General features: G+C 42.5%; 1 protein-coding gene, 1 long non-coding RNA gene and 1 other non-coding gene across 6 annotated transcripts; all 3 read right to left on the bottom strand.

Annotated features, from left to right (window-relative positions):
- Positions 1 to 34,639: 34,639 nt before the first annotated feature.
- LOC105871202 (uncharacterized) lies at positions 34,640 to 71,907 on the bottom strand. Its single transcript, XR_012913668.1, has 3 exons — positions 71,519 to 71,907; positions 45,121 to 45,168; positions 34,640 to 36,188 (listed from the first exon to the last, which is right to left on the bottom strand). It is a non-coding gene; the product is annotated as an uncharacterized LOC105871202 (long non-coding RNA).
- Positions 71,908 to 76,363: 4,456 nt separating this feature from the next.
- CYLD (CYLD lysine 63 deubiquitinase) lies at positions 76,364 to 143,708 on the bottom strand. Of its 4 annotated transcripts, XM_012764429.3 has the most exons (18): positions 143,663 to 143,708; positions 143,050 to 143,129; positions 136,700 to 137,329; positions 135,175 to 135,477; positions 132,446 to 132,551; positions 109,390 to 109,488; positions 107,236 to 107,352; positions 99,966 to 100,345; positions 98,909 to 99,074; positions 97,821 to 97,962; positions 96,142 to 96,264; positions 92,027 to 92,118; positions 90,565 to 90,631; positions 85,948 to 86,080; positions 84,959 to 85,067; positions 83,989 to 84,107; positions 83,520 to 83,736; positions 76,364 to 81,874 (listed from the first exon to the last, which is right to left on the bottom strand). In XM_012764429.3, the coding sequence occupies exons 3-18, from the start codon at positions 137,201 to 137,203 to the stop codon at positions 81,690 to 81,692; spliced, it is 2,862 nt and encodes a 953-aa protein (XP_012619883.1). In that variant the 5' UTR covers positions 137,204 to 137,329; positions 143,050 to 143,129; positions 143,663 to 143,708; the 3' UTR covers positions 76,364 to 81,689. The 4 variants fall into 4 exon arrangements, with proteins under 4 accessions (XP_012619883.1, XP_012619881.1, XP_075851741.1 ...); XM_012764427.3 differs by lacking the exon at positions 143,663 to 143,708 and having other exon boundaries at positions 136,700 to 137,356; XM_075995626.1 differs by lacking the exons at positions 136,700 to 137,329; positions 143,663 to 143,708 and having other exon boundaries at positions 143,050 to 143,131.
- On the bottom strand, positions 122,521 to 122,627 carry LOC142862983 (U6 spliceosomal RNA). The gene has a single exon (XR_012913874.1). It is a non-coding gene; the product is annotated as a U6 spliceosomal RNA (small nuclear RNA).
- Positions 143,709 to 144,179: the final 471 nt, after the last annotated feature.

Here is a 144,179-nt window from a genome sequence, read left to right as displayed (position 1 = left end):
GCCGTGGTAGCATCTGTCACCAGGTGAGACCCCGGGGCTTCTGGGTCCCCGCCCCGCGTTCAGAGTTTCTGAGCGCAATGAGGACTGCAGGCCAGGCCCCCACAAGACACTCTCTTAGAATTTGCATCAAATGGAATTTGAATCAGAAAATCCCCTGGAGACTCAAGCGTGGCACGGGGCTGAAATCTCCAGGAGGGGCGGGCGCAGCTCGGCGCACACTAGCTGAAATCCCCGGGCACCTGAGAGGCCGAGCTTGCAAGGTGGCACTGGGTAAACTGGAGCAAATAGGCCCCTGGGAAAGGGTCCCTGTGGAACCCATCCTGGAGCCGAGGGGCAGAGGGGTGAGAGAGAGGGGACACGCTGGCAAAGCTCTCCCTGGCTCTGCATCCCAGGCTCCGGGCCTCACAAGCATCCGCCACTGGTTCAGGGCCCTGGGAAGCAGGCCAGCAGTACCAACTGCACTGCGTCCCCCAACATGCGCATGGCAAGTGCTGCCCCAGGACCTCAGAAGGTGACTGTGTTTGGAGATGGGGTGATTCAGATATGAGGCCGTGGGGTGGGGGAGCCAACGTGACTAGTGTCCTTAGGAGAAGAGGAGGTCAGGACACAGACAAACGGGAAGAGGGACGACCGTGTGAGGACACAGTGACACGATGGCCATCTGCACGCCACGGAGAGCAGCCTCAGAAGACACCAGCCCTGCTGACACCCTCCTCTCAGGCTCACGGCCTCCAGGACCATGAGAAAATCAATTTCTGTTGCTCACGCACCCCAGTCTGTGGTATTTTGTTACGGGAGCCACAGTGGACCCACGAATGCAGCGAGCCCCTCGGCAGCTGCCCCGGGGCTCAATACCACTTGAAAGTTCTTCCTGGTGTCTAGCTGCTTCTCTCTCTGTTTTCCACGTGCCCTGGCCAGCGGGCACAGAGACTAGCATGTCGTGGGGCACTCCCGCCGGAGCACGCTCCAAGCAGGGCCAACTCGGCGGCGCCCAGAGGTGCTTCAAAAGGCAAAGAGTATCCAGGGAGAGAGCCAGGGGTGCTGGCCGGGGTCAGGGTCAGCTGGGAAGGACCAGAGCCTTACTCCATTCATTCATTCACTTATTCATGTGTTCATTCACTCACTGGATGGACCAGCCCTGGTCCCACCTTCAGGGACTAAGGCTTCTCCCTCCCAGGCCCACCCAGCAAAGTGGTGGCTCTGAGGGCAGAGAGTCGAGGGAGTCCAGAGTCGAGGGAGGCCAGGTGGTCAGCAGCCTGGGCTGTGAAGTTTGAACCTGCCTTCGTAGCCGTGTGGCCTGGGCAAGCCCCGAAACGTCTGCACCGGGGTTTCCTCACTGGCCAGATGAGAACAGTAATCAAATTACCTTGTGGGGAGGGGGGGTGAGGATTAAATAATAAGACACAAATGCTTAGAACAGCATCTGGCACATGGCCAATATTCAAAAAAAGGTGGCTGTTTATTGCTATTTATTATCATTATTATTATTTTCACTCCATCCTGAAGAGCCGGTGCCCGGTTTATCTCTGGACTCATTTCATGCCCCAGGGCCTTTGCTCAGGTTTTCTCCATGAGCTGAAATTTCTCCCACCCTCCCTTCAGTCTCGCTGGGCCTGGGGCCAGCCCACTTCTCACCTCCTCCAGAGCACCGCCTCCCCTGCAGCCTCATTCTAGACACGGCCGGGCTGCCCCCCACGGGGCCTCATCTCCTGATCCAGCACCGGGATGCTCTTTAGTCGCTCTAAGCTGTCCCCTTTTTCATTGCCTGGTCCAGCCTTGCCCAGGTGTGCTTCCTGGCTGTTCGATGGGATTTATCCCAGAAATGGCTCCAAGTTTCATTCTTCAAGGCAGTGGCTCTCAACTGGGGGTGATTTTGCCCCCCTAGGGGGCATTTGTCAATGTCTGGAGACACTTTTGGTGTCACAACTGGAGGGCATTGCTACTGTCATCTAGCGGATAGAGGCCAGGGAGGCTGCTAAACATCCTACCAGGCACAGGATAATCCCACAGTGAAGACTTAGCCCACTCAACAGGTGCGTAGTGCCCCACAGGGGAGAAACGGTGATCTCAGGAAGCACCGGCTCTCCTCCTGGGCCATTCAAGTCTCAGGACAACACGGGTGGTGGCCGGGCAGGCCTCTCTGCTTTGCAGCCCCCAGCACCTGGCGCTGTTTGCTCGTGAAGAGGAGCCTTCCCGGCCACCCCTTGTCAGAGCATCCGCCGATCCCTGCGGGTTTGTATGAAGCAATTGACCTGTGACTAAGGCCAGCTGAGCTCGCCTTGTTCCCGCCGGCCGGGGACAATACCCCATTAACTGGGAGGCCAGGTCCCGGCACAGCAGTGCAGAGCATGGCTTGGGGAGGGGGGAAGAGAAACGGGGAAGCCGGGCAGCCCCAGAGCAGCCCTAGGTGTGCGGAGGGGCATGGGGTGAGGGGTAGTACTAACGGTTACCAGCAGTGCAACATGAACATCAGTAGCTCTTTCCGGAGGTGCAGCACTTTAGGGCTCATGCTTGTTCACACCCCTGATGACACGCCGCCTCCTGACAACATCAGGGACAGTTCCTTGCTCCTGCATAACAGCTGAGGAAATTGACAGAGAAATCAGATTTACCCAAGGTCACCTGATGGCTGGCAGATGGAGGAGAGACAAGGACTCATATTATCTGAATAATGGTTTTTATTGTGTTCCATGCACAGTGAAAGCACCAACTGGGGACTGCGTAACCTCAAGCCGTCCCAGAACCCCTAGAAGCCCCGGAACCTGACCACAGCCCCGGCCACGCCCTCCTGTGAGCATAGGCCCCACCCACAGCGTGGAGGCCACGCCCCCGCCACCAGGCTCCGCCCCCGGCAGCCTGGATTGGACCGTGCGGAAGGGGCGGGGCCTTCTGGTGCGGAAGGGGCGGGGCCTTCTGGTCCGAGAGGAGCCGGTCTAAGGACCGAGCCTGTGCGGACCGACGGTGGCGTGCGGGATGGCAAGGTCCTGAGCGAGCAGCACCCAGCCTGACGCATGCTCAGACGCCAGGGCAGGCGGAGGTGAGGAGGGACAGGCCCGGCCAACTCCGCAGGGCCCGTGTCTGTGGGAGGGCGGGGGGCTTTCCCGCGGGAGCAGCTTACCCTGCTGCGGGCTTTGGGGACACAGGGCGGGGCACACATCACAGACCTGAGGGTTCGGAAGCTGCGTCCGGCGCCAGCACGGAGCCCCCCGTACCCCCAACACTGATGGGTCTGCTACACCAGGCTTTGGGCCAGATAATTGGGAAAATAGTCAGATGATCTCCTAAAACACAAAGTCCTGCTCAGAATCCTCCTGGAGCTTCCCAACACATTTGGAGTAAAACACCAAGAAATCCCCCTGGTCCATAAAGCCTAACAGGAGCTGGTGCCCGTAGTCCCAGCTGCTCAGGAGGCTGAGGGAGGTGGATCCCTTGAGCCCAGGAGTTCAAGGCTGCAGTGAGCTACGATTGCACCACTGCACTGTAGCACAGGTGACAGAACAAGACCCTGTCTCAAAAAAATAAAATAAAATAAACAATGTTAAAAATAATAATAATGCCTATTTGATGGGATTGTTGTGGGGATCAGCTGAAATAATCTATGTACAGTGCCTGGCAGATATCAAATACTTAATAAATGCTAGCTATGTTTATCATTGGGTTAACGCTGGGGCTTCGATTTCCCCATCTGTGAAATGGGGTTGTTGAGAGAGTTAAATGAGATAATGAAAGTAAAGTTCTTGGCACAGAATGCACCCTCCATGAAAATTAGTGGCTATTTTTAATTAACATACACACACACAAACACACACTTCCAGTCCACAAAGTGCCATCATCTCTGCCTACCCTACGCAGAGTCCTCAGAGGGCCTGGAACCAGCATGGACCAGTAAGACCTTGACTTCAGTGGTGGAAGAATGACAGCTCCACTGTAGCCACTTGCATGCTCATTGCCTCTGAGCCGATGCCAGCACATTCCTTCTGGGAGCTCTCTCTTCCTGCACAATCGGCAGCCCTAGTCTCCCGCAGACAGGCAGCCTGGCGTCCCTGCGAAGCAGTCCCACGCAGGCATCAGAACCGCGGCCGCTCCCCCTCCGGAGCCCAGACCACCAGGCTGAGCAGCCTCTGTGCAGTGTTGCTTCTTATTAGGCATCATTAGGTACACAGTAATTACAATAATTATGTGCACTGCTTAGGCGACCATCCTCAGTAACAACCACTGCTATTCAGAAGTCATAATTGCTGCATCGAGACTTAAAATGAAGGCTAATTAGAAGTCAGTTGCTCCCCCAACTCACAGCCCCTACATAATCTCTACATCCAAAGTGCCCCATGACCACCGGCCATCCTTGATTAATCCGCAGAACCCAAAACAAACAAACGGGTCCCCAGGAGAGCAGGGATGTGCCTGCGGGATTAAGAGGGAACATGTGGTGCTTGGAGGAAGCCTTACAGGGTGTTGAATCATTTAGAAAGAAAAGAATTTGGGGGCAGAGGGTGGCTGAAAAACTCAGGCTGGGAGATCAGGTTAAAGTCCCGGTTCTGCCAGGGTCTTGCTGTGCTGCTGAGCAGGTCACCTCCTTCCCCTCTGTGAAGTTGGAGTTGCCTAGAGATCTGTCGCGGGGGCACTTTGCAAAGGATCGAGTGGTACTGGGCAAGGGAGCAATAAGCAGAACAGATGCAAGCAGAGCTGCTTTGATCAGGGCGAAACAAGAGGTCTGGTGACCTCTCTACCCCCTCCAGCACCCTCTGAGATACTGAGCGAGCCCTCAGGTTTCCTGGGAGACAGGCTGGAAACTGCTGGTGTCCATGCTCCCTAAGGACCTGGTTCTGAAACTTGGCCCTATGTTGGGGTCTTCTGGGCACATTTAAAAACCGCCGATGCCCAGGTCCTGCGCCCAGGTCCTGCGCCGGAAGTTCTGCTTTCATTGGTCTAGGCTGCGACCTGCGTAACAGGGGTTCAAGTCTTCCCAGGTGACCCTAAAACACAGCCACGTTTGGAGCCCTGCTATAGGCCCTGACTCGTGAACACGACCCTGCCTAGCCCAGCACAAGGCCTCCCTGCTTTGGGCCTCGGTTTCCCCAATTGCCAGAATGAAAGCAGCCTCCAGAACCGTGGGAAATCAATTTCTGTTCTTTATAAATCACTCGGGCTCATATGTTCTGTTATAGCATCACAAATGCACTGACACCTTCCTAGCCTACAAATACCCCAGAGAGCTTCCACTGCAGCTCAGCGAAAAGACCCAGAATGAGCTGCTCTTACCATGAAGCCCCATCTTTCAAGTGCTGCTGTTGTTTGCATGAGCCACAGGGCCAGTAGGAAAAATAGCAGGTAATTCATAGACAGCAGCTGCAGGTGCTACTCACTGTTCTAAACACCACACATGTATTATTTCATTTTATCCTCACTATAACCCTATCAGTTGGGTGATACTATTATCCCCATTTTGCAGATGATGAAACTGAGGCAGGAGAAGTTACACAAGTTGCCTGTTCACACAGCTGGAAAGTGTAGGGAACACACTGTAGAAGACATTTCCCTTTCCCAAGTTCTTCCCCTGGGCACTTCACCAACCTGAACTACTCCAGATTTTCAAGGCAGGGCACTGAAGTAGAAGGGGGGTACTTACATGGTGGGACCCAGAAATTTGTGTTGGGATCCATCCCCTGAAGATTCCTGGCTGACAGATGAGCCATGCATGTGCACAGCAAGACTCTGCAAAGCTAGCCGAGAGCTGCCGCTGAAGGCTGAGCACTGAATGGTGACGCCAGGGGTTACCCAGCGTAGGGATTCTGGCTCAGTGAGAATGAAAAGACGCTCACTGAGCACCTCAGGCATACAGAAATCAGAAAGTCTATGTATAAAAAATAAGTATCGCATCCTAGAGTAAGGACCACGTCCTAACACTAAGGACAAAACCTGTATAGACCTACCCTAACAAAAAATAAAATCCAGCCTAACAGAATCAAAAGCAGTTTAGCTGCCTGCCAGAACCAGACTCAACATCATTTAAAGCAGGGGTCCTCAAACTTTTTAAACAGGGGCCAGTTCACTGTCCCTCAGACTGTTGGAGAGTGCGCACTGTGGGCCCGGGACAAGTCGGCTGCTAAGCAGGACAGGCAGCGGCGGCAAAAACACCCAGCGAGCCAGATAAATGTCCTAGGCAGGCGGCATGTGGTCTGCGGGCCATAGTTTGAGGATGCCTGATTTAAAGGATGACAGCAAAATCCAGAATATGCAGAATAAAGAAAAATTACTACACACGCAAAAAATTAGGAAAAAAGTGACCCAAAACCAAGAATAGAACAGACAACCTTGAGATGTTCAGAAGTTTGAATTAACATCCAAGAACTTTAAAACAGCTATTATAAATATGTTAACACATTTAGAGGAAAACATGGACACGAAAAATGAGAAAATGAGGACTCTCAAATAAAACTACAAAAGAACCAAATGGAAATTCTAGAACTAAGAAGTATAATATCTGAAATGAAATATTTCCTAGATGGCCTTAGAATCTTAGAATCGGATTTGCTATTGCAGGAAAAAGGCCAATAGGCCTAAAGATAGATAAACAGAAAGTACCCAATCTGAAGAACAGAGAGAGAGAGAGAAAAGAAAAACAAACACTTAAAAGATTTACAGAGACTCACCAACTGTGGAATAATAGTAAGTAGTTTAGATTACTGAAATAGTTAGACAAATGCTATTGGAATCCCATAGGGATGAGAGAGAAATAGGGGAAAAAATATTTGAAGAAATATTTCCCAAATTTCATGAAAAGCATCAGCTGGGAGATCCAAGAGGCTCAGCAGACACCAAGAGTAAATATGATAAATACAAAGAAAATTACACCTAGCATTTCATAGTTAAAATGCTAAAAAAAAAAAAAAAAAGTGAAAGATAGATCTCAAACTCTGGGATTACAGGTGTGAGCCACCACTCCCGGCACAAAGATAGATTAAAAAGGCAGTCAGAGAAAAAGATACAATACATACAAGGGAATGATACAATTTATGAGTAATTTCAGCAAAAATGGAGATGAAAGGGAAAAAGAATGATATAATTATAGAGCCAGCAAAAATATTGTTTAAAAATAAAGGTGACACAAAGATGCTTGCAGATTGTCAGCAGACTTGCACCCACACCAAAAAAATGCTTTTGAAAGTCCTTAAGGCTGAGGGATAATTAAATCAGATAAAAATTCAGATCTTGAGGGGAAAATGAAGAGCACTGGAAATGGTAGATACGTGGCTAAATAAAAGTGATTACTATTTCTTCACTCCAGTTTTGTAAAAGACAACTGACTATTTAAAGCAAAAACAATAGCATTGTTTTCTGGAATTACAACATGTGTAGAAATATTATATATGAAAACATAGAGAAAATGGAAGAGAAGTGGAATGGCAGTTTTATAGGTTCTTAAATTTTACGTGAAGTGTCAGAATATTAATTCTAAGTAGACTATAATGGGCAGGATACCCAAAAATAGAAAGATGTATAACTAAAAATATAATAGAGAAAATAAAATCATGTATAAAAGTATTTTATATGCTCAATATAAAGAAGAAAGAGAAGACAGAAGGAAAAAAGATGGGTGAAATAGAAAACAAATATAAGATTATAGGTTTAAACCCAGTCATATCAAAAATTATGTTAAATATAAATGCTTTGAACACTCCAATTAAAAGACAACTGCTGTCATTTTGGATCAGACAAGCAAAACTAACTCTATTCCTGAAAAAGAAGTTCTTTAAATATTAAGACATCAATTAAAAGGGAAGAGAGGAAGATATACTATGCAAACAATGACTATAAGAAAGCTGATGTAGCTATATTATCAGAAAAGTAGACTTCAAGATAAATAGTATCAAAAAAGTGGTTAAATTTCATCATTATAAAAGAAAATTCATGAGAAAGACAGTGATCATAAATGTCTGTAAACTTAATATAAGAATAAATTTCAAAATACATGAAACAAAAACTGACATAACTAAAGGAAAAACAACATAACTAAAACTGACATAACTAAAGGAAAAACAGACAAATCCACAATTATAGTAATATATTTTGCTAACCATCATAGTAGTTAGTAAAAAAGACTAAACAAAAATCAGTAAGGTTATATGAAAAATAATGTCAACCAAACTTGGTTTAATAGAAATGTATTAAAACATTACACATAACTGTGGAATAAATATCCTTTTCAAACAGTCACCCAAATAGGCCAGAAAATAAATTCAATAAATTCAAAAAATAAATTGAATAAATTAAAATAAATTTAATTTATTCAAAAATAAATTTCAACAGACTGAAATTTTATATAGTATGATTTCTGACAACAAATTAATTTAGAAATCAATAACAATAAGATATCTTAAAAATCACAAAATATTTGGAAATCATACAACATATTTCTCAATAACTCGTGGATCAAAGAAGAAATCACAAACGTTAGAAAATATTTTGAACCAAATGATAATAAAAACACAAAATATCCAAATTTGGAGAAGATAGCTAAAGCAGTGCTTAGAGGGACATTTACAATTCTAAATGATTATATTAAAAAAAATATTAAAGAATTAATACCAAGGCTCTAAGTTTCTACTTAAGGAACTAGAAAAGGAAGAGCAAATTAAGTCCAAAGTAAATAGAAAGTAGAAAATAATGCAAATGAGAATGGGAGTCAGTGAAACAGAAAACAAATATATAATAAAGAATATTAGGTCAGCCCCAATGGCTCACGCCTGTAATGCTAGCACTCTGGGAGGCCAAGGCAGAAGGACTGCTTGAGCTCAGGAGTTTGAGAACAGCCCGAATGAGAGCAAGATCCCATTTCTACCAAAAATAGAAAAATTGTCTGGGCATGGTGGTGCATGCCTATAGTCCCAGCTACTGGGAGGCTGAGGCAGAAGGATTGCTTGAGCCCAGAAGTTTGGGGTTGCTGTGTGCTATGATGATGCCACTGCACTCTAGCCTGGGCAACAGAGTGATATCCTGTGTCAAAAAAAAAAAAAAAAATAGGAAAATCAAAAGGTGGTGTTTTCATAAGATTAATAATGAAATTAATAAATTCTAGCAAAAATAACCAAGAAAAAATAAGATAAAACAGAAAATACTGATGTCAGAAATGAAACTGGAACATCACTACAAATCCTACAAACATTAAAACAATAAAAAGGGAATAAACAGTGTTGTGCCAATAAATTTGACAACTTAAATAAAATGAAAAAATTCCTTAAAAACAAAACTTATCAACAAGGACACAAAATGAAATTGAAAATGTGAATAGCCTTTTCCCTATTAAATAAATTCATTACAAAAACTGTTTCACAAGAAAACTCTAGACCCAGATATTGTCAAAGGTAAATTCTGTTAAATACTTAGGGGAAAAAATATTTCAAATGTTACAGAAAATCTTACAGAAAATACAGGTAGAGGAAATATTTCTCAACATGTTTTATGAGGCCAAGACCACCTTAATATCAGAGCCAGACACAGAAGGAGGGAAATCACCCAAAATGGCAGAGTAAGGAATTAAAAAATTTCATCCCTCTGTGAAAGCAGCAATGAGGCTGGCAAAAACTCCCAGAATCAACTTCCTTAGTACTCTGAAATCAAATCAAAAACTTTAAACAAGTAGAGGAAAGCTTACTGAAGAAGTAAGCTGCTGGTTGTGGCAGTTTATCTTACCTGCCACCCCCGTTCACCAATTCAGCAGTGGCCATGCTACAGCAGCCCACGTTCCCGGTGTGACTAGCAGGTGCCAGAGAGGGCATTACGAACTCTGTTTTCAAAGAATTGAGGTTGTGTATGTTGACCTCTCCTGTGGCTCTCTGAGGAATTAGCTCAGGGACTTGCCTTTGTTCTGGCCACCTCAAAACTTTCTCAGGATGGCATTTGTCCACAGCATTTAAAGGCAAATATACTAATTGCATCCACTTGGGGCAGGGGATAACAGCAAGGGAAAGCAGCAGGCAAACCAAAACCCCTGGGAAGCAAGAAGCTGGGGGTGGGGGAAGAGGTCTGTGAGAGAACGAGAGCTTTGAAAAGCTTCCGCATTTACTGAGCATCTAGAAGTCGACACACATGCCCAGGGATGAATGCATGTATCGAATAGACCTAATAAGGCTCTAAGCTTTTACTTCTGGCTAACATTTAAGCTCCATAAAAGCAGGAAGTGAAAGCTATAGCAGAATTGTAAATTCTGGAAGGGGTAGGCATTAAAGACATGCCCCAACACAGAGCCAGTTTGCAAAGACAGGGTGAGTTGGGGGGGGCAGAGGAGGTGGTAATTTGAGAGGTTCTTTTTTGATTTAGGTTTTGGTTCCAAAAACCTATACGAAATTTAGGTTTTGGCAAAAACTACCTGACTACTAATTTAACAGAACTGAAATTTCAGTCACCACATGGGACAATATACAATCTTTACAAGAATAGTTTATAAAAGTCGTGAAATAAATGACAGCCCACAACAATTGGCAACAATAAACTCAAGGAAAGCAGCAAATCTGATTTCCAGAGTTACCACATTTTAATAGTCAATCCAGTTTTCAAAAACAACAAAAAAATGCATTCAAAGAAACAAGAATGTCTGACTGATTCACTAGAAAAAGATATTAATATAAACTCTCTATAAGTAAGCACAGCATGGAATTGTCTTGAATATGCTCAAAGAGCTGAAGGAAACCACGGACAAAGAACTAAATGAACCAGGAAAATAATATTTTGACACATAGACAATATTAATAAAGAAATTAAAATCAGTTTTTAAAAAGGAACCAAACAGAAATTGTGGAGCTGAAAAGTACAATAACTGAAAGGAAAAATTCACTAGAGTAGTTTAACAGCAGATTTGAACAGAAAAAAGAAAGACCCAGCAAATTTGAAAATAGGTCAATTGAGACCATCCAGTCTGTGGAGCAGAAAGAAAAAAAATGAAGAAAAATGAACAGAGCCGAAGAGACCTATTGGACACCACTGAACAGACCAACCAACACAAAATGGGAGCTTCAGAAGGAAAAGAGTGAAAGAAAGGGACAGAAAAAACATTTGAAGAAATAATGGCACAAATCTCCCCAAATATAATGAAATATGTGGATGAGTCTGCACATCCAAAAATCTCGACAAACTCCAAATAAGAAAAACTCAAGAGATCCACCAAGACACAATGCAATCAAATTGTTAAAGGCAAAGAGAGAATCTTGTTATAAAAATATCAAGACAGAAGTGATTCATCACATACAAGAGATCCTCAATAAGGTTAGCAGCAGGTTTCTCTCAGAAACCATGGAGGCCAGAAGGTTATGAGATGATATATTTAAAATGCTGAAAGAAAAAAGAAGCTATCAAGAATTCTATGTCCAGCAAAACCACACTTCAAAAATGAAGGAGAAATTAAGATACTTCCAAATAAACAGTAGCTGACAGAATCCATTACTAGCAGATCCACCCTGTAAGAAATACAAAAGCAAGCCCTTCATGTTGAAATGAAAAGATACTAGAAAGTAACTTGAAGCCCAATGAAGAATAAAGAAAAGATACTAGAAAGTAACTTGAAGCCAAATGTAAAATCAACTACATAGGGAAATATAAAAGCCATTTTTATTCTATTTTTTTAGTTTGTAACTCTTCTTATCCTTTGTCTTTCCTATGTAAAAGACAAATGTATAAAACAATAATTACAAATCCATGTTAATGGCCATATAATATATAAAGATGTAATTTCTAACAAAAACAACATTCAGGAGTGAAGGGATAAAGCTTCACAGGAGCAGAGTTTTGAATACTACTAGAACTAGGTTAGGCCAAGTGTAGTGGCTCACATCTGTAATCCTAGCACTCTGGGAGGTCGAGGTGGGAGGATCACTTGAGGTCAGGACCCTCAAGTGATCAGCCTGAGCAAGAGCAAGACCCCGTCCCTACCAAAAATAGAAAAAAATTAGCCAGGTGTGGTGGCGTATGCCTATAGTCCCAACTACAAAGGCTGAGGCAGGAGGGTCACTTGAGCCACGAGTTTGAGTTTGCAGTAAGCTATGATGAAGCCACTGCACCCTACCTGTGGCAACAGAGTGAGAGTCTGGAAAAAAAAAAAAACTAGGTTGGTAGTCATTCAAGCTAGATTGTTATAAATACATGGTGTTAATTTTAATCCCTAGGATAAACACTAAGAAAATAATTTTTAAATATACAGAAAAGAGAAGATAAAACTATTACTAGAAAACAAAAAAAACAAACACAAAAGAAGGAAATAAGAAGAAATTGAGGGACAGCAACAACAAAAAAGACATATAGAAATCAAATAGCTGCTGGGCGTGGTGGCTCACGCCTGTAATCCTAGCACTCTGAGAGGCCGAGGCAGGTGGATCACTCAAGGTCAGGAGTTCGAAACCAGCCTGAGCAAGAGCAAGACCCTGTCTCTACTAAAAATAAAAAGAAATTAATTGGACAACTAAATATATAGAGAGAAAAATTTAGTCGGGCATGGTGGCACATGGTAGTCCCAGGTACTCTGGAGGCTGAGGCAGAAGGATTGCTTGAGCCTGGGGTGTTGCTGTGAGCTAGGCTGATGCCATGGCACTCTAGCCAGGGCAACAGAGTGAGACTCTGTCTCAAAAAAAAAAAAAAAAAAAAAATCAAATAGCAAGTTTGTAGAAGTACGTCCTTTGTCAATAACCACTATAAATATGAATGGATTAAATTCTCCATTTAAAAGGAATATATTGTCATAATATATCAACAAAATATGATTCAACTGTATGCTATGTACAAGAGACTTATTTTAGACACAAAGACAAAAATTAGTTAAAAATGGAAGCATAGAAAAAGATTCTCCATGCAAATAAGTAACCAAAAGAGATGTAGCATGGCTAAACTAACAGACAAAATACTCTTTAAGTAAAAAATTCTTACAAGAGACAATGAATGACCTTATATATTAAACAGTCAATCCATCAAAAAGATATAACAATTATAAACATGTATGCACTTAAGAACAGAGCCCCAAAATATATTATATAAAAATTGACAAAATTGAAGGTAAAAAATGAATGGTTCTATAATAATGGTTAGAAACCTTAACACACAACTTTTAATAATAGAACAACTAGATAGAAGATCAACAAGAAAGTAAAAAATTTGAGCAAAACCATAAACCAACTAGATCTAACAAACATATACAAAACACTGCACTAAACAACAGCAGAACATATATCCTTCTGAAGTGCACATGAAACATTCTTCAGGCTATACCATATATTCAGCCAAAGAACACATCTTAATAAATTTTAAAATATTTTAATCATAAAAAAATCTTCTTTAACTACAACAGAATGAAACTAGGAATCAATAAAGTAAAAGTGGAAAATTTACAAAATAACAAAACACTCTTAAAAACCAATGAGTCAAAGAAAAAATCACCAGAGACTAGAAAATCCTTTGAGACAAATGAAAATGAAAGCACAGCATACCAAAATTTATGAGATGTAGCAAAAACAGTCTCAAGGGAAATATACACCTGCCAATGCCTATGTTAAACAAGAGGAAAGATTTCAAATCAACCACCTAATCTGCCAGCTTAAGGAAGTAGAAAAAGAGGAGAAAAATCAACCTGGATCTAGCAGAAAAAAAGGAAATAATAAAAATTAGAGTAAGAGAAATAAAATAGAAAATAGAAAAACAATAAACAAAATGACTAAAGTCAAAAGTTGCTTTTTTTAAAAGATCACAAAAAATTGACTAAACTTTAGATAGACTGACAAATAAAAAAAAAAGAAGATACAAATAACTAAAATTAGAAATGAAACTGGGGACATTGCTACTGAACTTACAGGGAAAAAAGAAGAATTGCAAAAGGATATAATAAAAAATGATGTGCCAAACAGATAATATAGTTCAAGTAGAAAAATCTGTAGAAACATACAACTAAGCTGAGTCAAAAAAATATATAAATCTTAATAGGTCTATAACAAGTAAAGAGATTAAATTAGTTAATCAAAACCTCCCAACAAAGAAAATTCCAAAACCAGATGGGCCCACTGATGAATTCTAGCAAACATTTAAAAAGAATTAACACCAATTCTTCTCAGATTCTTTCAAAAATTTGAAAAGGAGGGAACACTTCTTACGCTATGAAGTCAGCATCATCATGACACCAAAGCCAGACAAAAACATCATAAGAAAAGAAAACTCCAGGCTAATATGCATTGTGAATATAGATGCAAATATCCTCAACAAAATACTACAAAAACAAATACAGCTACATATTTAAAGGATTATGCACCATGACCAAGTGATATTTATTTGTGGAATGAAAGTGTGGCTCAACATAAGAAAATCAATATAATATATCATATTAACAGAATGAAAGGTTAAAAAAAAACCTCAAACAATCGTCTCAATTGACACAGAAAAAAAAATTTCACAAAATGTAATATTTTTTCATAATACAAACTGGAAATTTCTCAACCAATTAAAGGGCATCTATGAAAAACCCACATCTTACATCATAATCAATTGTGAAAGACTGAAAGCTTCCTCACTAGAATCAGAAACAAGACAAGGATTTCTGCTTTTGCTATTTCTATTCAACATTGACATAGTTATAGCCAGATAAATTAGGCAAGAAAAAGAAATAAAAGTATCCAAGTTAAAAAGAAGAGTAAAACTATTTCTATTCACAGATCACATGATCTTACACATAGAAAACTCTAAAGAATCTGCTAAAAATGAATTGGGACTAATAAACAAATTCAGCAAAGTTGTAGTGTACAAGATCAACACACAAAAATAAGTGGTATTTCTATACACTAGCAATGAAAATCTGTAAATAAAATTAAGAAACAATTCCACTTATAATAGCACAAAACAGAATAAAATATTTAGTAATAAATTTAACAAAGGTGCAAGACTTACACACTAAAAACTACAAAACATTGCTGAAAGAAAGAAAAGAAGTCCTAGATAAATGTAAAGACATCTTGTATTCATGGATTGGAAGACTTAATATTGTTAAAATGGCAATACCACTCAAAGTCATCTACAGATTCAATGCAGTCCCTATCAAAATCCCAATGGCCTTTTGTGCAAAAATGAAAAAGCTGACTTTAAATTCACGTGGAATTACAAGGAACCCCAAAACAATCTTAAAAAAAAGAACAAATCTGGAATACTCACATTTCCTGGTTTCAAAACTTAACTATAAAGCTATAGTAATCAAAATGGTGTGATACTACCATAGAATAAATATATAAATCAATGGAACAGATTTGAAAACTTTCAATAATTAAATTCATGAAAATAAAACTATACATCTATGGTCAATTGTTTTGACAAGGGTGCCAAGACCAGTCAATGGGAAAGAGAATCGACTTAGCAGATGTGCTGGGACGACTGCACACCTGGCTGCACAAGAATAACGTTGGACGCCTGCCTCGCCTTATACAAAAGTTCACTCAAAATGTAACAAAGATCTAAATGTAAGAGTTAAAACAATAAAACTCTAAGAAGAAAATATAGGGATAGTATCAAAAGAGATGGCAATGGCCTTTTAGATATGGTACCCAAAGCGTAAGCAACAAAAGAAAAAATTGGTAAGTTGGAATTAATCCAAATTAAAAACTTTTCTTCATCAAAGAACACTATTAAGAGTGAAAAAGAATCTTAAAAAAGGAAGAAAATATTTGCTAAAGATCTGGTATCCAGAATCTATTATCTTACAACTCAACAGCCAAAAGACAATTCAATTAAAATGTGGGCAAAGGACATGAATAAATTTTTCTGAAGAAGATACACAAAATCCCAACAAACAAAAAATTATGTGCAATGGCATTAGCCATGAAAAAATGCAAATCAAAACCACAAGATACTACTTTGTACCACTAGGTTTGCTACAATAAAACAATTAAAACTTGAAAAATAACAAGTTTCAATGAGAATGTGAACAAATTGGAGCCCTCATACACTGCTGGTGGAAATGTAAAATGGTGCAGCCACTTTGGAAAGCAGTTTGGCAGTTCCTCAATAAGTTAAATATGGAATTACCACCCAACTCAGCCATTTCACTCCTAGGTACATACCCAGGAGAATGTAAAATAGGTCTTCAAACAAAAGATTGTACACAAATGTTCACATCAGCACTATTCACAATAGCCAAAAGGGGTGAATAGCCAAATGTTCATCAATGATGAATGAATAAACAAAACATGGTATATTCATACAATGGGATATTATTCAGCCATAAAAAACGTCCGATACATGCTACAATATTGATGTGTGTCTTAAACATTATGCTAAGTGAGAGAGGCTAGGCACAAAAAGTCCTATATTGTATAATTCATTTATATGAAATAGAGTGGATAAGCAAATCCATAGATACAGATATCATATTTTTGGTTGCCGGAAGCCAGAAAACAGGAAAGGATGGGGAGTCAGGGTATGGGATTTTCTTTGGGGGCAATGAAAATGTTGTGGAACTAGGTAGTTGTGATAGTTGCACAACATTGTGTATTTACTAAATGCCACTAAATTAAACACTTCAGAATGGTTAAAATGGTGGATTTATGTTATATTTATTTTACCCAATAAAAAGATAAGATACCACAAAAAACCAGGCACAGATATAATAAAAAAAATTGCACAATATGTATAATCTCCCTCATGTGCATAAACACTGAAATAATTAACAAAATATTAACAAGTAGAATATAGCAATATGTAAAAAGGATAATGCCTTAATAAAGTGAAGTTTATCTTTGCATGCAAGATTGATTTAATATTTGAAAGGCAAGCAATGTAAATTTACCACATTAACAAAATAGAGGAAAAAACCATATGATCATCTTAATGGATTCATAAAAAGCATTGACAAATTTAACCCATTCAAAAACTTGCAGAAGAATAGCAATAGAATGAAACCTTCCCCCACCTAATAAAGGAAAACTTAAGAAAAAAGAAACCTACAATAAGCATAATACTTATGGTAAAATATTTAATATTTCCTCCCTGAGATCAACAACAAGGCAAGTCTGTCTTCTCATAGAATTACTACTATTCAATATTTTACTGGAGATTTTTGTCAGTACAATGGCGTAAAAAAAAAAAAAAAAAAAAAGAATTGAAAGGCATAAATATTGGAAAGAAAAAATTGTATTTATTTACAGATTACACGACTGTTATGGATTGTTTGTGTCCCCCTCAAGATTCATAAGTGGAAGCCCTATTCCTCAATGGGATAATGTTAGGAGGTGGGGCCTCTGTAGGACAATTGGGTTTAGATGAGGTTATGAGGGTGGAGTGTTATGACAGGATTAGTGCCCTTGTTGAAGAGACACCAGAGTTTCTTCTCTCTACCATGTGAGGACACAGAGAAGGCAGTCACTTGCAAGCCAGAAAGCCCACACCAGGAACCAAATCTGCCAGCACCTTGGTCTTGGACTTCCCAACCTCCAGAACTGTGAGAGATAAATGTCTGTTGTTTAAGCCACCCAGTCTATGAGATTTTGTTTTAGCAGCCTGAGCTGTCTAAGACAATGATTGTTTATATAGAAAAATCCTAAGGAATCTACTAAAAATACCAAACTAATAGGTGAATTTAGTAAGGTTGTAGAATACAAGGTCAATATACACAAATAAATTATATTTTTATATAGTAGTAAATAAAGTACTACAATTGTAAAATAAAATTTAAAAATCATACCATTTGCCATAGTATAAAAAATATATAATTAGGAATAAATATAACAAAATATGAACAAAATCTCTACATCCCAAACTATAAAACTGTGCTGAGAGAAATGAAATAAGCCATAAGTAAATAAAGATATACCATATTCATGGATTGGAAATTCAATATTGTTAAGATGCCCATCCTCTCCAAATTATATTATAAAGATTCAATGCAATCTCAATAAACAGCCCAGAAAGCTTATTTTTGTATAAATATATAAGTTGATTCTGAAATTTATATGAAAATTCAAAGGAACTTGAATAGCCAAAACAATCTTAAGTGGGGAAGAAAGGAAAAAAACTGAAAGACTCACACTACTTGATTTCAAGATTTACTATAAAGTTATAGTAACCGTAGTATAGTAATGAAAAGTACAGACAAATTGGTCAATAAAATAGAATATAGAACCCAGAAATAGACTAACAAATACACAGTCATTTGATTCTCAATAAAGTGATTAAGGCAATTCAGTGAAGAAAGAAAAGTGTTTTCAACAAATAGTGCTGAGATAACTGGATAAATATATGGGGGAAAGGAATCTCAACTCCTACCTCACATCATACACAAAATCATATACAAAATGTAAAAGCTAAAACTATAACAATGTAGAATAAAACACGGGAGACTATCTTCACTACCTGGATAGGCAAAAGTTTATCAGATAAGACACAGAAAGCAATAACAATAAGGAAGTAATAACTTAGACTTCATCAAAGCTTTAAAAACTGGCCATCAAAAGGCATCATTAGAACTCCTATAATTTAATAATAAAAATACAAACAACCCAATAAACAACACATACAAGATCTGAACGGACACTTCACAAAGGAACATATATGGAGGGCATACAATACACACACACAAAAAGTGCTCAACATCAGGGAAATACAAATTAAAATCACAGTGAGATACTTCTACACACCCACCATAATAACTAAACTTGAAAAGACTGACAACACCAAATATTGGCAGAAATCTGGAGCAACCAGAAGTCCTACACATTGGTGTAGGACTTTTAACTAATTGGTGGGAGTATACATTGGTACAACTTCTCTAAACAGATGTCTGAACTAAGCATATACGTTACCAATGACCAAACAATTCTACTCCATGTGGTATTTACCCAAGGGAGATGAAAATAGATGTGCCCCAGAATACATGTACAACAATGTCATAGAAGTTTTAGCTATAATAGCCCCAAACTAGAAACCACACAAATGTCCATTAACAAGTGAATTATAAACAAATCATAGGATACTCAGCAAGTAAAACTAATGAACTACTGATTCATGCTAAATATGGATGAAACTCAATAACATAATGTTGGGCACAGAAAACCAGACACAAAAGACTGCATATGTATGACTGCACTTACACTAATGAACTGCATAACGATGTCTCGGTCTATCTAATGGTCAATCCAATGATCCCATAGGATTATACTGTATTATTATTGTACCTGTTCTATATTTAGATACACATTTACCATTGTGTCACAATTGCCCACCGTGTTCAGTAACATGTGGCACAGGTTTGCAGCCCAGGAGCAAGAGGCTGCACCACATAGCCTAGATGTGTAGCAGGCTGTGCCATCCTGGTTTGTGCACGCATGCTCTATGATGCGCACACAATGACGAAGTTGCCTAACGATGCATTGCTCAGAACATGTCCCCATTGGTAAATGACACATGACTGTATATGAAGTTCAAAAATAGGCAAAATGGATCTATGTTAACAGAAGTGAGAACGCTGATTGGTGGGAGGCAAGGGACTGAGCCGGGAGGGACATTAGGGAACTCCCTAACGTGATGGAAATGGTCTCTGTCTTGGTTGGGGTATCAGTGACACACTTGCCAAAACTCATGAAATTGCAGACTTAAGATCTGTGCATTCCAGTGTTTGACATGTTATCTCCATTGTCTTCAAGTATTTGTTAAACGAACACACACACACACACACACACACCCCAGAGGTGTGAGCAGCCTATGCTTGCTGCCCTCTCTGTGGCTGTACCTGGAGCTACCCAGTTTCCCGAACACACAGCATCCCCGAAGTGTTTTCACAGGTTTCACTCAGACTTCTAGGAAACAGAGAAGGGATCACAAAATCTGTTTCACAAATGAAGAAACTGTGACTAAATCAACATGCTAGAGTGCAGTATCTGACCACGGGAAGATGCAGTGTCACTGCTTATAAAGCATGCACATTCCTTGCACAGTGTCGCCATGACTACTGCTACTACTACTATCATTACCAGCTACATTACAATGAGTGACTAAAATTCATCAGGTCCTGCATGATTTTATTTCATTCGATACCTGTGCTGGAGCTGGTTCATACCAGCTTGCAAGAGTCAATTGATAAATTTTCCAAAAGAATGTGAGTGGGTTGTTAAACACAGCCACCATTAAAAATTAAATTATATAAATTTACAATTAGGTAAATAATGTTAAAGTTAATAATTCTCAAAACATATCACTTCCTAATTGTTTTACTATTATCTTGAGGGTATTTACAGCTACTGTATCTTTATGGTAAAAATACTGTATTTTTGTGTGCTACTGTGCATCTCTTCCCAAGTCCAGGTTTAATGGCATCATGTTGCTAATTTGAAATTGGCCATAGTTGGAGTATTTGCACCACCGAAGTCAGCAAACCCTACAAAGCAGGGCTTGATTTATTGGTTTTTTTTATTGTCTAGACATAAGAAACTGATGAAGAAAATGTTAATAATGCATATTAAACTTAAAAGTGTGCAGCGCGTATAGCCATTATATTGTTAATGGTTCAGAACATTCAGGAAATATTCTTCCAATGTTCAAAAGTATTACTCTATTCAATAGGAAGGCTCTCACACCAATGACAAAACAGTAGTTTTGACAGACATTTTGGTTGTTTGACCTGTATCTTCCTCATTGATAAAAATGAAAATAATAACAAATATTACTGTCACAAGTACACCCATTCATCAATTGCAACCATAGGTTGTCCATGGATAGTAGAGTTTGGCAAAAATCAACAAAAGCATTCTAGGAGAATCAACTGGCTATGTGGAATTTATGGTAAAAAGTACTATATACTTTACCATTTGTAAATTGGTGCCGCATATCAGTAAATTTTATAATTAACTGTACATATGCATATGATTTTTTTCATCAAGTCAGTTGTTAAACATTTACCAACACATTATTGATCTCATTTTAGCCTCAACAGAAACATCTAACAACGTATATATGTTTCATGGAGAGGAAACAGACTCAGTAAAACTAAGTAACCTGCTCAAGGCCAGAGCTGACCGGCTCCAAAGCCGAGGCTTTTATCCACCGTGTGGTAAGAACAGCTCCCTCAAAGCCACAGATCTTAGAGCCGTGCCATCCCATTGCAGAAGGGACCTCAGAAGTCAGCTTAGCCATTGTCTCTCTGACTCCCATTTTATCACCAGGAAAACTGAGGCTCAGGAAAGGGAGATAGTCTTGCCCAGTATACAGGCAAGGAGGGCTTTCGGTGACCTCTTGCACTCCCAGTCCACTAGCCACCAAGCACCCAGGGGGTCTGGCACAGAGACACCGAACAAGTATCTTCCCAATGAAGCCATTGGGAATCTGACCGCACATACTAGGTTAGCAAGGAACATCGAATTATTTTCTCCAAATCAAATCCCTCCTCCAAGCTCCCACGCAGCAGGCCTGGCCAGAAAATCAGTCTCAACTATTTCTGGTTCACCCAAGGGCCCAGGAGGATGTGCTGGGGCCCAGCAAGTGGAAAGAGCGGCCCTGTGGTCCTCCCCTTGGCGTGGTCGTCCTGCAGCTTCACTGCGAGCCACTCCGGGTGTGGGAGCTTCAGCGAGCCACCTTTCCCAGGCCACCGGGTTACCCAGGAAAGTGGGATATTCCCAGACACGCGCACATGTCTGCACACCCCTGAACACTGACAGACACAGAGACACACACACTGACGACCTATTCACACCTCAGCACAACACGCAGCGTCAGATATCCCAAACGCACACCTTATGGACACACACTGACGTGCCAGTGCCCTGCCACACAAACGTGCGCATGTGCGCACCACACACACGGTGACACAGGCAGAGCTATCTGCTGAGCTTCCCACTCAGCACGCACACTCGCAAAGACACGCGCGCAGGGACTCCCGCCCACGCTCCCAGCTTGCACCAGGGACGCACGAGTGACACGGGGCCGCGTCCACACACACTCGCACAGCAGCAGACAGACCGGCGCAGACAGGCGACGCTGGCCTGAGACAGCACACACCCCACGGCTCACACACGGACGCGCCCAGCCTCGCCATAACTGCAGACTGCCGCGCACGCGCACGCACACGCACACGCACAGCGCACGCACAGCGCACGCGCCGCCGCGGGGAAGCAGCAGCCGGGCCTGGGGCGCAAGCGCACGCGCAGCGCACGCACACGCACACGCACAGCGCACGCACACGCACACGCACAGCGCACGCACACGCACACGCACACGCACAGCGCACGCACAGCGCACGCACAGCGCACGCACAGCGCACGCACAGCGCACGCACAGCGCACGCACAGCGCACGCCCACCCGCGCCAGCGTCCGCGGTCCCGCCTGCCGTTCCCTGGTCCCTGCTGCCACACAGTGGACAGACGATCCTGCCGGCCCTCCCAGCCCGGCAGTCACGTGGATGGAAAGACAAAAATACAGATAGGGTGGGGGAGACGCGGAGCGAGGACGGGAAGGGGCAGAAGATGAAATAATAATACCGCTGGGTTTGTTCATTTCGGTGATAATTAGCGGTGCATTCACGCCGCCTCGCCGGCCGCGCCCGGCTGGTCCCGCGTGATGGATGCCTGGTGGCGCTGAATGCAAATTAGCATAATTTCATTACCGAGGGACCCGTGAAAAGGTTCAATTATAGAGCAATCTCATTAATACCAGGGCTTGTTAAACTAATAGAAAGAGACAGGCCCCGCAGCTCCGAGAGGTAGACATGCGTTCGGAATGCAATTAATGCTCAGAGCCCGGTGCCTGGCCACGCCTGGCTCCCCAGGGCCTGCGCGAGAGCTCTGGGCCCTTGGGCGCCCGGGGGAACGGGGGCCAGGCCTCGGAGGCCTAGATCCCGCCAGAGAAGCCGCCGCGTCCGGCTGGCTCAGCCTTTACCAAGCATCTAGTCCAAGGTTACAGATGGGGAGACTGAGGCCCGCAGCGGGGAAGTGGCTTGCCCGAGGTGTGTGCACAAAAGAGGCAGCATAGCAGCGAGGGGGCCTTCGGGCGGGGAGAGGGGGTGCTCATCCCTGTTTCAGGGCCTGGCCCCATGATACATAACCTCAGGAGCCTCTCGACTGTGACTCAGTTTCTCTATTATTGTAGAATCCCTTGGGTCCACTCGGCATCTCTCATTCAGGGAGGAGCCTTCTCTCCTTTCTGGACTCTCGGGAATTGGGCGGGAAAGACTGGCACCTTCTGCATTTGGCCGAAGGGGATTTCTTAGAGAAGTCATAGTCACCCCTTCCTTGACTTTAGCAAAAGTGGGTCGCGCTTGGCACCCGACCCTAAGCACCCTCTCCAAAGAACCCTCTGCAGTGACCTCACGCCCCAGCTCCCTTCCCAGCCCTGGGGTGTACACACACTGAGATGGGTCATATGAATTTGCTGTATTTTTTTTATCACCTCTGTAATATTTGAATTTTTTTTCTGCAATTGTAAGTAAAACAGCACAAGTCCCAAAATACCCCCAAGCTGGAGAATGACTCACACTGTATATTACTGAACACATAAAAATATGCAGTGACTCAGAAGGGCCCAGCAGAAGTGACCCACAAAAGGCCCCATTGTTCATATTTTAAAGGTAAAAGGCGAGAGAGCTAAGTGACGGCAAACTCGGAGGATGGACTCAGGCTTTGGTGCTGACGCTCGTCACATTGCCCATCAGTCCTTGGTGTGTCTTGGCGCTCTCTTTTTGTAATGACATATGAATTAATAATGGCATTATTAGTACTTTGATAATAAGAGAAAGCCCACTGGAGGCCTTCGTTTCTATTTCAAAGTAACGGTGGGGAAAGTGCGGGTGGGGGCGACACTAGGAAGACCTGGGCCACAGGTCCCTGAGAAGCTGGGTGTCCGCGCTCAGCCGCAGGATCTCTGACCAGGCTGGGACTCTCCCCGTGCAGAGGGCCTGGCGGAGCCTGGGGTCGGGGACAGGACACAGGGGAGAGAGAGCGACGGGGCCAGAGCTCAGAGACCCAGGGCCCACGTTCCTAGCACGGTCACCGGCTTGCTCCAGCAGGGTGCCGTCAGGACGGGCTGCGGCCTGCCGGGGAGGCGGGGCTGGGGCCGCGTGTCGGGGAGACGCTTCCAGGCCTGCGTGGCCCAGACACAGCGGGGAGGCAGAGTCCTCAAAGTTAGGCCGCGGACCACTGAGTCCTGGAAATTAATAATGGGGGGCGTGGGGTGAGCGTGTGCGCGTGAGAGACAAATCCTCATCCATCATCGCGGAAAGTCAATAGATAATGTCCAAAACTGATGAGTCAGGAAATCGTGGCAGACACGCTTTATTTAGGGCCGCGGCGCGGCGGGGAAGAGACAGGGCTTCGGGTTAACCGGGAGGCCTGGGGGGGGGGCCTTGGCGTTGGAAGCCCCGTGGTGCTATTTAATAGTTCAAAACTATTTTATTAAAGACCTTTTGTTCATGCTCCTGACTGTCTGTGATTCACCCGTCCCCAGTCCCCATCCCCCTGGATGGCTGTAGTCCCTCTCTGAGGATCCAGGAGGGGCGGTGTGCCTCTGTGTGTGCACTTTCTCGCCTGTGCCAGGCATCCATAAATCACCACTCTGTTAGAGGGACAATGACCCAGCCTCTATTCCATTTGGACCTCAGATTTTCTTATCTGCATAATGAGAAGCTCAAGTGACAGTCCGAGGTTCAGTGATGACAGAGTTTAAAGTCAAAAGACCTGGATTTTAATCCCACTTCTGCGATTCCTAGCTGTGTGTCCTTGAACAAGTCACTCAACCTCTCTGTGTCCATTTTCTCCTCTCTAAGGTATGCAGGCTAATGGGGGCTGTGCACACCTGTGCGGCTGCTGTCATCACGCTCTCAGCCCTCGGGCTCCCTGGATGCACGTGACACCTGTTGCCCCTCCCTCACCTCCCTCCTTCCAGAACGTCTTCCTCCTGGTTTCCTGCCCTACGCTTGGTGACTGTCGGCAAGCAGATTGAAAGCTGGAACCACAGTGCAGGCCGGGTGGAAAGGAGCAGGGCAGGAAGGGAGACGGGCAGAGGGGTGGTGGACGAGGGCCACCACGTGTGGCTCTGGGTTAGTCAGGACTCTGGGCTGAGAATGAAAGAACCAGTTCAAGCTGGCTCAAGCAGAAAAGAAAATCATTGGCTCACGCACCTGGGAGCCAACGCCACCTTCAGGCACGGCTGGATCCAGAGGTCCCCACCGTCCCCGAGAATCTGTCTCCTTCGCCACCTCTCAGTTCTGCTCCCCCGTGCAGTTTCGACACAGGCACGCCCGCGCCGAGTGACGGCGAGGACGCTCTTCCGCGGTCCGCGGCTGCGGGCTTCAGAAGCTCACCTCCCCGGCGCCCCGCGCCGCCCACGGGATGCGACCGCCCCCTTGAAGCGGGGAGCCCTCCGCACCGCGTGCGGTTCCGCGCAGGCGCGGCACCCTTTAGCCCGCCGGAGTCACGTGATCTGCCTGCAGAAAGGCGGGCCCCTGGTTGGCGGCCCCGAATCCCCCGCAGCGGCGGAGCAGTCCCGCAAGGGCAGGGACAAGGGACAGACACCGAAGGCCGCTTCGCGCCGAGGTCTCAACCGGGAGCGCAGACGCGGCTCACGGACAAGCAGCGGAGACTTGCGCCGCTCCGGACGCGGGTGGCCTCGCGGGAGACGGCCGGCTGGCGGCCTCGGAGCCGAGCGCCTCGCGGCTCGCAGGGCAGAGCCTGGTTCCTGCCTCACCTGTCCCAGAGGAACAAGTGGGGCGCCACAGGACGAGGTGGCCCGGTCCCCAGCGCCTGTGGGCCATCTGGATGGGCAACGTGCGGGAGGAGCTCCCGCCAAGCCCCGCCCTGATGTTCCAACAAGACTCCCCCCACCTCCCCACCTCTCCCCTCCTCCACCTCCCCCCTCCACCACCTCCCCCCTCCTCCCCAACCTCCCCCTCCTCCACCTCCCCCTCCTTCCCAACCTCCCCCTCCTCTACCTCCCCCCTCCTCCACCTCCTTTCTCCTCCACTTTCCATCTCCGCCCCTCTTCCACTGGCCAAGGCTGCAGCTCTTCCTGCCCTGAATCTGGGGTTGAACCCAGTCCCAAGGACCCTGTTCGTTGAGCGCTCACTATCTGCTAGGCACATTCACTACATGATCTCCTTTGATCCTTATTCCAACTCTGACTTAGCCTCACTTTGCAGACAAGGAAACCGAGGCCCAGAGAGGTTAAATAGCCCACCTGGGAAATAGCCCACAGTTAGGACATGCTGACTGTGCATCAAACTGCAAAGCCTGCTAAACCACCAGGCTCTGCTGAATAGCAAAAATTATGTTTATGGTTACTCACTTATAAATACTTACATAATTCTCACTAGCAGCCAAGAACTCTCCCGAGCACTCTGCATGCATCATCCCATTTAATCCTCAAACAACCCCTTGAGGTGGATACTTTTGTTACTCCCATTTTACAGATAGGGAAACTGAGGCACAGAGAAATTAAGCAACTTGCCCAAGGTCACGCAGCTCGTAAGTGGCAGAGCTTTGGCGCCCTGGCACGTGGATGCACAGCCTGCTCCTTTGCCTTGCCCGCCCAGCTCCCTGGGGGTACCCCCATTCCCCGAGCCGGTGCCAGCCCTGGCAAGCCCCACGAGCGTTCGCGGCTTTCCGCCTGGCAGCAGAAGGCTCCGGGGGGAGCTCCGCTCACGGACTGCCCCACAGCCCTGGGGTCGCCTTTCCTGAAGAGGCCCGGGACAAAGCTCCTCCGTGCCTCAGTCTCCTCACCTGTAAGAGGAGCTCAGAGCTGGGGCAGAGACGCGGTGATGCGCAGGGGGAGAGGAGGAGACCGCAGAGGAAGACGGAGACTGCGGGGAGGAGAGAGCACCCCACGCTGCCCGCGGCCGCCGGCCCCCAGCAGCCCTGTGGGGACCTCAGGGGCCCACGGAGCCCTCCTCCATCCAGGACGGAGGAGAAGGGGCAGCGGAGTGCGGTCGCTCAGAGACGGCGATGTGGCTTCACACCAGCCGGGGCTGCGACCTCAGCTGCTGTCCTTCTCCCAAGCCTGCCCCTCCAGATCGGAAAAGCCCCTGCCGCCCCCAGCCCTGCCCTCACCCCGCCACAGCTCCCTCGTCCCGCGCCACTCTCAGCCGCCACTGCTCCGCAGCACCCGCCGCCGCCTCTGCACGCAGCGTGCACCCGCGCCTCCCTGCTCACCCCAGATGTCCTGCCCCGGCCTTCCACTCAGCCTGGGCCCCACCCCACCCCAACCCCCGCACGGAGCACCCTTCCGCCACCACTGCTGCCGGCTGCACCTTTTAAGTAGACTCGATAACCAATTTACTCTGTATGGTGCCGTTTTGTGAAATCAAAACCCTACATGGCCACAGTGAGACACCACTTCACACCCTTAGTATGATTACTATTAAAAAAAAAAAAAAACAGACAATAACAAGTGTTGGAGAAATCGGAACCCATATGCATTACTGGTGACAATGACAAATGACTTAGTTGCTATGGAAAATGGTATGCAGGTTCCACGAATTACCATATGATCCATCAATTTTGCGTCTATGTATATATGCAGAAAATTAACAGCAGACACGCAGCAGATGCTCATATGCGCCTGTTCTTAGCAGCATTGTTCACAATAACCAGCAGGTAGACAACACAAATGCTCGCGGATGGATGAATCAGCTTTAAAAATGTGGCACAGACACAGTGGAATATTATTCAGCCTTCTGAAGGAAGAAACTCTGACACGTGCAGCAGCATAGACGAACTGTGAAGACATCATGCTAAGTGAGACAAGCCAGACTCCAGCGGACAAATGCCGCATGAGTCCAATTCCAGGAGGCCCTGAGAGCAGCCGCGATCCTAGAGAAAGAAAGTAGAACGCTGCTGCCAGGAGCCGGCGCGGGGAGGGGAGAGGTTATTTGAGGGGTACAGTTTTAGCTGGGGAAGATGAAAAAGTTCGCGAGATCGATGGTGGTGGCGGTCAAAATAGTAGATTATATGTCATGCATATTCTACCACAATTTAAGCCCCTACACGCGCGTGCTTGTTTGCGCCTATATTGTGGAAAGTTAAAAGGACGCCGTCAGCATTGCCCGGGACAGTCGCCATGGGGGGGGGGGCATAGAATGGGAGGCAGAAATTCCACTTTTTACTTTATATACCTATGTGCTGTCTGTCTTATCAGGAACAAGCATTAAATTTTCAGTAATAATATAAATGAGCATGTGTTTTTAAATGGCGACAGCAACACCCACCTCGGAGAGACGATGTGAGGTTAACATTCTCCCTGTAAGAAAAGCATCTACCCGAGCCTGCAAAGGGGCTCCCTCTCAGCAAATATATAAATGTCCTCCCTCCCTTCCTCCCCGCCCTGAGGATCTCTGAGCTGTATGGAACAGCCCGCCAGAGGGCTGAGATTAGAGATGTCCACCTCACTGTCCAAGCAGCCAGAGATGAGGAAGGGCCACTCCAGGAGGCCCAGGCCAAGCCTGGCCATCCCATCCACCCATGACCCTGGAGGGCGCTCAGCGTCTCTGCGGTTTAGCAGGGGTCTTTAGCCTTGAGCATCAGAAGAGAACATGATCCTTTCTCAGTGGTCACATTGTTGGGGGCAATAATTGCTGCCTTCTGGATCATTCTTGAAGACCCAGAAAAGCTCTGGAAAGATCATTTCGTCCATCCCTCTGCCCTCTTGCTCCAAATGCCCTTGTGCTCAAACAAACAGGACTCCTTTCACCCTTCCTCCTGAATGCACCATAGCACTTTTCACCTCCTTCAAGTCCTACACAATGTCTAGTCCAAATCTTTCATGCTGTTGCCAAAAAAAAAAAAAAAAAAAAAAAAAAAAGGCTTTGCCTCTGTAAATCAGCAGCCTTTGCCCAGCCAAAAATAAACTTTACAAATTTTCTTCCCTTCAGAACTAGGGCCTGTTGCCCTGCACAGCAAATATCCTCAGTCAACAGTGTGTTAGGGTTCTTTGGATAAAGAACCAGTAGGGTGCGGGGTGTGTGTGTGTGTGTGTGTGGAAAGAGAGAGAAAGCAATTTACCATAAGGCATTGGCTCATACCTTGGAGACTGACAGTTGCGACCCTGCAGCGTGGCCGGCAGGCTCAAGGCCCAGAAGAGCCAGAGGTGAGGGGAGGTCCTCAGGCAGGCTGCTGAAGAGTTTTCCTCACACGAGGGAAGTTCAGCCTCTTGTTCCATTCAGGCCTTCAACTGATTGGGTGAGGCCCACCATGTTATGGGGAGCAGTTGGCTTTACTCAGTCCACCAATTCAAATGTTAATCTCATCCAGAAACAGCCTCACAGAGGTACCCAGAGTAATGGTGGACCAATGTCTTGGCACCCTGTAGCCCAGTCAAGTTAACATATAAAATGACCACCACAGCGGGCAGAGCACGGTGGCCAGCTATCCGAGGCAGTGATACTGAGCTCGCTGGGAATGTGACCGGGCCTCAGCCTCACAGGGAGGGTCCCCACCTCTGCCTCTGCGCTCTTAAAGCAAGAGCTGCCCACGTCATGGGCTCAGTCCTAATCTGGGGTTAGCAGAGCCCCCATTCTAGGCATCCCTGTGAGGTCAGCCCTTTCTGGTGAGCCCACACCGACACCCTTTGGGTCCTGTCCCCAGGAACAGGCCTGTTTTTTGTCAGAGTCTATTTCTGAGGTTGTGCAGGGCCCCACCTCCCGCTGTAACTAAACACCCAGTGATTATGAGCATGGGTTCCAGGGCAAGGGAGTGAGGCCCCAAAACAGCTCTGCCACTTACCTGCTTTGCAACCTTGGGAAAGTTACTTAGCCTCTCTGTGCCCCAGTTTTCTTATCCATAAATTGGCAATAACAATGGCCTCCACCTCAAGGAGTGTTTTGAGGAATCAATAAAATAATATAGACATTGTTCTTACCCATGGAGCCTCATAAATAGTAAGGCCTGAATAAATATTTACTGAGTGAATTATTGTCATTATTATTATTATTATTGAATTGGCCCTAACACATCAAAATGAATAAATTACCACAGTTTTACATGACAAACTCAGGAGTACACTTCTCCATTGGTCTTTTCCAACACTTCGAGAATAAATACAGGTGATTTTTCTTAGAGAAACCCCAGAGCCATGAAAGAAAAATAATTTTTCTATCATCAAAAAAATTTTGATATAAAAATTAAAACTTTTGCGTGGTATCAAAAACAAAGTTAATTTAGAGAAATAATAGATTTGAGAAAATATTTGCAATACAAAGAATAGAAGGTTAATATTTATAATATACAAATGAGCTGTTACAAATAGAGAAATTATTTTTTTTTTTTTTTTTTGAGACAGAGTCTCGCTTTGTTGCCCAGGCTAGAGTGAGTGCCGTAGCGTCAGCCTAGCTCACAGCAACCTCAAACTCCTGGCTCAAGCAATCCTCCTGCCTCAGCCTCCCAAGTAGCTGGGACTACAGGCATTCGCCACCATGCCCGGCTAATTTTTTGTATATATTAGTTGGCCAATTAATTTCTTTCTATTTATAGTAGAGACGGGGTCTCACTCTTGCTCAGGCTGGTTTCGAACTCCTGACCTCGAGCAATCCGCCCGCCTCGGCCTCCCAGAGTGCTAGGATTACAGGCGTGAGCCACCGCGCCCGGCCTAGAGAAATTATTTTTTAATTTTAAGTTGAGATAAGTGTATGAATAAGCATGTCACAGAAAAACAAATTCAAAGGGTCAATGAGCATGAAAAGATGTTCAAACTCAAGGCCATGCAAATTGTAATAACAGTAAGATATTATTTTTCATCTGTCAGACTGGCAAAAATTTTAAGTCAGTAACAAGAAATTTTAAGTGAGCAAGAAGATGTGGGGAAAACGAGCACTCTTGTTCAAATCTAGGAGAAATGGGAAATATTTCAGGCTTTTTGAAGTGCCTTCCGCCACAGCCATTATAATGTAAAAACACATATATTCTTTGACTTGATAGTCTCTCTTTCCTGGAAATGTATCTTATAAAAACAAAAACACTAGTACCTAAGAATATATATGTACTTGTCATGTAATTGTTCACCTGATTTAACAAAAAGATGCTCTTCAAAAGGCAAATGAATGGATAATGTCCATGTTATGCAGCCATTAAAAAGAATCAATTAGGGCTATGCCAGAGAGAGAGGAATTTCCTCAAGATACATATGAATAAGAAAAGCAAAAAGCAGAAAAGGATGTATAAAATGATCCAGTTTTGTAAAAGAATTAACCTAAAAACTCCAAGAATTCATCCAGCTATGCAAATATTTCTGTGTGAAATAAAAATTAACAACATAATGCATTAAGTATATGCTCTTTTAAATACATATTAACATATATAAAAGTATACAAATGGTCTGTCCAGAATGTTAACCACTAAAATAGTAAGAATCATGGTCTATAGGCAGTTGGAGAGAGGGAGTGGTTAAATGACCTTTAGCTTTATTCATAAAACTTTATTTCTTTGAGGAAAAAAAACTGAAAACAAATATGAGAAATGGCTGAACAGTGTGAATAAGGATGTTTGCTACATTATTCTTTGAAACAACAAAAAACTGAAGAAAATCTGACTATACATTCATTGTATAATAGGACGTCCAGTTTCCTCATCTGTACAATGGGCATGAACGACTACATTCACAAGTTGTTGAGGCCAAATGAGAGAATACATGTAGAAAGGCCCGACACTCAGTCAACATCCATCGATCCTGCCTCCCCAAGCACCTGCATAGATGTTTGCAAAGATGCTCTGGTGCCATTCCCAGGTGGGCAGCTGAAACTTTGGTCCAAGCTATGGTAACACATGGGGGACTAGAAGGTTGATCTGAACTTCCGGGAGGACTCTAGAAGGTGAGAGGCAGAGAGAACATCACAAGAAAAAAAATAACTATAGACCAATATCTTTTATAAATGTGGATGCAAAAATCTTCAACAGAAATATGAGAAAATCAAATACAGTGACATATAAGAAAAATTGTACACCATAACCAAGGGGGATTTATCTCAGGAATGCAAGGTTGGTTTGACATCTGAAAATCAATTAACATAATATATCATATCAACAGAACAAACAACAAAAATCACATGATCATTTCAATTGACACAGAAAAGGCATTTGACAAAATCCAACACTCTTTCATGATACAAACATTCAAAAAGCTAGGAACAGAAGGAAACTTTCTCAACCTGTTCAAGGGCATCTATAAAAAACCCCCACATCTACAATCATAATTAATGGTGCAACACTGGATGCTTTCCCCTAAGATCAGGAACAAGATAAAAAAATTTCTGTTTTCAGTGCCTCTATTAAATATTGTTCTAGCCAGGACAATTAGGCATGTAAAAGAAATAAAAGGTATTTATATGGGAAATGAAGAAGTAAAACTATCATTATTCACAGATGACATAATCTTATACACAGCAAATATTAAGGAAACCACTCTAAAGCTATTAAAATGAATAAATGAGTTCAGCAAGTTACAGGACACAAGATCAATATATAAAAATCAATAGTATTGCACTTGCAATGAACAATCTGAAAAATGAAATTTTAAAAACAATTATATTAACAATACCATCAAAGAGAATAAAATATTTAGGAATAAATTTAACTAAAGAAGTACAAAACTTATACACTGAAAACTACAAAACATTGTTGAAAAAAATTAAAGAAGATCTAAATAATTAGAAAAACATCCCATGTTCATGGATTGAAAGATTTAACATTGTTAAGCTGGCAATAGTCCCCAAACTAATATACACATTCAACACAACCCCCTTCAGAATTCCAGATGACTTCTTTATAGAAATTAACTAATTGATTCTAAAATTCATGCAGAATTGCAAGGGACCACATACAGTCAAAACAATCTTGGAAAAAAGCAAAAAACAAAGTAAGAAGACTCACACGTCCCAACTTCAAAACCCACTACAATCAACACTAATCAAAACAGGGTGATATTGGTACAAGAACAGACATATAAATCCATGGAATAGAATTGAGAATCCAGAAATAAGCCTACACATCTATGGTCAACTTATTTTTAACAAGGATGCCAAGGCCATCCAATGGGGAAAGAATAGTCTTTCCAACACACGGTGCTGGGACAGCTGGATAGTCATGTGCAGAAGAATGGTGCAAAACCCTTACCTCACACCATATATAAAAATTAACCTAGAATGGATTGAAGACCTCAATGTAAGAGCTAAAACCATAAAACTCTTAGAAGGAACCCTCGAGGTAAATCTTCAGGGCCCTGGATTTGGCGATCCAGCCCTTCCACTGTGGAGGAAGGCACTGTGATGTGTGTGCTCTGCCACGGGACACGCAATGCTCAGAGGAGGGAGTGTTGGGTTCCCAACATTTGTTCGGCTAAATGCATTGGTTGAATGAATGAAGGACCTCGCTAGCTAACCCCAAGGGGAAATAAAGCCAAGACAGACACACACGCACCCCATCTCTGCTGCGGACTGAACAAGGCCCTGCTGAAAATCCCTTTTTCCCTTCATCCTCCCTCCCAGCTCCCTTCCACAGACGTCGCCAGGCAAGCCCCAGAGTGGGTGCCCCTCTCCTGAAAGCCCTCTCCTATCAGTCAATGATTCACTCAACAGTCAACGATTGGCACCTGCTCTAGGCCAGGCCCTGAGCTGGTTGCTGGTGACACAGCAGGATGGACGTGGACCCTGAGCTTAGAGCACCACCGCTGTGCAGGGCCACAGCCGCGAGCCCTGGCTTTCCCTCCATGGTGCACGCTCTGCTCTGAACGTTCGGGGCACCACACACGACCTTCTACTGCAGTAAGGGGTGGAGATCAATGAAGTGACCCAGGAGCCATTTGGGGCACGAAGAGGCCTCGTGCGGCACCCAGCGAGGACGGAGCAGAGCACATGCACCTGTGCTAACTGCTCGCCACTCATTTGTCTGTGGAAAGATAAATAGCTTGTTTCTCCATGAGTAAGAATCCCAAGGAAAAAGCCAACTGCTCATGCTGGTGGTGGGAACAAAGATTGCAAAGCAGTTTAAGCAAGCAAAAAAAAGGGGGAAATTGAAAGGCCAATGTCGTGTTCATCTGGGCGCAAAGTGACGTCGAGCTCACCATCGCGCCAGATGGAACAAGGCACGGCAAGTCCCGGTGTTCGGGTGAAGGGCTCCACGGATGAGAAGGGGGCTCAGCGAACGAGGAAGGCTGCGGCCAGGCGATGTGATGCACTAGAAAGTCGCACTCGAATTGGGGAATCTGAGAGTGCCTGTTTTGTCTTACGATCCGTCCTTCCTGAAGCAGCAAAGCATTGGAAAATAGTCAAATGTCCGAAAAGTCAGAGCTCCCCTAAGCCATCAGAGGTTCATCCAGCCCACGGAATACACACAGCCTCTCACACAAATGTCTCAGGCATTCAGTAGAAATGTGTCCTCCTGATAGTATTCTAAGTGGAGAAAAAAACAGGATACAAAATGCTATCTGGCTGAAAGCACAACTCCAAAACCATACATACATTCATGAACGCCGACGAGAGAGCATGGGCAAGTCCTTAAGTTTAGAGGCACTGCAAATGACTTTTTTTTTTGCCTTTTATTTTTATGGTGGCTGTTACAGTATTGTTTGTGCAATTAAAAACGCTGAAATCAAAGCCAAGCCATTTAAGAACGGCTATAACTCAGATTTCTCCAGTGATATTTAAACGATCACTTACTGAGCACTGAGCACCAGGTCTGTGCCTGGCCCTGAGCGAGGAGGACTCTCGGATCCCAGAGACAAAAAGACACAAAGCCTGTGCTTGAGGAACTCACAGCCGGGGACAAGAAGAGGGAGGTGAGTCCTAAATGGATCATCGCAACAGAGAGAAAGGCGCCCAGCAAAACGCACACAGAAGTGAGCATGGCGCCACTGCCAACAACGGCGCTGAGGACGTCCAGGGCGCCCCTGGCGCTGGGTGGGGCAGGATGACCGGGCTGTGCCGCAACCACAGCCGACCCACGATCTCACAGCTTCACCCAGCCAGGTTCACTTCCTGCTCGTGCTGCTGTTCGCTGCAGGTTGGCAGCGGGGAAGAGTGGGAAGAAACTGCCTAGCACGGCTCCTCAAGGGCTGGGGCAAGTGCAGCAGCCACTACCGCAAAGGCTGCTTGTCGCTGGACCAGAAAGAGAGAGCTCCCGGGAGTCTGACACCGCGGATAAATAATCCGGCCCAGGCTTCCTCCCTCCTTCCTTTTTCCTCCTCTCTGCCTTCTCCTTCCTGCTTTTCCGTTTCTGCCCCTCCCTCCTTCCCTTCTTCCTTCCTTCCAATTTTACTTTTAAAAAAAGGAAAAGAAAAGAAAAATAATAATAATAATCTGGCCTAGGAGGTGATGCCCATGATTTCTGCAAATAACTCACTGGCCAGGGCCAGGCCTATGCACCCAGCCTCAAGAGGGCGGGAAGCCGATGCTGCCACGCTTGTATTTAGACTGCATCAGTGACTGTCATAAACACGCACTGTGTCAGGCTCTACACAAATGCGTAAGTTAGCTTATTCAATTCGGAGCAGAACATTAAGAGGCCAGGACTATTATCCCCGTCGTACCGGGGAAAGCGAGGTCCCAGGTACCCGGCGTTATGTAAGGTGCCCAGGTCACCGATACGCACCGGAGCTGGAATCTGAGCCCGGCCTCGGCTCCAGAGCGCCCCGCGTGCAGCTCTCTGCGGGCGGCTTCCAGGAGGCCTCTCGGTCTCGGGCAGGACAGGGACCAGGAGAGGAGTGTGGGGCCGGCGGTCACGGGCTTCCAGGGCCAGGACACTGCCCGCCCTCACAGGATGTCATGGATCCGGCATCTCTGCCCAAAGTGCACAACCTGGATGTGCCCGAGGGAACAATCCGACAAACCCGCACGGAGCGACGCCCTACGGAGCAGCTGCGCCGCAAACTGCGCACACCACAGCTGCGCACGGCAGCGAGCGGGGCCGAGGCGTCCCCGGCTAAAAGAAACCCACAGAGACATGGCGTGTGAGTGCCACCCTCAGTTCTCAGCTGGATACTTTGTTTTGGGGGGATGCTTTAAAGGCCTTTACAGAGATAATTGGCAATATTTGAGCACGGACACTGCATTAGGTGACGGTGTTACGTCAGTGTGAGCTGTCCTAAATTGGTCGTTACACCATGACATGTAAGGGAAAGGGCTGGTTCTTAGACACTGTCTGAAGCGCGTAGGCGTGACGGTCACGTATCCGTACTTCCTCTCAAAGGAGGCAGCAGATATCATCACAATAGCACACACCTATGGAGAGAAAAAATGAGACAAAATGCTAATAATTAGCGAATCTAGGTGATGGTAGACAGGCATTCATTGTACTAAGTTGCAACTTCATACACACTTGAAATTTTCCCAGAAAGGTATTTTTAAATAAAAACTGTCATCAGCCTTCTGTCCTCATGCTGTGTGTGTCCAGCCGGTGACACGGGCAGTCCTCACCACCGGCCTCTCCTGGGGGTCTGGCTCGTCCTGTCCAGATTGGCCTGAGAGGGTGCTCAGAGCTGTGGCTACGTAGCTCTGACTTTGTCACTTGTCCCAGCCTCTCCTCCCTCTGCGACACAGCTCTGAGCACAGGCTGTCCAGCCTGCCTCCTCCCCCCCGTTCTCACCAGTCGTTTCAAAGCTGGGGCTGTCTTTCCCCACTGGAGTCTTGACGGGAGAGACTGGAGCCCCTGCCTCAGCAACCCACCCACCCCGTCCTTGCTGACAGACACCACACCTTCCTCTAGGTGACCGAATTCCCAGCCCCTCCCTCTGCCCAGAGGACCCCAGGACAAGCAGGACAGGGCAGCAGCACACAGTCCATGCTCCCCTTGGACCTGATTTCTTACACAACCAGGTGTGGGGTCAGAGCCAGTCTCCCTCCACTGCTCTGGCCCCTTCTCTGCCCACACAGCCCTCCGGGGTCGGGGATGGCTCTCGGCGTGGATGCGCAAGTGTGTGGCCTCCGCTCAAGTGCAAGCCACTGTCCAGTCGAGTATGATGCCGAGGGCTCTGCTGATCTCACCTGGGCTCCCTCCGACCTCAGCGAGGGCACCTTTGCTGACTCCTCCCTGCTCCACGTGGTCTCTCAGCCCCCAGCAAGCTAGCCCAGGCTCGCTCTCACTGCGGACACAAAACTCAGGAAGGAGAGAGCTCATCGCTGGCGCACATCACTTCTACCATATTCTGTTGGCCACAGCAGCCCACAAGTTCGAGAGATGGAGAAATAAACAGATTCCACACGTAATGGGAAGAGCTGCAAAGTCACACTGCCCTGGGGACCAGGAGGGATGGGGGACTAGGGCCAATTTTGCAATTAATCTACAAAAACTCTGTGTGCCCATGAGTCTGCTCCTTTGCGTATGCCTGAACATGCGGGTTTGTGGGAGGTTCATGAGCATGAGAAATAAAAACCTCTGCTTTTACCACGTGGGGGGCTCCCCACATTCAAGGATTGTCAATGGTGGGCTCTCCTGTCCCCCTAAACATCTCTAAGAGGAAAACCACCATCGTTAGAAGCACCACCAGCTAGAAATTCCTTGCAAAATCCCTGCCCAGACCCAATGCTTAGCACATTTGCAGAATGAATTAACTTCTAGTAACTCTGCAAGTGGCATTGGCTACATAATTTGTGGGTCCCAGTGCAAAATGAAAATGCAGAGTCTTTTATTCCAAAATTGTTAAAAATTTCAAGACAACAGTCAAGAGAATAAGAAGTCAAGCCACTGACTGGGAGAAAATATTTGCAAAAGATACTCTGGTAAAAGACTCTTCTCCAAAATACACAAAAGACTCTTAAAACTCAACAATAAGAAATGAACAATTCAATTTAAAAATGGGCCAAAGACCTTAACAGACACCTCACCAAAGAAGATACAGGGATCACAGATAAGCGTATGACAAGTTGCTCCACATCACATGTCATCAGGGAAATGCAAATTAAAGCAACAATGAGATGCCACTACACGCCTATTCAAATGGCCAAAATCCAGAACAGCGACAACACCCAACGCTGGTGAGGACGGGCATTCCCGGCCCCTCGTTCACTGCTGGGGATGCAACTGGCACAGCACTTTGGGGACAGGCGGTCTCTTTCGGAACTGCGCATACTCTAACCACATCATGCAGCCTTCGCACGAAGTGGTGTTTGCACAAAGGGGTTGAAAACTTACGTCCACACAAAAACCTGCACACAGGTGTTTACGGCAGCTTTATTCATAATTGCCAAAATTCATAATCAACCAAGACGTCTTTCTGTAGGCGAATAGACAAACTGTGGCACATCCACACCATGAAATATTACTCAGAACTGGAAAGAAATGAGCTACCAAACCATGAAAAGACGCGGAGGACTCGTGAACGCACATGTCTAAGTGAAAGAAGCCAGTCTGAAAAGACGGCATACTACGTGAGTCCAACTATAGGAAATTCTGGAAACAGCGAAACTATGGAGACAGTGAGGAGATCGGGGTGCCAGGGGTTCACGGGGGGGGGGGGGGGGGGGGGGGGACAGGCGGAGCACGGAGGATCCTTAGGGCAGTGAAACGACCCAGTTGGATGCGTGTCACTATACGTTTGTCCAAACCCACAGAACGCACACGCCCAGAGCGAAGCGTGAAGGGAACCGTGGACTTCGTGACGACGGTGTGTCGGTGCAGGCCATGAGCTGGGCCCAGCGCGCCCCGGAGTGGGCGTCGCTAACGGGGAGGCCGCCATGCTCTGGGGCAGAGGGCGTCGGGAAACTGCTGCGCTTTCTGCTCAATGTTGCTGTGAAGCTGAGACTGCTCCACAAATACAGCCCAGCACGTCGCCAGCCGGCTGCGGCGAGGCATTGAATGAGCGCGGGGCCTGCTGGGTGTGGGGCTGGTGGGCCGGCCAGCCCGCCGGGCAGCGGGGCCACCACACACTCACTGCCGGCCACTTTCACTCATTCTTCATTCAGTGCAGATTTGTTGAGTGTCTCCCACACCCCAGGGACTGTTCTCGGTGTGGGGGACACAGCCGTGAAGAGACAAGTCCCTGCCCTCGTGGCGCTTACCTTCCAGGGGGAAGAGAACAGTAAACAAGACAGAGCAGCGTGCCCCGTGCCGGACGGTGAGCAGGGCTAGAAGGAGGAAGAAAGCAGGGGAGACACAAGGTGGGGGGCGGGCTCGGAGGGGTGGGTAAGGGGGTGGAACAGTCTCTAGGGTGTAGAAGGGAAGCTTCGCCACTGAGAGCTGGGAGGGGAGAGAGAATCCGGAACAAAAGCAGTGCAAAGGCCCTGAGGCAGGAGCATGGCTGGAGCCCGCGGCAACAACGGGAGGTGAGGTCAGGGAGGGAGGGGGCCAGACCGGTCACACAGGGCCTTGAGCAAGGCATTTGGTTTTTACTCCAAAGAGGAAGAGGCAGTCAGGGAAGGGTTTTGAGCAGAAATGTGACCTGGCCTGACTTAGTTTCGAAAGGATCATCCCGGCTGCTGAGAGGAGGGTAGGTGGGGTGGGGGGAGACGGGGCAGACACAGGGAGCCCAGTTGGGAGACTCGGGCTTCCCACCCCTCGGTGCAGGCCATCGGCCCAGCAGTGTCACCCGGGGCTTTTGCAGCCAGTTCTCAGGCGGCAGGAGGCGCTGGGAATTATTAATCACATGCCTGGGAGCAGCCCTCAGCCGGGAAGAAGTGGAGTTGAAGACTAGAGACCCGGCTCCTCACTCTGGTGAGGAAGTGACCCCGAAGGTGCCCGCAGCGCCCCCAGGCTCCCCGGCAGGACGGCAGGGCGGTTGCCCCAGGCTGCCGCCTGTCTGGTATCTCGCCCTTCATGGCTTCCTCCTCCCTTCCATGGTTCCCTGGATCCCTCCCGGAGAAACCTCTTGCCCTCGGGCCTTTGATCCAAGCATGTGCTTTGGGAGAACTTCAGTCAGGAGGGGAGCATGGCTGTCCTCTAGGCCAACTGAAGGCAGTGAGAAGGGGTGAGGTTCCACAGAACCTGGAGTCTGCTAGCTCCAGGCACCTGACTTCACCCCTGCAGGTGTGTCTTGGCCTCAGTGAACAGGTGCCCCGGCCTGAGGGGTTCAGCCTCCGGGACACCAAGAGGCAGGACTGTGGCCCGACCACAGGCCCTGGGGGCCCGGCTGCCGGCCGCGTCCCGCAGGGCGGAGGGGCTGAGACTTCGGAGTTAATGAGGTCCGGGCAGAAGCACAGCACTCTGAAAATGACAAACGAACAGCATTGCAGCCCGTTCCCACAATTACTATCAGTTGGCTGTAATATAAATATGCAAATTCCCTGGGCTTGAACTTTAACACCCTCTGTAGAGACCATTCATCTCTTTAAAGTATTAATTTAAGTTGTAAAAGGGCCCATACATCACGGCGTGTCATTTTGAAAACAAATATTAATCAATTTTACCCTCGGAATTGCGGCGCGGAGGCGGCGGGCGGCGGGCGGCGGCTGGCGGGAGATTTCCATGTCCAGCCGAGCGTAGGGGCGGCGCGATAGCGCGCGCTGCAGGCCTTATCTGCGCCCGCGCCCGCCGCGCCGTGCCCAGGCACCGCCATGCAAATGCGCCGCTATCTGGATAACCTTGAAGCCGGGACAGTAGGCCCAAGCCGCCTCCTACCTTCTCTTGTCCCAGAAATTATGGAGTTTGGAAAAGGCTGGGCTCGCGCTCCCCGGACGGAAGGAACAGCTCCGGCCTTGGGGATCCTGAGCAGGACGGGCGATCGGTCACTGGGCCACGTCTTCTTTCCCACCAGCCTTAAGGACCAGGCCACTAGCGGGGAGGGCCGGGACGGAGGGCCCCAGGCTTCGCGAGTGCGGGCCCAGAGGGGGTGGTCGCCTCGGCGGGACGGAAGAGGGCTTTGGAGTCTTACGGCCTGGGTTCCAAAACTGACTCTGCACATACACGCTGCGTACGTCTGTGTGGATTGATTTAGCTCCTCTGAGCCTCAGCTATAGGAACGGGGAAAAGGACCTAGATATTAAAGATATCAACTCAGAGTCGCTGTGTCAGGTTTAGAAATTATGAAAGGCACGGGCACCGAAATGGGTATGTAGTTGGTGCTGGAATTACATCGTCAACAATTATCACTATCCTCTGCTTTCTTCTGAGGTGACCCTTCTCGACTCCTCACCTGTCCCTCCTTTTATCCCTCCAAAGTGGGTTTGAGGGACAGAGCCCCCTGTCCCCGAGCTGCCAGTTGCCACCGTTCAAGTCTAACGGAATCTGCTGCACCCCCCCCCCAACTGAAAATCAGCCATTTCTTCACTTCTTTGCGACTAGGCCTCCCTGAAGTCCCTGGAATGAAATGCGAGTCCAGGTGAAAGGTTGACAGCCCCATTCCACAAGGCTCTGGCCACCCCCGACTTCCCCCAGGGTGGTAACACCACCCCCATCTTGAGCCCCTCCCAGAGCCATCCATGGCGGCCCGCACACATCCGATGGCACTCGCTGCATCCTATGCACGGGCGTGTGCTTGTGCACAGGACACTCGCCGTGGGGCTAACTGCCACCTCGCAGCCCAGAAAACCCTGGCTGCCTTCGCTGGCCCGCCTGCAAGGTTGGGACAGTCTTCCCTGGTGGGCTCTACGCGTGGAACTGCGCACAGCCGAAGGGTTCTCCTGAAAACGGCCATGCCGGCCGGCGAACATCGTCCACCACCCCCGGTAACGCCGCATATCCGCCAACGGCAAACGTCCGCTGGGGCAGCCACAGATCCTGGCTCAGGTGAGGAACAGAAATAGCTCCCCATCCTTCTCCCTCGTGTTCGGGTGAGGGAAACTCATATCATCACTTCTAACCCCGAGACCAGCGTCACTCAGGGATACAACAGCGAAACCCCCACCCTGCAGCCGTATCTGAACAACGTGGAGTATGTACACATATGCATGTCAAACCACATGTAAGCATGTGCACATGTATAGATTGAACCATATGTAAGTGTCTGCATTGCCCATGTGTTTGAGCCACATGCAAGCATTTACGTGTGTATATGGAACCACATGTATGTATGTGCACTACACATGTGTATATACATCATATTACATGTAAGTGTGTGTATACATCCATGTTGGTTCACATAGATGCATGTGCATGTATATGTTGAATCACACATAAGTGTATGCACGTTATGCTAGTCTATGACAGTGCGTACAAAAATGACATCCAGAGATAACGACAGGAAATAATTGAACACAGTGGCCATTAAAAAAAGAAAGAAAGAAATCCTTGTTCAAAGCACCCTATATTTAGATTTTTAATTCACCAAACATTCATCCCACAAAGGTTTATTAAGGACCTAGTAAGTTTCAGATAGATATCCAGTGAGGAGGCCAAAGGGCTGAGTTTCGGGGAGAGGAGCAGGCAGCTGGAGTTTTCACACAGTTCAGCAAACCTGCGACAGAGGTTCAGGCTATGAAAGAGGTGTGCTGTGGTAAATCCAGGAAATCCCAAACCAAGTCCTTCACTTCTGCCCTACACGTTAGTAATTAGCATGGCTATTCCCTGCTACTTAAGGAAAACCCACAGTACTGAAGGACGGGGGAACATAGAGGTGGAAAGTTCCAGAAAACAGGTACATTATTTTTAAGTGCATAGGGTTTTTCCCTAAGTGGAACATTGTAATAAGTTGGCCTTATTAGAGGTAATAAGATGGCCAGGAAACCCATCTTCGGATACAAGCCATGCTTCCCACAAGGCCAGGGTACCCTGTCGGCTGATTTCTAAGTTCCTAGAAACCAGTTACCTGATCGTCTGAACAGCAAGGACAGTGACCTTGGCAAGTTACTTATTGTGCTTGCATTTCCTCACCTGTGAGACAGGGTAACGTCAGAGCCTGTCCTCCAGCAGGGCTGTGAGGGTGGGACCTGTCCGGACAGTGCCGGTACTTGATAAGCACTCAGTATGCTAGTTATCATTAACCATCATCCTCACGACTGTCATTAATCATCCCCAGTAGACATTGCATTTTATTAACTCAGTGTTTTTCTTTAACTCAGTGCCAGCCTAACAATTAAACTAGTTGACATAAAAAATTCAGAAACTGTTTTTCTTTAAAAATACGAACCTCTGGGCCCCCCAGGCCCGCATTAGCCCCGAGCAACATGCTGCTGGCCCTACAGGCAGAGCGGTGCGTGCCGAGGGCCACACAGTCCCTACCCAGCCCACCCGTCCGTCTCTGCTGCTGCCTGGCCCAGGCGTGAACCTGAGTGTGAGAACCTTGACGTTCTGCTGGCGCCTCTCGGTGGACGGATGGGAAGAGGGAGAGGTCACGAGAGGACAGAAGGTGCTGCCCGAGCCGGGCCCCACGAGCTGGGTGCCCCCTGGCGCAGAACTCTTTCCAAACTCCCATGCTCAATTCCTTTGGTCCGTAAGACCAGAGGGAGGCCGAAGTCTCAGCTGTAATTTTTCAAAGCTCCAAGAGACAGACCCCCTTACTCAGGATAATGGGATGTCCAAAGATGGATGGGCGCGACAATGCACGGCGGGCCGGCTGTGTCGGAGTGTGTGGCGTGTCTGGGCGTTCACGTTTCAGCCTCTCTTACACGTCCTTCCACATTTAGCGTATTACGGATATTAGGGCAAAGTCGATCTATTAGACGATTACCTAAGGGAACTCAGCTGCTGCCATAAAGCCAATGAAGTTATGAGAGCGGGCCCGGGAGGAGTGGGGGCTGAGTACAACCTGCCAAGGCTGCCGACAAACGATGATAAAGTGACCGCTGGAGCCAGCGCTCGATGGAAATTGACAAGGTGAGCCTCCCCACCTAATGAACAGACCCACCCCTGCTCTCAGTGAAACGCACGGCAAGTTTAATCTCAAGAAGCATCAAAATAAATCCACTCCCACGTTTAGAAAGACACGTGGGCAGGAGCGCGGCCTTCGTGGAAGGGATGCGGGGTGGGGTGGCAGCAGGCGTGCTAGGGGCTTGCCCATCTACGGCATCCCGATGCACCTGCCTAAAAACACCTCCCCCACCCTCCCCGCCTGGTCCCAGAGCAGAAACTGAGGCTCAGATGGCGCCTACGTCAGAGACCCGAGCCTCGGAGAGCGGTTGTCTCTGTGACTCCCGGTAAACTGCGCAGTCTGGGCTCTTGTGAAGTAATGTCAGTTGCAGAACAATGCGAGCCTGCCAGGCAAGACACATTAGAGGAACAAGGCGGGTGGCGTGGGACGGGGGAGACACCCCCACCGCCACCACTCGGAATACAATGCACCAGCTGCACATTAATAAATATGTAATGTTTGATTAGAAATATGTATAGTATTTTTCCCTCCCCAAATGCCGCTCGCCCTCCGGCGGAAGACGGGCTCTGGCCCACACTGACGGGTTTCTTTCTTGCTTGCTTTGAAAATACGAACTCAAATGTTTTCCTGTCCCAGCTGTTTCCCCATTGTTGCTGTTTATCAGCTCGGAGGACGAACAGTGGGATAAAAACCACGCTTGCATTTCAAATGTGCCAGTCAGTCACTCCATTGTTCCGAGAAGAAAGCTTAATTGTCTGTGCTGGCAAACTTCTTTTTGGGGAATGTCCAGGTTTTAAGAAAAGCTATTCAGCTGTGCAATTTGTTTAATACATGCAGAGAAAAGCATATAAAATCACACGTTTTTCTGGGGAAAAAATTAAATAAGGGGAAAAGAGGAATTTGGGAAAAGAGCGAGTGACACGCTGAAGTTCTCCAACTTGCCCCCACCAGGCGCAGGTTTCTGCACCCTTTGCTGAAGCCTCAGCTTTCTCTTGGGACACTCTGGAGGGTCCCACCCAGTGGCTGGGCTTGGTGCAGACAGACGGCCACCGGCTCCGAGGTGACCGTGCAGGTGACACAAACTGTGGCTCACGCCGGCCAGGGCTCTGCCTTCCCTGCCGATCCCTCCGCCTTCTGTTCCAGCAGCCCCTGCTTTCTAGGAGCGAGGAACAGACGCAGCCAGCGGCGCTTGGGGACATATCTGAAGGTTTATTCTGGAGCCCTCTCCGGATTTCAGACTCGGGCGAGAAGAGTTCCTATGGATGAGGCTGGCTGTGCCGGAGCAGGAGGGGCACCGTCACTGCACCTCGCCTGCCGAGCGGGCGTGCGGGCAGGTCTGGGCACCCACCTAACTTTGGGGTGAGGGGCGTCTGTGGCTGCCCGGTCTCGGGCACCACACCCCCACGGCCAAACGCCACAAATGCGCTGTACAAGGCGCGCGGGCCTCCGCCTGGGCTTGCGTGTTCTGGGCTTACCTTGCAAGGCACCTGGCCACAAGAGCGCTCCGTGTCGCAGCCGGGTACCTGGGGACAGGAGAGTGGCTTCCAGTATGGGCAGGAAGACGGTCGGCGCCCGCCACACCCAGCTGCCTAAGAAACTGCCCTCAAGATGTGGATGGCGGTGTCACGTCCTGACTGTGAGCCAAGGACGACGAGCCTCAGCCATGCTGGAGCTGAGGGACGCCAAGGTGCGGGGAAGGCCCGAAGGGCAGGGGAATAAGAGGCAGCTCCACAATTCAGTCAGGGGGGCAGCGTCACCCATCCCCACTGCTCTCTCTCGGGGTTCACCTCAGCAATGTTTTTCTGTGACTAGAAAGAGACAGCACGGGCGTGAGGATCCCAGCCCGGCTCATAACGATGTCCCCCAAGCGTGGCGACGTTCTCCTGCTGCCATGCCTCAGTGTCCATCCCAGTGGATGACTCACAGCCACCCCCTGAGGTTGACGTCACCGTCACGCCCATCCAGGAGAGGGGGCTCGTCTCCCAGCCCCCCACGGCTGCCAAGCACGCTGTGCAGAGAAAATCCCAGCTGGGAAGGGTTAAGCGGACCCATTGCCCACTCTAAACCAGCACCTCCCGGGAGAGACTCAGGCCTGGCCAGGGCCGGCCTCTGTAGGTGGGACGTCTGATCGGAGGGGCCCTGGGGGTCCCCAATCTCTGTCACACTCTCCACCGTGATTATCTCAAACATGTTTTTCTTTATGGAAACCCTTGATTCTTCTCTTCCTCTCTCTCCCTCTCCCGGTGACAACCTCAAGTTGTCACCCCATCTCACAGAGAACATACAAGGGACAAATACTGGCAGGAGCACAGTCCATTTCCTGTCACCACGCGTGGGGGCGCACGACACGGTGCCTGTTCCTGGCCCGTCCTGCCTGTGTGGAGCCACCTCACTGCCACCTTCGAGCCCAGGCCGCGCTCCCTAAGGGACAGCGCTGTGCCACTTATCTCCTCTGTTCCGTGCCTTCAACTTCCCTCCCCCTGCTGGCCACTGCGTCACCATGGAAACTTCCGAGGGCTCTCCTGACCTAGGAAAAATGGGCACGCAACATGATAGACTCAGGAGGGCAACCTGGGCACACCACCCACCTGTCCTCCCTCCCCGATCCCTGGAAGGAAAGCTCTGTTTAAAAGACAAACAGTGAATCCATAGCCATGCTGGCAGAACTTGTCCACAGTCCCTGGAAGATGGAAAGCAGATGGAGTCGGGCTGGCGGGATCAAGGACCCACAACCAAACCACGGCAGCCAGAGCTGCTGCGGAGCGAGAGACGACCCCACGTAACCCTGTGTTAGCAGCAAACACACGCAAAGGGCAGGGGGTGGAGCGTTCGGCGGGGAAATCAGTAAAATGACTGTTCAGAACCGATTTTCATTGGAACCATTGGCGATGACACCTGCCCTTGTGTCCAAATGGGAGGCTGCAGCAGCACTTGACCGGTCGCGACCCAAGGATTGCACACTAACGAACGCGAGTCACGCCTGCAATCGGTTTACCCACTGCCTTGCCGCAGTGGGAGCACAGGCACCTTCACTTGGGAACAATGAAGTGGTAGAAACGTTTCTTTCCATCCAAGCCTAAAGAATTGTGTCATGATGTAAGTACAGTCCCAGAAACCCTCCAGGCTCATTCACAATGAAAACAAAAAATATATAAAATACCTAGGAATAAACCTACCAAGAAATGTCCAGGACCTATGTGAAGAAAACTATAAAAGTTTACTGTGGGACATAAAAGGAGACCTGAATAAATGGAAAGGCATAGCCATGGACCTGGATGGAAACACTCAATATTGTAAAAATGTCAAATCCCCTCAAATTAAACTATAAATTCAATACCATCCCAACCACTATCCCTACAGAATTTTTTATGGAGCTGGACAAGTCAATGCTAAAATTCATTTGAAAAAGAAAATTCAAGAAAACAGCCAAGAAAAACGTGAAAAGGGAAAACAATTGTTTGCACATTTGTCCTACAAAATATGTAAACAGATTGTAAAGTATTTAAAAAAGCATGAAGCTGATAAGACTAGGCAAAGAAACCAAAAGAGCTGAATAGAAAACCCAGAAAGGGAACACATATACAGGAAAAATCAGAGAATTGATGAAGTTTTCTATACATGAGATTGTGACATTTAGCTTTCCATTTGGAAAAAAGAAAAAGTCAGATCCCTACCTCACATCATATACAAAAATAAATTCCTATTGCACTAAGAAGTCAAGTTAAATATGAGAAGTTAAGAAGTTAAATATAAAAGAAAAATCTAGAATGGCATTAGGAGACAACACTGCATGCTACATTTGGTGTGAATTTAAATGATGTGATTTTGCAACTATGTCATATAAAAATAATGTCTCCATGTTACATATGAAATTTAAAATTCCCCAAAGTAAAATAATTCACCAAGAATTGTGCAATTTCGAAGCTGGAGGGCCAAGTGAGCTCAAACTGCATTTCTATCATGCAACACGGCAGTGCTCCTTCAGCTGGGGAAAGAAGGGCGTGCTGTCCTTTGCCACCACGTTTGACAGGCACTGTTGCCCCTCGCAACTTACGACAATATGCTTGGTGACTAGTACATATTATCTTTAATATGAACTGATCTGTGATTCAAAATATTTTTTAATTATCCAAGCATTTATTAAAAGGTAGCAATAGTGTTTGTGCTTAAAAAAAAAACCTAAAAATCAATAACTCTGGGCAGGAGCACGGAAGAGATAAAGTTATCTGGAAGAGGAGCAAAGCCCACTACGATGTCCTGCTCATTTAGGAGTCCATGCTCTGGAAAATGTCAGAAACATTGCTAAAAAGAAACCCATTGCCATGGTAGACAGGTGTGTTCCAAGAATACAGAACTGCCACCCTCATGGAAAAGCAAGTCAGGAATTATGCTAGCTTTAGGTTATATGGGGTCTTCAGGATGCTGTTTTCCCTCCAGATGCCCTTTCTGGACCAGGCTGCTGCAAATTCAGCAGACAACAGATCCTGGCTGCACCCTTCTCTGGGAAATCACCTTTAGCTCACGAAAGGCACTTTGACCTGGAAGTTAAACCCCGACACACAGCGAGGGCAGACCACAGCCAATGACTGACTGATCAAAAGCTACCAAAGACGCTGGTTTCAAGGGAAGGACAGCTGCAGCATGATGCAGAGGTGCAGGGCTCCCCACGGCCAACGCGGCCTGGGCCCAAGACTGGGCTTTGCTGAAGTTCACTTCCTTGCTCTTCTCTCACACTTCTCTTATTCTGCCCAATTCCCTCCCTTACAGGACTTCCCCAGAGAGAACCCTCAGTTAATCACGTGCTTCCTGGATCCCCATCTCAGACTGTGCTTCTGGGGAACCCCAGCTAATACAGTCGGTACCAGGACTGGTCCCAGGAAACGGACTAGCAGGGTGGGATTCCCAAGTCCCTGGCTGGGGAGAAATGACAGCGTCATCAGTGGTAGCAGAATAGAATAGCCCGTGGCATGCAGTGGCAGTGCAGACACTAAGACTTGCACCTGGGACATGGGATACAGAGGAGGGATGCACTGCCTTATACATGAGCTTTGACGTTTGAGAAGCTCAGAAGAGAAAGTGCCTATGAAGAGCCCCCTTGGCCGCATTATAGAAACTCTCATCTCTTGCAGCTGGAGGCAGACAGCTGGCTCTCTGGCCTGGATTAAGAATAAGAGTGTTTCAGGACTTGAGAGAAACCTCAATTCGAATTCTCACAGTAGGCAAGTGCTTTACACCAAAGTCAGGTCACGGACGAGGAAGGTGCAGGACTGCAGAACTTGGGGAGAGACTTCTGAATGCTTGCATTTGAGGACGTTGAATCCTCTGGGTCTGCAGAAGTGGTCCATTCCACCTGTGGGAGACTATCCAAGAAGCCGTGGATGAGGTTGTAGAGCAATACTGGACCTCCTCAGTGTCTGCTGTCACCTCTTCTCCCTGCCACCACACTACTTTCTAAGGTCAAGTCTCAGCATGAGTCAACTGTGCCAAGCCTGCTAAGGGATAAGAAGGTTTCAAAGTGAAAGACACTGCAGGTCCTAGTGGGCATGCACTGGCAGGGCTAGAGTAGGCCTAGGAGTGTGTGCCCAGGCGTGAATCCCGAGGACGCTGGGTCAAGGTGGGCAGAATATGTTGCCAGATAAAGGAACATTTGTTGACTAAGGAGCTGTCCCCTTTAACGCAGGATTTAACACCCTGGCCAGGCTTCCAGGAGATGAGTCTAGTACCCCCCCTGGGTGGCTTTTAGAAGCTTGGGAAAGGTGTTGGCCCAAAAGGCACAAGAAAAGAAAACTCTAGAGCAATGTCCTTCATGAACATAAACTCAAAAATACTTAACAAAATATGAACAAATGAAATTCAGCAGTATGTAAAAGAATACTGCATCATGACTAAGTGAAGTTTATCACAGAAATGTGATAAACTATGATATGATAAAATACGATAAAGGGTTGAATTAACATTCGGAAATGTGTAAACTCATCGTATCAATAAACTGAAAAACCAAATGAAATGATCAGCTCAATAGATCTCATAACAGACTTTTTAAAGTACCTATCTCACCATTTCTATTCAACATTGTACTAAGGTTCTAAAAAAAAAAAAAAGTCCTAACCAGTGCAATAAGGAAAGCAAAAGAATTAAAAAGCATACATATTGAAAAAGAAGAAATAAAACTCTTTATAGTCAATATGATAATGTACATTAAAAAATCTAATAGAATCTATCAAAAAGCTATAAAAATGTGTGAATTTAGCATGGTCAATGATACGAGATCAATACAAAAATCTGTTATATTTCTATGTAGTCAAAGTGAACAATTGTAAGTTGAAATTTAAAAAAAATGTATGACAGCTTCAAAAAACATGGAATAGTTATGGATCAACTGAACAATATATACGCAGGATCTGTATGCTGATAACTATAAAACATTGCTGAAAGAAAATTTTATAAATGACCAAAATAAATGTGGACAAACTACGTTCATGGCTCAAAAGACTCAATAGTGTTAAAGTGTCAACTCTCCCTGCAAGGCTTAATTTTATGTGTCAGCTTGGAGGGCATTTGGGGATGTGATGAGCACTTAAATCAGTGGATTTTTGAGTAAGGAGAGTGCCCTCCTTGATGTGGGGTGGGCCTCGTTCCATCAGTGGAGGGCCAAATAAAGCAAAAAGGCCAACCCCCTCGGGGAGGGCCCCCGCAGACTGCCGCTGGCTGTACCTGCTCTCCCAGGTCTCAGCCCACCTGACCACACTGCGGATTTGGACTTGTCATCCTCCACAGTCATGTGAACTAATTCCTCATGATAAATGTGTGTGTGTGCATGTGTATATACACATGTGTATACACATGTATATATACACGTGTGTGTATATACATATGCATCTATAGAATCCTAATACACTCTCCAAATATCCTGTGTGTTCAGTGTAATCCCAGTCAAAGTTCTAGCTGGCTTTTTGTGGAAACTGTCAAACTCATTCTAAATTTACGTGAAGAATGAACAACCTAGGATAGCCAAAACAATTTTGGAAAGGAAGAGCAAAGCTGGAGGACTCATACCATGTGATTTCAGATGAGATCATGTAGTATTCACATAATAATAATCATATAGATCAGTGGAAGGAGCTAAGAGTCCAAAAATAGACCCACACCTACATGATCAATTTATTTTTGGCAAAGTGCCATGGTAATTGAATGGGGAAATAATGTATTTTCAACAAATGTGTTAGAAAATTGGGCATTCATTTCAAAAGAAAAGGAACCTTGACCGTTATGTTGAACCATATACAAAAAGTAACTTGAGGCCAGGCATGGTGGCTATGCCTGTAATCCTAGCACTCTGGGAGGCCAAGGCAGAAAGATCACTTGAGCTCAAGAGTTCAAGACCAGCCTGAGCAAGAGCAAAACAGCGTCTCTATCAAAAATAGAAAAAATTAGCCAGGTGTCATGGCCGTGCTCCTATAGTCCCAGCTTCTCGTGAGGCTGAGGCAGGAGGATCGCTTAAGCCCAGGAGTTTGTGGTTGCAGTAAGCTGTGATGATGCCATTGCACTCTACCTAGGGTGACAGAGTGAGCCTCTGTCTCAAAAAAAAAAAAAAGTAACTTGAAATGGATCATAAACTTAAATGTAAGAGCTAAAGATATAAAACTTCTAGAAGAAAACATATGAGAAAATGTTTGTGACCTGCATTTAGACCAGTAATGCTTAAATGGAAAACAAAAACCTCAAGCCATAAAAGAAATAACTAATATGCTGGACTTCATCAAAATTAAAAACCATGCTCTATGAAAGACATTCGCAAGAAAAATGAAAAGACAAGTCACAGATTGAAAGCAAACATTTGCAAAGCACATATCTGATAATTGTATGCATTCTCAATCGAGGTGATATCACCCTCAAGAAGTCAAACATTTATTCTTGGGGGCGGTAAAACCCTTAGATGTTACAATGGTGTGTGTTCCTCCAAAGGGCCACAGTAAAAAATAGATACACAGTTAAAATATATCTGTGGTGTTAAGTCTCATGGAGGGGGAGACATTAGGAAAAAAATACCTAAAATGTCTCTTGGGGGTAGCAATATTTTAAAATGCATATAGAAATACTGGCTTGTATCTAGAATATATAAAACCTCTTGTGCAACATGCCAGTAAGACAAAGAATCCAATATTTTTAAAAATTGGGCAAAAATCTGAACAGATACTACACCAAGGAAGACACCTGAGTGGCAAATACACACATGAAAAGATGCTCAACATCAGTGGTCATTAAAGAAGTGCAAATAAAGCCACAGTGAGGTGATACTATGCGCATGCGAGAACGACTAAAATTGGAAGACTGACAACCCAAGCAGCGGTGAGGATGCGGAACTCTCCTGGAAAACATTTTGTCAGTCGCTGATGAAGTTATACACACTCCCCTCCGAGGCCGGGCAGTGCCACTCCTAGGTAATTTCCCGAGAGAAATGAAAGCGCGTGTCCACACAGAGCCCTGCGGTCACATGATCTCCGCAGCACTGTCTACACCAGCCCACGAGCCAGTGGGGGTGGGATGGAATGCCGTTTAGCAATAAAGAGAAGGAGCCGCGGTCTGTGCGGGCAGAATGAGGGTCAGAAGCACGTGGCACATGAAAGACGCCAGACTCAATGTGCATGAGTCCATTTACATGATATTCTAGAAAAGGCGGAACTGTAAGAGCAGGAATCAGAGGAGCGGCTGCCGGCAACTGGGGCTGGGGAAAGGGGACGGAGGGGAAAGGGGACGGAGGGAAAGGGGACGGAGGGGAAAGGGGAACATTTTTTGGTTACGGGAAACGTCTTATCTCTCGGCTGTGGCTGTGACATGACTGTATACGTTGTCAAAACTCATCAAACTCTACACTTTTTTAAAGTGATTTTTACTGTATGTAAATTATGCCTCAATAAACCTGACAAAATAAAACAAAAATTTAAGGAGCGCTAACTACGTGCCAGGCCCCGAGCCGATACTATTCTCGTGAAACGTGCAGTCGCTTAGTGATTTATTCCGCGTGACTCCAAGACCAGAACGGAAGCGGGTGAGTGGGGAAGGGCGAGGCAGAGGCCGCCGCGGCCGGCCGCGGGAGCTAACCCGCCCACCCAGGGAGCGCTGGCGGCACCCAGGCCGAGATGCGGCCCGCACTCCTCTTTCCCTGAAGTGTCGCCTCCACAGCAGGACAGGCGCTGCCCGGCGGGGGTTCAGAAATACAGCGCCTCACACCCCAGCTCGGGCTGAGTCACCATCTGCTCTTCAGCCAGACGGCAAGATGGCTCCCGTGGTGCGGTCCCCAGAGGCATTCCTGTATGCCGTCCCTAAGTCCCCAGACAGACACCTGCCGTTCAAGCCGCAGTCTGAGAAGCTCTGGTCTGGCCACAAGCTCACGTCCACGTCCAGCCCCATGTGAGCTAGACAATGACCAAGAGCCAGCTGTGCATGTCCCCAAGCCCAGGCATGCCAGCGTTCCTTAGCGAGTTTCCGTGACACTAATTAAACATCATTCAACCGAGGAGGGGGGAAAATTGAAACTAATTTGAAAGTTTGCAGAAGACTCTATAACGGTGATTTGCTTTCAAAATAGTTGTGGAAACGGTGCTGGGCAAGACAGCTGTAAACACTAGGAGGAACTATAGAAATCCAGGCTGTGTGTTCAGATTGTGTCATGGTGTCTCTGTCACTCAGCCTTTAAAACATTGTAATTGGTCACAGCCGACCCGTCCGGTGGATGTGCTTTACGAAAGGAAGACAACAGCGTGTTGTCACTGCGATGAAATTCACCTCGCTGCGCCCGTCCAAGGGGATTTAACGGTGGAATTCGGGTCTGTGACTTTGTAGTCGGGTGCCAGGACTCAGACCCAACCAGCAGGACCCAGGCAGGGGCCTCCTTTGGCACGACCCCAGGCTTCGGGGCTCCAGCCTCCTCCTCCCTTCCTTCCCAGCCCCCGACTCCCTCCCTCCCACCCACTGCCCCTCTGCCCCACCCCTGTCCTCCCCCCAGGGGGGGACGGACAGGGGACCCAAGCCCAGGAGGCTCCACGACAGGGCCCAGGGCTCGGAGCTGTGAAGGGAACAAACCACGGCCCCTTGAGCCCTTTGCTGCGGCCTGCAGCCTGCGTCCCCTGCAGTCCTCTCGCCACAGTCTAACCGCTGTTAGGTCAGTAAGAGTTGTGACCAGTGTGTTCGTGTCTGGCTGCTGTCACAAAGGGCCACACACTTAGGGGCTTAAAACGGCAGAAAGTTGCTCTTCCGCTTCTGGAGGCTGGAAGTCAGGGTGTGGGCAAGACCACACTCCTCCGCGGCCGTGTGCAGCACCGCTCCTCGTCCCTTCTGGCTCCTCGGCCGCCCCCAAGTTCTGGCAAGTTCCTTGGCCTGTGCACTCAGCAGGCCTTTGTCTCCGTTCTCCCATCACCCTCTGTTAGGGACCGACCTTCCACAGCCCCACCGGACAGAAAAGCAGAGACATTGAGGATGCAATCACAAAAGAGGAGGTTTATTTTCTGGCTAGCCAGGGTCCGAGCCTTAGAGCCCCAACGCAGTGGTCGCTCTCCTTAGGCAAGGACCCCGACCTGAATTGCGGGGTGCCTTTTATCCCCCCCCCCAAAGGGCCCTAGCAAGGCACAAACTAATTATGCGCTGGCCATGAGCTGACCTTTGAAGTGATTAATTTTCTTTGAATTCTGCGCGATCCCTGTGCATCCCACCTCCCTTTTGCCTTTCTTCACAACCCAAGAGATAACCGGAGGTATGAGTATAAACAGATGTGTGCTGTTCGCTAATTGCCTCACCCTGCTTCACATGAAGGGGGGCGGAAAACTCTTTTCTTGTTGTGCCACTGAGACGCTGCCGAAGGGCCATCGAGGCGCCCCCACATTTCCCCCCTTCCTTTACATCGCCGACGAGCACTCTTGCTCGTCTTCTGGGTAATTTACAAGTTCTGGGTCTGCATTATTTGTCCCGATTCTTTGATATTGCTGTTGTAGCACCAGAAGCTGAACGGCACTGACCCTGTCTTTTACAAATCTTATAAGTTTGTTTAATATGCAGGGCCCAAATGTCAGGGCTAAGAGCAAGATCACTAGTGGTCCTACAAGCGTGGAAATCAGGGTAGTCAGCCAGGGGGAACTATTGAACCAGGACTCAAACCAACCTGTTTGTTCCTCGTATTCTCGTTTGCGACGAGCAAGTCCTTCTCTTACTTTGGCCATGGACTCTCTTACCACTCCTGTGTGGTCGGCATAGAAACAGCATTCCTCCCGGAGGGCCGCACATAGCCCTCCCTGTTGCAGGAACACCAAGTCTAACCCTCTCCGGTTCTGCAAAACTACTTCCGAGAGGGAGGTTAAAGACTTTTCTAAGTGGGAGATGGACTCTTTAATCCTGGCGATATCCTCATCGATAGCCGCCCTGAGGGAGTTAAGTCCCCTATGCTGCATGGCTAGGGAGGAGATGCCAGTTCCCGCCCCTATTGCCCCTAGACCAAATAGGGTAGCCAGAGTGATGGCAGTAATGGGCTCTCTTTTTTTATGGAAAATTAGGTTAGCAATTTTTTGCCCTATCACACCGTCATACATTTTTGTAGTGAGGTCCAATCTCCAGGTGCCACAGCCCCGAGTCTGAGTCTAGACAGTATAACTAGTAGTCCAAGAGGAATAGGACTTAGCTGGCTTCTCGTGGCGCTGCTGCTACTTGAGTCAGCCTGACTTTCAGTGGGTTCTCTGGGTCCACCGTTGCTCTCCACTGGCTCTGGCACCATTCTAGGTCGTTCTCGTTGGCTGGCCTCACGTGGGAGTGGTGTATCTAAGTTGATATGCCGTCTACCTTGAGAGCAGTGGGGGTAACAAGAATAATTTGAAAGGGCCCCTTCCACCTAGGCTCTAGGGTTTTACTGTTATGCCTCTTCACCCACACCCAGTCTCCAGGTTGGTGAGGATGATGCAAATGTCCGGCACTCTTCTCCTCGGGCTCTGCGGCGCGGTGTATGGCCTGAAGGGCAGGCCATACCTGGCTGTGAACGCGCTGCAGAGCTCGAACGGCTTGCAGCACGTCCTTGGGGTGTCTTGGGAGGGCCTCAGGGCTTACCCTGGGGACCACGGGTGGAGGAGTGCCATACATGATTTCAAAGGGGGTTAAGCCTAAATGATAGGGGGTGTTCCGGGCTCGGAACAGGGCGAAGGGAAGGAGGGTCACCCAGTCCCCGCCAGTCTCCAGGGCCAATTTAGTCAGGGTCTCCTTTATTGTTCTGTTCATTCTCTCTACCTGCCCTGAACTCTGGGGGTTATAGGCACAATGTAGCTTCCAATTGGTCCCCAGAGCCTGGGCCAGTCCCTGACTGACTTGGCTGACAAAAGCAGGTCCATTGTCTGATCCTATTCCCTCTGGCAATCCATATCTAGGGACTATTTCCTCCAATATTTTTTTGGCTACCGTCAGAGCAGTCTCTTTCTTAGTGGGGAAAGCCTCTACCCACCCGGAGAACGTATCCACCATAACTAGCAAATATCGGTACCCATATTTTCCAGGTTTGACTTCCGTAAAATCTATTTCCCAGAACAGTCCCGGCTGCCTCCCTCTTTCCCTCGTACCTGCATGGGTCCCTTTGACCCTCCCTGGCTGCATGACTTGGCAGGCTCGGCAGTCCCGGACGATGTCGTCTGCCACTCGTCCCTGCGACATGAACCTGAGCTGGGCGGTGTTTAACAGTTGTAACATTTTTCTCTTTCCTAAATGTGTGGTCTGGTGTAGGTGTGTCAACAGGTGACGTCCCAGAGTCTCTGGCACTATCAGGCGGCGTTCTTCGTCTCGCAGCCAGCCATCTTCACCTTTTTCCGCAGTTAGTCGTTTTGCAGCCCAGGCTTCGTCTGCACTGGAGTAGTCTGGCAGGGGAGGTATCTGTCCCATGCCCGGGGGCGGAAGGCTGATGTGTAGGATATTTGGTGGCGTAGCACCCCCCGCCGCTTTCTTAGCCTCGGCATCTGCCCGTCGGTTGCCCCTAGCCTCCACTGAGTCTCCACCCTGGTGTCCCGGGGTGTGGACTACCGCTACTGCCTTTGGCAGCAGGACAGCCTCTAGCAAGCGGAGGATTTCGGGCTTATGCTTGATCTCCTTCCCTTCTGCTGTGATGAACCCCCTCTCCCTGTAGAGAGCTCCGTGTATGTGCACAGTCCCAAAAGCATAACGGCTGTCAGTGTATACCGTCAGTCTCTTCCCTTGGCCCCGGCAAAGAGCCTCTGTCAGCGCTATCAACTCTGCCTTTTGAGCAGATGTCCCCTGTGGGAGGCATGCCGCCCAGACTAGTTTGCCCTGGTCATCGACTATGGCCGCCCCTGCGTACCTGTGTCCGTCCCGGACGAAACTGCTCCCATCCGTGAACCAGATCAAGTCGCTGCTTGGAAGGGGGCGGTCTTTTAAGTCTTTTCGGGCCATCTGGGTTTCGGCCAGGATTTCAAGGCAGTCGTGCTCAGGTGCAGCCGAGTTGGGGATGGGCAGGAGCGTGGCTGGATTCAAGGCGGTGGGGGCTCGGAACTCAATTCGGGGAGCGTCCAGCAGGAGTCCTTGGTAGTGAGTCAGCCTTGCATTTGTAATCCATCGTCCCGGAGGCTGCTTTAAAACCCCTTCTATAGCGTGCGGGGTAGTGATAAGCAGCCGTTGCCCTAAAGTAAGCTTATCAGCGTCTTTGACTATCAGAGCTGTGGCTGCGATCATTCGCAAGCATGCTGGCCACCCTGCCGCCACTGGATCCAGTTTCTTTGATAGGTATGCCACAGGCCTTTTCCAGGGCCCTAGGGTTTGCATAAGCACCCCCTTAGCTATCCCCGATTTTTTATCTATATAAAGGTGGAATTCTTTGGTAGGATCTGGGAGCGTTAAGGCAGGGGCCTCTAGCATGGCTGCCTTCAGGGCCTGAAAAGCATCCGCCATCTGCTCAGTCCATTTCCATGCCAGCCCCGCCTTATACCCTTCATACAAAGGTCGGGCCTTCTCTGCGAATCCCGGAATCCAGAGGCAGCAGTAGCCTACCGACCCCAGGAATTCTCTTAGCTCCCGGCTAGAAGTTGGGGTAGGTATTCTTAACACGGTTTGCTTCATTGCCTCAGTTAGCCACCTTTGGCCCCCTTTTATCTTATAGCCCAAATAGGTGACTTCATCCTTACAAATCTGGGCCTTCTTTGCACTGGCCCGGTACCCCAGTTCGCCTAGTACCCTAAGCAAGTCCTTGGTGCTTTCCAGGCAAGTCCGGGGATCGGGGGCGGCTAACAACAAGTCATCCACGTATTGTAGCAGAGTTACCCTTGGATGGTTGGCTCGGTACTCACTCAGGTCATCTTGGAGGGCCTCGTTGAACAGAGTAGGCGAGTTCTTGAATCCCTGGGGCAGTCTCGTCCATGTCAACTGTCCGTGGATCCCTCTCTCTTCATCCTGCCATTCAAAGGCGAAGATCTCCTGGCAGCGTGTCACTATCGCCAGACTGAAGAAGGCATCTTTCAAGTCTAGGACAGTGTACCACGACAAAGTAGGGGAGAGAGAGCTCAACAGGGTGTAGGGGTTTGGAACAGTAGGGTGGATGTCCAAGGTCCTCACATTGACCTCCCTAAGATCCTGCACGGGCCTATAGTCCTTTCCCCCCGGTTTCTTTACCGGCAATAGGGGTGTATTCCATGCCGACTGGCATTTTCGGAGAACCCCACTGTCCAGAAGTCTCCGAATGTGGGGCGTTATTCCCATTTTGGCCTCCTGGGACATGGGATATTGCTTGACTCTGGCCGGCTCGGCTCCCGGCTTTAATTCAATGTAAAGAGGCGGCCTGTGCTTGGCCCACCCCGTTCCCCCTGTCTCGGCCCAGGCCATGGGAAACTCGCGAAGCCATTGATCCATCGCTTCTCCTCCATGTTCAGTGAGCTGGTATAGTCTGTATTCGTCTGCCTGAGCTAGTGTCAGAACCTGGGTAACCCGGGGGCAGGAGAGGAGGTTACCTTCACTATCAGTTATTGTCACCCCTTCTTCCTCAAAATGGATTCGGGCCTTGAGCTTGGTAAGGATGTCTCTGCCTAACAGCGGAGTGGGACACTCAGGAATAACCATAAAGGCATGACTCACTTGACCTGAGCCCAAGTCTAGTTTTCGTCGTGTAGTCCATCGATATGGTTTGGTTCCAGTCGCCCCCTGTACCCAGCTGGTTTTATTAGAAAGTTTTCCCCTGTCCTGGGTTAGCACGGAATGTTCTGCCCCTGTGTCTATGAGGAAATTAACTGGATTCCCCTCCACTCGCAAGGTTACCCTGGGTTCGGGGAGGGGAGCCGAACCCCGTCCCCCCACTCATCTGCCTGGCCCGCCATCAGGATCCTTTCAGACCCTCCCAACTCTCGTCCCCCTTTCTTTCGGGGACATTCCCATGCCCAGTGCCCATGCTCCTTGCAGTTGGCACACTGGTTCCTGTCGAGCCTTTCTCGCAGAGGTTTGTCCCTGTTTTCTGGTCTCACTTGTCGCCCTCTGCCAGCTGCAGCTAGCAAAATTTTTGCCATTTCTCTATTTGCCTTTCTCGCCTCCCTGGCCTGGAACTTTCTATCCTCCCTTCTCATCCTCTCCACCCTTTCTTTCGGTGTCTCCCTATTATTGTATACCTTCTCTGCCACCTCTAACCTGCAACGTCTTTTCCCCTAATCTATCAATCTTCTGTACCTTACGTCTAATGTCAGGGGCTGCCTGATTGACGAATGCCATCATAACTGCAGCCTTATTCTCTTCTAATGTGGGATCTATGGGGGTGTACTGTCGAAAAGCCTCCATAATCCTTTCTAAATATGCTGCCGGGCTCTCTTGGGGCCCCTGACGGATGTCTCCTACCTTAGCCAAATTGGTCGGCTTTCGTGCCGCCATGCGGAGACCGGCCATCAGAGTCTGGCGGTAGACCCGGAGACGCTCCCTACCTTCAGCCTCATCGTAGTCCCACAGTGGTCGTTCGAGGGGGAAGGTTCGATCAATGGTTCTCGGGTTTGTAGTAGGCCTGCCGTCTTCTCCCGGAACCAGTTTCCTTGCTTCCCCCTGAATCCTTTCCCTTTCCTCTGTAGTGAAAAGCACCTGGAGCAGCTGCTGGCAGTCATCCCAGGCAGGCTGGTGTGTAAAAAGAACAGAGTCTAAAAGGTTAATAAGGTCCCTGGGGTTATCAGAAAAGTTTGAGTTTTGAGATTTCCAGTTGTACAGGTCACTGGTGGAGAAAGGCCAATATTGATAAGTCTGCGTCCCATCGTCTCCCCGGGGCCCTACTGCCCGTAGGGGAAATGCCTTCGCGGGCTCCGGGTCTGGAGTCCGACCTGTGCGTTGCCTAGTGCCATAGGCCGGTCCTCCCTCCCCTCCAGTGGCATCCCGCTGGGGCGCAGGCACCTCGGGGGCTGCTGGGGCCGCGAGTGCTGCTCTGGGATTATAAGGGGGAGGGGCATTAAATGTGGGGGCATTCCATTCAAGCCCGGTCAGGTCAGGGTAGAGGTTAGAGTCTGAGAGAACCTTGGCGGGTGACGAACCTGGCTTCCCCTTCTTCCCAGCCTCTTGTACTGTGAGGATCTCTGTACGTCCCCTAAGGGGGGGCACGAAAGCTCGCATCCAAGGCGGGGGGTTTCTGACCAGGTCCTGCCAGACTATGATATATGGAATCTGATCGGGGTGCCCAGGATGCCCAAAGATTTTCTCTTTTACCTTCTCAACCACGGTCCTGTCAAAGGACCCTTCCTTAGGCCACCCGACATTGAACATGGGCCATTCGGCTTCGCATAAGGTGACCAATTTACCCTTCTTAATCTCTAAGGACAGATTATGGGCCCTGTCCTTTACATCTCTAAAGTGGCCCAGTACAAGGGAAAGGGGCGTTGTCATGGCTTGTCCCATGGTGGCGTAAGACAAGCAACTATAAGGAAGTACCGGCTCCGGTTTTGATCTAGTCAATTCCAGTCCTCGGCACTCCGATGTCTCCTCACGGGTCTTAGCGTGGGCCTGTGGAATCAACAACCTCACTCACAAAACCCATTCATTCAGACAGAACACAAAAGCCGGCGACAAACGAGACAGACGACAGATAACATACGGAAAACGAATTAACAATAAACCTAACCTGGTCCGGACCTGCTCCCCGGTATCCTCCTGACCGAGCCCTTGGCTACAAGGTCAGCTCCAGCTCCTCCTGACCGAGCCCTAGGCTACAAGGTCAGCTCCGGAGTCCCAACGGGGCCAGAGGACGTCTCCGCCTGGCTCCGACCGGCGACCCACCAGCGCGTCCGCCTAGGTCCTGTGCCGGCGTCCTGATCCGGGGTCCTGCAAGGGGATTCCGCGTCCCTTGCCCAACACCACACCCGGCTAGTCCGGGGTGGATTTTCACACTCCTCCCTCAGCCCTGAATTCTATCCGATAGTCTGTGGGGAAGGCAGATCCCGGACGAGCCCCCAAATGTTAGGGACCGACCTTCCACAGCCCCACCGGACAGAAAAGCAGAGACATTGAGGATGCAATCACAAAAGAGGAGGTTTATTTTCTGGCTAGCCAGGGTCCGAGCCTTAGAGCCCCAACGCAGTGGTCGCTCTCCTTAGGCAAGGACCCCGACCTGAATTGCGGGGTGCCTTTTATCCCCCCCCCCCAAAGGGCCCTAGCAAGGCACAAACTAATTATGCGCTGGCCATGAGCTGACCTTTGAAGTGATTAATTTTCTTTGAATTCTGCGCGATCCCTGTGCATCCCACCTCCCTTTTGCCTTTCTTCACAACCCAAGAGATAACCGGAGGTATGAGTATAAACAGATGTGTGCTGTTCGCTAATTGCCTCACCCTGCTTCACATGAAGGGGGGCGGAAAACTCTTTTCTTGTTGTGCCACTGAGACGCTGCCGAAGGGCCATCGAGGCGCCCCCACACCTCTCTCCTGTATGCTGTGTGTCTTCTCCCTTTCTGTCGCCTGTCAGGTACCTGTCATCGGCTTTAGGGCCCACTCTGGAGCAGGTGTGATGAGCTCTGGAGACCCTAGCCTTAATTACATCTGCTAAGACCCTCAGTCTAGTAAGGTCGCTTCTGAGGGTGACAAGGTCAGGGTGGACATACCTTTGGAGGCCACTGTTTTATCACCCCAGGCTCCACCTTTGGTGGACGGCCCGAAGGGACCAGCTGCTCCCTCCTGGCCTGCCACCTTTCCCTACCCCAGCCAATCAGGGAGAAGCTCCACCTGTTACGAACCGGAGCTCCAGCCATTATCTAAGCACAGCTGAGCTCTCCATTTCTTAAGGGCAGGAGGGCCTGGTCTTAGGCCACACAACTTCTGGATCCCCACTCCCTGAAGGCGAGGGCTCTGTCCTTACTCACCCCTCCGGATCCCAGCATGCCCTCAAACCACCGGAACAGGCCAAAGGCCCCTTCAGAGGCGAAGCTGCTGCACAAAGCAGGGAAAAGCGGGTTCTCCGCCTCCAGGGCTTCCCCGGCAGGGGCGGAACTTCCTCGGAGACGCAGACCACCCCCCAGCCCAGCCTGGACTGCAGTCCGCACCCACCTGTCTCCTCAGTTCTCACACGTGCTCTTATTGTACCCCCGGCCCCAGCCGCCCCCTCCCGGGTGACAACGCGTCAGACCCAGCGCTCTCTGTCTCTGGAGTCCGTTGGTAAAGCACCTTCCTTTGCCAGAGACATGCATCAGTGCGGGCTTCAAGGTGTCCCCAGAGGCCCCCCACCCCGCCAGCCACCCACCGCAGCCACCCCTGCAAAGCAGCGCCATGTCTCCTCCAGTGACAGAGGCGTGGGGACGGAAGGGTTCAGGTGTGACGAGAAATGCTCTTTCCTCAGTGGCCACTTTGGCTCACGGGTGGGTTTTCAGGAGAGCCCAGAGAGAGTTTGTTACAGTGCAAAAGCACCTGGGAAAGCAGCTGCTGTCTTGCCACCTGCCAATCCCTACCAAAAAGGCAGGGAGAACAGCAGCAGCTACAGTCTGGACACCACCTACACGGCTGAGTAGAATGACCACAACCAGGCAGTGAAACGCGAGGCGGCTGTGCGCAGATGAACACACTCTTGCTGTAAGTCATCAAGTTATCTGGTTAAATGAAAGCAAAGCACAGCGCCACACGCGGAGTGTCCTGGGTGTCCCCAGAATGGTGGCGTACATTTACCTGCCTGTGTCTATTCATGAAAAGATTATTCTACCAGTGCTTTGTGCACTGGTAAAAATGTGTGACTCTAGGGAAGGGGATTAGAACTGGAAGGAGGTTTGCTTTCCACCCCTGTACTGTCTGACATCTTTTTTAACTAAAGAGTTTTTTTTTAAAATAAACATTTTTTTGTTTAGGAATAATTTTTTTTTTTTTTTTGAGACAGAGTCTCACTTTGTTGCCTAGGCTAGAGTGAGTGCCGTGGCGTCAGCCTCGCTCACAGCAACCTCAAACTCCTGGGCTCAAGCGATCCTCCTGCCTCAGCCTCCCAAGTAGCTGGGACTACAGGCATGCGCCACCATGCCCGGCTAATTTTTTCTATATATATTAGTTGGCCAATTAATTTCTTTCTATTTATAGTAGAGACGGGGTCTCGCTCTTGCTCAGGCTGGTTTCGAACTCCTGACCTCGAGCAATCTGCCCGCCTCAGCCTCCCAGAGAGCTAGAATTACAGGCGTGAGCCACCGCGCCTGGCCTGGAATAATTTTAGATTTGCACAAGAGTTGCAAAGATAATAGTTCCCATATACCCTAATACTAACGCCTTGTGTAACTCTGGGACATTAGTCAAATTGGAAAAACTAACAATGGGACAATCCTATTAACTATAGACTTTATCTAGATTCACTAGTTTTTACACAATGTCTTTTTTCTGTTCCAGGATCCCACATTTCATGCAGTCGTGGCTCCAGCCTGTGAGTTTCTCAGCTTTGCTCCTTCTTCATGGCCTTGATCCCTGAAGGAAAGTCGGAGGCAGGAGGCTGGACGTCCAGTTGCAGCCCGCCCCTGGTTTTGCTCCCTGGGGCCGCTGTGTTGCCACTCCCGGCCTGAGTTTTCTCGTTGGCGAGGAAGGGCTCATGCCAGCAGCTCCCTGCTTTCTCTGGCAGGTACGTGAGAGCTTTGAGAAGGCTGAGTTCGGGGCGCATGACCGAGGGCCATCCAGCCGATCCTCAAAGTCTCGTCCCCTGTACAGGGACTGTGAGTGCCTTTCCGGTCCTGGGCACCCTCGTCTGCATAAAGGACTCTCTTTCAGGCTTCAGCAGGCTTGAAAGACCCCAGCCTGCCTGCCACCTCCTTTCTACTCCCAAGGTGCCAAGCAGAAGCCAAATAAAGTAGGGGATGCCCACCTCCTGCAACTAACCGGGTGATGGAAGTTGGGGGGTGGGCACAGAGAGCAGGGTGTCCCCCAGTGCCCGCCCTTCCTCTGAGCAAGACTATGGCTGGGAGTTCATTCCACAGCTCTGGAAATGAGGCCTGAGTTGACCCTGGGGTCAGTTAGCACAGTCATCTCAGTTAGCATGGCGAAGAAGTTCCCCACCAAGGACTGGCCCCGGTACAGCCCTCGCGCAGGATTCCACCCCGCCTACCACCCCACCGCGTTGCCATCCTCCTGGGCTGGGGCGGAAGCAGGGACCACTGCAAGGGACCCTCCTTCTCCTGCACACTGTCTTCTGCTGCTCAGACCATTCTCTCAGGTGTTGGCCCAGAGCTCCCACCCACCCCCTCTGGAAATCCAAGGCCCCCACGCTGCCTCCTGCAGGCAGCCCAACCGACCAGACGCAGGCTCCAGAAAGGCTCTGGATTCCCTTGCACCTGCATTTGAACCCGGCTCCATTATGGCTTAGCCAAGACACCCTGGATAAATTACTTTGTAAAACAGAGGTACCAGGACATACCACTTTGGGAATGTCACAAAAACTAGCTGAATGTTTGTAAAGCACTTGGCCTTTGGCAAATGTTCCGAAAGTAGGGGATAGTAGTCTCCCAGCCTCCTGGCCCTTTCAGCCAGAACGTGCAGAGTAGCACAGCGTCAGTTCTGTGTCATTCTCTCCTTCATTCATTCAGCATGGAGATCCTGTGGCCAGCCAGAATCTGAGACCCAGCGCTAAGTGGCCGCAACAGGGCTGCTCCCGCGGAGCTTGCAACCCGGCGTGAGAGCCAGACGGCCACCGAATAGTCACCTGGGTGGAAAGCAGCAGCTGGGAGAGGTACCAGTGTGGCCCTGAGAGCCCAGCTTGGAGCTTGATGGAGTCTGGGGCTCAGGGAGGGCTTCCCGGCGGCAGGGTGCCCGAGCGCGCCCGCGTGACCCCGAGGGATGGTGAGGGGTGTGGGCTGGACAGACGGTGCATCCCAGCTCCTGGAGGAAGACCAGAGGACCGAACCCGAGGGAGGGGACAGCGCGGGAGGGAAAGAGGCTGGCGGTGGGCAGTGGCCATCCGTGGCCAGGCGAGCATCGGGAAAGGTGAGCGGGGAAGCCGGGAAGCGCTGTGTTTAGGCCGGGGGAAAAGGAGGCCTTTGGGAGGTGAGCAGCCCCTGGCTCGTGTCCGGAACATTCTACCCCCATCCACCCCAGCTGCTGCCGGAGGGGAGTCCCCTGCTCCCTATCCATTACCTGGCATAACTAATTGCCTGGTGACATTTCCCATATTATAGACAAATGTGAATTATGGGCCCAGCTGGTCCCCTTCTCGTCACCAGGAATCGGTTGATAAATATGTTTATTCGAGGTCAGCCTGGCCTCATCCATTAGAAATATTGTTTTTCTAAACATTACATTGATTTAATTTAACTCTAATCAATTTAAAATGGTTCTGACAATTAACAAAAGCTTCAAATATGACCTTAAAGTAATAGGATTCATTAGCTATGTTTAGGATTAAACTTACCCTAATAGGGCGATTTTTCTTCCGAGGGTATTTGGTAAGCGACTAGTGGTCAGTCAAAATGAAATCAATTATTATAAATTATACAGTTAAAGTTGATTATGTATCCCCTGCTAATTTGTATAAATAAGGGTCTCTGACAATGGGAGTAATTTATTAATAACTATCTCTGCCCCAGCCCGGTATCACACTTCATGTTCCAGCTGCCAGGGCATCTGTAACCCGGGAGGTATTATTTTCCAGGGCTGCCCTCCATGTATGCTAATTAAACCCATAATTAATTGCAACAGTTATAGTTAAAGACACAATGCTGGCGCCCTTTGCCCTATTATTCATGACAGTCGACTCATTCAAAAGGCAATCTGATCAAAAATTCATATGCTAGCTCGGGCGCCCGAGAGCAAGGCGATCCCCACGACAGCGCCCTACGAAGGCGCCTGCGCAGCCCGGGAGGGGCGGCCCAGCCTGCGCCCGCCGCGCCTTCCTGGGTTTCCCACGCCGCCACCACGTGCCAAAGCCCCGGCGGAAGGACGTAGAGCCTAGCCTGGCCGGACAGGATGTCTGGGCCAGAACGCATGCATTGCTGGCCCACACAGTGCTTTCAAACGATGAAAAAGGTCGATAAAGTTTTACAAACCAGGGACTCTCACTTCTCCTGGAAATTTCTAACTTTGTTTCAAAAATCAGAATATCTCGACGCGCTTCTCCCCCTGCCTTACCCACACCCACCCTCCTCCTTCCCTGGCGCACCGGCCTGGCCCCTTTAGGCACACGTGAGAGTCCTGGTCTAGACACCTCATGTCACAGGGAGGGACTGAGGCCAGCAGAAAGACGGGCTTGCCAAGGGGCACAGAGTGGCGCGGCTTGCGTGCGGCTGGCTTCACAGAGCACCCGGCTCAAACTGGGGCCACAAGGGGGGCGGGTCTGCCCATGAAGGGCCCCCGTCCCTGCTACGCGCTGGCCAAGGCCTGGCGACAAGGGCCTGTCCAAGAGAGCCAGAGCTCGGGGCTCAAGGGTCCCGAGACAGTGGGGCGCGGTGGCCCAGCCCCGCCTTGCGGATGTCTGCCGTTGGAAGCAGCAGGCTGGGGGCGGCTGACCCTGAGTCTTTGGGTCGGGCTGGGCAAGGGTGAGGGAAATTCTTCTGTGGCACATCAGGAGAAAATGGGACCAAAAAAGTCCTGACGCCCCACACAGCACGGCACAAAAGAACATTCAGTTTGGAAATGCGCGTGACGATGGCAGGGCCCACGCTGAGGAGACAGGGACGGTGTGGCTTTCGCCCTCTGGGGGCCCCACCGCTGGGGCTGACCAGATGCAGACAGAGCACTGCACATCCAGGGCCTGCAGGTGTCTGGGGCAGTGGTCACCGTGGGGACGAGGGGGCGCCGGCTCTAGAGGTGAGCCGGGCCTCCTCCGCACCAGGGAAGGGCCTCAGAGCGCGCTTGTGCAGGGAAAGCCTTGCAGGCAGAGGCAGGACGCAGGGGGTCGCGAGGAGGGGCGGGAGGGGCGCTGCAGGCCCGGGCCTGGGAGCCTGTCGGCCAGCCGGGGCAGCCGCGCAGTGGCGCGGGCCAGTCGGCGGCAGAGACAGGTCCTTCTGGCTGCACCTGCGCTCTGCGGCCACCACCTGCGCCGGGCTTTGGAACCCTTACAGCCCAAGAGGCCCGAGGAAGGCCAGCCTCTGGGCCACCGGTGCCCTGCGACTCAGGAAGGCCCCAAGTGCACGGCAGGAAGAGGCCGCCCAGGGACGCCTGCTGGGCGCAGACCAAGCACCAGCCCCCTCTGGGCCCCCTCTGGGCCTCCGGCGGCCCTGCGGACAGCGCCCCAGGGTGAAAGGCCCCGCCCGGCAGGGCGTCCCACTCTGGGCTCTAACCCAGCTCTGCCTCCAGCTCAGCAGGTGTCCCGGGCGCAGCCGCTCCTCTGGAGGCTGCGGGCTCTCCCATTGGAGGGCGAAGGGAAGGGCTGAGCGGGCCTGAGGGGCGGAGGGGAGGCTGGCAGGGGCGAGGGGTGGGAGTTTGAATACAGTGCAGGCTCAGGCCCCGCACACCAGGCGGCCCTCCCAGGCGGGCGATGGCGCACTCTCTGGGCACACGGAGCACATGACAGGCACAGGAGACACCGAGGCAGCATCAGACCCCCACCTGCCGAGCGGCGTTGACCCCGGCAACGGCTCCCCACCTGAGGGGACAGTGCTGGGGGCCGGCAGGCATCTCCAGAGACAGCAGACGCAGGTGGGACCCGGGGCGTCATCTCGGGCCAGCACCCCGTGCCCCCCTGTTTCAGAGCCAGGGCCAGCCCCGCGGAGCCAGGCGGTGCTGGGCCCAAGCCCCACAGGCGCTGCCGGCCTCAGCGTCCTCCTGAGGGAGCAGGAGCGAGTCTCGCGAGCGGGACAGCACGCAAGGAACCGCCTGTCCCAGGCTGATGCTCGCCAGTCGGAGGCAGCCCGGGAGCAGACTCCGGCTGGGGCGACAGCTGTGCTTCTCGCTTGTCAAGACCCTGTGGCTTAGGCCGGGCGCTGTGGCTCACGCCTGTAATCCTAGCTCTTGGGAGGCCGAGGCGGGCGGATTGCTCAAGCTCAGGAGTTCAAAACCAGCCTGAGCAAGAGCGAGACCCCGTCTCTACTATAAATAGAAAGAAATTAATTGGCCAACTGATATATATATAAAAAAAAAAAAAATTAGCCGGGCATGGTGGCGCATGCCTGTAGTCCCAGCTACCCGGGAGGCTGAGGCAGAAGGATTGCTTGAGCCCAGGAGTTTGAGGTTGCTGTGAGCTAGGCTGACGCCACGGCACTCACTCTAGCCTGGGCAACAAAGCGAGACTCTGTCTCAAAAAAAAAAAAAAAAAAAAAGACCCTGTGGCCGCAGGGCTCTGTGCTGGCTCTCCGTCCCCAACACCACAGAGCCACTGTGCCCACCAGCGCCACAAGCCAAGCCCACCGTGCCTCCTCCGCCCTCCCGCGCGGCCGGGACTGTCCCCCTGCTGCCCTTTGTCTTTTTTCGGAGCACCCCTCTGTCCGGGCTGGGGAAGAGCGCGGCGATGGCCTGCAGAGGGTGGGGCTGCGGCCTCTCCTCTCCGCCCCTCCGCGGAGGGCCCTGGCCTGCTGCCCCGTCCCGCCCGGCCGCGCCGCGGGAGACACCATCGCACCAGTGTGGTTAACAAGCAGCTCCGTCGGGATCTTCCAGCTCCTTTGGCCTCAGTTTCTCCACCCGTAAAATAAAACGCTCCATTCTGCCCACTCGGAGGGTGAGGTTGACGAGTGGAAAATGTTTTCTAGGCGGCGCCAGGGAGAGCTGGAGGGCGATCCTGGCAGTCTGTTTTATACCAAACACCACGAAACAGTCCTCCGCTTCCTTCCCCACCTCAGCTGCCTCAGTCTCCCCAGCGTGATCCTGATGGTGTACACCGTATGCCACCCCCTGGGGACCCCCGCCCCCCAGAATGGTCCTTCTGGTCTGGGACAGCTCCTGTTTCGACTGCAGCCACCGGCAGCACCCCAGCGCCCGCCAGCCCCACCCCTTGATGTGCTGAGGTCTTGGTGGCCTCGCCCTCCGTGCCAGCTGCAGACCCTCCTTCCCTGGGGCCATAGAAGCCCCTGATCTCCGCGGGCCAGCCGCAGCCCCTGCAGACAGACATGGTCTTTTTCTTCCCAGGATGGCCAGGAAATGGGCTCGTCTCTCCTTTCAAAACTGGTGAAAATCCACTTGGGCTTTTATCGTGCTAAATGACCTCCAAAATGACCACCGCACACCCCCAAACATCCCAACAGGATTTGATTGACAGCTCACAAGCTTTCTCATACCCTTTATCTCCCTCTGATAAATGGCCCCTGCCTGGCCGCCCTCCCTGCCCGCCCTGCCATTCAGTCAACTGCTGGTTTTAATTTGAATAGTACTGACAAGAGAAAAACAAAAACATAAAAATCATCTGCTGTCACTGTCATCTCTGGACTCAGTGAAGTCCCCACTGACAAACGTTTCAGTACACGCACAAATCTTTTCATAAACAAAATTAGATCCACTATGATACCAAGTTTTTTGGTTTTTTTTTTTTTTTGGCATATTATGGGGGTACAGAATACCAAGTTTTTATAACTCACTTTTTTCACCTAATATATCATGAACCTTTGCTCATGTCCTTAAAAAATGATGTTCTAGAAGAACTGTCAATAGCTGCACAGCACTCTAGGGTCCAGCTAAACCGTACTTTATCAAGGCCCTGCACATTTAAGTTTTGCAAGTTTGGCGCTGTTACAAACAATGCTGCCTGGAGTCTTTTACAGCTAATCTTGGGCACAGCTGTGATCATTATTTCCTTAGAAAAATTTCCTAGCGATAGAATTGCTGGGTACAAGGTATGCACAATATTAAGACTTTTGAAAAACCAGCACACATGTATTGAGCACACATGTGACTCACAATTTGTGTGCAATTGTTGAGGGCAGGGGCTGAGAAGGAATCGAAGCAAGAGAAGTCCGCGGTCTGAGGACGGGTCTGTGCACACACCCGCCCCAGACACCGCCGGAAGTGCCATGTGGAGCAGGGGCTTATAAAGCACCGCGCCCCCGAGTGTCAGGGCAGGACAGGACAGCAGAGACAACCCCCTGTGTGATTGATGGAGAAACTGAGGCTCAGAGAGAGACCACCAAGGAAGGTGTCACCCGCAGCAGCAACCTGCAGGCGCACTGGAACCTTTCCAGCAGGCCGGGCGCTTTCTTCGACGTGAGCCCTGAGGACACGCACAGCCGACTTCGTCCAGGCAACAGCGGCGGCAGCAACACGCAGGAACCCCGTGACGTGCCAGGTGCTGGTCCAAGCGGGTCCATTGTCACTTAATTCACCCACGACTCGAGCGGAGGTGGGCACTATCTATGGCTTTGTAAGAGATGCTCGCTGTCTCACAAAAAGCAGTTTGTGCAAGTTTGAATCCAACACAACCCTTTTCGGGATTTCCTGAAGGAAAAAAGTCTTGACAATGGCAGGGGCTGGGGCAGTGGTTGTCGCACTTCAGTGTGTGAAAAAAATTCAAAATGCAGATTCCAGGGCCCTGCGCTGAGAGTGTGACGCTGTGGGTTTGCATGGGAACTCGGAGCCTGCATTCCTACAGCCCCCGACGTCTCGGACACCGGCGGTCCGAAGGCTGGTCTTTGGGAAACGTTGATGAGCGTGGGGTTGGTTTTCTACTGGGACCCTGACAAAGCAAGCTGCCAGCGGATACGAGGCCTGCACTGAGACACGGGCCAGCGAAGGGACCTACTGTCCCCCACGGGGCTAGGGGACGGCGCTAGCCTCTCTCCTCACGGGGCTAGGGCACAATGTTAGCCTCTCCCCCCCACAAGACTAGGGGATGGCGATAGCCTCTCCGAGCCCCATGGGGCTAGGGCACGGTGCGAGCCTCCCCCCACGGGGCTAGGGCACGGTGCTAGCCTCTCCCCCACGGGGCTAGGGCACGGTGCCAGCCTCTCCCCCACGGGGCTAGGGCACGGTGCGAGCCTCCCCCCACGGGGCTAGGGCACGGTGCTATCCTCCCCCCCACGGGGCTAGGGCACGGTGCTAGCCTCTCCCCCATTGGGCTAGGGCATGGTGCGAGCCTCTCCCCCCACGGGGCTAGGGCACGGTGCTATCCTCCCCCCCACGGGGCTAGGGCAGGGTGCGAGCCTCTCCCCCACGGGGCTAGGGCACGGTGTGAGCCTCTCCCCCACGGGGCTAGGGCACGGTGGGAGCCTCTCCCCCACGGGGCTAGGGCACGGTGCGAGCCTCTCCCCCACGGGGCTAGGGCACGGTGCTATCCTCTCCCCCACGGGGCTAGGGCACGGTGTGAGCCTCTCCCCCCCACGGGGCTAGGGCACGGTGCTATCCTCCCCCCCACGGGGCTAGGGCAGGGTGGGAATCTCTCCCCCAGGGAGCCCGGGCGGCCCAGCAGAGGGCGCGACTCCCTCTCCACTCCGAGCGCAACAGGAGCCGGCGCTGCGGGCGGGCGGGTGCAAGGCGGAGCGGACGGCCAGCAGGGACATCATGAGCGGAAATGGCCGGCACTGACCAGCAGTCCTGCAGTGACGTAACGGAGGCTTCGGCCTTCCGGGACGCACGGTGGAATCTGGCGTGCGGCCCCGCCTGCCACATCTGCTTGCAGGAGTCGCCCGCCGCCGCCGAGCCCGGGCACGGCAAGGCCCGCGCGGACCAGCAGGTGGCGCTGCCGCGCGGACGGCGCCGAGCTGCCTAGGCCGGCACACACTGCGGACGCCGGACTCGGACTGGGGAGCGGGCGGACAGACGGACTCGGACTGGGGAGCGGGCGGACAGACGGACTCGGACTGGGGAGCGGGCGGACAGACGGACTCGGACTGGGGAGCGGGCGGACAGACGGACTCGGACTGGGGAGCGGGCGGACAGACGGACTGGCCTCGCGACCGGCCCCTCAGGGTGTGGCCTCCGTGCCGCCGCCGCCGCCGCGCCGCCGCCTGCGTCACCGCGCACTCGGTCGGGCGCGTCACACGCGTGGTTTCGTTCGGTTCCTTGTGAGGGAAGCTCGGCCCCGCTTCTGAGAGGAAAGTTACCTGGCCCTAACCCTCTGGTGCTTTCTCAACGGAAATGGGAACAGTGACCTCACTCTGGCCACAGGGACAGCAGTGCATGGCGCGGCTTCTGCGCTGAGTTCTGACACTCCCCGCCTTCACTCCCGGCGTCCGAGCACCTGCTCTGTGCGCGGATGGCGGCCGAGGCCGGAGGGGCCGCTCGGGGGGTCCGCGTGGAGAAAATGAAAGGCGTGGAAAAGCCCCGCAGGTGTGTCGAGACTACGGTCAGTAGTCTGCCTCAGGGCTGGCACCATGGCCTACAAGAGCGGTTGCTAGATTTTCAGGGATTTCATGAGCCCATTCTTAAATTATCCATTTTTAACATTCAATTACATAACTTACCATGAATTAAGTCATATTTAAAACAAAGGTAATACTTAAAACTCATCACTTCCTAATTATTTTGCATTTTACAGTTATCTGAGCCAGGGATAAGCAAATTGTTTCTGTAAAGGGCCAGATAATAAACACTTTAGACTGTGCGAGCTACGTGATTTCTGTTGCAACTGTTTGACTCTGCCATTGTAGCACAAAAGCAGCCATTGATATGCTACAGGTGGAGCATACCTGATCCGAAAATCCGAAATCCAAATTGCTCCAAAAGCTGAAACTTTTTGAGCAACGATATTACACTGAAACCCAAAACACTCCTGGTCCTGAGCATTTCAGGTAAGAAATACTTAACCTATACTTAAATACATAGTCATGACTGTGTTCCAATAAAATGTTATTTACAGAAACAGGTGGTGGGCTGGGTTTGGTCCCCAAGCTGCAATTTGCCAACCCTTGGTCTGTGCTTGGGTATTTATGTCTACCATGTCTGCATGGTGGAAATGCTATATACTGCACATTCATCCTGCCATGCATCTCTTTCCAAGTCCACCTTCTGCATTGTCCCCTTGGTGGCTTGCAGTAATGGGGACATTTACACTACAAAGTTGGCAGAAGCTACAAATCAGGGCTGCCCCCTGCATCCCCAGACAGCTGGTTGTTAAACATGTGCCAGCACACCACCGGCTAATGTGGTCTGCAAAGGCCTCTTTGGGGAGGTGACCCCTAAACAGAAACCTGAAACTGCACTTAGTCCTTCTGTCCTGCAACAGTTCATCCCACCCACAATGGGCAAGCTGCAGGGCACAGTTTGGAAATACAGACAGAACCGTCTAAAGTTCGCAGAGATGGCCAGAGACAGTCAAACGCACATTTGTTTAAAATGCATACATGCCAATAACGTGACCCACACATGAGCAGCCCATTGAGCAGCTCTTCCTCTCCGAAGCCAATCAGAAGGCCCAGTAAGCACCGTGCGTCATGGCCCAAGGCCCGACTGCATTTGTTCCACAGGCTGGTGAGACCTGCCTGCCACCCCACAGAATGTGCAGGATTAGAGGTTCCCAGGTCACTTCCAATGTCTCACAAAGCTGAGGAGGGACAGGCAGGAGGAGGAAGACATCCCTGGCAAAGTCAACTTCCTCGCCAACCTGTCAAACCCTAGTGTACCTTCAAACTACTCACTTTGGAATAGGCAATATTTAAAACAGATTTGGATGTTATTTGTAAGGTGATAATTTCATACATGAAATTGAAGAGCTTTCATAAACTCCCAGAAAAGTGGTAGGGTGAAAAGAGTGGCTGCAACTTGCAAATTTCAGTTGTGCTTCTGTGGTAAGGGCCACTCGGTGATCATCCTATTCTTATGGTTTCCTGTTCAGTCTTTGCCCACCTAATTACTCTAATTATTCAGGAACTAACTGCCCCCCTTAATAAAATTCAGCACTGCAACACAGTCTACCAAAGTCAGCAACCCCCACAGACCTGCCTGCCCACAACTCAGTGCAAGGAGGGGCTTGAAGGGCTGCACAGGACACAGTCCCTTTCCAAGAACTCTCTCCTCTCCGCACAGTCAACCTGATGGTGTTTCCTTTTATATGACATCTAAAGTTCATGACATCTGAAGTTTATCCACACTTTGCAACATTTTCTAAAGAAAGAGAATAGCATCTTCATCACACCCCTTTAAGGGCATCTTTAAGTCCTCTTCACAAATAGTGAAATTTTCATCCTGCTTCCAAATCCCTTCTCCAGCCTCCAGAACACATTCACCCTCTATTTCCAGAACTCACTCTTAAGGAGCTGGGCCAGCAGCTTTACAATAAATCTTCTACTTCCCCTTTGGAGATTATCCATATCCACAATCCTTTTACTAGACCTGAAAATTCCACCAGGGAATAACAAGTTGATTCTGTCTCCCTCAGAAAACTCCACTCCTCCTGACAAGAGGTTCCCAGTCCTGGCTGCGCGTTGGACTGATATATTAATAAAAAGTTTTGATAAATACCAATTGCCTGGCCCCATCTTCAGAGATTCCAATAGGTCTGGGGTGGACAGACACAGGCGTTAGCATCTTAAAGTCTCTCCGTGTAAATGTAATGTGCAACCAGAATGGAGAGCCACTGCTCTAGGGCAGTGCACCCACTCTCTTCAGGTTACAATGAGGGACAAGGTGCCTTGGCCAGCAGGTTCCCAGGGAAAGAGGCCTAGGGTAGGGTCACTGGTTCTTCTTTCAGCCAGGTCAGCTCTCTTCTGGCAAGGATTCATTTTCACTTAACTGTCCAGATCCAGAGATGGGCTAAAGTATGTAACATCGGTCCAGAAAGTATCCAGCCATTGTTAAGATAAGGAGAACGTGGTGTGACACAGATGTAGCCTGGCAGCCGCGGAGAGTGGCTGGGCGCGCATGTGAACAATGACGACTTCACTGCACTAGTCAGTGGGGCGCTAGACGCCGCTGAGTGAGCACGTGCACTGCGTGGCCGTCACACCCAAAATCACTGAGCAAGCACAACAACGAATCTACATCAAATTTTGCCTTAAGCTTGAACATTTCTCCGCAGAAACTATTTCGATGATTCAGAAGGCTTTCGGGAACGATGCAATGAGTGCTGCAGAAATGAAAGTGTGGCACATGCACTTCAAAGATGGTCGAGGAGCTGTTGAAAGTGATCCACGTTCTGGAAGGCCTGCAACAAGCAGAACAGCTGAGAATGCTGAACGTGTGCGGGTTAGGGTAAGAGACGCCGGGAGAACTGTGTGAGGTCCCAAGGTGCCTACTGTGAAGGGGACTGAGGCGTCGTTGTGCTATGTACAATGTCTCTAGTATCTTGTGTCTTCTTTAATAAATGTCCCTATTTTTCATATTACATGGCTGGATACTTTCTGGACAATCCTGTATGTAATATCACTGTCACATTAATATACCCAAAAAGAGTCAGAAAGAATGGAACTATGAAAAAGTATGCCAACCCTTGAATCTGACAAGGAAAATCAGAGTGATGTTAAAATGGCATTGTTTTGTTGTCAGTGTGTTCATTCAATTATAGGCTGTTGAAACATAAAAAACGTTTTTTTAAGAAAAAGGGACTCACTTGGTCACGTGCAGTGGCACAATCATAACTTACTGCTGCCTCAAACTGTGATCCCCCTGCCTCAGCCTCCCAAGTAGCTGGGACTACAGGTGCATGCCACCATGCCTGACTCATTTACTTTATTTTATTTGGAGATAGGTTCTTGCTATGTTGCCCATGCTGGTCTTGAACTCCTGTCCTCAAGTGATTCTCCCACCTTGGCCCCCCAAAGTGCTAGGATTATAAGTGTGAGCCATCATGCCCAGCCAGAAATGCTCTTGAATGTACTATTAACACCAATATTGCCAACTCAGACCATTCTAGCTCCCTACTTCATACTCTAAGTGACTTACACTCCAAATAATTTCTGAAGATTTGTTTTATCTGAGAGTTACCTAAAGGAAGATCAAAGTAAACATTTCTGTTCATTTAACATCATATCGTCATTCCTCTGGTTGTTACAAAAAAGGAAAGCATTTGATTGCCTCCTTGGCAGCTGAGGTGGAACGGAACCCCTGCTCTTCAGTAAACAGCTTTGTGCCCATGTTTGTAGACGGTGAAATACAGCGCGGGAGGAACAACCTCCGACTGGAGCGGCTGAAGACTGCTGGGACGGAGCTTTAATCAGGATCACAGGTTGGAAGTGCTGAGCTGGATCAAAAAAGCACACGGACTCCTGATGCCACCGGCACGTCTAACCGAGCGAGCAGGATGAGTGTGTGAGATGCTCTGAGACAATCGTCATGGTGGCAGAGGCTTGACGGCGACAGAGATGTGCCCAGGCACAGCATTTCTCAGAGGACCCTTCTTTCCTAGCACCGTGGCAAAAACTCAAGGAGTTGTAGAGACCCAATTCCAGCTTTCCCATAACTCGAGACTCTTCCCCCAAATAAATCCAGGAAAAGGGAACCATAAAAATGTCATTTTAATGGTACAGAAATAGTAGATAGCACATATCTTTCCACAGCAGCGCTTCATTCATCTCTAAAAAGTTTAACAAAATTAAGGCTAAATCAGAGCAATCTGATAGTAAAGGGATATTTTATGTGGTGGTTTTCTTAAAGAATGTTTTCATAAATATAGGATGTTCTTCAGGCAAAAAAATAAAAAATGTTGAACAAGATACCAGAAATGGGAAATGCAGTACAAAATGTGCTCCTTTATACCAATCTACTAATAACCACAACTTCCCTGAAAAGTTTCAAATGTGACTTGTTTAAAAATGAATGTTTATGATATGACACTAAGACTTTCTGAAGTTAAAATTCCACAGTACTAGACCATTTTATAAAATAAAACCAAGGACAGTTGAGTCTCCAAATAATCCCTCTAGAATAAATAAAACTTGAAAGCAGATAGTACTTAAAGGTACGAGAGAATTATATCTGAAGTTGTGGTGCTTGAAAGGATAATCCCCCTGCAACTGGCCCTTCTCCTTGACTATGTTAAAAAAAGAAATGAAGACTTTAAAATATGATGAAATAAAAATGTCCCCACGCCAAGACAAAGGGCTAGGAAATCAAATGGGGTTCTTGAGTAGCCTGGCTACAGATACTGATGTTTACTATGACCAGGAAGGAGGAACAGATTTCTTTGCCCCTTCTTCACTCCCTGGGCCGCCTTTGCTGGTTAACTTTTTACCGCTGCTTTCTGACTCAAGAGAAACCCTTCAGCTGCTAAGAGTCTTTCCCCCTCTCCCATCTCTTCTCCCAGTATGACACCTGGAAGGAGAACAAACAAGTGCAATGCTAACTCCCTGCAGGAAGCCTCACTCTAAAATCCTAGTCTCTGACAAGAGGGACAGTCCCCAGAGACCCACAGAAACCCTGCCTTCGAACGGCCCCATGCATATCTGCTTTAAGAAGTATATCTTCCTTCTTCCTCCACTCCCTCTTCTGCACACGAGTTTCCATTGTAATTTCCCCTTCTCCTCTACCACCTTCCCTTGCTTTGGGGAATGCAAATTTTATCTTCAGTGATAGAGAATTGTGGGTGTGCCATTCACATCACCAACCCTTGGAGAAGATGGTCTTATTTTTAATTACAGGCCTTAAACACCTATTTTAAGAAGAACATCTTACTTTATGATAAAAGGACCTGTTACCCAAGAGAAAAGTCTTCCCATAGGTTGAAATTTACATCATAAAGTAGCAGATAGTAAGAAATAATGTAATTTTTTTCTTTAACTTTTAACTTTTTAACAAAACACAAATTTTGTTTTCTTCCATTTCTTTGGCTCTCAGAGCCTCAATTTCCCATAAATAAATAAAATGGAAGAAAAATATCCAGGTAATAACAAATATCCTCCTAAGACCTATTTGTGTTCCAAAGACCCCTAGGAAACAACAGGTTGAGGTACATACACTAAAACGTGTTCCTTATACAAATTCATATGTAAACACAGATAAATAATATGATAAACATCCAAGTAACCACAATGATGTAGAATAACCAATAACATTATATGATCACACAATCACAAAAAGAGAAGGGACCTCTGACATCTTCCAGTTCGGTGGTTTCAAACCTTATTGGCCATGGTCACCAGGTTCACCAGGTCAGCTTTTTGCTAACATATTTCCTACGTTCTCTTCATGAAGAGTCAGATTCAGCCAGGCCTGGCCTGGGACCCAGGAATTTGTATATTTTTCTATAAAATTCAATAGTCCAACCCTCTTGTTATACAGGGGAGGAAGCTAAAGCCCAAGAAGTCAAGAGATTATCTAAGGCTACAGAACAAGTGACAGAAAAGGGGCTAGAATCCAGGTTTCTCATCCCCTCCTTTTTCTGTGATGCCACACTGCCTCCCAAAGCCTCCCCAGACCTGTCGCCCTTGCACTTAAGCTGAGCAGCCAGTAACAGACATTCTCTTGTTGCATCAGCAGGGAAGCTGTTTGAGGGTAGGGGCATGTCTCATACTCCCTCTGACACAATCCCAGGCACCTAATAAATGTCCACTAAATACTTCTTGGTTGGCAGTTCCTCAGCCAAGACCTAATATTCTATTCTCCATTCACATCTTGGTCTATGATTCAAGTGGATTCAAAACTATCTAACTGGATAATTTTCAAGATCCAGCTATGGAGACTAGTTAATTCCTGAATAAAGATGACATGTATAAACAACCAGAAATTTGGGTGACTATAGGAGTTCCATAAGATTAATTACTATGTCTTCCCCTTATTCTCAAATTATATGAAAAAAATAAATGAATCCAAGGGAGAGGAAGAACCTGCCCATTTATCTACAGAATTTGGCAAATAAACATTTTAAAAATCCTCAACTATTATATGGAGAAAATCCTTAGCAACTGTAACAGCTATATCAAACTGATTTTTGTTACTGTTTATCTTGGTTTTCAATGTGTTTTTCCAGTTTTATAAAACACTCTTTTGTGGATGGTGTCAAAGTCCTTAATAAAGCTGACAGTGAGGGACGGGACACAATTAGCTTCTATATTGTAACATGTTTGTTCTCCTTCCCCTCTCCTCTCTCTCTGCCTCTCTCCTTCTGCCCCATAAACACACACATGTATTTATTTGGAGGTGGAAGAACATGTAGCTATGAACCATTTAGAAATAAGATGATTCTATTCTATTGTCATCTTGATTGAAGATAGAATAATGAAAAAAGGATAACCAAAACATTTAGAAACCCAACAGAAAAATATTAAAGAAAATTTAAGGTTAAAAATTAAATCAACAGGCACATTGGCCACCCGTGTCATGCAGTCCAGCCCTAATTATGCCCACTTGACAAACCAAGCATGCTGAAACAAGGAACAAGGAGGGACCACCCAGATGGAACCAGAACGGACAGGGGCAGAAGCCTTCCTGGAGGGCCCCATGGCGCTCAGGAGCAAGGGAAGGGCCAAGCCTCCCCAGGAACCACCAGAGGCGGCCCCAGGCAGCCCTGCACTGAGCACTCTCTCCCCACGTAACATTAAAAGGATGTACAGCTCCACTTGAAGAAAAGACCTTAGATCATTTATGGATGAAGCCCCTCCCACTTAAAAGAGCCCACACCCCAGGCTCTGCAGTGAGGCCTGCATCCAAACAAGGCTCTGCAGCTCCTCTACCAGGAGAGCCTGGGCAAGACAGAGCTTCCTGAACTCGTATTCTGTTTTAATTTCTACAGGAAAGGAACTTCCTTCTCTCTAATTGTTAAATCCAGTCTTACCTATAAAGTCATCCCTCAGTATCCACATGGGATTGGTTCTAGGATCCCTGTGGTTACCAAAAAGGCAGATGCTCAAGTCCCTTATATAAATGGTGTAGTATTTGCATATAACCTTCACACACTCTCCCATATACTTTACATCATCTGTAGGTTACTTATAATACCTAATACAATGTAAATGCTATGTAAATAATTGCTATACTGTACTGTTTAGAGAATGACAAGAAAAAAGTCTGTACATGTTCAATACAGCCACAACCATACTTTTAAAAAATATTTTCGACTTGTGGTTGCTTGAATACATGGATGTAGAGCCTGCAGATACCAAGGGCTGACTCTATATGGAGTCCTAATCATTTTTCCAGACAATCTTTTAAAATCACATTGACGAGCTCATTCATCCATTTCTTCATCCAACACATATTTATTACAGGACGACTGGATTTCTAGATAGTCAGAGCTAGGGGAGACCTTACACATCCTGCATCCCCAGGTGATAGAGGCAGGGCCAGCCCAGCCCAGCGTCCCTCAGCCTCGCCCCTGAGCTGTGATCCTCTCACCACCCCAACCTCAGCACACAGCAGTGCGCCATGTGCAAAATGTGTGTAATTTTTCATTTCAAAAATGAAATTACAAGATGAAAGAGTTTTTGTACCTTATTATGATTTATAAAGCTAATAAACATTAGCAAAATGGAATGATAAAACCAAAGGGTAAAAGTGCCTTTAAAAAAATAATTGCAGGGTTTGTAAAGATCCTTCATACATTTTTCACATTAAATATTTTATAAAGTCATATGCTATGTACATATGACAACTTTTTTGTCTTTCTGCATGGTTAGGATGTCATTCCAGAAAGACAACGGTACCACAAAACGACTCTCAGAGAATATACATTCCACAGCACTGACATTTATAATTTATGGTTCTAGTCCACAACCACCACTGTGGTCTATACATACACGATGGATAGTACTTAAAGAAACAGCCATTTTCTACTTACTTAATCAGAAGGAGGATGAAGCTGTTGCTAACATTTCAATAAAATATCTGATTCATAACTCAAGGGAAACCAAACTGAATTTAGTGAGAATACTGGCTGACAGATCAAACTTAAGTTCTGGACAAACTTACTGAAAATAATAGAGGTTTAAATATCTATCTCTTCAGGGAAAATTTAATGAGTAATTCTACACGCCAAATTTATTTTCTTATGGACTATATATGTGTATAAAGAGATATTATTCACTTATCACCCCAATTCTTTCATAAATTTACTGTGCCCTATTTCATAAAATAGAGCCTTCAAAATAAAAAGCCTGTTAGCTAACAGTTACTACCATGAATGAAGAGCTTCAATTGCTGAATACCCTAATCCTCCAGGAAAATTACATCAAAAATGGACATTTTATGACAGAATCATTCATTTTTCTCAAAACCAGAACAAATAGAAAATAACACTGTTAAGGGAATTTAAGTATTTTTCTGACCACTATTGCAGAAACACGGAAACTCAGCAGATTGCAGACATGCAGGAGTCAGCACTATATAGGAAAGAATTAACAAATCAAATTCAGTACACCTTTAATAACCAAATTAAAAGTAGACTCAATAAAACCAATTATTTCTTCCTCAAGGCAACCGTTAGCTACAAAGTAAAAATGATTTCATATCCTTGGTCCATAAAGAAGACACATTTATTTACATTCTCAATGGACTAAGAGAGGTTTTAAACTTGCACAATTAAAATTGTATGCTTCCAAAAATATCATATGATTAATGCACTTAACTTAAAGCTCCAGATATTAATAACTTCATTTAGACTTCTTAAAAAACCAACACAAACATACTTTCTAGAGTGCAAAATGCTTCTTATTAAATACTTCAGTAACACAAAAGCAATTTGTTTTTAAACACAGGAATCCTTTTCTGAAGGATCATCACCACAGAGACATCCATTGCCGGCAATGGACGTTGAACAGAACTGCCAGCTTGAATGAAATGCAACGTGAAAACTTTGCCTTCCATTTCTTCACCTGTCTAGATGACCCCGGCTACTTGTACAAACTCATCGTCGGGCTCTGGTACATGCACATGTACGCATCACAGAGGAGTCTTCGTGCGCAGCCCTGGATTCTTCTGGAGTCCAAGGAATGCAGATCTTCCAGGGACATCTTCAAGTATTCTCCCACCTCTGGGCACGGGGTAACTTGAGGAATGTTGAAGCCATTCTGACCACCTGTGACAAAGAGGAAGCGCTCTTTTTAGGGCAGTAAAGTTCTAAGCCCCTTTGCTGCCCTGCCCCACCAAAATAATTTCACAGTCCTACAACTCAGAAAAGGCTAATTTTCAGGATCTAAAAGATTATATCTGATATCTGAAAGTTAAAGCCTCCCTTAACTCTTAAGAGTTTTCTCATTTCTTGGTTTCTGAAAGGATTCTGGGGCCATTAATGAGTAAAACTGCTAAAAAAAAAAAAAAAAAAAAAAAAAAGAACCATATTCTGAGGTAAGCCCCACGCCTGCTTCCAGCCTTCTCTCTGTGTTCAGTCAGGGAATAATGTTACCTACACATGTGCAGGCAGGCTGCATCTTCACATTTCCATATCCTCCCCCAGACACAAGCAGCCCAGAACACTTTCCACGAGACTGTCCAATCCAGAGCAGATCTAGTAAAACGAACACTATTATATTTTCCTGAACTTTAAAAACGTATTTGTACGACTCTAACACAGTTCGTTTTACATGTCATCAGACTGTGGATGATGGTGCTCTAGGGTGTGGTGTCAGAGATTCCACAAAAGGCCCTCCTGGTTTCACACTCTGAGGGGCTTTTCCAAATGTCTGAAATCTCTATGCTTTTGAGTTACGCTGTTCAACACAAATGCTATTAATAACTGGGTCAGGGACACATCTACAGATGGCGCTCGGCTATGTCCCTCGAGTATCTAAGAGCTAAGAAAAGGCAGAAGACTCTTGGTTTAAAACTTGGGCCTCTGGTCAAGAGGCAGCCACAGGGTGTGGCTTAGGTTATTAGAGGACCACACCAGAAGACCCAGGAACTGCCCTTTAGAGAATGGCTAAAGGAAAAATTAGATGTAAGAAGAAAGAAAGAACATGAAAGTCACTCTTCACAACCGTGCCTAGGTAGAGGTGTGGCTGTTTGGCAGCATTTCATTCCTGAAACCTACTAGAGACCCTGGCACTCATTAAGTATTTGTTAAATAATGACCAAGCATCTTAGAAAATGGCCTGGCAAGTATAGTACATTCCCCATTTCAGGAAGAAACGTAGTAAATACAGAACAGGCTTATTTTTCTAAAGAGGATATTTACTTTTGTTCTTAGCTTTTGTCATTTGGAAGACAACATGGTTTAGTATAAAAAAACGTAAGCACTGAGATCAGTAAGAATGAGTTAAATATAAGCTCTGTGACCTTAGGCACCTTTAACCACAGGTTTAATAACAGAAAAATAGGAATAATTCCCATCTCACAGGGTTTAGGTAGAATGACTTCATATACTCCCAGAGAGCCTGGCCTACATGTGCTCAGTAAGTGGCTACTATGGCTTATGCAAAAAGGAGAGGAGCCTGAAAGTAAAGGACAACAAAGCTGAAAATAAAATCTCTCAGCCCTAAAGCAAGAATTGTAGGATTCTTTTTTTAACAAAGAACACATGCATGTCAAAATATCACAACAGTATTATTCCCTAGTTAGGTAGCAGGGTTGTTAATGCATTCAAGATTTAAAACTGTGTCACCAAGATAACCCTGAGAAGATTGTCTCACAAAATATCTTAGTATTCAAAATAGGTGATCCCACCATGAACTATCCCACTACAAACCAAAATGCTGCCACATGTAGAAGAAAGTTTTTCTAAATACCATCCCGATCAGCCATGCTATCAAAGAAGAGCCAGGCAGAGTCGTCCTTCCCATACTTCACAAAGGCAACATAGTGGCTTGTTTCTATACAGAGAACAGCAAATAACTCCATCTTCTGGCAAGGGATGCAGCCGTGTCTCCAGTCCCAGTCAGGTAAATCTTTGGGAAGTGACACTGGGTTGTATTTATGATTCAACCTCTTGGGATGAAGGTGGACCTAAAATGGACCATGAAGAGAATGTCATTAGTAAGCTACAGTGTTTCAAGTGAATGGACTCTACTTACTCTTACTGAATACACACCCCTTATAAAGTTCAATCTTTAGCTATCAAATAAAGGGTCAGAAAAGACATAAACAATACTATTTTATTATGAATTTTTTTAAGTTATGATTTTCAAAGACTTTTCAAAGCCTGCATCTGTTTTTAACTCTCAACAAGAGATCATCCATTAAGTGAAGGAAACTTACTTGAGTGTTGCAGGTTTTGCAAAACTGCTTGATCTTCCCAGCTGAGATGTCCGGATCATCATAGCACTCTCTGCACTCATACATTGCGAGCCCCCCACATATCCGGCACTGCCTGGGAGCTGAAACGGGGGAGTGAGGGAGAGTTACGGGGCCTTTTAAAAATGCATTTGTTTATTAAGAAGGTTAAAAATAAAAGTTATGCTTTAAAAAGAATAATATTCGTGGCTTCAAAAAATGTCTGTCCCTCTCCCATACTCTTAGGGGATTTTCTTGGACTCAAAATGTCTTCAAAGATATTTTGTCTGACCAAGGAACAATTTTTTAAAAATAGCATATTGTAGGGTGTTTTCCCTCCATTATAAAATGTCCACTGATGAAAATTCAAACATATAAGAAAGTACAAATAAAATTAAAAGCATCTGTAATTTCAGTTAGCAAGAGATAACTGTGTCAATATTATTGTAAAATTCTCCAATAATTTTATGTGTGAATATTTACATAACTATGTGTGTATGTGTGTTTATATACGTACACATATACTGAGCCCCTTCTGTAAATGTACCAATGTACTTTTCACTTAATTTTCCATCATGACTGTTTTCATATACACTGGTCTTCAAAACCATGAATTTGAATGCCAGTAGTGTCATTGTACAGATATTCAACTCATTTAACTCCCCTCTATCCCCTCTATTCCCCTCTTGTTAACATTTAGGTTGTTTCTAATTTCTTAATCATATGACAATAAGCACATTTTGCAATATAAAATACTTTTTTTCATTCAAATTATTTTTCTTAAAATAAATTCCTAGAACTAAAATTACTGGTTTGCTATATCCAGGCTCTTCAGATACTGAATTGCCTTTTAGAAGTATTGTCTCCAGTTAGATTCTTACTCACAACTAAGGAGAAGGACCTGACAGATTATTTCTTAAAAACAACAAAACAAACGAAAAAATCTTATACTTACTGTCTTCAAGTAAATCTGTTATATTTAATTCCAAAGAAGGAAAAATTTTTTTAAACAGTTTAAAGTCTTTTCCAAATCGAGGCATCTGAATAATCAGACATGATGGTGCCTATAAAAAAAGATATATATTTTTAGAATCAAAGTGCTGAAAAAAAATTTCCCTATAAAACCAAAATAGTCATGGCTGTCAAATCAAGCAATGATTTTTGCCATAAATTGACAGTCTGTAAAACAGGAACCACACACTGGACATAACAGCACTCACAAGCCACAAGTCACCAAGACCTAGCAGGAAGGAAGTTCAACAATTTTGGGTCTTAAATGATAATAATGACTACTGATAGTGGCATTTACGTTGGGTTTATATTCAATAAAGGTTTTAGAGAAATTATTTTTGCAAATGTGATACAGAAACTGTCACAGAAAGACACAATTCTTTGTATTTCAACAAAGAAATAAGTGTGGCTGTTAAGCTTTTACCAAACATTCCTTCAGAAATGAATATAATAAAAATAAAACATAAGCATGTACTACTAAAATAATGAAGACACTCAGTAGAGAGCAAAAGAAAAATAATTTATATTACTTGTTCCTTAATAAGCCAATATAAATGAATTTATTGACATTTTTGTTTCTTAATGAAGGGGGAGAAGTATACATTGTCTTTTGATATATTCAGGTAATATGACTGGGTAAAATGATAATTTTTTTTAAAAACATAAATCTTCCTTTTGCTTTAAATGACTTAAAAGTTTTCAAGTTACAAATTAGCTTGGTCTTTTCTTTGGCACCAAAAATCCAAAAAGTTCAATCTTAATCATAAGGCATTTTCTATATAGACAAGTTGAAACATTGCACATTTTTTGAAATTTGTGTTTTCATAACAGTTTGTGTTTCAAACTGTTCTCAGCTGGTTAAAATCAATAGATATCGACTCTACCAATAGTCTTTAGAATCCTTTCATATAAAATATAGTGAGTATTACTAACCTCTGCAAATTTCAGGTTACTATTGATAAAGGACCATTCTAACAACTGCTGAATGGTAGGAACTCCAACTTTCTCATTTTTTTCCATAAAAATTTGATAGAAGTAACAATCTTGTACTTTTTGACCTGCTGATCTAAAAGCATGCAGAAAAAAATATAATTTATTTATTAAATGCTTAAATCAAAACGTGAAGTTGTTCCAGTGGTATTTGAGAACAGAAAAATCATACCATCGATGATGCAGTTTGGGATAGTAAGAACGACACGGAGAAAAGAAAACTATTTGGATAAAATAATCAAATGTACTTTGCACAAGACCTTATAAATGATCCCTTGTTTTGGTTTTTATATTGACAAGTTCTCTTAGTTATTAGGAGAGAAACAATGGAATAATGACCCCAATCAAGAAGCACTGTGTGAACAATAATAACTAGAAGCTAAAATCACTTTGTTAAACTTCATAATCCAAATCTAGAAAGAAGCAAACTGCATTTAATGCTCAAAACAGGAAAATAAAACCTTACACTAATGTATTCCTGAATGTGACAGACCCTGAAAAGACCTTCTAGATCAAACTTTAATTTCTAAAATGAAGCCCCTGAGATTCAGGGAAGGAGAATGACTTCCCAGCATGTCAAAGGAAGAACTAGGTAAGGAACCCAGGTATAACCTGGGTTATAATAATAAGCTAACAACCATTTACTATGCTTTCTGCTAAAGTATGTTGTCCTCTAAATGATCACTCATTTATTCAACAAATACCAAGTAAATGCCTACCACAGGGTGTCCCAAAAGTCTCCACACAAATGAAACATTTTGTAAAATTTTATAATGAATATTTTGTAAGTAATGATACTTTAGCTACAGGTTCCCAGTTTCCCTATGTGTAGTGACTTTCGGGACAACCTATATATGCCAATCACAGTGTTACCCTTATGTTAAACATTTTTCTTTCTAAGTATTTTACTACAGAATGCTGTTAATCTTTAAAACTAACTATACCAAAAGGATTAATAATCTTTAAGTCTACCATTTACCTTTTTAGTAGAATTTCTGGATATAAACTCAGACTATTTATATCTAGACTTATATCTAGATTTCAAGATTGGGGGGGAAAATATTAACATAGTTTTCATAACAAAATCTCAGCTATTCGGAGACCAATCTGCAGAAAGCCTCAGCTTCCCAAAGCAACTTGTACCCAAAATGAACAAAATTTATTTGGTAACAAAACAGGAGATCCTTAAGAACCTACAACAAATAAAAACAGATGATAACCAAAAAACATGCAGGTTATGCTATACCAATATTTTAATTGGTTGTTGATGACTACAAAAGGCCAGATTTTTTCTGTGAAAGCCCCAAAGCATAGAAAACTAATAGGCAACAGAAAAAAATAAGACAAGAAACTAAGAAACGAGAAAGTAGTAGAGTCAGTAGTTACAACAAGTAGAAACAATAATGGCAGCGGGAGAGAAGGGATGGTGGTTGAAGGAAGTATGGCATTGCAGATGCTGAGAGCAGGGACCCAGAAATGAGGATGAAGAAGACAACAGCTTTGTGACACTGGGGCAGGAGAACAGCAGAGGGGGAACAGCCATCACTCAAACTTCATTTCTAAAGTTTTAGAAGGGTAAAACCCTAGAGAATCACAACAAAGTTGGTGCTACTGAACAGAACTGTGCAATTTAGATTATAGTTTTCCACTAAGGAAAACCTAAGGGAAGAAGGCTACAACTGTGTTAACTTGAAAATAAAATTGACAATTGCAGAGAAGATAAAAACACTTGGAATATATCATTTGAGTCTATCTACCTTTGTGACACAGATCACAATGGATAGCCACTAAAATTCTTCACAGATTCTGGGTTACCCAGCAATATGGAATATAATACAGATATGGTATGTCCATAGAATAAGAAGACCCAGACCATGTCCTACAATGAGAGTTACTCAGTAATACAGTCTGAAAATTTCCCTCCATCTTTGCTTCTTGATTGCTGAGGTTATTCCATTCTTTTTCTTGGAATATTTTGCCACCAATCACCATGCTTTCTTGCTAGTGGCTATGACTTTAGTTTCGCCTTGCCTTTAACACTACACATGCAATTCATCACTACTATTATTACTATCGCTGTTGCTGTCTTTTAGATGTGAAGGCTTAATTTACCCAAATTTACCAATTTCTTCATTCTTCCTTATTTCTTGCATTCCACTCTCTTATTCTAAATTCAATTTTGTTTTACTAAAGTATATCCTGGATAAGTCTCTGAATGGTTATTCAGTCCTAGTTCTTCCTGCTCAGGAATTCTGAATATCTTTACCCTTAGAATTTAAGTGTATTAAAAATTCTGAAAATTCTTCAGCTATTATTCCTTGAAACATTGCTTTTTCCCTATTCTCTCTAGTGTCTCTTTCTGGAAATCCAGTCAGAATCTATCTTCCCTGTCTCTTGTGCATTTTTTCTAGTTTTCTCTTTATTCCTTTGGGCTACATTCTGGGTACTTTCTTCAACTCTATCTTCCAAATGAGCGATTCTCTCTTCAGCTGTGTATACTGCCTCCAGTGAGGTACCCCCTCCCACCCATCATGATATATTTTCTATTTCTGGAAATTCTGTTTTACTTTATTTGATTTTGTTTGTTACCAAATCTGTTTTTATTTTCCATTGGTATCTAGTTCTTCTTTTGTCTCTTCAAATCATTTAGGAATATCTTTTAGATATCTTTCAGGCTCTTTTAGACTATTTTATTATTACAGATTTTTAAGGTACTCATCCTCCTATTGTTGCCTTAACTAACTCTCCCTCAATCAGAAAGAAAGGCAAGAGGAGGGGAAGAATGACATTTGAAAAAATAGAGCTAACTTAAAATTATTTTTTAAACAGTGATTCTCAATATGAAGAGGTTGCTTGGGGGGTGGGTGGGACAGTGCAAGAACTTCCCGGGGCCCTTTCAAATCCACGAGGCCTTAAGACTCTAAGATATATTCCCGGATGTGCCTGGCCCCTCTGTATGCCTTCTGAGGATCACTGCAGTATCCAGCCTATGTTATAACTGGGAGTGTATTACATCCCTTAAGTGGTGAACTAGGAAAAAAAATGAAAACAAATGTTTTAGGCATCTATAATTTATCTCTTTAAAATTAAAAACAAAATTGTCTTTTTTCCTCCCAAAGTACCTGCTAGGTTTCCTATATCATATGTTAAATATATCTTTTCTTCTCTTTTATGTTTGGAAGCCAACCTTTCAGTGTAGACACTGAAATACTACATATCACTAATTCTATTTCTGAGCTTTCTATTTAGTTTTATTAATCCATATTTCTAATATTATACCAGTATTACACACCATTTTAATGTCTATAGCTTTGCCTTTATAGCTTATAATAGAACTATTTTCTAAACTAATTCTTCAATATTTTTACCCACTTCATTTTGTAGAGAACTCTAAAATCACTTTCCTAAGTTCTAAAAATAAAGTTAAGATCGTATTTATGTGCAAATTAATTCATAAAAATTAACATATTTAATCTTCCTTCCTAGAACACAATCTTTCTCACTAATTAATCAAATCCTCCTTTAGCTCTGCATAAGTCTTTTTAAAAATCTACTCAATAAAATTGATTTCTTGGTATTTTATACTTTCATGAAGTATAAAATTATTCTTTTTCATATTTGCTTGAAGGTATACAGAAATGTTATTGATTTTCCCATGGTTTTTTTACACAGCTAAATTATAAATTCTGTTGTTAATTATAGTATTTTCTAGACAATTCTCTAGGATTTCCTAGGTACACATATGGTTATTACCATCTTTGAATAGACAATAAACGTGAGCTCTTGATATTTATGTACTGTGTCTCACTTCATTAGTTACAATTTCCCAAATGATATCAAACCACAATGTGGCAGTATCCATGCTTCCTTCTCCTAGCCCATCAACCCAACACTGGCATCAGACGGTCACTTAGGACATAAGTGAGTAAGAGTACTTGTCTACGGTTAGCTTTTAGGGAAATGTATTGTACATGACCAAGATTCTCAATAGAGAAACCCAGGTTAAAATGTAAAAAGGACCACTGTTTAGACTATGAACATTCAAACTATCCTGAAAGTTTAGCCATTTAGAACATTTCACCAAGAACTTGAACTGCATTCAATTCAAGGCTTTCATTCAACATGGGGTGTGGGGGAAGACCAAGTTACACAACTAAAAACAAGAAAGCTAATTTAAAGATAAATTAATTCTCTGATAGGTACACAAAAACAGTGTTCTCAAAGTGATTAGTTAAAATGAGATTCTCCTAAAAGGTTCATTAATTTAAGTTACAAAAATATTTATATACAGTTTCATAAGAAAATGATTTGTAATAATACTTATCACTACATTTAAAATTAAAAATACAAATTTATATTGGATTTGTTCTCCAAGTTAAGTATGGTATTATGGAGAGGACAATGAATAAAATTAATTGCACCATATTCATCTAGCATATTAAGAGCTCTATATAAATACAATATGAAGTAATCACCAAGGAAATTATTTCTACTCAGTGACGGCAGTAGAAGTGAGGACTGTCTACTTTTCCAATTCTTCTAGAACAATTTAAAAGTTACCTTATTTTTAGCAATGGCTCTACCCTTAAAATATGATGAAATAAGATATTCAAGAATTCTTCAGGATCTAGAAGAAAATGTAAAATCAAATCAGTCACAGACAAAATTTTTTTTTTTTTTTTTGAGACAGAGTCTCGCTTGTTGACCAGGCTAGAGTGAGTGCCGTGGCGTCAGCCTAGCTCACAGCAACCTCCAACTCCTGGGCTCAAGCAATCCTCCTGCCTCAGCCTCCCGAGTAGCTGGGACTACAGGCATGCGCCACCATGCCCGGCTAATTTTCTATATATATTAGTTGGCCAATTAATTTCTTTCTATTTATAGTAGAGATAGAGTCTTGCTCTTGCTCAGGCTGGTTTCGAACTCCTGACCTCAAGCAATCCGCCCGCCTCAGCCTCCCAGAGTGCAAAATTTTTAATCATTCTATTTTTTATTTATAAGTCATATTTCTTACTGAATTCAATTTCATTCCTTCAATATTAATAGTTTTTAAGTTTTCCTGACAAAGGAAAAATACAAAGATATTGTAAAGTATTATGTTTCAACTTTGTTATAACTTTATTGCTTTTAAAGAGTATAGTAATTCACAAATAGCGAAATAATTAATTTGGGGGGGTATAAGATAAGTGGAATAAAACCTGAAGTATGCCCTGTTTTTTCCTGCTATTTAAATAATGTTCAAGCCTTGAAACATTATAGCTGGTTACAATATGCTGCTAACAAGTTCAAAGACAAGCATTGAATCTGTAAGTCCATCAGCTATGAAGAGATTAAAACTGTTAAACTTCATTCTTATCAGCAGTTTTGTAACTCCCTTTCAGAACAAGGAAAACAAAGTAGGAAAATATAGATGACTCCACACAACCCTTTACCACAGAAAGAGAAACAATTCAGAATATTATTGCTGGATGGAAAGGGAAGAATGTTTTATTTAACGTTAACTGCCATGTAAATTGTATTTAACTCACGCTAGTTTTGAGCCTGGGACCTCGTGAAGCGTATGTAACTCATACGTCCCTTTACCTTGGGAGCTGTGTGAAGTGAATTATTTTTCAAGCTGCATGTAACTTACACATAGAAAACAATAAAAAATAACAAATTTTTCATTAAATTAGAAAGCGTCATTTTGTTTTCAAAGTTTTTATTCTATTTCAGTAATAAAACATTGTGGCCCCAAGGAAAAATTTTTCTTTCTAATGTGGCAATCAATGTGTTAAGCATTTAATATGCTAGAACCAGGCATATTCTGAAAGGGGTTCATTATTCCACATTATCATTCACTCTTGGAAGACACTAGGATAAGAGAAGAGTTTACAAAAAGAGGAGAAAATTATATATCACATAGAAACTAACTTGTTATTTAAAATAAAACCCAAAACAACATGTACATTTCAGCTAATAATTTAGCATATGAATATGATTTCTAGTTATTTTTAATGAATATACTATAAATTAAGATAGTCACCTTTTTCTTCAGAGGTAAATCCTGATGCAGCTTCTACTTTTTCAAGTATTTTCCTCAGTTTCATAATTTTTGTGGCACACACATATCCATATCTATATGTTAGTAAAAAAACATTAATTGATAGTGGCATATATATTAAATTATATAACACATCTTAAGAATCACACATTTCTCATACAACTCCAACACATCATAAATCAATAGGCTAAACAATTGTTTTGAAGAATACAATTATAGGCTGCTTCTTGAAGTTTGAAAAATTAAAGATATAGAACCAGAATTATCCTAGATACTATTATACATCTTACATTTGTCACATATTAATACAAGAAAAATATTTTTTAACAAGTTAGTGATGAGTATGCAATTTTGAAAGAGAAAAGTCCTTTTAATACCAAAGGGTGGAAGAATATACCATGCTCATGGGTCAGCAGAATTAGTATTGTTAAAATGTCTGTACTACCCAAGTGACCTACAGAGTCAATGCAATCCCTATTAAAACACCATCATCATTTTTCACAGATATAGAAAAAATAATTTTATGCTTCATATGGAACCAGAGAAGACCCCGTATAGAAAAAGCAATCCTAGGCAATAAAAACAAAATAGGAGGTATCAATTTACCAGACTTCAAACTATACTACAAGGCTATAGTAATTAAAACAGTTTGGGAATGGCACAAGAACAGGGACATTGACCAGTGGAACAGAACAGAGAACCCAGATATAAAACGATCCGCACATAGCCATCTAATCTTTGACAAAGCAGACAAAAACATACACTGGGGAAAACAATCCTTATTCAATAAATGTTGCTGGGAGAACTGGATGGCCACATGTAGAAGACTGAAACAGGATCCACACCTTTCACCTCTCACAAAAATCACCTCACGCTGGGTAACAGACTTGAACCTTAGGGGTGAAACTATTAGAATTCTAGAGGAAAATGCTGGAAATACTCTTCTACACATTGGCCTAAGCAAAGAATTTATGAAGAAGACCCCAAAGGCAATCACAGCATCAACAAAAATAAATGGGACCTGATCAAATTCAAAAATTTCTGCACAGCCAAAGAAACTATCAAAGAGCAAACAGACAACCCACAGAATTGGAGAAAATTTTCACAAGCTACACATCCAATAAAGGGCTGATAACTAGAATATATTTAGAACTCAGGAAAATCAGCAAGAAAAAATCAAACAACCCTATCAATAAGTGGGCAAAGGACATGAACAGAAATTTTTCAAAAGAAGATAGAATAATGGCCAATAAACATATGAAAAAATGTTCAACATCTCTAATCATCAGGGAAATGCAAATCAAAACTGCAATGAAATATCACTTATTTCCAGTAAGAATGGCCTTTATCAAAAAGTCTCCAAACAATAAATGTTGGCATGGATGCAGAAAGAGAGGAACACTCCTACACTGCTGGTGGGACTGCAAACTAGTGTAAGCTCTGTGGAAAGCAATATGGAGATACCTTAAAGCGATACAAGTAGATCTACCATTTGATCCAGCAATTCCACTACTGGGCATCTACCCAAAAGATCAAATGACACTCTACAAAAAAGACACCTGCACTTGAATGTTTATAGTAGCACAATTCACAATTGTAAAGTTGTGGAAATAACCCAAGTGCCCATCAATACATGACTGGATTAATAAAATGTGGTATATGTATACCATGGAGTACTATTCAGCTTTAAGAAACAATGGTGATATAGCACCTATTGTGTTTTCCTGGATAGAGCTGGAACCCATTCTACTAAGTGAAGTATCTCAAGAATAGAAAAACAAGCACCACATGTGCTCACCAGCAAATTGGTATTAACAGATCAACACCTAAGTGGACATACAGGAATAACATTTATCGGGTGTCGGGCAAGTGGGAGGGGGTAGGAGGGGATGGGTTTATACAAACATAATGAGTGAGATGTGCAACATTTGGGGGATGGTCACACTTGAAGCTCTGACTCAAGGGGGGAGGGGGCCATGGTCAATATACGTAACCTTAACATTTGTAACCCCCATAATATGCTGAAATTTAAAAGAAAAGAAAATACCAAATGGTGAAATAGCCACCAAGGGAAATGGGAGAGGGCATTAATAGAAATTAAAAATCTAAAATCTGCAATCAAACCATATAAGCATATCAGCATAATTATGACATTTTCTCTCATCTTTTTCTGAAGACAGGACACATTCATTCAGTTAAATGTCAACGTAAAATGTTAATTCTAAAAACTGCTTCAGAAGAGAACTTTGTGGCCACCATTGGCTTAATAAGGGCAAGTCAGGACTAGCTAATCTTATATCCATTTTTTATGCTGACTATTCATTCACTCATCAGCTCCCTGCAACCAACATGTATTGAGCATCTACCACTTAACACAGTGATCCAACCTGCTCGCCACTGGGAATACAAAATGAGTACGCAGTATCTCCACCATTGAGAAGCTTGCAATGGAGAAAGCCGAGGTTTCAGTATCAAAACCTGTGAGCTATAACACTGATATGAATGCTGCAGCCAAGGGAATCTGGATAGCAACAGGGCATCTAACAAGTTTCTTACTGTGGACAGGGGACAAAGTGTGATTAATTATGATTCTTACCTGGATGGACAATAGCATTCAAAGAATGTTTATTAATTAAATTATAGTGTTTTCGAAGTAAGGAATGAAGTGCCTTAGAATTTTGGATTTGACCTGTCTTGTTCCAGTATTAATTACTTGGGGGTAAAAAAATAGAAAGTATGTTTGAAAATTTGCATAAGACAAAATAATTAATGTAAAAATCAAGACTAGAGAATTCATTACAGAATTTAAGGAAAATAAAAGATATAAACAGGGACATTTATTCTCTTATAATTTACTTTCCTAGTCATGTGATATAATAGGTTATTTAGAATGTTCATTTATTTCAGTATCCTTTTTTGGTAAAAAGCTTACATAAAACTATTTTAATCATTAAATAAAAAAAAAGTATGTCACAAGATTTAAATTTATCTTAATATGGACTTTAAATTAGTTTGCTTTCTATATTCCATTTGAACAAGTTTGTTTTATGATCTATGGTCCTAATTCTTCATAGTTTAAATTTTATAATGTGACATTATCACATATCACTACCACCACCTATTCAAAGTCTTTACTAGATGTCTCCTGTCACTTGTGCTTGTACCATTACAACTTGCTGCCTGGGGCCAAAATAAGACACATTTATAATTCCTAAACTAGGAAATGGAACAAGAATCACCTTTTTAAAGGAGGTGGAAAGAGGTCTAAATATATCCTTTCACATGTTACTAAACTATATCTCATCAGTTGCTAGTATTAATACAAAAGTATTAAATACTAGCTATTCTATAAATAAAAAATTCCACTTGCTCCTTTTCTTTCTTTTTTCTTTTTTTTTTTTTTTTTTTTGAGACTGTCACCCAGGTTGGAGTGCAGTGACACAATCATAGCTCACTGTAACCTCAACCTCCTGAGTTCAAGGGATCCTCTGGCCTCAGCCTCCCAAGTAGCTAGAACTACAGGCATGCACCACCATGTCTAGCTAATTTTTTTTTATTTTTTGTAGATACAGGGTCTTACTATATTGCCCAGGCTGGTCTCTAACTCCTGGCCTCAAGCAATCTTCCCACATCAGCCTCCCAAAGTGCTGAGATTACAGGCATGAGCCACCACGCTTGGCCTCTTGTTCCTTTTCTTTCAGATAAAATTAAGTTTAAGAAGCCAGACTATACCAATATATAGCATGATTATGTTAGGGGTAGTAGTGGAATAAACTATTTCAAAAGATAAGAACCCCAAGTACTATATATCAGTTTTTCTAAACCTACTGCAATTACTAAACTACAGTATACTCTACCAAAATGGTTTAAGTAATTTCATGGAATATACTATGTTCTATACCTTGGCAAGATTTACAAAATTAAATAAGCAAAGAAAGTACAAGGACCAAAGGTTAAAACAATTTATTTTTCACCAAGAGAACTAATTTTCATCCATTTCTTATTACTTCAAAGCAGGGTATAAATTAATTACTGTATCAGTAAACAGCAAGTAGGACGCCATGTAATAGCAAAGTAACTATGTATCTTCTACTTACATTCTCAGAGGATTAACAATTTCTGTCCTCAGTAGCTCTTGAGTTTCACTGTAATATTCTACATCATTCTTTTCTTTGGGTCTAAGTAACACAGTGTCCAGAACAGAACTAAAAGCAAATAAACTGCAAAATAAAAAGAATATTTTTATTCATGTTAGAAATGTAATTTTCAAGAAACAGATTCTAAAAAGAAGCAGAAGAGGAAAAAAAAAAAAGCAAAGTGTAAAACAAATAACATAACAATTTATGTTTTTCCCATTAACACAAGTACCCAAAACCCCTGTGAAGATTCCTGTGATTCAATCACTGAGACCTAGAGACCCTTTCAGGTTAAGAATACTAGTACTAAGAACACATACAATAGATTGACAGTGTTAAAAGATAAAAATGTGCCTGTAGCATATTAAGAAAGAAAACTTCTTTGCAAAAGTTGAAAGAGGGCCTACAAATTTGAGTATTACAAACAGACAGCAGAGGAGGAAGTTTGGAAACTATTTCGCAAGGTGTATCACTACCCAGTATCATACTTCTCTCTCCCCATGTCCATTCGCAAAGATCTAAATTTCTTTAAATGTTAAAATCACTCATGAGTGACTAACAGCAGTAACTTGCTGATATCAAAGAAAAAGAAAATTTGGCTGTTAATACAGATTTTTATCAGGAAATCTAGAGAATATTCTATCAATGCTGCAAGGCTTGTTTTTGTTAACACATCTGAGAAACTGAAAGTATTTTTTTTTTTTTACAGAGTGTCACTCTGTTGCCCGGCTAGAGCAACATGGTGTCAGCCTAGCTCACAGCAACCTCAAACTCCTGGGCTCAACCAATCCTTCTGCCTCCTCCTCCCAAGTAACTGGGACTACAGGTACCATGCCCAGCTAATTTTTTCTATATATTTTTAGTTGTCCAGCTAGTTTCTATTTTCTTTTATAGTAGAGACGGGGTCTTGCTCTTGCTTCGGCTGGTCTTGAACTCCTAAGCTCAAACATTCCACCCACCTCGGCCTCCCAGAGTGCTAGGATTAAAGGCGTGAGCTACCGCACCTGGCCTGAAAGTATTTTGCAAACAAAATGGCCTGTTAGTTTTATTCTCCCTACTTTAAAAATCTGAACATCCCTTATTAACTTCCTAATTCTTACGACATGGCTGTACTGGCAGTGTACAATCCTCAGAGTTTAAAGACTGTTTGTTCAATCCTCAGAGCCTAAAGATTTTTGCCACGTTAAATTGTTTCACTTTGGAAAAAAACTTACCTATACCAGGCAATAGTGATTCCACTTAAAATAATTTTTTTAAATAATGTAGTTTTATGATTGCCTTTACCTCCTAAAACAAATACAGCACACATCATCCAATGGCCTATCACAAATCATGTTATTTGATATATACACAAAGATTTCCCAGATACCTCGGTATAACTGTTCCACTTATAACTGTATCACTCAGCAATTACTCATTATAATTACATTACTTTTTATGGTAATGTTTTGGACACAGAAACTTGAGATAAAATTTAATAAATTACAAGCAGTATATTATGAAAAGCAAATCTTTCTTTCCTGACCCCTAATCACTTGGTTTCTCTACTCAGAGGAAGTTGGCAATTTCTTTCACATACACACACGCATGTATCCCTGCCTATATGACACTGTCTCTACCTGCATTAATTTTAAACTTACCAGAATAAGGTTGAGTCTAAGTAACAAGAATTATAATGACCTTGGATACCTTTCTTCTTTCCAATCATTATCTCTAAACCTTCTTTTTCCATTTTTGGTGGAGTATTTTCTTCTACTACTTCACTTAAGTAGCCTCCAAATGCTGAAAAGATTTTTAAAAATGTAAATGAATTCTTTTAAACTATTGCAATATCTATTCCCATATATATTTCTTCATTTTAAAATGTTTTGGTATTTTGAGCAAAATTTACTCCTCAACTTCAAGTTAAAGATAGGCTTTGGTTAACTGCTATTCAGCTTGGCTTGTAAAAATTGCTATTGATCATTTTCAACTTTACTTCCTCTGTAATTTAAAAAACACTTTAGAGTATTAAGTAACATGTAAAAAGCATCTGTCAAGTAAAATATTTTGTTTCCCAAATATTGTATTATTTATCCAAACTTGAAAACTTCATTTTCAAGTTGAAAAGAAACAAAAAATGTGAAAGTACTACTTCAACATAAAGAAAAATGTTTTTCATAAAGAAAATGTTTTTCATAAAGATGGCTTTTCTATTTACACTTGCTGAACCCTCAAGATGCTTCACCACTATTATCCACAACTGAAAAGGGACAGCTTCAAGAAATTACCACCTACTACAAGTGATGACGAGTGCAGTCCTCCACCAATCAATCTAAAATTACTGATACTAACTCTGAGTTCTTGATAAAATATGTTTATTGGTAAACTTAAACCACACATTGAGAGGGAAGTCAGTGCCAAAAAGAAAGCCACATTTCAATTTCTACCTCCTGTACTGCTAAAAATTAAATGTCTGTAATCAACAGGAAGAGAAAAATAAATCCCACTATTTTTAACTTTTCAAGTCCCAAACACCTTTCCTGACTAATATTTAACACTTTTTTAAAATGTCATCTCTTACAGTAACTTTCTTATATATCAAGTAACAATTTTTATTGATTTAAAAGCTTGATGAGCATTGGTAAGATATTTAAACAATGTCACCATCACCTAATAATGTAAAATGGTGTAAGATTAGAACTAGAATCATTCCAGATTGGTAAATAAATGAAAAACATTCAAATACCTAAAGAGTTACAGCGTTCGATCTGATTGGAAACAGGCTGCAGTGACGCAAACCTAGAGTCAGGCCTGCAGCTCTTCAGTTTAACGAACAGTGCCTTCTTCAGGGCACAGGTGAAATACCGAGTGCCCTTAAAGGTTCCGTCTGTACAGCCAGCACATTCATCTTCCTGAAAGAGAAATGCCTTGACATGCATTACACTACACTTTGCAAAGATAGTATACACAGAACTAAGGTTTCTAGTTTACTCTTTCTCAGAATTCCCTCTTCACACTTGTACTGAGAACTACATTAAGAAAAAGGGGTTGGCTAAAAAGTGTTTCAGCCCACAGCTATTGATTTAAGAAATTAATTCTCTAATCCAGCAAGAAGTCTTCAATACATTTCCTTTCAGAACATATGCTTAAAGAAAAGAATCTATGCTTAAACCTTCCCTGGTTAACTTACTTTCTCACACCATTTCTATATGCATTAAAACTTGGGAGGAGGAAGCTATTTATTTTAACAACTCTTCCCTCCCCCATAGTTTTCACTAGTATAGAAAAAGACAAAATTAAAAAAAAAGAAATATATTTAAATAAAAGTTAAATGTACCCAACTTCTCTTCTCCTGATTATGAAATGTCAAACAATATGCTTTCCTCATCTCCAAAGGGAAAATCTTTCCCTCTACTGAAGATCTCAAAAGATCTCTGAAAATGATGACTAATTTTAAAGCTAATGATATAACTATTAGTACCGACTTGAGGGAAGGAGGCTGAGAAGGAAAAAGAAAAACTGGTAACAGATTTGCTTTCATTACTAAATTCTGTTTAAAATAAGGAGCCTAAATATATTAGACTAAAAATCCACTTTCATTCTATGAACACAGATCAACTAACGTTAGAAACAAGTGTGTCAGAAGCCTCATGAGTAGCAAAGGCAACATGGCAATAAAATTTTTCTCTAGTGATGGCTTTTTGACAAATAGAAAAGTTTGCCAAAAAAACATATAATAGGGGAAAATCTGCACAAAACCCTTTATAGAAAAGAATTGCAATTTTTAAGTCAAATTAAATTACCAGTTCCAGTCCAGCTAGTACTTCATTGAGTCCTGGCGGCTGACCAATCCAACGGATCACCCCATAAAAAGGAGGATTATCTTTAACTTCGGCCAGTGAGCCCACTTCTAGGCCGTGTGAGTTACCAGAAGATATGGCCAAAGGCGGACTCTCCTGAACAGGCGTGTTGTTCAGCTCCCCCATCACAGACTGAGCTGACAGAGAGAGTGGGCTGTGGCCAATACTGCCATTGGTATTGGGCATCTTTGTCAGACTGAAAGGTAAAGAGTGAAATCTGTTCTCACTGGACAGTGAGTTCACAGAAGGAGGCTGTAGTGGTGGTGACGAATGGCCAAAGTCCGAAGATATCTCTGTAAGTGACTTTGCAGGGTCTTCTGCAACTATAAAAAATTAATCCTAATTAGAGAAATTGATTCAGGAATATTAAATATGCCTTACATCTTTAAAAATTAATATACAGACCTAGTCCAACTGCCCACTCAACCTCTCTACTAGGATTCTCAAAGGCACTACAAACTCAGTATTTCCAAAACAGCATTCTTACTTCTCCTCCCTTCCTTCAAATTTATCTATACCAGTAAATGGCACCCAATTGTTCAAATCAAAAAATCTATTAGTGATATGGTATGATATACATTATATTCTTTAAGTTAGAATTCAGTACAAAAAGATAGCAAAAGTTACATCTTACATGAAGCGTTTCTAAATAACCAATGGATCAAAGAAGAAATATAACTTTTAAAAATTAAAGAAAAAAGAGAGAAAGAGGACAGAGAGAGAAAAAGAAAACATTTGTAGAACATAGCTAAATTAATACTTATAAAGGAAATTTATATACTTAATAGTTTATTTTAGAAAAAAAAGAAAAGCTAAATATGAACTGAGCATAAACTTAAGAAGTTTGAAAAACAGAATACTCCCCAAAAGTAGAAAAGAACAAACAAAAGAACAGAAAGAGAAAACAAACATAGGTAAAGAAGCTTAAAGCTCAAAGAAACACAAAACAGAATATATTTAAGAGAAAACAAATATACAGTAAATAGAAACACAGCCAAAAGCTATTTCCTTAAAATGACTAATACAGCTGACAGATGAATGAGGAAAGAATGAACTTCTTACTGGTGTTGAGATAATCAGTTATCCATATGTTTAAAAATATTAAACTGGAATCCTATTCATGCTCTACACAAAAATCAGTTCCAAGTGACTTTAAAGCAAATGTGGCAGGAAAACTATAAACTTTTAGAAGACAATATAGAAGAATGTTCTTCAAGACTTCAGGGTAGAAATTTCTTAAACATAAGTATACAAATCATAAAAGGAAAAAGATTGATAAATATGACCACATTAATATTAAAAACTTGTTTATTAAAAGATATCACAGCAAGAGTGAAATCTGAGACACGAACTAGAAGAAAATATTTGCAATCCATATAGTTGACAAAGGATTCAAATTTAGAAAAGGTCTATAAATCAATAAGAAAAAGACAAAAAGAAAACTAGAAAAAACATAGACAAAGGACTTGAAAAGGCAATTCACAGAAGAAACCCAAATCACCAACAAATCAATGAAGGTATTCTTATGCTTATTAGCAAATAAATATATAAAGAAAAGCCCAAATTAACATGCGATATCATTTCAAAAGTTAAAGGTCTAAGAACATTAACTGTTGGTAAGGATGAGGAGCAATAGATACCCTCATGCAATGCTGATGAGAAAGTGCTATAGACTGCATGTTTGTGCCCTCTACAACTCATATGTTGAAATCTAATTCCTAATGTGAAGGTATCTGCAGGTGAGGTCTTCAGGGGGTGATTACATCATAAAGGCGAAGCCCTCATGAATGGGATTAGTGCCCTTATAAAAGGAGTCCCAGAGAACTCCCTTATCCCTTCCACTGTGTGACAGAACAGCAAAAAGATGGCCATCTATTAACCAGGAAGGGAGTCCTCACCAGACACCAAATCTGCAGGCACCCTGACCTTGGACTTCCCAACTTCCCAGAGGGAAGGAACCTCAACTGTAAAAAATAAGTTTCTGTTGTTTACCAGCCACCCAGTCTATAGTATTCTGCTATAGTAACTCAAACAGACTGAGACAGTGTAAAAACTGATATAACTACTTTGGGGAACAGTTTGACATTATTTAGTAAAGGAAAGATACCCATATCCTATGACCTAGTAATATCACTCCAAGTTATATACCCTAGATATGTATAAGACTGTCAATAGCAGAGATGTTAATAATAGCAGGAAAATGTAATCAAAACAATTCAAATGGCCACCAGTGGTCAAGTGGATAACTGGTATATTCACACCACAGAATACTACACAGCAATGAAAATGAATAAATTACTATCACGTACTGCAACCTAGATGAATCTTAGGAACATAATGTTGAGGGGGGAATTATGCAACAATCATACAATCTGTTTCCCTGTATATAAAGCTCAAAAAAGAACTATAAATATACTGTTTAGATATGCAAACTTAAGTGATAAAATTATAATGAAAAACAAAATAATGATAAAACATTAACCTAAAGATGATGGTAGCTCAAAGGAGACAATGAAGATAATGGGACTAGGAAGAGATAAACCAGGGAGTTTCAAAGGTAATGACAATGGTCTTTTTCTTAAAATGAGTAATGACTACATGAGTGCTTATTGTACTTTATACCTATTGTTCTTTACACCTTATCCATTTAAGATTCTTCAGTAATAACATTTAATCTAAATTTTTTTTTAATTATTCATTTCTTTCCCAAACCCTCAATCCCTCAGGCCCAACACCTGAATCCCTAAGCAAATTCTGTTTGTTCTATCTGAAACTCACCAATTTCTCTTACCCCTACTACCAGCATCTCCTAATCCAAGCCATCATCACCTTTTACCTTATACTTAGCCCCTTACCTCTATCCCCATTCTTGCTCCTCTCCAATCTGTTCATCATACAACTAGTAAAATCATTTTAAAATCTAAAGATCTTAGGTGATCATTATCATTTCCTATTTCAGAACCTTCTAATGGCTCTCCAGTATTCTTATAATAAGTACTAAATTTCTTACCCACACCTACAAGGTCCTGGACAATCCCGCTCCCAAATAGCTCTCTAAACTCATTTCATACACCTTTTCCCTTTCCTACTATGCTACTGCCACTGGCCTTCTTCCTATTTCTCAGATACGCTTTCTTGCTCAGGCCTTTGCCCTTACTATTTCCTCTGCTTCGATTGCTCTTGCCATGCTCTTTCCCTACAAATTCATTCTCATCATCCAGGTCTCAACCCAAATACCCTTTTCTCAAAGAGTCTTTTCCAAACCACCCTGTGGTAGGCAGCTTCTAGGTGCTACCACCCTCTTCACTTCCTTCACCGTGCATGTCACAATCAACTATTACCTTGTCTGTCTAAACATCTGTCTATCATATATACTATGAAACTAGAATATAAGCTTCACAAGAAAAGCAATTTTAGTTAGTCTTTTCCATGGCTAAATCTACGCCACTTGGTATCGCCACTAACACACACACACACACACACACACACACACAAACTTGTAAAATATTTGTTTTTAAAAAAAGTGAATAAATGAATCAAATATTGTACAGAAAAGTTTTTTAAATGTATAAGTGAAATTAACTATAAAAATAATGCTCTTTTACCACTAAATTAGTTCTATTTTCTAACTTAAGGATGAAGGCCTACTGCACACAAATGTCATCACTTTATACATTCCATATAGGTCGTTTAGGACCCATATCCCTTTCTGAAACTATTACGTAACATTAGACCAGAGTCTAGTGGAATCAAGAAGTCAGAAATATTCTACTACAATACAGAATCTGTAGTAAGAATAATAAATATAAAATTATAGCATAAACTTGAAGAACTAATGTTACCTCGATTATTAAAAAACCTGTAGTTTTACTAGATTCCTTTCCTTAGAAAGAATGAAGGCATGCAGAAGATAAAATCAAAGATCACTCACTCAAGTTATTTCCCACATGAGAATACTCCAACTCCTGTAACAGCAGATTTTTATTGTTATATTGGTGGGTAAGTATCTAACCCCAACTCACGAAGTAGCAGATTTTTATTGTTACATTGGTGGATGTATTTTAGCCTATAACTGAATCCACATGATAGCTTAAAAGTCATTCATAGAGTTCTACAGTACTCCTTTTTTTTTTTTTTTTTTTTGAGACAAGAGTCTCACTCTATTGCCCAGGCTAAAGTGCCATGGCATCAGCCTAGCTCACAGCAACCTCAAACTCCTGGGCTCAAGTGATCCTCCTGCCTCAGCCTCCCGAGTAGCTGGGACTACAGGCATGCGCCACCATGCCCGGCTAATTTTTTCTATATATTTTTAGTTGGGCAATTAATTTGTTTCTATTTTTAGTAGAGACACAGTCTCGGTCTTGCTCGGCTGGTTTGGAACTTCTGACCTTGAGTGATCCGCCCACCTCGGCCTCCTAGAGTGCTACGATTATAGGCGTGAGCCACCACGACCAGCCCTATACAGTACTCTTAAATTTTTATTTTCACTTAGTTTGTACACAATTACTAAATCTACTACATGCTAAGCCCTATGCTAAGCACTAGGAATTCACAGTCCAGCAAAAGAGACAGCGAAGTATACAGAACAGTTATGATTACACTTAACCTAACCTAGAAGAAGTGAGAAAAGAAAGGAAAGGCTTTCTGGATAAATTAAAAAGCTGAGATTTAAGAAATGAATAGAGGTAAACCAGACTATGAAGCTGGAGGAACAGGAAGAAGGATTTCCAGGCAGCAGGAGCAACATGCATAGAAAGAGAAAGCACAGCACGTCCCAAGAATGGCCCCAGTCCAGTATGGCTGGAGCGGGGAGTGCAGGGGAAATGACAGAGATGAGTAAGAGGTCACACCATCAGGAGTCCATCATGCCAAAGTAAGGAATTTGGATTTCTATCTTCAGGGGCTAGGGAAACGTTAATAGGTATTAAGCAAAGGAGATACTTGAACACAGAGAGCTTAAGAAAACTCACTTCGATAGATATATGAAGAAAAACACATTGTGGTGATAAAAGTGTGAGCGCTGGTATCAAACAGATCTGGGTTGGAATACTGGCTCCACTACTGCTAGCTGTGTGACCTTGTACAAGTGATTCTACCACTGTAACAAAGGAGTATGTAAAAATATCTATCTGCCTCATAAAGTTATGAGGATAAGGTAAAATAAGGTATATAAAGTGCTTGGCAAGTGTACAGAGTGGTCACTAAGAGGCAGCTATAGTGATGACAATGGTGATTAAGAAGATAATGATGATCATGGTTATTATTGTTCAGAATAAATTCAAAAAGAACAAGACTGAGGCAGGGAAACCAATCAGAAGCCACCATATTAATCCAGACAGGAATAGGGATCTGAACTAAGGCTATGGGCAGATAACTTGGTGACAACTGGATGTGACCAATGAGACAGGGAGGGAGGGGGAGAGAGGGAGGGGGGCAGAGAGAGAGAAAGAGAGAGAACGTGCAGGATGAAGCCCAAACTTCTATTTTAGGCAGCTGGATTCACAGATCCATTTCCTCCACCCCACACTCTCAGCACACTCCTATCTGTGCTATGACAAAATTCCTCCACAAAAACAGAACTCACTAAGGTTAGTGGTGACTTCCAGGTGGCTAAATCTGATGGGCACTGTATGGTCATCATCTGACCTCCCTTTCGAGAGCATTCAGTACTAATATCCACTCGATCCTCAGCTTCTTGACCCAACAGTCTCTTGGTCTTCCCCACACCTCTCTGGTCACTTTCTCTCTCTGACTCTTTTAACAACTTACCTTCCTCCCACCCCAGCCATTAAGTTCCACAGGATCAGTCTTAACCCATACCCTCTGTCCCTACTCCATTTCTTAGGCAATATTATTCACAGGATTTTAATCACCACAAAAGTGAAGCCAACCTACACATTTATTTCTCTAGCTCTTACTTCTCTTCTAAGCTCTAGACCTGTACATCAACTGCCTACCTGACAAATCCCCTCTAGGAATTTTAAAAAGCCCATTCAACTCAACATTTTCCAAATCAAATCCATCTTCCTCCGCCACCATCTAAGTAGGCAAGCCAGAAAACCAGAAGTCAACACTGATATCTCTTTCTTCCTTAACACTCACTTCAAGTCTATCTGTAAGTTCAGTCAATGCATTTCCTAAATATCTCTTAAATCTATTCACTTCTCTCCATCTCTTCCCCAAATCTAGTCCCAGTTACTCTAATCCATTTCTGGGCCCCAAAACAGCCTCCAGTGGTGACCTTGCATTCACTCAGTCCCTGCTTCACCCCATTATCTTCCCTGCAGTGAGAATGATCTTTCCAAGAGGCAAACTTGGTCATGCCACCCCTTGCTAAAAATCCATCAGTGGCTCTGATTCCCCTTTTAATAGGGCAACTAGGCTCCACACAGGCTGGCCCTGTTTGCTTTTCCATTCTCATCACATAAAATGTTATGTCACTCTCTGTTCTAGTCCTCAGCCAACACCAGGTTCCATTCTTCCCTTTACATATGCTATTCCCTCTGCCTAAAAAGCTCTTCTGTTCCTTCTCTCTTTGTTACCTACCACTCCACTGGTAACCCTAAGTGCGTGTCACTTCCCAGGGAAACACCCTGAGCCCCTGAATAAAATCTTCTCTAGCATGTTCTCAGAGCTTCATGCACCTTCACTGCACTCATCACCAAGGCAATGCTACACCCGACTCTGTAACTAATTAATTTCTAGCTTAACAACTTGACTATAAACTCAAAAACAGCAAGGACCATGTCTATTTCTTCTCACCATTGTTATCTCGGTGCCTAAAAGAATGCCTGGCATATAGTAGGCACTCAATAAATATCTGTTGAACAGATGAATAAAAAAAGAGATTATACTAGAAGAAAATGATGCCCCAGAACCAAGGGAAAATAGTTTTTAAAAGGGGAGTGCTTTAAAAAGGGCAGGAAAGACCCAGACAGAAAAGTCCTTAAATTATTCAATTGATTCTAAAGATCTTCTGCCCTAAACAGATCAGTTAAGGGATGAGAACATGCTACTAATACATTTTTAAATGCTTTATTAATCTTAAAGCAGTACATTTCCAATTGTGTAAAATATTTTAGTTCACCAATATTATAAAAAAATGATCTACCCAATCTGTTTCCAAAAATGACAAATACTGGTGAAAAAGCCACTTTTTTCTGATGAGTTAAAAGAGAGGATCATTATAAAGAACATTAAAATTATAGATTACCTTCATCAATGTACCATGTATTTTTTGATTTGGATTGTTGTTGTGAGTCAACAGAAGACCCATTTAAGGTATAAAATAATTCAGATCTGTTTCTATTTCCAGGGTCTGAGGTAGATCCTATAGAATAAGAAAAGTTCCTTTTAAAAATAAAGTCAATATAGCATCAAATTTTTTAGTAAGATAAATTAATATGAATATAATGTTAACAACTGTTTACACAATCAATGGATATATAAAAATGCAATATATTTTATTATTGCCTTCACCTTTAAAAGGCTTTGTAAACATTTTGGCAATGTTAAAAACATTCTTCAACCCAAAAGTCAATATAGAGGGGGAACAGGAATAAGTTAAAGGAAAAGCTTGCTCATTTTTTAAAAAAAACATACTGCTTTAAGAAACTACTCCATGTATTATAGCTTATTTCTAAATGTCAAAATCATCATTCCCTAATTTTATTTGATGAACTCATTGGTTCACACATTTAACTTATTGTTTTAAAACAGCTCATTTCAGAAGAAGGTAATCTTCAAATGCTATATAAATACACAAATCAATGTACAAATTAAGTTCAAAAAGAGTTATGGTTTAAACATTTTGGAATTGTCTGGTCTTTGAATTCCTTGCTTCATTTCCTCATGTCTTTGAAAAAGTAAAGCACTGTTATTTCTTATATATCATATTTGTTAAATGTAAGAGAGAGCTGGTGTAGCTATGTCACAGCTATTTCAAAATACTACCCCACGTTAGTATTAACTAGAGGACATGTCACAGTGGGGAGCAGTAGGGTCTCCAGACCCAAAAAAAGGTGATTTTTTTTTTTTTTTACATTTAAAGCAGGTAGCTCCATACTTACCTGTAACCAAGATCTGCTACCACACAACATCCATGTCTTAAGGAAATCTTTAGGCTATTTTTAGTTAAGTGAGAGTAGCAACTTTGAGGTATCCTATATAGATTTATAAGTTAACATAAAAAAAACTGGCCAGGCACAGTGGCTCAGGCCTGTAATCCTAGCACTCTGGGAGGCCGAGACAGGTGGACTGCTCGAGGTCAGGAGTTTGAGACCAGCCTGAGCAAGGGCTAGACCCCATCTCTACTAAAAGTAGAAAGAAATTAGTCAAACAACTAAAAATAGAAAAAATTAACTGGGGCCAGGCGCAGTGGTTCACGCCTTTAATCCTAGCACTCTGGGAGGCCAAGGCGGGTGGATTGCTCAAGGTCAGGAGTTCGAAACCTGCCTGAGCAAGAGCGAGACCCCGTCTCTACTAAAAAAATAGAAAGAAACTAATTGACCAACTAACATATATATACAAAAAATTAGCCGGGCATGGTGGCACATGCCTGTAGCCCCAGCTACTCGGGAGGCTGAGGCAGTAGGAGTGCTTGAGCCCAGAAGTTTGAGGTTGCTGTGAGCTAGGCTGACGCCACGGCACTCTAGCCGGGACAACAGAGTAAGACTCTGTATCAAAAACAAAACAAAACAAAAAAAACATAAAAAAAAATATTACCTATATATCCTGCAATTAGTCCTAAGTCTCCCAGGGCCCAATGTCACATAAAATAATTCTTAAAGTACAATTTCATTTTAAATGAAACCAAATAGTTTTATTTACTAGATAATTGAAGAAAAAACACTCTTCTCCTAACCCACAAGTAAGTTAACAATAATTCTTATGGCTTATTAAATGAGCTGTTTGGCTGGTAAAACCACCATCCCATAAATTTATGAAGTATGTGGAAGCTAATTAAAAAAACCTATGAACTCCACATGTATTGTGAGGAAGCTTCTGGAAAAAAGACAAAAAATTTTGCTTAGCAGTTTGGAAGTTAATTTGTGCCGCATCTAGTTAGCAAAACCACATAATTAATCTCTAAGATATTTTATCCTATCTAATGTTATCCATATAGGATTATTTTATATAGTTGTAATAGAAAAAGCAGCTGATTATGGACAAGCAAAATATACAGGTCCTCATGGGAAACTTTTCATCAGGTAAAAAAGGTTGGGAACTTTAGGCTTAAAGGACATAAAAATGTCTGCAAGGAGAAAGTCCACATATATGTTAAGGAATAATAACTTATAACCTTTTAATGCTATTGCAAGTCAGATGTCATGTAAATTACTAAGGATTATATCCTATTAATCCATACCTGTAGCCTTTGGTTTATTATGACTGGATGAACCTTTGTCCCCAACACCTCTTGACATAAAGGCAAGTTTGGGAGGCCTCCTTTCTTGTGTCACGCTATCTGAAACAGTAAACATGCTTTTTAAAGATAAAAGTAAATTCCTACAGAAGAGAAACAATCAAGAAAACAAGGACTATAATGGGGGAAAAAAACTCCTTCCAAAAAGAAAGTAGAATTTTTACGGTTTTACAAATTCTTTTTAAAAGCTATCAAAAGCACTGAAAGAGATAATACCATGCAGGTGAAAAAATTAATGCTATACTTCAAAATGTAATTTCTACAAAAAAAAATACACTCCCAAAATACAATTCAGCTAAATGCTTTAAACTCTTAAAATTTAAGAGTTTAAAGCATTTAACATTAAAATTTTAATTACTATAGTCAATTTTACTAGAACACTACAAAGGAAACCTTACTCATAACTTTTTTTCAGCATTTCCCAAATCAGAATGCCAGAAATACCCTATATTATGAAGTGTTCCACGCTCAAATATTTCTTGAGATAAGCAAAAATAAACAACTTCTTTACTGTATGAAATCAGAACCTTTAATAAGCTAATGTGTATTCTGAATCTCTCAAGGAGGAATAAACTTATTTGGTAACATTTTTGTGCCACTCTACTTAGTATCTCAACTTAATATATTTCATGGAACACAGTTTGAAAAAAGTCTGGTTAGGAAGACGTATCATGGTTAAGAATGTTGTGGTTAAGAATATGTATCTGTTTTTAAAAACATATATGTTAAGAATAACACAGATGACAATATAAACACTTATACAGATAAACAGGAAGAATACAGAGACTTATACATAGATTAAAAATGCAGAAAGTGAAAGACATAAAACAATATATTTGAAGAAAACACTCAAAACATCTTTTTGAAATATAGGTGTAATAAATTTGACAAACTTGTTTTCAAAACAAAGACCACCCAACCTTAAAGCGCAGTAATGTTGATAAGATACTCATAAATACTGATCAAGTAAATGTAAAAGAGTCAGTGCGGAAAGTTTTTCCTTTGAAAAGTTCAACAACACATCCGTAGAGTCCAACGTGACACTTAGGATTCATACCTGATAAAGCTGTGTATCAGCAAAACGATATCACCCAGTGGATTTTTGAGGACAGAAAGAAAGAAATAGGAGAATTTTTATATATTAAACACAAGGAAAACACCATTTTAAAAAAAGGAAATCATACTGAATTAATTATATGGAAATGATGCTTGGTAACTTTTTTCCATGGTTGGAAGAGGAGGTAATGTATTATCGAACTATATCTTAAATGTCTCAGAATATGATCAAATAGAATATGAAAATACTCTTTTAACTCAAAAAGTATACTGATTAACCATGATTGTAACCAAGTGATACAGTAAAAGAAAAGCTATTTACTAAAACAGTAGTCCTGTCTTATCCACACCTTCACTTTCCATAGTCTCAGTTACCCATAGTAAACCATGGTCCAAAAATATTAAATGGAAAATTCTAGGAATAAACAATTCATAAGTTTTAAGTTGCATGCTCTTCTGAGTAATGCAATGAAAGCTCACACCATTGAGCTCTGCCCCACCCAGGACATGAACCATCCCTTTGTCCAATGTCTACACTGCATACACTCCCCACCTGTTAGTCACTTAGTAGCCACTTCGGTTATCAGATCAACTGTTGTGTTATCACAGTGCTTATGTTTGAGTCACCCTATTTTACTTAATAGCCCCAAAGTGCATGAGTAGTAACGCTGCCATATTGTTATAATTTTTCCATTTTATTATTATTGTTGATCTCTTACTGTACCTACTTTATAAACTAAACTTTATTATAGGTATATACATATAGGAAAAAAAAACATATATAGGGTTTGGTTCTCGCCACAGTTTCAGGTATCCAATAGGGATCTTGGAAGTACCCCCGTAGACAAGGGGGGACTACTATATTTTTAGGATGTTACCATTCAGATATCTTTAAATATCACCTATGACAACTACTGCAGAAGGAAAATCTTTTTAATCACTGGGGAAAGTTCCCAAATTATAGTATATAAATTGACTAAAGAAAAATAATTCCTACTATTAACTGTAATTAACTGTATAAAGCTCCACTTAAAAAAAAGATATTAACATGTATACCACAATATATATACATTATACAGTTAGTAGCCATCATAACAAATGTGGCAAATGGTCTTCCTTTTGTTAGGCTATTAAGGCACCCTAGCAATACTGAAGGGCCAAACAGATGAGGCAGTGGTGACAGCTCTGCTGGTGACAGTCTGCTGGTAAGCCCTTATGGGGAGGGATCCAAAGATTAGAAACGTGAGCTGGAGGGCACTGGAGTAGGACATTGTAGTAACCTTCTGCCAAAGACTGTCTGAGAGGGGGTCAAATGTAAACTTTAAGGAATAAGACATTCCAACAGAACTCTATGTAGATAAAGGGTCACATACCACATCTAACTCCCTCCACCAATTATATACCAAATATTTCTTGTTACTTTGTCACAACTATGGTTCATGATCCCAAACCTCTTGAGCCATGAAGCAAAGCCTTCTAATTTAAATGAATTTTAAGAGACTACAACTCAGGAAAAGTTATGGGAAATATGGGATAGTAAACAAGGTAAGGAATAAATTTCAGTAGATAATTTTGTGAAACTAAAACAATCCTGATTAAAGATATTGAAAGAGCAAGAAATAGCTACCAAACAACATGTACAAAATGTACACAACAGCCCTATTCATAACAACCAAAATCTAGAAACAATCCATTCTACAGAAGAATGGATAAACAAATTGTGGTCTATTCATATGATGGAATACTGTATAGCAATAAAAAGGAATAAACTACTGACATACAGCACAAAATGGACACTGTGTTGAACAACAGAAACAAGATCAAAAGTATCCATTATATATGTACAGCAAGATTGCATTCAAATGATAAAAATTTGCGTTATGACAAGTAAAAGAATGATAAAATTAATAGCTTATCTGTCTCTCCTATTGATTTAATCAGAAAAAGAAAATCCCTTGAAGAATCTTGAGCTGAAAATCATAGCAATAAATAAGTGAACAAGTTATTGTTCAAAACAAATGTCTATGAATTGGAATGGGAAGATGGAATAAATATACTTTTCCCTATTTCTCCTGCTAAGTACAACTAAAAGCTCTGGACATAACATATAAAACAAACATTAGAAGACTCTGAAAGGTGGAGAGAAGGTGGATTTGCTAGGAACCTCAAGACCTAAGAAATGACACAGTGGATATTTCCCTGGGTTTTCTTCTTGCCTAAGTTCTTATCCCAGACTTAGAGCTGAAGAAGTCAACAACCCAGGAACATTGATGGATACAGACAAAAGAAAGTCCCAACAAAACTGAAAGACACCAATTCTCCCTAAAGTTATATATAGGTTTAATGCAATTCCTATCAAAATCCCAACAAGATTCTGAGTATATGTACATAGGATTATTCTAAAATAAATATGGAGAGGCAAAAGATCTAGAATAGCTAAAATAATTTTGGAAAAGAAGAATAAAGTAGGAAGGATATGTTTACCTGATTACAAACTTACTATTAATATTTAGCTACAGTTTTTGAGATTGTGGTATTGGCCATGGGATAGACTCACAGATCAATGGAACACAATGGAGAATCAAGAAACAGACCCACACAATATGCCCAACTGATTTTTGACAAAGGTACAAAAGCAATACAATGGAAGAAAGTCTTTTCAACAAATGGTGCTGGAGCAATTAGAATACATAGGTTTAAAAAAGAAGATCTATTTAAGTCTCACATCTTATAAAAATTAACTCCAAATGGATCATGTACTTAAATGTAAAAATGTATAAGAGAATGAGGATGTGAAGAAATTAGAACTTTCATACATTGCTGGTAAAAATGTAAATGGTGCAGCTGCTTTGGAAAACAGTTCGGCAGTTCTCTGAATAACTAATCATAGAGTTGCTGTATGACCCAGCAATTCCACTCCTAGGCATATACCCAATAGAACCAAAAACATACGTCCACAGAAAAACCTGTACATGAATGTTCATGGCGGCATTTTTTGTAATAGTCAAAAACTAGAAACAATCTAAATGCTCATCAACTGATAAATAAACAAAATATGGTATATCCATTTACTGAAATATTATTCAGCCATATAAAGGACTAGAGTACTGATGCATGCTACAACATGGATGAACCTTGAAAAGATTATGCTTAAGTAAAGGAGGTCAGACACAAAGGGCCACATATTTTCTAATTCCATTTATATGAAATGTTCCAAATAGGCAAACCTATAGAGACAGAGAGCAGACTGCCAGGGCTGAAGGCAGGAGGCTATGGGGAGTCACTGTTTGATGGGTACAGGGCTCCCATTTGGGAGGATGAAAAGTTCTGGGACTAGATAGCAATGATGGCTGCACATTATAAACACTGAGTATCACTGAATTATATACTTTAAAAGAGCAAATATAATGGTATGTGAATTATATTTCAATTTTTAAAAGCTTAGGAGAAAATCTTCCATATCTAGAGCTAAATAAAAATTATTTGACTTGATGCCAAAAGCATGATCCATAAAAGGAAAATTTTATAAACTGGACTTCATAAAATCAAAATCTATTGCTCTGTGAAAGATTCTATTAAGAGGATGAAAAGATAAGCTACAAACTAGGAGAAAATATGTGCAAACCACATGCCCAACTAGTCCAATACTAGGACTAGTATCTAGAATACATAAGGAATTCTCAAGACTCAACAGTAAAAAAGCACATGATCCAATTAGAACCTGGGTAAAAGAGATGAAGACACCTTTCACTCAAGAAGATATAAAGATGGCAATAAGCATATGAAAAGATGTTCAACATCATGAGCCATCAGGCAAACTCACATTAGAATCACAATGAGATATCACCGCAAACCTCTTAGAATGGCTAAATAGTACCAACCAATTAAAAATAGTAACAATACCAAATGCTGGTGAGGATGTAGAGAAACTGAATTACTCATATATTGCTGATGGTCAAGAAAAATGTATAGTCACTCCAGAAAAAAGTTTAGCAGTTTCTTAAGAAACCAAACATGCAGATATCATACAACCAGCATGTACACACCTGGACAATTATGTCAGAAAAATAAAGATTCATGTTCACTCAAAAATCTGTACACAAATGTTTATAAAAGCATTATTCATGATAGCCAAAAACTGAAAATAAACCAGATGTCCTTCAATAAGTAAACTGTTAAATAAAATTGGAATATCCATAATATAGAATATTACTCAGTAATGTAAAGGAACAAACCATTGATATACACAAAAATATGGATAAATCTCCAGAGAGTTACACTGAGTGAAAAAAGGCCAATCTCAAAAGGTTACATATTGTACAATTCCATTTATGTAACACTTTGAAATGAAAAAACTATAGAAATGGAGAGCAGATTAGTGGTTGTCAGAGGTTAAGGATGGGTGCGAGTGGGAGGGAATTAGTATGGCAATACGAGGGCAACATAAGGGATCCTGGTGGTAATGGGAACATTCTGTATCTTGACCATATCCATGTCAACAACCTGGCTGTGATACTGTACTACAGTTTCACAAGATGTTATCACTGGGACAAACTGGCTAAAGAGTATATAGGATCTCTCTCTCTCTGCATATGAATCTACAATAATCTCAAATATCTGCAAATCATATATCTGATAAAGGGCTTGTATTCAGGAAGCTATACAGATGACAAATAAGCCCATGAAAAGATGTTCAATACCATTGCTCATCAGTGAAATGCAAATTAAAACCACAATTAGCTACTACTACAGCTAAAATTTAAAAGACTGACCATACCAAGTGTTGGCAAGGACATAGAAGAATTGTAACTCTCATATTCTGCACCTGGGAATGTAAAATAGTGCAACAACTTTGGAAAGACAGTTTGGCAGGTTTTGGGTTTATGTATAAGTTACATGATCACCTACAATAGTACCAGCCATTCCACACCTAGGTATGCACACAAGAAAAGCATATGTCTATACAAAGATTTGTGCATCAATTTTCATAGCCATAAAATGGAATACTTCTCAGCAATAAAAAGGATAACATGGATGAATCAAAAAATAATCATGTTGAGTGAAATAAGCCAGACCAAAAAAAGTGTACATCCCAAATTGTTCCACTTATATAAAATTCTTAAAATGTGAGCAGTCTACAAGAAACCCAATTCACCTCTAAAGACACACAGTAGACTGAAAATAAAGGGCTGGAAAAAGATATTCTATGTAAATGGAAACTGAAAAAGAGTAGGAGTAGCTATACTTCTCTCATGTAAAATTGATTTCTAGACAAAAATTATAAAAAGATACAAAGAAGGTCATTATATCATGATAAAGGGGTCAAATCCACAAGAGGATATAACAATTCTAAATATATATCCACTCTACACTGGAGCATCCAGACATATAAAAACAAATATTATTATAGCTAAGGAGAGTAGCAGACCCCAATACAATAATCATCAGAGACCTCAACACTCCACTTTCAACATTGGGCAGATCATACAGACAGAAAATCAACAAAGAAACATTGGACTTAATCAAGTACTATAGACTAAATGGACCTTATAGATATTTACAGAATGTTTCATCAGATAGCTGTAGAATACACATCTTTCTCCTCAGCTCATGGATCATTCTCAAGGATAGAACATAAGTTAGGCCACAAAACAAGTCTTTAAAAAATTTTTTTTAATTAAATTTACCAAGTATTTTCCCTGACCACTATGGAATAAAACTAGAAATCAATAACAAGAGGAACACTGGGAAATATACATAGGCATAGAAATTAAACAATATGCTCCCGAATGACCAGTGGGACAATAAAGAGATTAAGAAGGAAATTAAAAAATTTCTCAAATTAAGTGAAAATACAAGATATCAAAATCTATGGGATACAACAAAAAGCAATAATAAGAGGAAAGTTTATAGCAATAAAAGATTACTTCAAAAAAGCTGAAAAGCTTCAAATGAACAATCTAATGATGCAACTCAAAGAAATAGAAAAACAAGAGCAAACCAAACCCAAAATTAGTAGAAGAAAATAAATAATAAAAATTAGAGCATAAATAAATAAAATTGAGAGCACCTAATCCTAACCACTATATCACCAGGGAGAAATGAAGTTGAAACCAAAAAGAAAAGATAATAGGTCAATGAAACAAAAAAATTCTTTTGAAAAGATAAACAAAATTGATAAAACTTTAGCCAGATTAAGAAAAAAGGAGAGAAGACTCAAAATCAGAAATGAAAAAGGAGACATTACAACTGATACTGGATACTGCAGAAATCCAAAGGATAATTAGACACTACTATGACCAACTATATGGCAATAAATAGGAAACCTAAATGGATGAATTCCTAGACACATACAACCTACCAAGATTGAACCAGGAAGAAACCCAAAGCCTAAATAAATCAATAACAAGTAATACAATAGAAGCAGTAATAAAAAGTCTTCCATCAAAGAAAAGTTCAGGACCTGATGCTGTCACTGCTGAATTCTACCAAGCATTGAAAGAACCAATACCAATCCTACTTAAACTATTCCAAAAAATTAAGGAAAAGCGAATATTCCAAAACTCATTCTACAAGGCCTATATTACCCTGATACCAAAACCAGGCAAAGATACAACAAAAAAAGAAAACTCTAGGCCAATATCTCTGATAAACATTGGTGCAAAAATCCTCGACAAAATTCTAGCAAACCAAATTCAACAACTTATTAAAAGGATTATTCATCATGATCAAGTGGGACTCATCCCAGGGATGCAAGGATGGTTCCACATATGCACATCAATCAATATGACACATTACATCAACAGAAAGGACAAAAATCATATGATCATTTCAACTGATGATGAAAAGCATTCTATAAAATGATAAAAACTCTCAAAAAACTGAGTATAGAAGGAACTTACCTCAACATGATAAAAGCCATAAATGAAAGAACCACAGCTAGTATCATACTGAATGGGAATAAAGTGAAAGCCTTTCCTCTAAGATCTGAAACAAGACGAGGATGCCCACTTTCACCACTGTTATTCAGCATAGTACTAGAAGTTCTAGCTAGAAAGATTAGACAAGAGAAAGAAATAAAGGGCATCCAGTTGGAAAGGAAGACGTAAAATTATCCTTGTTTGAGGACAGTATGATCTTCTTTCTATCTAGAGCAACCTAAAGACACACAAAAAAACTATTAGAACTGATACACAAATTCAGTAAAGCTGTAGGTTACAAAAATCAACATATGAAAATCTATAGCATTTCTATATGTCAACACTAAGCAATTTGAAAAAGAAACCAAGAAAGTAATCCTATTTACAATAGCTACAAATAAAAGAAAATACTCAGGAATAAACTTAACTAAAGAAGTGAAAGATCTCTATGATGAAAACTATAAAAAACTGATGAAAAAAATTAAAGAGAACACACAAAAAATGGAAAGATATTCCATGTCCATGGACTGGAAGATTCAATATTGTTAAAATGTCCCTACTACCCAAAGCAATCTACAGATTCAATACAATCCCCACCAAAAAAACCAAAGACATTCTTCACAGAAATAGAAAAAAATAATACTAAAGTTTATGTGGAACCACAAAAAAAAGAAAAGAAAAGAAGGATGAAATCCTGCCATTTGTAACAACATGTATGGAACCGGAGAACATTATGTTAAGTGAAATGAGCCAAGCACAAAAAGACAAATCTCACATATTCTCACTCATTATGTGGGAGCTAAATATTAAAAACGATTGATCTCATGGAGATAAGAGTGTAGAATGATGGTTACCAGAGGCTGGGAAGGGTAGCAGGGAGGAGGGGATAATGTGGAGATGGTTAATTGGTGCAAAAATATAGTTAGATAAAATGAACAATATTTGATAGCATAATAAAGTAACTATAATCAATAATAAGTTAGGGTATACTTTAAAATAACTAAAAAAATGGAGCTGGAATGTTCCTAACACAAAGAAATAATAAATGCCTGAGGTGATGGATACCCCAATTACCCTGATTTGATTAGTTCATACTATATGCCTGTATCAAAACATCACCTGTACCCATACATATATACAACTATTATATACCTAATAATTAAAAATTTTTAAAAATGTGAACAAACCTACAGTGACAGAAAATCAGTGTTTGCCTGAATTTGGGGGTGCAAAGGCAGAGGGAGGGATCCCAAAGGGCCTATCCCAAAGGGAGTAATGGATATGTTCATTATCTTGATTATGAAGACGGTCTCATAGGTGTACACATATGTCAAAACTTATCGAATTGTAAACTCTGTGCAGTTTATTATGTGGCAAGTATATCTCAATAAAGCTACTAAAAATTTTAAAAAGAAGATATACGAAGCCTATAACATATGCAAATACCAAATGACACAAAATAAAAAACAATCAAGGATACAAAAGGAAAGTAGGTAGTTGGGATCAGTGTTAGGAAAGTTCTCACTAGATACCTTTTTAAAATTCTGTGTAAATGAATATACTGCATAGTCTAAAAAAAATAGCATTATACTCCCAACCCCCACAACTAGAAAAGAAGGTACAGGCTGAACTAGAAATGCAGAAATGTACAAGTTAGGAGTGGCACTAATTGATATGCTTCCTCACAACTTCAAGAACCTGACTATAATGTCAAATTAGACATGTTAGCATTTTTAATCATTTGGAATAGAAGTGAAGAGAGGAAAAATTTTAACAGATTTAAGATTCCTACATCTTTTACTTCAAGGTATCCTTCAGAAGTCAACTTTAACAAGCAATTGACTGGAAAGAATTCTTTCCTAATCTCACCAGCTGTTCAACTGCTCCAAAAAGAATCTTTTTTAAATGCTGGAAATATTAATTTTGTTCTACAAATGAAGGTAATTTGGCAAGAAAAAGAGAAAAAGGAACTAAAAGAGACACTTTGACTCTTTTTTCCCCTCAAGAAAAGAGTGTTAATGATCACATGAAATACAGATGAAGACTCATTCAAATAAACTAAATTAATTTTCGTTTACACAACTTTAGTTTTAAAAGTCTATTTGCAAGCTTTATTTTGTTGGCAAATAAGTGTAATTTATGTATTATCTTATAAAAGCTGGTATCATTCTTAATTATCTCCTATTCAGGGTTTATGAAAATCAAGCTTTAAAAGGAAAAACAAATAGCATTTGTTTCCTCTCTCTTCACTGCTCTGAGCCAGCAATAATGACAATGATGACTGCTGATCCACAACATCAAAATGTGTCTAACAAGTGACTCCTAAGATACTCATATAACTGATTTTTATTATTTTAGTCCTATATCAATATTTAAATAAAATATAATTATAAATGTTTTTAAGGTAAATACTACTAATGAACAATTCCTTCTCAGGTTATACTCAATTCTATCACACAAAAACAGAAATGGTAGCTGTTTTCTTTTCCTTCCTTTTTGAGTGCTACTGCAGAAGCCAAGATAATTTACATTTCAAACCAAATTGAGATGTGTAAAAAATATACAGAAGGAAATATAGCTCTAGAGTGTAGGGAAAAAAGCACTTCAAATATTTATTCTACAGCAGACTGAGAAAAACACAATCAATTATACATAACCCCACTTCATAGTTCAGGTATCTCTTTCTCTCTTAAATTATGATACTAAACTAATTATTTCCTTAGATTCCCAACTTACTCAATATCATGAATTATATTCAGTTGTAAAATGTAAATTTCAAAGAAATACAATTAAGGTAGGTAAAAAGAATGGTTACACTTAATCTAAAATGCCATAAAGGTTTGAGCTTTCAAAAGTACCCTTTGAAATTAAAAAGAAAAATTATAAGGGAAACCCCAAAACATAAAGGAGGTATTTCAGGATTGGTTACAGACCACCATAATAAAGCAAGTATCACAATAAAGTGAGTCATACAAATTTTTTGGCTTCCCAATGCATATAAAAGTTACGTTTACACTATACCACAGTCTATTAAGTGTGCAATACCATATGTCTAAAAAATGTATATATCTTAATTCAAAAATACTTTATCGCTAAAAAATGCAAATAATTATCTGAACCTTCAGCAAGTCATAATCTTTTTGCTGGTGGAGGGTCTTGCCTCAACATTGATGGCCGCTGACTGATGAGGGTGGTGGTTGCTAAGGGTTGGGTTGGCTGTGGCAATTTCTTAAAATAAGACAATTGACTTTGTGTGGTGGCTCATGCCTATAATCCTAGCACTTTGGGAGGATGGCTTGAAGCCAGGAGTTCGAGACCAGCCTGGACAACAGGAAGACCTTCATCTCCACAAGAAATTAAAAAATTAGCCAGGCATAGTGGTGTGCGCCTGTAGTCCCAGCTACTTGGGAGGCTGAGGCAGGAGGATCCCTTGAGCCCAGGAGTTTGAGGCTACAGTGAGCTATGATGATGCCACTACACTCTAGCCCAGGCAACAGAGTGAGACCCTGTCTCTAAATAAATAAATGAATAAAAATAAGACAACAATGAAGTTTGCTGCATCAATTGACTCTTTCATAAAAGATTTCTCTGTAGCACACAATGGTGTTTTTAACCATGTTCACAGCATTGTCACCAGTAGATTCCATCTCGAGAAACCACTTTCTTTCCTCATCCATGAGAAGCAACTCCTCGTCTGTTCTCATTTGATCATGAGATTGCAGCAATTCAGTCGCATCTTCAGGCTCCACTTCTAGGACTAGTTCTCTTGCTATTTCTATCACATTTGCAGTTACTTTCTATATTAAAGTCTTGAACCCCTCAAAGTCATCCATGAGGGGTTGGAATCAATTTCTTCCAAACTCCTGTTAAGGCAGATATTTTGAACTCCTCCCTATGAACCAAGAATGCTCTTAATGGTATCTAGAATGCTGAATCCTTTCCAAAAAGTTTTCAATTTACTTTGCCCAGATTTATCAGAGGATTCATATCTAGGGCAGCTATAGCCTTAAGAAATGTATTTCTTAAATAACAAGACTTGACAGTCAAAATTACTTCTTGATCTACAGGCTGCAGAATGAATGTTGTGTTAGCAGGCATGAAAACAACATGCATCTCTTTTTACATCACAAAGTTCTTGAGTGACCAGGTGCATTGTCAATGAGCAGTAAAAATGTTGAAAGAAATCTTTCTTTCTGAGTGGTAAGTCTAAACAGTGGGCTTAAAATATTCAGCAACCCATGCTGTAAACAGATGTGCTGTTATCCAGGCTTTGTTGTTTCATTTACAGAGCACAGGCAGAGTAGACTTAGCATAATTCTTAAGGGACCTAGTATTTTCAGCATGGTAAATGAGCACTGGCTTCAACTGAATGTCACCAGCTGCATTAGTCCCTAATAAGAGAATCAGCTTGTTCTTTGAAGCTCTGAAGCCAGGCATTGACTTCTCCTCTCTAGCTATGTAAGTCTTAAATGGTATCTTCTTCCAATAGAAGACTTTGTCGACATGGAAAATCTTTTGTTTAGTGTAGCCATCTTCATCAGTGAACTTAGCTAAATATTCTGGATAACTTGCTGCAACTTCTACAACAGAATTTGCTGTTTCACCTCACACTTTTATGTTATGAAGACAGCTTCTTCTTTAAACCTCATGAACCAACCTCTGATAGCTTCAGACATTTCTTCTGCATTTTCCTCATCTCTCTCAACCTTCATAGAATTAAAGAAAGTTAGGGCCTTGTTCTGAATTAGGATTTGGTTTAAGAGAATGTTATAGCTGGTTTGATCTTCTATCCATAACTGAAATTTTCTCCATATCAGTGATAATGCTATTTCTCTTTCTTATCATTCATGTGTTCACTGGAATAATAGTTTTAATTTCCTTTAAGAAGTTTTTCTTTTGCATTCACAACTTGGCTAACTGGTGCAAGAGGCCTAGCTTTTGGCCTATCACAGCTTTCAACATGCCTTCCTCACTGAGCTTAATCATTTCTAGCTTTTGATTTAAAGTGAGATATAAAGCAAGATAACTCTTTCTATCTCTTGAACATTTTTGTTTGTTTTCAATGGTAGCAATACTCTCTTTTTTTATTTCAGAGTATAAAAATATGGAACACTTCATGAATTTGCATGCCATCCTTGTGCAGGGGCCATGGTAATCTTCTCTGTATCGTTCCAATTTTAGTATATGTGCTGCCAAAGCGAGCACTCTCTTGAATATTTAGAGGACACTGCAGGATTATTAATTGGTTTCAATATTGTTGTGTCTCAGGAAATAGGGTGCCCCGAGAAGAGGAAGAGACACAGGGAAAATCTGGTCAGTGGAGCAGTCAGCACACATACATTTACTGATTAAGTTCACTGTCATATATGGGTGCAGTTTATAGTGCCCCAAAACAATTACAAAAGTAACATCAAAGATCACTGATCACACATCACCATAACAAATATAATAATAAAGTTTGAAATATTGTGAGAACTACCAAAATGTGACACAGAGACATGAAGTGAGCATATACTGTGGAAAAAATGGCGTTGATACACTTGCTCGATGCAAGATTGCTACAAACCTTCAATTTGTAAAAAATGCAATATCTGCAAAAGACAATAAAGCAAAGCAAAATAAAATGAGGTATGCCTGTATTTGAGTTGATGAGACAAGTAAAATTACATTTTCCATGTGATTTTGGAGAAACATTAGCACAGAATTGGTTACCCCTGCAACAATACATAAATAATGAAAGAAAGTTTATTTTACAAGGGATTCCCCCTAGCCATCCAGCACATTAATGTTATAAAATTAGCATAACTCTCAGAATTTGGATGTCTCACCCTCAGATCTACTGGTAATTTGGACCAGAAAATTCTTTGTTATGCAGGCTGCTTTGTGCACTGTAGGGTGTTTAGCAGCATCTCTGGCCTCTACCCATTAGATGCCAATAGCACCCCCACCTCAGATGTAGCAATCAAAAATGTCTCCAGATACTGCCAAATGTCCCCTAGGGACAAAATCATCTCAGGTTGAGAACTACTGGCTCAGACCTAAACGGATCTTCTTATGAAAGTTTTATACTAATGCTAAAAAAATTAAAAAGGAAAGAAAAAGAAAAGAGAAAAAAACCTTAAAAGTTCAGTAGTGATACAGTAAAAAAAAAAAAGGTCATATTTCAGACAATAAAAACTATAAAAATAAAATCATAAATGCCACTATACATCCCCAAGGAAATCCTTCCTTCTTCTTGAATAAATGTCTCTAGATTCTAACATATATATTTAAAAAGTTCCTATCAGACCATTTCTCCTATAGAAAATAGATATAAACTTTGATGAAATATAAAAATCAACTGTCAGCAGGCACTGAAGAAAAAAAAAAACAAAAACAGACAAATTATGAGGGGACTCAAAATGTGGAAGAAGGGAATAGCAAAAAGATAATCCAAAATTGCTCAGCATACCCAAAAAAAAAAAAAAAAAAAAAAACACCATCCCATCTTCAAAAGAAAAAAAATCCAACAATAGATACCAATCTACAGATAATTCAGATGTTGGAATTAGCAAACAAGAATTTTAAAGCAGCAATTAGCAATTATAACTATGCTCAAGAAGGTAAAGGAAAATATTACAGTGAAGAAAGAAAATCTCATCAGAGAAATAAAAACTAAATAAAAAAGTTTTTAAAATACTTTGAAAACTTAAAAATACAATATCTGAAAAAATAATTCATTTGGATGGCCTACACAACACAATGGGGCTAAAACAAGGAAAAGTCAGTAAAATTAAAGATAGAACAATATAAGTATCTGAAGAACAGAGAGAAAAATGTTTTTAAAAAATAACAGATCCTCAAGGGCCTAAGGGAAAATATCGAAAATTCTAACATATATCTACTTTAAATCACAAAATGAAAGAAGATTGAATAGGACAGAAAAAGCATTTGAAGATATAATGGCTAAAATTTTTCCAACTTTGTTGAAAGATATAAATTTACAAATCTAATAAGTTTAGTAAACTTCCAGCATGATAACTATGAAGAAAAACATGCTAGGCACATCATAAACTACCATAAACAGATTATAAAGAAAAAAGGTTCAATACAGTCTTTTCAAGTTCACATGGAAAATTTCTGAAAACTGAATATTTGTACAAGGCCATAAAGCTAGTCTCAACAAACTTCAAAGGACTGGTATTATATTCTCTCACCATAATGCAATTAACTAAAAAATTAGTGATGACAAGAACAAAAAAAATTAAAAACACATCTTAAAATAGCTCATGAGTTAAGCAAAAAAATCATGAAGGAAATTAGAAAATACTTCAAATTTAATAATAACAAAATAACTATATATCAAATGTTGTGGAATGCAACTAGGTGGGTATGTAGTGAAAATCTATGGCCTTAGATGCTTTTCATTAGAAAAAAGACTAAAAATTAATCAGCTAAGCATCCAAACTTAAAAAGTTAGCAAAAAACAGAACACCCAAAAAGTCAAAGGAAAAAGATATTCAGAAAACAGAAATTAATGAAATCGGAAACAAATGTATCTAGAAAGGCTTAAGAACACCAAAAGTTGGTTCTTTCAAAAAATGAAAGTGAGAAACTTCTGGTAAGACTGATGAAGAAAATATAGAGGGTACAAATAATTAACATTTTGTATGAAAATAGAAACAATGTTTAATCTCAGATACAGCTGAGAGAAAACAGAAAATAAGAGGATTTTATGAACAATGTTAGCCAAAAACTTTGAAAACATAAATTAAATGGATAAATTCATAAAAAATAAACTTACAAAAGGCATTCAAAAAGAAATAGAAACATTAAAGGACATTTAATCAGTGGTTAAATATTTCCACAAACAGAAGCTTTATAAAATATTTGAGGAACAATAATTCCAATCTTACATAAACTCTTTGAAAGAACAAAAGAAAAGGAATTTTTCCCATGCACTTTATGAGGCAAGCATGACCCTGATTCCAAAACCAAAGACAGCTAAGACAGAAAAATTATAGGCCAATATCTCTTATGAACACAGATTTTTTTAAAAACATGCAAATACTAGCAAACTGTTCCAAGCCATGTATGAATCATGATGAAGTTAATTTGTATCAGGAATGCAAGGTTGATTTAATATTAGACAATTAGCAGATTAAAAGAAACAGGATTATCTCAATGAAGTTTGATAAGATTTAACATTTATGATAAAACTGTTAGAAAACCAGAAATAGTAGATAACTTCCTCTAACCTGATAAATGAGAGCTACCACAATAAGATCATATGATAAATGTAATAATACTTAATAGTGAAATGTTGAAAGCACTCCCTTTAAGAGCAGAAGCAAGACCAAAATGCCTACTGTCACTACCTCTATTCAATATTGTATCTAGAGGTTCTAGTTAGGACAGTAAGAAACCAGTTTTTAAAAAATAAAAGATATAAGGATTAGAAAAAAGAGGCAAAACTATTATTATTTGCAAATAATAATGACCCATTACTAAACCACTGTGAATATGAGATTTTAACAAGAACGTTTATAAACAAAAGCAGTACACAAAAGTCAATTGAGATACCACTTCACTCACACTAAGATGGCTAGAATCAAAAAGTCAGATAATAGCAAGTGTTGGCAAGGACATGAAGAAATCAAAACCCCTATACACTGCTAGTGGGGATGCAAAATGGGACAACCACTTTAGAAAACAGTCTAGCAGTTCCACAAATGATTAAACATGGTATTATCAGACCACCTAGCAATTCCACTCCTAGATATACACCCAAGAGATACTAAAGCATATGTCTACACAAAAGCTTGTACATGAATGTTTATAGCAGATTTATTCATTTTAGCCAAAAGGTAAAAACAACCCAAATGTCTATCAACTGATGAATAAACAAAATGTGGCATATCCATACAATGGAATATCATTTAAGCATAGAAAGAAATGCAGTACTGATACATGCCACAACACAGATGAAACTTGAAAAAACATTATGTTAAGTGAAAAAAGTCAATCACAAAAAGCCACATGTAATGTGACTCCATTTAAACAAAAAGTCTAGAAAAGGCAAACGGAGAGACAGAAAGTAGATTACAGTTGCTTAGGACTAATGAGGATAAAGGGTTAGAGGAGTGATAGCTAAAGCATACAGGGTTTCTTTTTGAGATGATGAAAATGTTCTAATATAGCAATAATTACACATATCTCTAAATATACTAAAATACACTAAATTGTACACTCTAAATGAGTAAATTCTAAAGTAGGTGAATTAGATCTCAATAAAGTGCTTTTCTTTAAAAAAAAAAAAGTCAACTGTATTTCTACACATCAGCAAAACACTATTAGAAAATATATTTTACTTTATAATGTGCCAAAATGTAATCAAGCTCTTCATGGAGAAAATTATAAAATTTTACTAAAAGGAGATTAAATAAATAAAAGGATATACAATGTTCATGTATTAGAAGTCTTAAAAAAAAAAGTCAATTCTCCTCAAATTGTTCCACAGATTAACTGCAATTTCAATCAAAATCCTAAAGTCTCCTGTAATTTTAGGCTGGAGGAAGGGAGGAATACGGAGTTATTTCTTAAGTACGGAGTTTCTGTTTGGGATGATAAAAAAGGTCTGGAAATAGACAATGGTGATGGCTGCACAACATTGTAAATCTCCTGTAATATTTGAGAAGCTGATGGTTAAAACTTATAATGATGGTTAAAACTTATAATGAAGACACAATAGCCAACATTAAGATAAGAAAAAAAGGAAACGTACTCTTACAGCTATCAAGACTTCTAAAGCTATGGATAGGCCTTAGTGTGGGGAAGGTATAGAGCCCAGTAAAAGATCCATACAAATCTATCAGGAAACTTGATTTATAAATAGCAAGCATGGCTGATCAAATTGGGTATCCATACCCCTATCTCATATCTTGCACAAAATCAAATCTGTGTGGATAATACAAAAAGAAATCCTTCATGGCAAATAACATCAAAAGCAAAGTCAAAATATATTATACTAAGTGAAATACACCAAACATAAAGGACAAAAACTGTATGATTAGTATGAGATTTGTATGAATTTGCCTAGAGTAGGCAAATTCATAAAGACAGAAAGAGAACAGAGGTTACTAGAACCTGGAAGGAGGGGAAACAGGGAGTTATTTCTTAATAGAGTTTCTGTTTGGGATAATGAAAAAGGTCTGGAAATAGCACTAATGGCTGCACAACATTATAAATGTACTTAATGCCATTTGGTTGTACACTTAAAAATGGTAAATCTTGTTATGTCTATTTTACCACAATAAATACAAATGAGGGTGATCAGATAAACAAACAATAAAAAAAAAAAAAGAAGACAAATGACAAATGGGAGTGGAGGTGTGGGTTACATTTACACCTCACATCACAAAAGAGTTTATCTCCCTAATACATAAAGAAGAAATCGGTGAGAAAAAAATACCAATAACCTAACCCAATTTAAAAATAAACAGCAGATGTGAATGAACAGTTCAAAGAAAGAGAAAGAGAAATTGCCCGTCATCACATGAAAAGATATTCAACATTGCTCATCAGAGAAATAAAAACTAAAACTGTGCTGAAATATATTTTTCACCAGATTAGGGGAAAAAATTAACAACATACTCTCGTGGGAAAGCTGTAAGAAAAGTTAGCCTTTATACTGCCGGTAGGAATACAAATTGTTATATCCACTACTGAAGGCAATCAGCAACATCTAGAACAATAGGAATGCATGTACCCTTTCACCAAACAACCTCACTTCTGGGAATTTATCCTACAGACATGCTAGCACATGTGGGAAATATATATGTACAAAGTTATTGCAGCATTGTATCAAATAGTAAAAAGTCAGGAACAACCCAAATATCCATCAATAGGAAACTGGTTAAATAAATTATGGACTTTTTCCATACAATGGAAAATTACATACTATAAAAAACAAGAACCTCTCTATTGGGATGTACAAAGAGCTCCAAGATAGAAAGTCAATAGCATAAAGCAAAAAGCAGAATAGTGTATAGTTATGCTTTTGTATTGAAAGGGAAGGAGAAATAAGAATATATATTTATATTGTGTAAAGAAACACTGGAAAGATATATAAGAAACTAATAAAAACTGTTACCAATAGGAAACAAGGGATGGAGTGAGCAGACAATTGCAGTGGAGGAGATAAAAACGGAAACAAGATATTTTACTGTACTTTTTTCTATTTTGACTTGAGATATGTGAATGGATGTCTTATTAAAATTATCTTAACTTGATAGGGGTTTCCAATTCAAGGGTATATGTATTAGTCAAAACCCAAATAATATGATGTACATTTCATTACATGTATGACTTTTATCTAAAATGAAAAAAGAAACCCCTAAATACTTATCTCTAGGTAATTACAAGCATGCTGAAGTATTCAAGAGGAAGTATACTTAATCTGTAATGCATACAGAACATAGGATCCATTACTAGTGAGTGAATAGAGAGCTGGAGAGACATGTGACAAAGCAATTACAGTAAAAAGTTCACTGTAGGATCTAGAAGGCACCTATAGGGATGTTCAACATAAAATTCTCTCATTTGTATGTCCAAAATTTCACAATAAAATTATTTTTTAAATTTTTATTAAAATTTTAAAAATAGAGAACTCATGAATCAATAGACAACTCATAAAAATAGGCAAAAAACACAAACAGGTGTTTAATAGAAGACACCAATGTTCCATAAACATATGAAAAGCTGTTCAACCCTACTTGTAGTCAAAGAACCACAAATTTCAAAACCACCTTGAGATACCATTACTCAACTGTCACGACTGGCAAAAATTATAATCAGTGCTAAGTGTTGAAAAGGAGGTGGAAATAACCCAAAACTCAAATGTCTATTAACATCAGAATGGGTCACTAAATTATGAGATGGTCACACAATGAAATATGCTGTGAAACAGTGAGGGTGAAATGAACTAATAATACCCTCACCCACAGAAAAGAATCTCGAAATACATTTTAAGTAAATGATGCAAGTAATTTAAAAAGTCAGTATGATTCTAATTATATTAAGTTTAAAAACAGGCTAAACAATTTAGGCACAGAGATATGATAAAACTATAAAGAAAAGCAAGGAAATAATCAATGAAAAAAAAACATAATAGCAATTATCCCTTGGAGGAGATTGCAATTATAATAAAGAAAAGGTACACAAGTGGTTTCTAAGGTACTTATAATGTTCTATTTCTCAACATGGATGGTAACATACATGAGTGCTCATTATTATTAATATGTTTTTATACATTCTTTTGTGAATATATTTCACAATAAAGTTTCTTAAATATGAAAAATTTCAGCACTATTACCCATTTTGAAGCATTAAAGAAGCATTCTTATCATTAATGTAAACATTCAAATGAATGGGTATCTCAATCGTAACATGATCAAAACCAAAATTCTGATTTCCAGCCCTTGTTCCCTCATCTCTCTCCTGCGACACAAAAGTCCTTCCTGTTGTCTTCCCCCCTCAGCAAACAGCCTCTACAGCCTTCCAGTTGCTCAGTCCAAACCCTGGAGTCATCCATGCTTCCTCTCTCTCTCTTTCACTCAAACCCCACACCCAAACCATTTGCAAATCTTATTAGCACTCTTTCAATCCATTCACTTCTCACCTACTTCTTATGCTACCCCAATCCAAGTCACCATCTTGTCTCACATGGGGAAGTGCAACAGTCTCTTTCCTGGTCTTTGTTTCTGTCCTCAGTCAACTTTATTCTTAACAGGCAGCCAGAATGATCATTTTAAAATGTAAATTAGGGCAAGTTGTCCTTTGTTCAAAACCCACCTATAGCTCCCTGCCTCTCTCACAGTGAAAGCAAAGATTCCATACAACAGCCCACTCAGCCCTACCTGTTCCAGCTCCGGCTACACGCTTATCACTCTCTCCCTCACAGTGAACTCCTGACACTGCTCGAATGGCCAAACTGGCTGCAGCCCTGGGCCCTCCCTTGGACTCCATGTGCTCACTTCCAAACTTCCTCCGTGTCTGTCAAAAGCTCATATGTCACATTGGAGAGGTTCACTGGAACTACCCCACATGAAATTGAAAAATCTCATCCTACAACCCAGCGCTCCCTTCCCCCTCACCTTGTTGATCATTCTCAATCTCAGCACCATCTAACTGACCATATACTTTATTTATTTACTGTCTTCCTCCACTCACTAGAATGAAAGTGTCATATGACAAGAATTTTTAACTGTTTTGCTTCCTACTATATCCTTAACATCTGAAAGAAGCCTAAGTAAGGGATTAATAATATCTGAATTAAGGAAGAACTTTTATGAAACTGTTTTTTAAACAATAAGCATTTATCATAATAATAAAAGTACTTCAATTCATAAAATGATAAATTGAGTTATCTCCATAAACAGACATAAAAGAATAAATTAAATATCACTAAATAAAATATCAAGCACATGTAAACTTTTCCCTGAATGTAAACCATTGTTTCCAAAGGGAAGCAAAAAAATAGTAGGAATCTAATTCGCAATAAATTAAAAACTGATTTTTAAAGAAATCAAGAAAAGCAAAATATGTCACACGGCACACTTTTAAAAAGCAAAATTGAAATAAAGCTATGGTTTCAATCCTACACCTCTCCAACTAAATTAATGTACTCTTGCTATAAAGCTAAAAGCAAAAGTAGAAAGCATGTCCTAAGTCCTAAAAACAAGCATTTATTACTTGCCACACCAGCAGTGAAACAGTAAGGGCAAACAGTGAAGGAACACTAGGTTTGCCCCTTCATTCTTATAAAAAAAGAAACTGAGGAACTGAAATAACCTGCGGAAAACTTAAAAAAAAAAATAACCAACTCTGTAACAAATTTAGCAATAATGGAAAAATACTAGAAGCAAAACAACAATTTACTTTGCCTGTTCAATTGTGATCTTGCTATAGCAAAATTCGGCTTTTATAGAACTAGAGACAAAATATATCTCCATGGAAACAATATTCCCAAGCATACATGTGAGACTGAGAAGTATGGTTTTCTATGCAGGTCTTCACATCCTAAATATACATATAGGATTTGGGGTAGGGAGATACTGAGAAGAGAGCACAGCTTTGTAATCAGGTCTAGATTTGAATTCTGGCTCTACCAGAATTCACTTTGATCTTAGGCAATTTTTGTCCTATCTGAACCCCAGTTTTTTAATCAACAAAATAGGGATCATTAAGACCTACCTTATAAGTTTGTCAAGAATGTAAAAAAGTATAAGTCACCTAATTCGGGCCTGGTACATTCCTGGCTACAGTCTACCTGCAGGCCTTCTGACATTTTAATCACAGTTACATAATGTTCAGTTAGAATCACCATCCTCTGATTGCCTCTGTTAGCTTTATAGCACTAGCCTATCACAGAATTCTACTAACAGCAGAGGATGGAACTGTTGAAGTTGCTATCAATAGGAACTTAATTACCTGACAGCAGCCATTAGGAGCTACTTGTTAGAGGCAAAATAAAAGATTGCTTAAGATTTTTTTAAGATGTAAAACTGACTAAAGAAAAAATAAAAAAAAAAAAACAAAAAAAAACTGACTAGAGTCATGACCCCTGATCAATTATACCTTCTCAAAACTAGAAAAGATCTAGTAGGTCATTCAGCAAAAATCCTTTCCACGGTAGAGTAGATGACCAATTTCTGCTTAAAGCATTCTAGTTTAAACCAAACTCTCACTCAAACAGGTAGAAGGTTATTATATTCTCTGACCCTTCTAATTATCAGAAAAGGCTTTTTTTCCTCCCTTAAATGGATAGATGATGAAAAAGTGAATGATAATGTATAAATGCCACCCTACACTCACATAAATAAAAATCTTCACTGTTTTCATTTGGGGGTAAGAAATGATATTCTCTTTAATTCCATAACAAAAAAGTTCCAAAAATGCATCTTGAAGCTTATATTTACATCTTCATAACAAAACACATCTTAGAAAGTCTGTCTTATAAATATATAAACATAAAGAAAACATACCTGGGATAATATCATTGATGTGCAATAGAATTGTATTTTCAACACTTGCAAAACTACAAAGCTGTACTCCATCGAATCTTCCATCCCAGTTGCCAATAGGGTTATCCTAGAAATTAAATAATAGAATAAACTTTAAAACTCCCCCCAATAAAATATAAATATGAAAGTCTGTATTTTCCATAAGAGAATCCTCCAAAATGCTTTACACTGAAAAATTTTAACTATTTTGCCTAAAAGAAAGAAAGAATATATTAGGAATAATTGTCATAGTAATGAGGCTTTGTTTTTTTGTTCATTTGTTTTTCGAAAAATGAGATCCAAGAATAATCAAATTATAGTAAACCCACGGATGAGCAAGGAATCAAGAGTTCTTCATACTTTACCAGACAATAAATATTAGTCTATATAATAACATCCATATGAGGTTTAGAGAGACATCATTTTGCATAGGAAGGTTTATTAATAATACATTATTTCACCCAGAAACCTGCCTCTAATTAGCCCTACCTTGCTCTGATCACTCTTTTTTATTCCCCGAGCACTTAAATAGTCCAATTGAAATTTCTGTAGGTCTTTCTCTACATAGAAAGTCTGCTTTTTAATTGTTCTTTTCTTATTTTATGGGTATTCAAGAATTTCCTCCAAAGTGGAGATGTTTATATTTAATTATTTTATATTCCAATGTAGCAACAACTAGCACAGTGCTGTTCATGGAGCTAGATAATGAGATGGGCCAGTCAAGCAACTCCTCTGAGCACCAATGTATTATGGCATGCTAAAATGTCCCTGGAAATAGAAGGAGATGGAGAAAAATGTATTTGCTAGAACTTTCCTCTCAAGGAGCATACTGCAAGTGTTTGGAACAAATGCTTGCACAAAACAACTAGGGGATGGGCAGAGGCAGGGAAAAAAGCCACAGGGCAAACCTCTTGGCAGCTCAACCCAGGTAAACAAGATGACCCTTAGACCACCCTCTGAAATGGGTAAGGCCACATTTGGGGCCCAAGCCAAATCACAGTTTCTCCTCTAAAGAGTGAATTAACATTTAAAGAATATTGGTTAAAAGGGGTACTTTATGGTTAGCTATCTTGAGGGACCCAAGTTTTAGTCCAACTTTTCACATAACATGAAATGACCCAACTTTTCACATAACATGAGTTCAGCGAAGGCTTGTTTAGATTAACTAACGAGTATCAAATAGAATTTCCTATTAACAGAATTTCTAAGCACAGGGTAACAGAAACTTATGCTAGAACATTCATACCCTACCAACCAAGAGGTAAACCTGAATAGATAAAAATGACAACCAAAAACATCTCCATTGTAAATACAAATGACTATTACTCACATCCTCTCCCAACTCATTTAGTAATTTTGTGTTCTAGTATTCAGTAATTCTGTATGAATTTCATTCTTTATATCTAACAAATTCTTGCCCATATTTTCAATCTACAATAAAAATGTTCTTGGCCTTTTTCTTCTCATTCTCTTAATGCCACAGGTATAACTCAACTTGCCATATTGGACTGTACCCATTATTACAAGTATAAGGTTACATAAAAAATGAGTGACACAAACCAAAGGACAAATATTGTATGATTCCACTATGTGAGGAACATAGAACAGGCAAATTCAGAGAGACAGGAAGTTGAAAGTATGCTTATCAGGGGTTGGGAAGAGCAGGCAGTGATTGTTTACTAGGTACCCAGTTTCAGTTTGGGATAATGAAAAAGTTCTGGAGAAAGTGATGATGGTACAACAATATAAATATACTTAATATTACTGAACTGTATACTTAAAAATGGCTAAAATGGTAAATTTTATGTTACGTATATTTTACCACAACAAATAAATAAAAGTTTTTTAAATGAGTGATATCCTATGAAAGTACCCTAATTGTCTATTCCTCACAAGCAATTCCTGGCTTTCCTTTATGCAGGCATTTTCTGTAAATAGTTTTTACACTACTCATTTAGATCAGATCAGCAAATACAATTTTGTGAAAAAAAAAAGAAAAACAGATTACAAAAAAAACCCTTTCAGGCCGGGCGTGGTGGCTCACGTTTGTAATCCTAGCACTTTGGGAGGCCGAGGCGGGCGGATTGCTCAAGGTCAGGAGTTCGAAACCAGCCTGAGCGAGAGCCCGTCTCTACCAAAAATAGAAATAAATTAATTGACCAACTAAAAATATATATACAAAAAATTAGCCGGGCATGGTGGTGCATGCCTGTAGTCCCAGCTACTCGGGAGGCTGAGGCAGTAGGATAGCTGAGCCCCGGAGATTGAGGTTGCTGTGAGCCAAGCTGATGCCAAGGCACTCACTCTAGCCTGGGCAACAAAGTGAGACTCTGTCTCCAAAAAAAAAAAAAAAAAAAAACCCTTTCAAAATAAAGAAAAATAAGATATCACATAATACATTTGGGATGTTTTTGTTTGTTTTGTCTACTGGTCAGCTATAATAAGGCAAATTTTAAAGACTGAGAACATTATTCTAGTTTATCCAAACTGGAAAAAGAGTAATTCTATATCTAGACTCTTTAAGAGAGAATTATACACTGTGTAAGACTGGCCTCTTTCAATGTTCCTCTACCAATAATAAATTAGAACATGTTCTTTAAAGTACTCCAAATTAGTCCATTTTAAATATTCAAAGTATTCAATTTGTAACTAAATTGGTCATAAAACTAATACATATATTCATAAAGATATTTAATCCAAAATTTTCTTACCATGTCCACACCAACAAAATATCCTAAGCTTTCTTTTCCTGGCAAAACATCACAGAATATAACTGTTCCAGATTCTATTGTTTCTCCAACCTTCAAAGAAACTCTGGAGTTTATTTCCAAAGGGGGAAGTTCAACCTGCATTGTGTCCACTGGGCCTGCATAATCACTTTCCAATCCAGTGTCATCATCTTCTATGATTTCTAGCTTGTCCAATGCAACAAACACTCCACAATCTTCATCACACTGAAAAAGCTGTTTCCCTTGATATACCCCATCAGTGAAACCTTGGCCACGACCTTCTTCCTAGTTTTTAACAGAGAGAGAGAAAAAAATAGTAGATATAGAAAGATGATCCATGGGAAAGAGGATCAACTCTGGGAATTTCAGGAAAATCACTCTGGAAAAATTCTAAAGGACACATATAATAAGAAATATAATTATCAGTAGTTGCTGTTGGATATAGGATAAAAAATAAGGAAGAAGGTATATCTGATGCTGAAATAAAATTACCTGATAATTTCAAATCATAATTCTATTATGAGAAAGCTGGGCTGGTTATACATTGTGATTCTAACATTAATAATTCTGTCATAAAAATAAAATTTTACTTTAAAAGAATAATGTTAGCTGCATTTATTGAGTACTTATATGCCTGCCACCATGCTAAATCCTCTATCAACGTGCCACAAAAACACTACAAGTTGTGTACTATGAACACCATTTTACAGAGGTGGAAGCAGATCTAGAGAAGTTAAATAGCTTGATTAAGTACTCTGACAACCCAGCTAGTAAATGGCTTAACTGGGATTCAAATCCTTAATTGTTTACAATCACTGTTTGAAAAAATTATATCAAGAAGCATTCCATTCTTCCTCCTGACCAAATATTAAAAAAAAAAAAAAAAAAAGAAGCAAACAAGATATGCAATTCCATTTGCAAGAATGTCAAAATGTAATTGACATTTAAGTTCTTGAGAATGAATATTAAGTTTGGAAATATATCACACAGTTCTTGGGTTTATTTCCAGTAGAAATAAATTCCAGATGATTTTCACAGATATTATCTGAGACAACTATAAGCAAGTTTAAATTGCCGTAACTTATTTTAAAAAGTCTTATATCTCAATTGTCATTACTTACTAGCACACATTAAAAATTGAGAAACCTATAGATGATAATGTCACAATTAACAATTTTTGATGTAACTATTTATAACTGATAATAGTTTATTTTTAATAAGGCAATGTTAAAATTTCTAAGATATAAAAGTCTGCAATAACCATGCGATCTACTTGTATGTTCCTACTACAGTATGTAGTTTTTTAAAAGTTTCATGAATCATCTTTACATCATCTCAATTCATCATTAAAAAGTAAATCCTAAGGATCATGAACATTAAAAGTTATAGAAGACTTCTGGGAAAACGTATTTTGTACTTAAAGGGGAAAAATACATATGTGCATACAAATATACACAGACACAAACGAACACAGACACAGCCCACTAAAATGGCTTATCAAACTTACCAGCAATTCTACTCCAAAGAATATTCCCGACACCGTCCTCTCTGCTAACAAGGGTCCTCTGAAGCGCACAACTCCAGGAAATTTTTCTTCCCCAGATCTCAGCTGTACTTTCACAGGGCAGCCCACGTCTATTTGGAGGCCTTTACTTAGTCTGTTTCTGTTTTTAAACAGACTGAACCTCTCCTCACAATTGGTAATTGCCAAAAGTAACTCTGTGAATTTTTCATTTATTTCTACAACATCCTTTTCATCAACAAAGAGAACTGCATGAGGTGGCTCTAGAATTTTTAATCCAATCTGATTTTTCTTGCCTTTTGTAGAAGGAATCCTCGAATGCCCCACAGAACGATCTTGGATATACTGTCCTATACTCCCCTTTGGTACTTTAAGGAGCTTTTGCGTTTGTTTGTCTGTAACGCTGCATTCTTGAAGAAGCAAATAAAAAATCCGCTCTTCCCAGTAGGGCGAAGTAACTTTTTCTTGGCTCCATAAGCCTGAACTCATTGTGATATTAACTTCAAAATATTAATTCAAAAAAAAGGGAACTACTGATAAGTTTGTAGTAAAACCGCAAAAGATAAATTCACTGGCAGTTCCCCAAAGCATGTTTTTAGCAATTTGGTGTCCATGCTGTAAAAAGACAGCAAATCAAAATGCCTGGTGAACAAGCAAAAATAAACTTTAGACTTCATTCTACATGACCTAAAATTAAGGTTAAAGACTTTTTAAAAAAATCTCATTTGAACCATAAAAACACATACAATAGAAATAATCCCAAAAATATCTAAAAGGGCTAAAAGACATATAATACATTACTTTTATCTACTATAACTGTGCATAATTAAGGAAATCCTATTGCAAAGTAACTTCCAAGACAGTACAATAATGTTTGTTTCCAAGACATTGAAATTTGTAAAATCAGATTCTAGTAAAAATTTTAAAGGTTACCCTTACATACATATTCTGACATTTTTAAACTTTAAAAAGTAGCATTCTTAATGCATCCTGTCTAATTTAAATGGCTAAGTTGCTGTATTTGAGCAAAATACACACAAATCTTATACTTTATCTAAAAGCTATCATTTCCAACCACATAGTTTAAGTAAAAAGTGACCCATCATATGATATTGAATGTCTTTTATCAATAAAAATATCATAAAATTACATTGTGAAACTTTAACCACAATTCATCTGTATGCTACATAAGATCAATGGATGGAACATTTTACCTCTGACCCAATTTCATTTCCTTAATCCTGTACATTTTGTCCTTAGATGGGCAAATGTTAATCAGATTAATCATAGCTTTCATTTCATTTCTCACAATCACAAATATAATATGATTAAAGATGTTTTAAAAACCAATTTTGTAACATCAAAACTAGGACTATGTAACGAGGAGATATAATTGCATTATAGTATCAAATATAAAGTGTTTTTACACCTCAATTTTAACTATGTATATGAGAAAGGAATAGACAAAAGATGACTTATTTTTATGATTTCTTTTTTGGCTTCAAATTTTCATTTAAAATTTTTACAAGGATGATAATCTTTCATAATTAAATAGCTTCATTCTCAACCCTACTTAAACTGATGGTTAAAAACTACACAGTTTCATTAATTCAAATTGAGACTTTACTTCCTTATTTTAATTAATTATCTTGCTGAAAACAATAGCTCCTATGTATTTTCTGTCACAAGAATGTGGCTATTTGGTTTCTAAATACAGTACTTATTTCATCCTTCTTTGAGATAGAGGTATTCATTTCCATTATTCCAGGTAATGGCTGCAATTGATAGCACTATCAGATTTACCTATTTAATTACCAATTAAAATATAAAAACTCCTAAAACTAAAGAACCAAATTTTAAGTTTAATTATTTAACTTAATCATGAAACAATCTGGCAAATCTATACACAAAGTAACATTCCTTTTAGAAAACATTGTTAGATAATGAGGTATTCCATAATGGTAAAGCTTTTTAAATGTCTGTCCCTCTATAAGCCAAAATGAGACATATGGGTTACTCAAGACAGGCCAAGAGTTTGGCACCCTTTCAAACCAACATTATTGAAATATCTGTAACATTTAGTGATGGCAAAGGCAAAGGTAGCATGAAGTAGTTATCTTTTTTTTCCTCTTTTGGTAATGTGTTTGTTTTAATTCCACTTGAGGGCACTGTCTACTTCAACAGGAATGGGATCAATTTATATTTGCCACTTATATAAGACACCTGTGGAAACCTCAATCTTGGCACCACATAAACAAAACTCCTTATAAGGGCTACCCAACCCCTCAAATTGGCTCTATTCCTTTAAAGTACCAACATGAAATGTTATTTTTGACTAAAATGCTTTTAAAATGTCAACACTTGCAACAAGGAAATGGCTTTTTTTTTTTTATGGATCACTGAATTATCATTATTAATATAAATTATTATGTGTGGCTCTCAGTATGCAAGGCTTTTCATTGCACTGTGAAAAGACTTTGCATTGTGCATCCTGAGCACCTGTCTGCTTTCTACAGGCCAGCATCTATAGTCTCTCCTTGCGATCAGCCATTGTCCGTGGTTTCTGCAGTGTGCATTGGACTCCTTTTACAGTCTTGTTGCTCTCCAACTCACTGTTTCTAACCAGTTCTGAGAAGCCAGATGGTGAAATGTGTTTGGGTGTTTGAAAAAACAAACAAAGCAACAATAACAAATATACAAAATACATTAATTTTGAAAGGGTCTTTAGGAATAAAGTACACATAGGCTTTATTGAATAGATATTAGTTTGGTCACTCCCAAACAGTTGATAGTCAAAAGGCAACTTCCAAAAAAGTGAGCTATTGTTTAGGTTCCTTTAAAAAGGTATTTAAACTATTTTTGGCCAAGATTTTTGTTAAAAAGGCAATTCTATTTTGATAAGAAATTATTTTTTAGAATTCCTAAAAATATCTTCAAATATTAAAATCAGAAACTTCCTTGAGTCTTAATAGTTATGTATATACTAACAAGTCCTACTCTATTGGTTCTCTAGCCTTAACAATTCATGTCACAATTTAAAATAAAAACCATTAGTACTAATAAAATATTATCCAGACAAAACTCAAAATTACTATATGTAATGCATTAGGACATTATATTTTAAATGAATGTGATTACAAAATGGCTTTTTGAAAATCATTTAAGGGAGATGATCCACAGTAAAATTGATATAACTAGTTGGTCTATTAAAAAGTCGAGGGCAACAGTAGATTCCAAGTATCATATTTTAAAGTGAACACAAGGAGTGGTAACTTTTTTTTCTAACTTGCATTAGCACAGTGAGAATGAGCTTAGACTCAGTAACAGGATGGGTCATATTAGACAACTGTAACAGCCAAAGCAAAGTTATGAAATATTTAAAAGGCATTATCCAAAATAAAAAGAATGTGGCCTTTTCGCTTTTAGAAAGAATACATTAAGAATAGGTTTGAAATGATCATATTAAAAATTAATTGTCTTCATTGCAACTGATACAGAAAATTGAATGGGTAAGTTTATGGCTCTAGTCTAGAAATATACCAGATGATAAATTTAATGATTTTAATATCCTCAAAATACCAGTATTACAACAGAAATGTGCTAACACATATTTCCCCCCACTGTAGAAAAGACATAATGCCAACATTCTTCTTTTACTGGGATATGCACAATAGTTAACATCTTAAGTACTCTAACCAGTAAAAACTGCCTCAAGACAATGGGAGGGGAAGACTTAAATCACATTGTAAATGAGCTCTTTATCAACCAGGAAGACTGGCTTGTTGGTTTGTATTTTTATGCTCTCAGTACAGTGTTAAACACTGAAAAATACAATTTAAGACAAATCATCCCACGTTCACTCTGCTTCTGCCTTTAACAAAGGCCACAGGAGCCGTAAGACAACACAAGGAAAGAGAAGCACAGCCAAATTCAAAATCACAGCAGGGCAAGTGGTGGGTCAGTGGGAAGGGAGAAATTTTCATTTGTATTTTCTTACTACATTGCAGGTGGAGTCATTTTTGAGAGTGAATATATCACAAATGACTCATCTAAATACTATCTTCAGGCTGAATAACTGACAGATTATGAATATCCTGATAAGTACTGAATGAAGATTACCAAAGAGTTAAAGCACAATAAAATATTTAACCCTAAAACCACGTTGAATGGAAGCCCTTTCTTTTGAGGACACTGAGATGAGGGAATAGTTCAACAAAGAGTTGAAAATATATCTGGTTATCTGAGCTTGTTGATGGTCTGGATTCTGAGTAAAAGGGAATTCAAATGTGATAAGATAAAGTCATTAAACCAAGATGAGGGTTGGAAGACACAAATATTTATCAATTTTCCATGGATGCAATGGGAAGAAGATGATCAAGAAATAAGTTTTACATGAAAATATTAAGGAGCAGAATTACCACATTCTAAAAGTCAACATATAGTACAAGTGAACATCAGTAGCTACAGAAAACTGACAATGGTTAACTTATCCAGAAGATACTATGTCATTTTGATTCTCAAGTTATCAGGTTATACTGTTCATAAGAACCTCACAAAGACAGATCTAATTGAAGAATTTTTTGCATCTGCTAAGATATCCTGCTTGTTCTAGAAATCACAGGAGGCTATCTAAATCAGGATAAAAATTGCAATACTAAGTTCTGCCCCTAACTATAAATGGCAAAGAGGTGAGAAGGTCAGCATAAACACCAAAGAAAAGAAGACACAGGAGCCTTTTCCCAAAAGCTTCTATATAGACAGAATGATCATCATTTTAAGAAAGAGTATCTCTCACTAAAAGAAAAAGTTGTTATATTTCTAAACAGCTAAAGAATAGGAATACAGAGATTCCATGACCAGAAAAGAAACTGAGTCACTTTTAATTTTCCTCATAGATTAACCTGAGACACAAATACACGGTCCCTAAAACAAGTGGGATTTATGAGGTTAAAAAAGAAAGTCTGGCTCCCACATGTACACGTGCAAATCAGAACAAGGACTACTGTTGTCACAGGAGGGTTAAACCTAGCCCCTCCACTTCCAAACTGTAAACTCCTCAAGGCCTTCACCTTTATATTTCCAGTGCCCAAACCAGTGCCTGACATGTGGGGGCATTCAACACATGAGAAATGAATGAAGGACTCAAGTGATAACAGTGAAAGCCAAAATTCCATTTCCTCACCCTAAGTGATTAAAAGCTTCTTCCAGGTTAATAAAAAAGAGAGAGAGAAAGAGAAGAAAAAGACTCAGGAGTTGGGAGTATTTAATGATTTTTGCCTAAAACTTCACTAATTATCTGGATAAAGGAAGTCACCGTCGATTTTTACACCACTTCATTGTTATACATATAAGAAGAAAGAAAAATTTCACAATTAAGAAACCAAGTTGCTTTGAGGTTCCTCTGAAACTAGCTTCCTAGGACCTCATCACCATGTATGATGCTTATAAATTCTGTATACCCACTGTAAAAAAAATTAAAAAAATAAATTGAAGAATAGTGTGAAAATCAGGAATAAAATACTAATGGTTTGATGAGCAGGATAATTGCTTTCACTCTTCTTGTGTTAAAGACTTTCTTAAATCAAACAAAAAACACAGTGTAGGCATGCCAGACTACAGAAATCATTACTCTTTCGTGTTTGTTGTTGTTTTATATAACAAGTGGCTTGGCCTTATCAGCTCCTTACAAAAGTTACTACCCAAAGGAAGGCATCTCTGCAAGAATACCATTAAATTTTGCAGCAGAACATTAGAGAATGTTCTGGGTGTTAACATCATTCAGAGTACATGAACTTCAATAAGAATCTCCAGCAAATCATTTTCTCCTAATACTATTATAGTTCAAATCCACCCACTACCCAGTGGGAAATGGCAGGCTAAATCCTTAGGGCCATTCAATCTACTTGGGGCACGAGTGGGTGTGTAGAAAGCCAACACTTAAAGAACACCTTTCAAGGCCTGGGTTTTCTCTGGGAGCCAATGATTGCAAAATGAACAATCTTATTAAGATCCCAATTAGCCCGAATTGAGAAGCAAGGTAGGAATGCTCCTTAGCTGAGGTACGGATATAACTTTCCAGGGAAAACTGGGGAGAGGAAGGTGGCAGGGACTGGGGGGAGGGGAGTTGGAAGCCTGCGCAGGCTTGGTGGCTGAAAGATGACAACCACCCTAAAACATGCAAATGCCAAGGGGTGGAATAGAAAAGATGCCAAGTACATGAATAAGCGGGCAGCTGACCCAACTGTGCACCAAACTCAAGAACACTATCTTCCTTCAAGATTTCGTGATTTCCCCACTGATGGTTAATATGAAGGAAAAACAAAAAGAAAGAATACCTGTCTCAGCAGGGAGCACCTTTCAACTAAAGGACTCCAGATTGTTGTGTAAAACCATCTTCACCCTGGAAAGACAGAAACTGAAAGAAAAAGCAGAACACGCCATTAACGAGGCCAGAACCCCGACTGCTGTTCCTGGAAGAGAGCCACAAACACCCCAAAACCGAACGATCCATACACCCCACGGCACAGACGTGAGGTATGACAACCCGGGGCTCTCGATGCCAACTGGGGCAGTCGGGAGCCAACCAGTGGCCCGTGCCTCAGTTTCCCCAACTGTAAATGGAGCACCGAAGAGGGAGACTGCGTCCGGCGCTGCTCCCACCCCAAGCCCTCTCTTCTCCCGGGGTCCCGACGGCGGCGACCCGTCTCCCAGGACTCGGGAGCCCACCCGGGAAGGCTCAGGGGGGTGGGGAAGCCCGGGGGTGGGGAAGCCCAGGCTGACGTCAGCGGGCTCAGCACACCGCGGGCCTGGCCGGCTCGGGCCGGGACAACTAACGGGCCAGCGCCGAGGGCCCGACGGTCGCCGCGGCGGCTCGAGGCGCCTGAGGCCGGGGAGGGGCGCTCGAGGGGACCCGGCCGCCCGCCGCTCGCCGCCCGCTCTCTCACTCACCTCAGGCGGCGGGGCGTCGCCCCTACCCCTGCCTCCCCAGTCCCGGTCCTGGGCCGGTGCGGCGCCCCACACCCACCGCCCTAGTATTTACCTCGGACGCGCGGGCCCCCGCGCAGCCGAACCTGCTACCTGGGCCCGCCCCCACCTGCCCCGCCTCCGAACAGCCCAGGGTAGAGGGAGGGAGCGGGGGCGGAGGGCAACAGCCGTGCTAGCCAATCGCAGCCAGAGTTGCATTCCTGCGCGCGCCCTGATTGGGTCTCCCTGTGACAGACCTTCCTCCAATGGCTGCCGGCCCGGCGCCAGCTGAGGGGACTTTCCGCTCTGTCAAGCTCGGTGGAGCCAAAGGGAAAGCGGAGGGGAGGGGCGGAGAACAACGGGATGGGGGCGGGGAGCTCAGGCTGATTGGGCAAAAGCCTGAGGGTGCCGTGTCACCATTGGCTGATTCTGGAGCCGGGCGGGGCGCTGTGCTTCTCCCAGCCCCACCTCCCATGCCCGGGTCTGGGCTCCTGCCTCAGCT

This window comes from Microcebus murinus, chromosome 20 (assembly GCF_040939455.1).
Source record: "Microcebus murinus isolate Inina chromosome 20, M.murinus_Inina_mat1.0, whole genome shotgun sequence".
NCBI classification, from domain to species: domain Eukaryota; kingdom Metazoa; phylum Chordata; class Mammalia; order Primates; family Cheirogaleidae; genus Microcebus; species Microcebus murinus.
The sequence above is the reverse complement of the archived record's forward strand: the minus strand, read 5'-3'. Positions and strand labels throughout refer to the sequence as shown.

What these genes read in the sequence shown, in the direction of transcription:
- CYLD (XM_012764429.3), bottom strand. Translation starts at nt 137,203, where the DNA reads ATGAGTTCAGGCTTATGGAGCCAAGAAAAAGTTACTTCGCCCTACTGG. An exon ending in GCAAAACCTGCAACACTCAA is followed by an intron (nt 83,737 to 83,988) that starts GTAAGTTTCCTT and finishes GGTCCATTTTAG; the next exon opens with GTCCACCTTCATCCCAAGAG. An exon ending in TAGCATGGCTGATCGGGATG is followed by an intron (nt 81,875 to 83,519) that starts GTATTTAGAAAA and finishes TCTTTGTCACAG; the next exon opens with GTGGTCAGAATGGCTTCAAC.